At 41.5% G+C, this 119,189-nt stretch overlaps 2 protein-coding genes across 2 annotated transcripts; one reads left to right on the forward strand and one right to left on the reverse strand.

Moving 5' to 3' along the window:
• Positions 1–207: 207 nt before the first annotated feature.
• Positions 208–2,711, forward strand: GNRH1 (gonadotropin releasing hormone 1). The gene is made up of 3 exons (XM_065745176.1): positions 208–372; positions 1,032–1,127; positions 2,650–2,711. Exons 1-3 carry the CDS (start codon positions 232–234, stop codon positions 2,689–2,691), a joined length of 279 nt encoding a protein of 92 aa, XP_065601248.1. The 5' UTR covers positions 208–231; the 3' UTR covers positions 2,692–2,711.
• A 3,994-nt stretch (positions 2,712–6,705) lies between these two features.
• DOCK5 (dedicator of cytokinesis 5) lies at positions 6,706–76,560 on the reverse strand. The gene is made up of 52 exons (XM_065745113.1): positions 76,431–76,560; positions 61,524–61,607; positions 56,889–56,929; positions 55,852–55,907; positions 54,933–55,029; positions 51,511–51,659; positions 50,505–50,640; positions 50,200–50,357; positions 49,453–49,534; positions 49,048–49,177; positions 48,255–48,327; positions 46,696–46,838; positions 45,910–46,035; positions 45,244–45,368; positions 44,794–44,892; positions 44,586–44,658; positions 43,664–43,767; positions 42,826–43,018; positions 42,182–42,279; positions 41,564–41,653; positions 40,872–40,972; positions 38,543–38,677; positions 38,048–38,159; positions 36,877–36,947; positions 35,880–35,986; positions 35,316–35,452; positions 34,760–34,855; positions 33,933–34,031; positions 31,408–31,502; positions 30,857–30,935; positions 30,239–30,339; positions 30,067–30,125; positions 29,409–29,563; positions 27,878–27,963; positions 26,749–26,905; positions 26,048–26,088; positions 25,845–25,935; positions 25,117–25,236; positions 24,349–24,438; positions 23,455–23,559; positions 21,905–22,046; positions 19,522–19,603; positions 19,258–19,342; positions 18,403–18,489; positions 18,082–18,258; positions 16,491–16,574; positions 15,624–15,761; positions 15,357–15,523; positions 14,749–14,926; positions 12,133–12,271; positions 10,935–11,050; positions 6,706–8,566 (listed from the first exon to the last, which is right to left on the reverse strand). Exons 1-52 carry the CDS (start codon positions 76,471–76,473, stop codon positions 8,465–8,467), a joined length of 5,634 nt encoding a protein of 1,877 aa, XP_065601185.1. The 5' UTR covers positions 76,474–76,560; the 3' UTR covers positions 6,706–8,464.
• Between the last annotated feature and the right edge of the window lie 42,629 nt (positions 76,561–119,189).

Consider the following 119,189-nt stretch of genomic DNA (forward strand, 5'->3'; position numbering starts at 1 on the left):
TAATTCAGATCTCTGTCCAAATTCTTGGATGTCAGATCTCTTTGTAACGAGCTAATCCACGCTTTGAGGGGCTCAAAACTCATCTGTGACCCACACATAGGCACAGTGCCACCGGGGTGCAGAAGGTCAGAGCTGAAGGTCCACTCCGGAAAGTTTTCCATGATTCTGTGTGGTAGAGGTTGAGCTGTAACGACATAGGATCAGAAAAAATACGCTTTGTCCTCTCACAGAATGGAGAAGCCCAGGAAGATCTTGGTTGGTGTCCTCCTGCTCACCATGTCTGTGGCAATCTGCTTGGCTCAACACTGGTCTTACGGCCTGCAGCCAGGAGGAAAAAGAAACGCCGAAAATCTGGTGGACTCATTTCAAGAGGTAGGTTCAAAACTGTAAAGCAACTCTCGTTTTTGCTGCAATCCCATATCTGTACTAGATGCAGGCAAAAAGCCAAATGGCAGTATCAGAGGTGACACAGGCTTTACTGTGGGACTCTCAACACGTGTGTGTGTGTATTACACACATACATGCACGGACTTTGTGTCAAGTAGGAACTGGACAGCAGCTTGTATTGGGGTGTTATGGTGACAACTGAGAGCCTTGCATGCACAACAGTGCTTCTATGGCAGATGGAAAGCTTGGGCAGTCTGCCCTGTAGGAGGGATGGAAGTCTGACTTCCAGGTCGAACCTGACTTCACCCTCTCCCTTGTTTGAGCTGCCCTTCTCATCGGCTGCTTTGTGACAACATCCATCCACCTCCGTGAGAACGTGGCAATGGCAGCTGGTGTGGGATTACACGGCACACACTTTGCCGATGGACTCAAACCACAAAGCAGATGTGAAAGGTTCTGTCCACCAGTGGCTCTTCTTATGCTTTCTAACATTTCATCTGTAGTCCCTTATAACCATAGTTCCAATATCCTGCGTTGCTGTAGCATATGTGCAGCACATAGGAAAGAGTTAAACACAACTGCTGGGTAGAGTTACCTTAGGAGAAAAATCAATTCTCATGAAGGCTGTGTTTATTCCTCTTCAGATTGCAAATGAAATGGAAAATCAAGGGGAAGTGCAGAAGGATGAATGTCCTGGTTCATACCGGCGTCCCAGGTTGAGTGATCTGAAGGAAACCATGGTAAGTAATGTGCTTTTTTTCTGTGGGAAAATCACAGACCAGTCCAGGTTGGGAAAGCAGGGGGTAGAGGGGTGCAAGTGGTGGGAAAGAAGAGGCAGGTATGCTTAGTTCACACGTGGCAATCCCAGCTCTGCCCTTAATTTACCTAAATAACCCTCAGGTACCTCTAAATTACAGCCCTAGAGTAGGACCACATCAATCTTGATGCTCCTGCTGTAGCTATGTCATTGCTGACTGAATTAAAAACAAAATAAAGTCAAGCACGTACTTCCTTAATACAAATGTAGGCAGCATTCGCAGATGCTTAACTTCAAAGGCATGCTTTGCCAGCTGAAGGATTGAGCCATATGGAAGTGCTGCTCCCAAGGTCCCCGGACTGGGAAATGTATTTTCCATTAGATGCTCTAATGCAGTGACAGCAGAGACTTCACATACCCACAAACTGCCACAGAAAGTACACTCTCAAGCAGGAAAGTGCTCTTCAAATAATGTATCAGCACCTTGATCTGCCCAGATGGTCCCTGCTTTCTGGGAAGCATCTCTGAGTTGTCCTAAAGTTGAAACAGTCCATCTCTGATGAAGTTTTGAAGCCCAAACAAAAAATTTTGACAACTTAACTCTCACCACTCACTGAGGTCTGAATACACACTCAAACACTTAACTTGGAATATCTTCTTCCTGTGGTATAGCTTGAAATGTGTGGCCTTCTTACTTCTAGCTGCTTAATGATGCTGAAAACAAATTAAAGCTTTTCCAGATGTAGGTTTTCCGAGGTTAACGCATTCCTGAAGTTGACATGGGAGCATTATGCAATGAGAAGGGAGGTGTCAGGAAACAGACCAGCCCATGGAAACAGCTTTTCAGGTTGCCTTCATCACTTCCTGGAGCTGCTGGTAGTGAGCACAGAGATACACTGAGCTGAGATACAGAAGGGAAAACAATAACATAGTGAGCACCTCTCCTCAAAACACCTTGGGCTTTCAATTTCTGAGAGAACAACATAAATGGATGCACAAACAGAAGACCACATGCAGCAGGATGTGACACAGGAACGCTGTTTCCATTCCAAAAGCACTAAGGTATACAGAGAATGGGAACAGGACAACTGTCCCACCTTGTAATGCTTTTGCAAGCACGGCTCTCTTGTCCTTGGTATCTTGGCCAGCTGCTGAAGTTGATGGAGACATTTTGCACACTGATGCTTTGTCTAAGTTCATGCCAAAATGTAGTGTTCTGCAGCTGCTGGGCTGCCCTCTAAGAGCTGCTGTGGCAGTGGGGCTGTTAACAGATGTAAAAAGTTGGTCACACACTTCGGGATGAAAAGGGCTATTATAAGTGTCAGATACATTACACTGCACCATCAGATCCATGGGCAGGTGGCAGAGAGATCATGTCGGGTCAAATTTATGTCATTTTAATCCTCCTTCCAACAGAGACCACAATAGGAACACATCTGAGCAGGCTTTAAAATTCCATCATCCAAGTTCTTTCTTCTAAGATAGTATATGGTGTGTGCTTACAGGCAAGCCTGATCGAAGGAGAAGCTAGAAGAAAGAAGATTTAAGTCCACAAAGCCAACAATGGGCCTAGAATAAAATTTCAAAGCAATTCAACAGTTCCTCCTGCCTCTGCTTTGACTGCAATGTGAATAAATACTGTGAAATTACACAGGTAAACCAACACATTCTAGTCCAGTGGTGGGGAATCAACTCTTCAGGGTTGGCTTTGCATTCTATAATGAGCACTTGGCAGTGACAGCTTTTGTTTCACACATATGCACAACGCCTGGACACAGCCACTGTCTGACCACAGTCGCTGGATACAACAGTAATACAACTTCATTATAAATTATGAATAATTTTAATGCTGGAATGGAAGTCTGCTCACACCTCAGCAGACCACACATGAAAGACTTTTGTATGCTTTTTTTTTTTTACTGGTTCACTCATAAAAACGACATTTATATTAAAAAGTTATTTACAAATTTTACAATAGTTAATACATTTTAAAAAAGCCAAAAAAATGTATACACCTTGCTTTACAGACTTAGTGATTCCTATGCCATTTACCCAGAGAGATGCAGCCTCCCTTTTCCCATGCTTAGCTCCTACCCTTCCTTCAGAGCCAGTTTAAAAGCTGTATTTTCTGCTGCTTCCATTGCAGAGGATAGAAAGAGGAAAAAGGATTTGCAGTCTGTAGAGGTGTGTGTTTCATAACTAAACCATCACACCCAGGATCACAAAACACAACAGCCATGCTCTCCTGAACTCAACACAAACATGTCCTGTGGTTCTTCATGTCACTAAAACCTTTATAATACCAACTGGGAACAACTGCATCCATTGATGCCACGGATGCTGGGGTCTCACCACACCAGCAACCTCACTCCACACCAACTGGGATATCCATTTTCACATCATAACCAGTTAAATACACACTGCAATGCATTGTGAAGATTAATAAGAACATCAACTGGACCAGAACTAGGTGAACCTCATGTGCTTTTGAAAAGCCCAACCTCCAACCATGCATGAAATTAAATCACATCTACATGTGGCCTGTTTTTTCCTGACACAATCCCAAGAAAAGCTCATGCCATTCCACTACATAATGCAGTCCACAACAGTACACATAAGATACAGAAGTTTTTAATTAAAAGAAACTGAAAAATGGTAGCAGTAGTAGTCAGGAATGTTTTTACACTTAAGAAAAAGGTTACAGTTCAGTTACAGACACCTTAGAACTTCTTATTTCCATTTACAATTATAAAAATAAATAAGGAGAGGAAATCTGAGCCACTATCACTACGAGTCCAACCTGCTGCTCATCTGGGCAATGTACTCTGGGCTGCACAGCACAATGAGGGTTGGATATAGGCTCTCAACAACTGCTACACATACACAACAGTATTTCTGCTGCTGTGGATCAGAGCTGTTCTCACTGGAATCAGTGTCCTTTCCTAATCCAATAATCCACTAAAATGGAAAGCTGTCTATTTCCCTCTTCCCTGATGTGGATTAGAGCCTGTAACATTTTTAAAGGAATTTAGCACAGCGTGACGAGTTTTAATTAAAAGCTCCAGAAAACAAGTGTTGAGCATATTTCTCCAAAGGAAAAAAAATAAATCCTCTCTATGACTTGAAACTCAACACTGGCTGTGGACAGCCTGGCTGTGAGATGGGATTCAGATCAGGTCTTCCCTGCAGACTGCATACTGAACTCTGATTTATTCAAAGCTATGAGTTCAGTATAAATGCCACTGTTTCTGCTACGAAGAGATCACCATTATGGATCAGTCTTGGACTCCCACTTTCAGTCCTATGCTTCAAATGACATTATGCAGTATTTCCAAAGTCATTTAAGTAACGTGGAAAACTGATTCTCATCTTGAAAATGACATAGTGAGACCTTACACAGTCTCTAAATATTAAATCTCAGAACTTGGGTAGGTATGGTAGCAAAGAATAGAACGTTTTAATTAATTAAACAAAAATAAAAAATCAGAGGTCTGGTGGGATTTTGCACTAAATTCTCCTTAATTAAAACCAGTCAGGCCCTGTGCTTACTCACACACTTAAATGCCCAATTGCTTTTTAAAAACCTGACACTGAGAAGGACAATGCTGCTCCAAAAGTGGAACAGAGGCCCAACATCACTGGGGAACAGCACAGAAATCCCATTGTGCAGCTCCATGTAAGCTCTGCTGACTTGTATCAGCTAAGAACAGAACTCTTCACACAGTCAGTAATACACTGAAGAAAATTCAACTCCTATCTGCTAAGGCAAGAAAAAGGGAAGAGCTCCCAGCATTTCCAACAGGCCCTAGAACAATAATAATGCTAAGAAAGGATAAAAATCTCCCCAGTCTTCAACCAACGGTGTAGAAAATATGCACAATTTGGGAAGGGAGATCTCCTCACTCTGTACTTAAGCATCAGCTGCTCCTCTCCTTGCAGGGAGGTGATGTCTCACGATAACAACCACTGCAGTGAAAAGGCCTGAGCTGTAGAGAGTGCACCATGAGAAGCATCGAAGAGCTGCCAGGTGGGATGGGTGACTGCAAGGCAGAGCTACAGGGAGACAGCATCCTCACTGCTGGCTCTGTAGTAAAAGCTGAAGATGAAAATGAAAGGCTTGTTCTGGGCCCTGCTGAACACAGGGGTGGGGGTCCACCACTGCCCTCCTTCTCCCCACCAATTTGGGGACGTGAGCATCATCAGCACCTGGACCAGCACCAGGAGAGACAGCGACTGAGTTCACATTCCCAGTGGCTGATAGAGACATGAACCAAGGGAGGAAAGGGAGAAGATAACTAACAACTTACGTGCAGGGTATTCTGTTCATATAACCGGTCTGTAGTCAAGAAAGAAATGAGGAAAAAAGAGATTACAAAGCAGGCAGAACCAAACGTCATCCAAGTCCAAAAGTATCATGTAAAGGGTCATTAAGGATTAGCTGAAAAAAAAAATGCCCAAGGTCAGGCTTCCTCCAGTGAGATCATTTTGCATGGACTAGTTCCCTGCTCTAGGAAAAATACCCAGTGGCTGCACAAGGTACATCTACAAGTTAATAAAGCAGATCAGAAAGGAAAGGAATTATGACTCAAATGTCACTTGGAACTGAAACATCCAAACCAGACTGCTGTGCTGTTAGCCCGTGAGAAGCCACTAGCTGAGGTTCCTGCTGACTTAACAAAGGAGTTAAAAGCAAACCTGCTCTGGAAAGGAAAAGCACCTCTGAATGAGGGAACAGGCAGATACAAAGGCAAGGCACTGAATTACAAAAGGTGGTGTTAACATATATGTTTCTATCGCTCACACCACTGCTCTGCCTTAAGGAAACTCTGGCTGAAGACAAAAAGTTCTTGTTCAAGCAAAGAGCTTCTAAGGATCCTTTAGTTCGTGTGCAACAGCAGCAGAAGGAAGACAGTGCTCACAAGAAGAGGGAGAAGTGGACAAAAAATGAAAGCTGAGAAAACCCTGTGGTGTTCAAGTCAGGCAGCATCTGTGGCCAGGAATATAACGTAGAGTGACAAGACCTACAACGCACTGGAGAGGCAGTGAAACAAACTCAGGTTGTCCAGAAAGGTTTCAAAGATATCCCCTGAGAAGGCAACAGCCCAGAAGAAATTGCATGCGAGCTACAGTGAGCACAACTGTGACTGCAGTGCAACTTCCCCAACGTCTCCATCCTGCTCTGTGATGGGAATCTGATATGACCCTTTAATGAGTGCAGTCTGTTCGTAGAGCCATACATGCAGCAAAATAAATGCAGCTCCTGCAGGTTTCCTTAACTGGAGTCACACAGAAGACAAAGGAACATATAAGAACAAGACAAAGGGCAACTTTGGTCCTCACAGCTGGAATGGGGTTTCTTTGATTTCATTTTTCTCTGAAAAAGAGTTTAAACCTCAATAAAGCCAACCTCAAACAACTTTAGGATCTCAGTAAGGCAGTAATACTCATTTCAGACACGTGAGTGGAATACTGGTGCAGTGACCTGCAGAAAAATAAATAGTAATCATAAAAAAATCCACAACAAAACAAAAAAACTGGCAACTTGTGAGAAACATCCCCAAAGGGTTTTAAATGCAGCTCCATAAATTATTCCCAATAATCAGGAGCTTAATGACAGTGACAGGTGGCAAGCAATATTGTTTCCAGGAAGAAATTAATGTGGCACCGAGTGGCAGTTGACAACTCTGGGGGGATATATAAGGAAGTTATAATTATGTCTCTTGAAAAGATAACAGCAAAGTTCCTCACAAAGAATGAGTTCTGAAACGGGGAGTTCAGGAAGGTCCTGCTCCACACAGCAAGAAAGAGCTGCTGAAGCTATTTTTTGAGTGATCTAGATCATTCTATGGTCGAACAGACCTCAAATGCACACTGCAAGACAATTTTCCATTGAATTTTCTTCCAGCTTAAATGCTGCACAAGACCCATCTGGTCCACAAGGAGTAATGATATTCATGCTCTATCTTTGGTCACTATAGGGCTGTGAGGAAAAGCAGGAATTTCAGAAGGTTAAAACCCAAGACCATGACATTTTTCTTCTTCAGAATAAATAATATGGAAAGACTGATGCCGATATCCTGAGAGGGCAGGAAATAAATAACTAAAAGAGAATAATTAATAAAATACTTATAAATAATATAATTATCTCATTCTCCAAGGAAAGAAAAGCTGCAGAGCTGGAATAATCCAAGCAACAGGAAGCGTGGTGGTGAACTGTCAAGTCTTCCACATATCCCAGATCCAAGTCTAGTGGTTGTGAACAACTCAGACCAAGGGAGGCTACAAAACAAAGTGCAAGTACTGCCCCAAATGGGGAGGGAGGAGGAAGGAGGATGATGCTTTCTATCTGTGAGGATCTGGCCAAAGTAAGGGTTACAGTACACACTCCATCCTCCCCAGGTTGCTGGTATCAATACAGCGCTGGTACTGACACAACTTCTATCCATTCTAAGACATTCACAGGAGAAAAGTCACTTTTTACATCCCATTCAAAAAGCATGAAGATGAAGTCTTTGTCCCAGGTGCAAAACAAAGTAGCAACATATCAAAGGAAGGAATATCAGCTGCTCTGTAGTGTTAAAACCAGAATCAACAGTGAAACTATGATTAAGTACTGGCAAACCTAAACTCTCCATTGGGAGTGAGCAACTGCCACTACTTGAGCAGAGATGGTATAAGGCAGAACGTCTGCACTTCATCTTAAATACATATGATGAGTAGCAGAAAAAAGGTTTCTTATCCTGCTAACAATGTTCAGGTCTCTGCCTGCAACCACAAATCTTAGGAGACCACACATCATACACCGACACCTGACATCGCATGGATGCAATCCGTCTCACTTCATGCAAATCAAGGCTTGAATACAGCAACAGAAGGGAGGGATTTGTGCTTTAGTACAGCTACAAAGCTGTAATGAACCCATGTGGAAATACTGCATATCATATCTCATACTGGTGTGGCTTACCTTGGTTCAAGCCCTGGTTTCACATCACTACTGTGATAGTTTTACACTAGGAACAAGCCTCTGAAATTGCATCAGTGAAAAAAATCAGGACAGACAAGCCTAAGACAAGAATTCCAGTAGGCTGGCTTCTTCCCCGACGTGATTAGTGTCCCATTATTGGAAAGGTAAACCAGAGGTTGGGAATATAGTTACACTGAGAGTTCCTTTTAGTGTTTCCCAGGGACAACTTCAATGGAAGTGAATGGAATGGCAAATGAGATCACTAGTCTTTAGGGTAGAAAGCCCCAGAATGTCAGTGAAGAGAAAGCAGCCATTTCTCTCTAGGCACTTGCTGTTAGGCAAGCAAGTAATAGTCCTCACTGCAATCCTTGCTCTGAAGAGAGGACACTGGATTTTCTGGTTTTTGGAGGTGGAGGGGGAGGTTTGGCTTCACGCCTGCTTGGTAGTGGTGGAGCAACCTGAGAAGACAAAACAAAAGCACAAAGGAAAAATAAACCATTACCAGGCAAGTTAAGACATTTTGCTTGACCAAACAGAAGCAAAGCAAAAACTCCTGTGCTTCCTAATTGCTCTTTCAGGATCACATCTCTGAATTCATCCTCTCAGCACTCTCTGCGATAAATGAGAGCAGCAAAGAAGGACACATCCCCAGAGGTAATAAAACAGGTAAGGGTTGTCAGAGAAACCTTCAGTGGTAGATATTCTTTATTTGCTTCTGAACCACAGTCTGACTGAGTCAGTTATTTGTTCAGCCCCGAGTTTTACTAGTAAAATGGAAATCAACCCACTTCTCAGGGTTTCAAAATTCAGCTATTTTTATCTTGCTGGCTTGACCTCTTGTTCAGTTGCATTACGCACTGAAGGGATGTAAAGTGCTTCCAAATCAAAATGGTGTAACCAACTCCAAGAAATGGCAGCAAACACAAAGTTCTGCTAAAACAAGCCACAGCCTTCCTGCCCAACACGTGGGACAGTGGGCTTGCTGTTCTTGCAGAAAACTGCACTCAGTGGGTCCTTCCAAGTTGGCCCTTTGTTTCAAGGCACATCCTGGAAACGCATGAAAATTGAAAGCCAGGTGAGCAAGAAGCTCACGTGGGTTCGCCTCTTGCTTAGCTGAAACTGCCAAGATTTCATGATTATTTTAACCAAATGAGGACACACTCAACTTCACATCAACAGCAAAAGGAGCAAAACACTTCAGAAAACACTTCTGCAATCTCTCTTTACAGCCCTTCGAATCCATTCCATTTGGATATAAGCCAAGGTCAATGTTGTGAGCCAAAGCATGTTAGTAATTACTTTTCTTACAAGACTCAGGGGAAGGGGGCTCATTCATTAATCCTCTTGAACCAGCAACTCCCACAGCATCCCCAGCACTGGCATATTTCCGCCATCCACACCACCTACATCAGTTACAATGCCCCTTCTCAGAAAAACAGTCAACTTGCAAGGGAAGGTCTGAGAAGAAAACCTCACACTCATCCCACATTTCAAGACTTTATGCCATTATCACTGAGAAATAAATGATCAACTGTTGCACTGTCTTTCTGTGGTGTGGAAGTAACATATTTGGGAAGTCTCATCACTCTTTAAATTCACTGTTTTTGATCAAAATCCAGATATTGTTACTTAGGTTCTCAACAAATCTCATGTGTAAATAGCACTGCTAAGACATCACTGTCACAGTCCCATTTCAGGGGTGAAATGAATTTGACATAACTGATGTCTCCAAAGCTGATTATCTGACATTTTTGCCTGGCTGAGGCACTGTACTCAAGGTTGAAGCTCTGCTTTGAGTTCCAGGTATCTTGCTTTTCTATGATAAACAACTTTCCCAAGACAGGATGTATCTCTTCAAAGACCCAGAAGTGCCATAAACAAGAAACAAAAAGGACTGGTGAGGCACAAGTCCAGAACTGGAACCTATCGGAAGAGATTAAGTGTCCTTGTGCCAAACACAGATCAAGTGAGGAGTGGGATACCTCCCCAAATGACCATGGAAGACCCCCCCACAAGAGCAGAAGATTCAACTATGCTACATAACCTTGTACTTACATTATCCTTTGAATATTTAATAGCTGGGTGTGACTTATGCATTAGGTAGGTGTATAGTGAAAATGTTTTGACTATTAAGTAAAAGACAGTGAAAAGACTTGGGGTGCTTGATTTATTCTGCATAGGACACAAGATGGAATATTCCCACAAATCCATCTCTCTAAATATCTGCCTTTTTGAATGTGCTTTGGAAAGTCTAAATTGGCAACACAATCATGAGAGTTTTTGCACATTAAGTATCTGCAAACCATTTGGAGTACTACAGGGCAAGAGGAGCACTAAGCACAAAAAGTGTCAATGTGGCATTCTCAGAAACTGAGAATTTCTCTTTATGAAACTGAGAGAAAAAATCTGCAGCTAAAACAATGATGTAATACAGAATAACTTTTAAGTGAGTAACAACATATCTCAAAGATTTTTGAGCTGAGGACTGAAAAGGAGATAAACATTTATAATTTCTGACAGTATGTAAACTCATCTTTTTCAGGACCAGATTACTGTACTATTTCACATGTTGATCATGTTTTGGAAACTCTTCCCTGCTCCACCCCCACACAGTTTGCCTAATCAAGGACAACACAGTCACCACTGGAAAATGGGGCAGCATTTGATAGCTCAAAACTTCTTTTTCTTCTGTGGTTTCAGGGAGTGAACCAGTAAAATGATTAGACAAGTTTCAAGCAGCACCATGCGAGAAGCAGCTTGGAAAATTCCACTGGTGTCTTTCTCAAATGCTGCCTTCCAGAGAAATGTCAGCTCTCATTTCCTTACCTCCACAGAGTTCCTCGGGTTGCTATTCTCATAGGGTTTGCTCTTGGGCGGAGGTGGGGGTGGGGTGCTCTGCAGGCTAGCAGCTGACAATCCATCTGACTGCAATGAGGGAAAACCTAGAAGCAAGAACAGTAAGACAAGACATTTAAGTAGGAGGAAAAGGAGTGAGAAAATGAATTGACCATGTATTTGTTTTAGCAGCCAAAATGGAGCAGAGATGTCAAAGTAGAATCAAAGTTTTATCTTCCTTAAGTTCAAAATGCCCCGAAGAATTCTGTCTCCATCAAACAAATCTAAGCTTATGTGAAAAATGCATGCCTGAGAGAACAGAAAATTGAATCCATTATCACATCTGCAATGTTCACTGGGGTTTCCTTTCAGCCAGGGCCTCAACCTGAGAATTCACTTTGATTTTAACTCCAGTTGATGGAGTAGATAAGTACTCAAACTTCAGAAGAATTCTTGGGAAGCTGTCCTGCTACTAATGGTAATTAAAACTGCTTGCTAAGTAAAAGCGTGAGGCTCTGTATTCCTTTCACAGATCTCCCTTTACATATTACTCCTACATTTGTTTGTATTCCTGGTTCTCTTCTCCCTACTCCTTTACCCCAGTAAGTTTGGGTTGATTTTTTTTGTTTTAAATCTTTTATGCCTCTCCATGTCATTATTCAGAAACTCTGGATTCTGAATGTATATCCAAGTGAGAGGAAGACCCTACATGTGATTTTCTATCCATTTAAGAAGCAGAGCATAGAGTGAGATACTTAACACCAAGAATAGCAAAGAAGCCATCGGCGGTGAAAATAGAGCTACATTTTAACCCTGGTCGTATATTTATACTTTGCTTCAGATTTAGTGACACTGCCTAGCAGAGGGAGAACTGCAAATTACTCCAGTTTGCCAATTCTACAAGATAAACAACTCCTCCTTCAAGTGTAACATTAACTACATGAGTGCCCAAGCTGCACAGCAGCATCTCCTTTAAAATTTTTAACAAAGCCTGTAGGGCTTGTGCTATTCAGCCAGAGACCTGCTCAGAAACCAAACCAAGCTATGATGCAGTTCCCTTTAGTGGATTCACTACAGGTGTTCCAATAGTATGTGTTGTTATCATCCCAACGATTTACTTCCCTCCCTTCCTCCCCAGCGAGGAGACCTCATTAAAATTACCACTCAATTGCTGCATTAAAGAACTTACTGTGGGTTCTTGGGGTTTTGGGAGTTATGGGTGGTGGGCTGAGAGGTGTTGACTGCTGGAGAGAAGAACCCTGAAGCAAAGTCAGCCTGTTGTCTCCCAGCTGAAGACTCTTTGGCCTTTGAGCTTTTCCTGACGTGCTCTGGTTAAAGCAAAGAGTAAACAAAACCTTTAGAAGTCAGCAAAGTTGCTGCACACGTATCAGATCATCAGACCTGTCACAAAGGCACCAACATGCTCCAGGAGAGTTGTGTGTAAGAGAGAAAGGTGCATTCAGGTGAAACACAACACTGAAACCACATCCCTGGCTAAGCCATGTCAAAAGGCATCAGCTGTGGTCCTATGACATGCTCAGTTTTCTCTGGGACCGTTAAATGGTTTTTAATGACATCAATTTATACACTAAAAGGAGCCAGGGAAGGAAACCTACAGCAAGTTTAAAGAAGAGCTGGCACCCAGCATCTTTGAGGACCTCTTCCAAAGCCTTGGTCAAATGGTTGTAATGACACCTACATACTGATACCAGGGGGTAAACCAAACCACTCCAATTGTCACAAGTGGTACAGCTGTGTAGAGCTCCTTAGGTGGACTATCAACATTAAGGCTGGTGTTAAGAGCAGTGATAGACAGCTTTGGATAGCTTGATTCAGAGTGCCTTCATTTAGCAAACCTGCCTCCTCACAGTGCTATCAATTAAATGCTGTTAGTAACATGAGAGACATCAAAAGCTTCATTTGGCCATCTAAATTCCACCTCAATCCCAGTGCCCATGTTTCCTACTAGCACTGCATGCCTGAACATACAGAGGCAGCCAAAAGGACATTCCAGCCAAGAAGACAAAGGTGAAATTTATTCTTTCTGAACACAGACCAGACAGCCCTGAACATATCCGGGTCCCTTTAAATATCATTTACTGCTTTACAGAGAAGGCTGTCACGCTTCCATATGTAATTAAACTCACAGAACTCTTGGAGATCAATTCTCCCTCACTGAGCCATTCACTATTTCTCACTGCACAGAAGGGAGAGCACATTGGTGTGCAGTGAATATAAAACAAACAGAGCCCAAAGCTGCTGGACATACAGTAAGCCTTTGGTTCCCTCTGGCTTTCTAGCTCTCACACAGCTTATCCAAGAGCTGCATAAAATCACTCTTCCTGATTCCTGTGCTGCACTATGCAGCTATGGAACCAATCAGCTATTAAAAATAAATAAAAAAAAGCAATGATTTCTGTGTACTTTGCAACGTTCTTCAGCACGACTATAATCCTTAACTGCTCATATACTTCAGTAAGCTGATCACACATGCAACTTGCCCTCAGAGAAGAAGTGAGAAGGGAGGGTGGGTGTTCTGGTTTGCATCTCTCGGCTCTCTGCAAAGAGAAGTCTTGCACACACATGCCTTACCGTCCCAGGGAACTGGTCAATAGAACAGGCTTTCTGCCAGAAACTTTCCATCTAGCCTTACTTAATAAAGCGATCAGCAGCAGGTTTGTGGGTTAAACCCATTTAATTCAACAGCACCATTTCCAGAGGCAGAGGGCTGGGCCTCCTGAATCACTAGTATTTACAATCCCACGTTTTCCTATCAACACCACATGGCAATATTCTAGAATCACACTTCTCCTTTTTCAGAAATATTCTGCAGACCCCAAGTGCTGGCAGTACTGCTCAGATTTGATGAGAATTCCTCAGTCTATAGCAGCATAACCCACTCCTGCCAGACCCAGCTGAGATCTGGTCAAGAAAAGGGAAAGAGAAGAGATAATCTTTTAAAATTATTATCATTTATACAACTTGTGATCTGTCAAATCACAGTCACTGAGTCACCAGCTTAAATACTAAGATACCTCATCACTGCACACTCTCTGAAAGTGCAACACAGTCTTAGCATAAATCACAACATACACTCCAAGCTCACACAACTCTGCTTTTGGGCTGAAACTTCTCTGCTCACATTAGGCAACTATTCTGAACCACACCGTTAACTTGAATGCCTTAACAGTCCCTCGTTACAGCTGCAGGGGCATAAATTCTCTCTTATTCCTCTTTTGCAAAAACCTTTCTCAAGGAATAAACACTCCTGCTCTCATGCAGGAGGTCTGGAGCACAGTGCAGACTTGGAAAGTGTATTTTGCAAAGTGCCAAGCTAATGACCTAACTACTGGACCATCTTTTTTCATCTCCCCAGACTACCAAACTGATGCAGGACGTTTGATTTGTGCAGTGATGCTGACTGACAGCAGCTGAACATCTGGCTTGCCAGCTGCAGTTTTGTGTGGGCTAGCAATATCTGCTTGCTCCAATACAAACAGAACAATTCTACACAGCTCTGAGTGCATCGGAGTCCTCCACCTTCTAAAAGAAACAAGAGCACTGAGCATGGAGATGAAACATCAGCGCCTCATGCTTCCAGTTTTTGTACTGGAAGTCAAACTGTAGTTTGGTTTGTGACACAAGTATTCCAAATAAAAAAGCAAGAATTACACAGATGACCCAAGGCTTTTGGTATTTGAACCCCTCCCATTATTTTATGAAGTTCCCAACGACAAGGAATGGAAACATTAAAATCTCCTGCTGGGATTTGATTATTGCTGTTCTTTTCTTGTTGTTGCATTACCATTTTGGAAGTCAGTTCCACTTCTGGCTCCTTCTCCACAATAACCTGAGACTTGCTAACACTCCACTCCTTCCGCTTCAGTTTGCAAATCCTGTTATCACCATCTTCTTTGATGGGCTGTTCTTCAGATCTGGAAGCTGTTGATATTCTTCTCTCCAAGAGAGGCTCCAGAATAGATCTTCAGCCCACCCCAAAAATGTGAAAAAACACAAAATATTACTTCATCATCAGACATCTCATGTGCTGTCAAAAAGCTGTGACCTCTTAGTTTGCAGAACAGGTTATCATGAAAAACTGAGATTTGTGCTCTTAAGCTGTCTGAGCAATTTTGAGTATTGTTCTTTTTTTTTCTTTAAGACAAAGTGTGATCCACTTGCAGAGGAAGCTAGATAGGCATTTTAACTGGAAGTCTGCCATTAATACTAAGAGTAACTAATTCACAGAATGGGTTGGGTTGGAAGGCCAAGGATCATCAAGCTCTAACCCACCCCTGCCAAAGATCTGGTACCAGACCAGATTTTCCTAATTACATTTGAAAATCTCCTATTTTCAAAGAAGTAAACCCATTTTAGCAAAAGTATATCCCCATGCAAAGGCTGACTACTCACCCATCTGAACCTGGCCTGGAGGAAGTGCTATCAGATGATGTGGAAGATGTAGAGACCACAGAAGAGGCCACAGATGTGACAGAGAGCCGTCTCAGCGTGGAAGACATGATGTAGGGCAACACGACAGAGCCTGACCTGCTTGGTTTCCTTTCTGTCAGGGAGGGAGGCTGCAGAGAAACATGCTCATGACAAATCACACCACACAAGTTCAGAAACTGCACGGGCAGAGTTGTGTTTCTTCAAGGCAAAACGTCAGACTTCGCTTACCAAAGTTATTACACCGTACTGCTTCTCTACCTTCTTCTTCAGCTCACTGAAACAGGCTGTCAGTCTGTCATGCAGAGGCTTCAGCTGCTCTGTCAGCTTCTCACCATGGATTCTAATTCCCTCTGCTAACAGTGGCATCTGAGAGGAACAAAATAAAGATAGGAAAGGGCAAATCTGACCTGCTGCTCCAGCAAGGAATCGTCTGTGCCATACATCTCAGATACAAGCAAAGTACTTGAATCAGTATGTTTTAAGTTTGCAGAGGTGAAAAAAGCAATCAAAGTATTCAGCCACTGACTCAATACTAGTGACACTACAGTAGCTTGACCATCTATCTGAATTGCATGTGTGTATGTACAAGAAATATGAACCCCATCTACACCAATGATTCTCTCTTCCATACTCTGATTCCATATTCTGCTTTGGGAAATGTGGCACATTAAACATTCAAGAATCACAACTTTGCTTTCTTGAGTTGTGTGATTTTGAAGCAGCTTTAATTGCACTCTGTTGTACATATATCTGTAAAAACTGGTTTTTGGGGATACCATTTACAAGTCTGCAATTGCAATTGTAAATTCCAGGCAATTTTTCATTGCTATGCAGATGAAAATAGACAACTTTCAGTGGTCAGACAGAGAAAACATTAGCCCCAGTATTTCATGAAGATTTAAAAAATATTCTGTTAAGTGTACATGGAACATTCTAGACCACAATTTTAGAATATAACAGTTCTTAAAATAAAGAACTATTCTATACGTATAGAGATTGCTCTCACAGTACCTGCTGCATTTCCTCTCTAAAATTGATGCTGGAAAACCACCAGCACTCACACATACTGCATCCCTATCTTTCTCAATGTGATACCTGTAGAGCAATCAATTGCTTAAGCAGTTCAATTTTATCTTGATCTTCAGGATGCTCTTGAAGATATTTCTCTGTGAAGAAGGCCTAAAACAAAGGGAGAAGATGACTTAGACACGATGCTGTTTGCAGAGCCAGCTCCTCAATGAAGACTTCACTATATTTTCAGTGAAAATTGGTTAAGTTACAAAACTCCCCTCTACAGGTACTGACTTGAACAATCAAATCTATTTACTTGACACCCAAACACGAGCAGCAGAATCAGTCTTAAAGTTCTCACTTCGTTTTTAGCACTCAATGACCTATAGTACATGAAGATACGCAAATAACTGGAGTCTCAGAGAGGTGAACAGACCATCTGTTGCCTATAGTTTCCTTGAGATCTAACATTTAGGCCCTGAAATACAACACCTTTACATGGGACTTGCTATGAAGAGTCAGTAGAAATGAGGCTGTTGAGATTCTAACTCTTAGTTTGGTTCAACAAAGCATCTTTAGTCCACACTTCCACTAACTGGACAACATGTCCAAGTGTTCATAAGCCTAGAGGTAAGATTCAGCAAAGGGCTGATGTCAAGAGAAGGTGAGCCCATGAAAGAACTACTGGGTAAGTCCCAATGGATTTTTCTTGAAAGTGTTTAATTATTGCAAGAAGAAAGCACATGTTAAAAAGGCAGATTTTGGCTTTTGGCAACAACGGAACAATTAAAGCTTAAGTTTTTCGCCGCCCACAAACACCAAATGTTCTGTAGTGATCTCCAGTTGAAATAGGAAAATGTGAACCCAGAAATGAGTATTTCCAGATGTGGTTACAGATACTTTGTGTTTCCTAAGTTTTAACTGCTTTCCCACTTTCGTAATTCTAAACTTTATGTCAACCTTAATTCATGAAATGGGAGGATTTAGGGCCAAATTCATCCCTGGTGAAGTATGCAACTCCAGTTATACCCCAGATATTCCAGACCCAATCCTATTTAACTTTTTCACTTCATTTCATGTGAATGCAACATGCTTGAGAAGAATTAAACATCTTTTAACACCGACTATTCAGTTCATGGAAATAAGCAACACATTTTGTGCTGGGGAGATCATAGCTAAATACTGGGAGGCTATTAAGGCTTAAGCTAACATCACATAAGGAAGGAACATGCACCATGTCAACTGAATAACTGAATAAACATGGATAAGAAAGATTCCTCTTTTTTTTTCCCTGAAATAAACACTTTTCTGTAACACTGTAATGATTTTTTGCTGGAATCTTCACTTGCCTTTCCATTCTATATAAATGCAATGGAGAAATGTTAGTTATTTTGCTTCTGTTCCTGGTCCTTGCACTGCTCATTGGGCTAAGCACCTCACAATGCTCCCACAAGGCAAGGCCACATTATTAACAATGTAATAACCAATGTAAGTTTGGTCCCAAACAGACTACTCCTTTACTCTGTGGCAGCACACACCACTAGAACTTCACACTGAAACACTCAACACTATGTCTGAGTAACTGCTGAAAACTGAACTTCAATGTCCCATGCTTCAATCCAGACCTCCAACACTGCAGAGGTCAAACTGAGCTACAGATAAATGTGACAAAGACCTTTTCATAGTTGGTATATCCCCCCATGACTGCTGGGTCCACAATCCCATTAAGGAGCATGGAGAGAGGATGCACAGGAAGGCTCCGATCCCAGACATGCTGTTGGACAATGTTGCTGATTTTCTCATTGGTGAGCTCCATCGTTTCTATGGCGTTCTCCAATGGGCTGATCTCTTCCTGAAAGAAAGCAGGAAAAGAGAAATTACTGGTGTGCCCTACCATCAATGGAACAGCTAGTCCTGAGTGGACTGTGTAGTCCTGCAAAACTTTATTCCATGAAAGACCACAGAGGTTGAAATCCTATCCACGTGCAGAACTCACCGCTGTGATCTGTTTGACTTCAAACCACTTGAGGATGCCTGGAAACGAATATGCTGTTGTGTAAGTTGTCCTTTCTATCCACATAGTCTAGAAAGTGAAGGAAAAAATTACAAGATGTAAAGAAAGCACTGGACTTGCAATTCAATCCTCCCCTGCACTAGAGCATGCAACACAGGCTTCCAGCACTAAGCTGGCAGGATTTACACAATGGCATTCACTTTCACAGACTGGGGTGGAACCTGGTGGTTTTGGCAACAAATGGTATCAGCATAGGCAGCAGAAGGCAGCTGTCCTCCACACAGACCACTACCAGGGGTATGACTATGGTGCATTTAGCCATATTTGTACACAACATGCCCAACCACTACATGTGAGACAGAGAATGCCTGACAGGCAAGGAAACATGCTATTAAACTACATCTAAAGCTCACTCTCCACTGTGAATCTTAAAAGCTGGCCTGAAGTTGACCTGATCCTTCATAGTCAAATGTTGGCCTCCTTAAGGACAGCTACATCACCCAAAGGCAATAAGCAGGCACTAACAGACACCCAACTTCACTCCACAGAACACTATGGTTAAAAACCACAGTGCCTGTGGATCCTACATCAAGCATCTGAGCACAGGTACAGAATCCCTCAGTATATTACATTATCTTTGCATAAAGATTGCAACCAACATGAATTGCAACCTTTTGTTCCTCCTACATCTCAATAGCTAAACTCTACAGCCACAGCTGAAAGAAAAACATTTAGAGTACTGTTCAAAACACCACTGGCAAAATAAGCAAATGTACAAAATAGTTCACACATAGCACAGACAACTGAGGCAGCTGTTACTGAAACAGAAGGACTCACAGCAAATTCGTTCTCTGGATCCTTTTCTCCTTTTCTGAATGGTCGGGAGTATGTGAACTGCTGTACCTCATTTGCTCTGTAGTAGCTACAAAGAAGCAGAGAAAATAGAGTGCTTTTTCACCACTCATCTTCCTTACATCACTGTTCTTCTATTGCCTCTCAAAAATAATGAACTTTAAACTGGATCAGGATACAAATTTACACCAGACAAAAAGACACTCCACCCCGTGACTACACAGCAAATGTTGAGAGAGAAAAAATTACTTTAAGATCTGTTCAGGAACAGGTTTGTCTTTATAATTAGGTGGCAGGTTCATCACAGGCTTCACTATAAAGCACTGCACATCTGAGATGCTATAGTTAAGGATGAAAAACTATGAATTCTGTTGGGAAAAAGGAAAAAAAAGTGCCTTTTTTTTTTCCATCAAACATCAGACCTCAACAATTCCCTGTGCTCTTGTCATGTTTGAAGAGAAACACTTAGTTGCTGATCAACAATAACAGAAATTACACTGCTTGCTGTGGCTGGTATGCTACCCATGAACTAAAAGCCCTGAAAGATAAGGGCTAAATTAATACTTCCAACTACTTAAATTCCTCCTGTGAAACACATGGGAAGCCTGGACACTAAAGATTTCTATCTCAGGGACAGGAAAACAGGATTCTGTACTAGGTTCTGCAATGCATGCATCTACCTCTTCCCTCTCCCTGCCCAATTATTTACCAGATTCTTCCAGGACAGTGAAAATGCTGCCCATGCAATTTCTAGATCAATGAAGCTACTTGTTTTTATCAGTGAGCACCTATATCATCTTCATCTTTTACATCTGTGAACCTTAACAGAAATTCGAGACAAATGAGTAACAGAATCCCCAAAGCACAACGTTATTCCTGCAATACTCTGTGTTAAGGACTGCACTGAAGGCTTGATGTAGGTAAAAATCTGTATGGATAAGTGAAGTAAAGACAGTTTGGCTCACATCAATAGACCATTCCTGTGAATCACCTGCCAATTCTACTCTGAAGTGGCAATGTCTGACTGGTGGACAGCGTAGCCCCTTACATCCCTTTATTCTACCATGGATATCTACAGAGTATTCTCAAAGCAAAAGCAAGGTCATTCTGACTGCTTTAAAGAGCCAGGTGGATACCTGCCAAGTCCAACCCAAAACCACATAGCTACAGTCGATCAAGCCCTGAGCCCAAGCTAATATACTCCTTCTCTCAGGAGAGCTTATTAGCTTGGGCTCTGTGCCATCACTAAGCATTCTATAGAGCTTCTAGCTCTGAACTGGAGGAAGAGCAGCCAGTCTGTGTGTGTAAGCATTCCCTGAGATGGTGTACAGCTTAATTAGCTGCTCCAGTGCACTATTATGAAACAACTACAGGAAGAACAGGGCATTATATCATACAAGAGGAGGAAAACAGATTACTAGCAAAAGAGCCCAAGACCAAGGTGGTTTTCAGATTAAAAGCAAACAAATGTGAAATTAAAACAAACTACAGATCCATCAACCCCTGCCTAATACAACAGCAACTTGGGCACTCAAACTTCTCATCCTTTCAGATGGTGTTTGTAAGAGTCTGAGAAGAACCTGTACCAAATCCAAGCTATGCAGCTGCTCCCCTTTATAACAGGGCTATGCCAAAGACCCGGAACCAAACACCCCCAAACTTTTGGAAAAGTTCAGATCTGGATCCAAATTTTGCAGTTCAGGTTCATCTTGAGCCAAAAACATCAGAACAAACACAAACAGATGCAAAGGAAGTAGTTGAAACAAAGCAGCAACAGAGAAGGCATTTTTTGATACCAAGTTTGGTCTTCAGTGAATTTTAATTTCCTATGTGGACTGAGTGCTTGGCAGGCTTAGTGCAAGGGAAGCATCTGGTATCACTGCTTGAATTGTGCCTCTGTCCACAAACTTTTAAGGCCAAAGTAGACCATCAGACGTCTTCTCTAGTGTGGCCTGTACAACACAGCTCAGAAGCCTAGCAGCATGGTGTTTACTAACACGTGTCTTCCAGAAGCACAACTGATAGAGATTAGAAGTTACCAACAGAACAGTCTGAAGCATATTCACTCAATTGCACTTGGGCATGCACACAAGTCAGAGAAAGATTTTATGCTCAGTGGCACACTGTTGCACCAGCACAAAGGAATAAAGAAAGAGAAGGGCTGCTCACCCAACAGCCCTCATCGGAATAAAGAAATCATTCCACATTTCTTACAAAGCAATTTATAGAGTGAAAAAACCCCAAACAGGTATTTCATAAAAGCTAGTGGACTGCAAGCAAGCAGCATACCTCCCCTCCTCCCACCTTCATTGCCTGTATTTTATGTCTTCCACCTGGACATTACACACACAGCACAGCAGTTATTACTACCTGCTTGAGAGATGGATATAAGAAACCTGACCTGCAACAAGTTCTACTCTACCAGAACTCATTTAATTTTCATAACACCAAATTAGCTCCCTGTTTGACTCTTACAGTTCTGGATCATCTTATTTTCATGCACTGTGTCTGCTTCAAGGTCCTCCTGGAATAATAAGTCCCTTGCTTATTGATCTGTTGTTTACTAATTCTATAATTCCAGGAAGGAAAACAGATCTTGAATGTGCCAAAGCGTTTTAGAACCAAAAGATACACTGTTTTGGAGAAGATCTGATCTCCTCTCCTGGAGGGGCAGTGCTGGTCATCTTCTCAGCACTAGGAAACTGGGTGAGGAGCTTCAGGTTGAAGTCTTCCCTTCGTTCATACTCCTTGCCACGGTAGATAAAAATTTTGTTCTGTGGGCAGTAGAAAAAAAAAATAAGCAGAATTAACATCAAAAGCTATGAGAAAGAGCTTCCCAAACACACACTGAGTAGTCTGAGAGATCTAGTTTATGTGAAAGATTTTCTCTCAGCTTAAAAGTCAGAACACAGGAGAGAATAAACACAGGCTAGGCTGACAACAACAGAAGCAAGGCACTGCAAAGGCATCTTTGTATTTGCCTAGGAAGTTGATTTTCCACACACGAGTGTAACAGAACACACTCAGGCTTTCTAGGAATTTTGCCTTATCCCACTTGTTTTGAACTGTTGCATATTTTTCCAGAATGCATAGCTCACAATAGCCAGTGCTACTGTTCCAGTTTTTTCAACCATCAGGTTTCAACAGTGTGCTTGACTGATGGACAGGGACTGTCCCACTGACAGCCACTGGGTATTCATTCATTCAGGTATGCTTGGGCACATGGCATCTATCTATCCTTAGCAAAAGGCATTGTGACTGCCATCTTCTGGTACAAGCCAACTGAAGGACCTCTCTGTGACTTCTACACCAGGCTCTCTCTCCAGCTACCCTGAAGAAAACGACCAGCCATGAAAGTTCTGTACTTAAAAGAAGACCACAGCGTATTTTTTTCATGCTGGCCACCAACCAGAGTTGGTTTTTGGAAGAACTGGATTCAAAAACATGACCCAAAGGCAAAAGCTTTCTGTGCCATCCAGTTTCACAGTTCTAAGTTAATATATATATATATTTTTTTTAAATGAAACTTGGCTTTGATTTAAGGACAGCAGCTTCAAACAACTCCAGTCTGGAAATGTAACTGTTCCCTGATTTTAAATAATAGTTGGGAAAACGTTCTAGTACTCTGCACCCTGCCCATCTGACTCACTTTGGCTAGGCTCTCTGTTACAGTTAGCACACATCCAGCAGTGCTTAGCACCAACCTCAAACAGGAAGCACCTCTGCATTTTAATTCTCCTGCGTGGGACTATACTCTAACTGATGTGCCTGAGCAATCCAATAATCCCTGTCCTTAAAATTGAGTTCAGACTAAAAAAGAGATGGATAAGCTCTTCACAAGCTGAACATTTTCTAACAACTGCAGTATTTTGAAGATTAGAGGGTACTAATACCAAAGGTAGATTCTGTTTAAGTTCATGCGAGAACAGAACAATGATCTTCTAACAAACCCAACTGCACTACACTAACTTTATTATAAAGCTGTTAATACAAAATGATCAGACTCTAACTTGTCTTTTTTTCTATGCTGAACTGTTTTGAAATGCTTCACGGATTCCAACCTCTCAGCAACATTCAAAGGAAAAAAAAAAGCGTTTGGCCTCTGAGTTTTCCTGGGGGTTTAGAAGTTCTGGATTTTAGAGTACCAACTACTCCAGATCTTGAGTACTGAAGAACTCTTACCCGGAGGAAAGAGGGGAAACCCAGACCGTAGTATCCAACTGCAAAGTACTCTGGCTGAGGTCTCATGGCCTTCATAATATTTTCATAAAAAGTAGCTCGTTTCTTCTGAAAAAGAGAAGTCAGCAGCATTTTCACTTCGGAGTGCCCAAGGACATTGCCAGACTGCAGCTCACAATCCCAGTGACAAGTGCTGATCTATTAGTTCTCCCCTACGGAATACTTTATATAGAGAGATAATTTATAGACAGTATCTCATATTTATCCATTTACTTGGTTAAATATTTGGCTTGTCTGGGCCAGAATCAACTTCATCTCCTGATCTGCACAGCAATGCCATGTTTTTTGGGATTCCAGGAGAATATATGAAATCTTTCACTACTGCAACACAAATTAAAAGTAAACATATTCCAAAGCTGAGCAGACAAATGGTGACAAATGTCAGAGAACTGGCAGAAATAATATTGGGCAGATGACTCTCATACAAAAGGACATAAAGCCCATCTGGATACATTTTTAGCCATTAAAAAAAGTCATTCAGAACCAAGGCCATTCTATAGGTCTGTGCTGATGCACAGTAATTTTACTTCAGGAATAACAAGGTGATGATTTTATGGAGCCTGATAAGATGCAATGCAAATGTTAGCTTATTTGATTAACATTAAGGATGCTAAACTTCTTCACACAGTACTGTCATGCTAATTGCAAGGTCAAAACCACACGCTCCTGAAGACAGAAAAAGAGTTAGAAAGTTCTTCAAATATTGACCTTTACAAAACCATAGGGGCTATGTTAGTTTGTTTGTTTTTAACATAATTCTATCTGGCGCTTATCCAGCTCAATTGTATTAATTTAAGCAGTTAGCAGCCCACAGAAAATGGAGAGAAAAATCCTTACCAGGAGATTACCGAGTCCCTCGTAATCAAAAACCTTGTTTTCATACATGTCAGCCAACTCCTTGCTTAGTTGAATGGCTTTTTCCCACATCTCCAAGAAAGATGAGTGGGGGGAATTGAGCGAAGAAGAACATAAAGAAAAGATTCAGTCAAAAGCCTTCATCACCACAGATAGGTAACACAAAAATTCAGCTGATTTTAATCCATGCAACAGTTTAATGCATGGTCAACGTTCTCTCAGACTTCATGCTGTACATTTTTTGCAGTGACTTGCACAGTCACACAGCTCTTCCCATCTGCTGATTAGCAAATCAGAGAAGCCCACGTGTTCTCCTGCACTAACACCTCATCTCCTTCACCAGGCTCCCCTGGGTCTGTCTCATTTAGTCTTTGTAGAACCATTTACCCAAAGGGCAACGAACACAAGTTTGGTATCAGCCAGATAAACCAGTTTTATCGTAACACAAAAAACAACCACCAAACCATTAACAAAAGCCACTAGCCAGGGAAAAGAAAGAAAAATACCACTGATTTCCTCATCTAGACAATACTGTGAATAGGGCTAATTTTACAGATCTTCAACTAAAAAGGGAACAGGATTGAAAACATGTCAAAAGACAAGCAGGTGCCCTGCTCATGCTAACACTTGGTTTGTTTAAAAGCCAGGCCTAAAGCATCAAGGCTTGTTGTTCCCCTTAAAAACAACTTCTGGCAGCTATTTTTACCAACCCAAGTACCAGTGAGCCCTAAGAACACCAGAGAAACTCACTTTGCCCCTGTCGAAGAAGGAGATAATTTCTTGGTAGAGCTTCTCCTTCAGTTCCTGTTGTGAGTAGACATAGTAGCTGTCCCTCTGCAGCAGATGAGGGACACATGGCTTCTCAGACCACTAACACAGAGGAAAACAGGCAAAGCTGAAAGAACTGGAATATGTGCAGATGAATAAATCTTTACAGTGGACAGGGTAACCTACTGCATGCGTGCACTCAAATCAGGCACCAATGCTAAGAGAGGACAAGAGTGATGTTAAGTCCCACTTACATTTGCAATATATCTGCAAAATGTGAAATTTTGGCTTAAGGTCTTACAATGAGAAACTAAGTGAACGTGTACGTTCTGTTTCTTTGTGTCAGCCACAGATCAACAGGAGTTGACTTAAAACCAAATTACAATGACATGCCAATGTACTTATACTGTACAGAGAGAAGTGGAAGAAACAGTACCATGACCCTGAACATGGGTATTTCTACCCAGTTCTCTATACTGCACTGCTCACCAAAAGCATGTAATAGATAAATGCTAACAATAATTTTGCTTTCATCTACTTAGCTGCCATGTAATTTGCAACATTAGGAAGCTTCTTAATGACCACTTAGCTTTTGCAAAGCTACTTTAAAAACAAACAGAAGAAGGAAAAAGTGAATTCTTAATTCTCTATGCACTTCCTTTCAAACCCATCCTCTGACAGAGGAACTAAAGCTGCCTTTAGTGCATTACCTGGAGCAGCTCTGCATGGAGGAGGAGAGTGTATGCTGCCTCAGTGAAGTTCTCACAGTCTGTGTGCAAGTCCCGGAGTTTATACAGATATCTAAATGAATGAAAAATAATTGTTAACTTATGTGATGGACTGCTGTACCAGTGTGCTGAACAGTGAGGGCAGTAAAGGCTTCTACACAGGTCTATGGAAGGAGACAGCCTACCTGATATAGATGTCCTCACGTTTCTTCTCTTTATAAAAATTCTGCCAAAAAGGAGAAAAAGAAACAGTCCAACTGATGTAAACCACCACGGATTTGCATAATCATTGCTAGACAAGTAGCTTAAGCATCAATCTCATATATTACAAACATGTTTGCTATCACTTGGCCCACTAAGAGGTATGTACGCCTCAAATCATTCCTCTGACATAAAATGGGAGCTCTAGAAAAGGGCTAAGGGAAATACAGAAACCAACTAGACCAAAGTTACACAATTATTCTTCACAGTGGAACAGGAAATCAAGTCCAGATCTCCCAAACTATCAGCTAGCCATCTTTCTTGCCCATATTTTGAGGCCTCAAGCTACCCTATAAGCGAAGTTCAGACACATGATTTGCTTTAGGATTGTATACCTGTCCATATTTCATAGTTGCCAATAAACGGCAGCCTGATTTGGATCCATCACTAACCAGAACAAACAGAGAAAACTATTTAAAATCCTAAAAGAATTATTTTAGCAGCCTCTTACTTGATGGCTTTCTTCCTGGAGGTCAACAAAGAAATGACTTTTCCAGTGAATTATTTTCCATGGCAAACTGAGGTCACCAAATTCATACTGCAGCACCCAATCCACCCCAAGACTGCACCACAAAAGCCAGGTCACTAAAGAAGCACCCACATCCAAACCCAGCCTCCCCCATACCAGCACATTGACAGTGCAGCTCATGCGGTTCTCCTTGCTTTCATCGTGCATGATTGTTCTGTAGTCCAGCAGGTTCTCCAGCAAGCTGCTGACCAGCCAAGCAAACTTTTCTCCAGAAGCAGACAGGTATTTATGCTTCCGACAGTGCTCCAGGAGGCTGCAGACCAAATCCAATGAGATGAAAGTCAGTGTATCCAAGTCAGACAACCAATCTGGTCAGGTCAAAGCTTTCCTCGTCAATCAAAAATACATCAGCTCTACTCTTGGTGCTATGAGGCTCTGACTGGGTTAGCTCTGAGCCTGCTGTTTCCACAATTCTCCACTTATAATCTCCTTGCCAGTGCAGCACCTGTCTCTAGGCTTGCACTCCCAAGGTTATCCTAACTGTTCAAATTGCTTCCCCTGTATAAACATAACATTTTAGGGCAACAAGTCAGCCTCAGTGCTCCTGCACAGCATGATGTCAACAAATTAAGTCAACCATGCTTTCTTTTTACTCACTGGAGCAATCATAGGTGCTGGAAAGGACCTCTATGCTCTCAATTATTCCAGATGTGACCTCACCAGGGCAGAGTAGTCACCTCCCTCACTCTGCTGGCCATGCTACGTGCAATGCATCCCAGGGTCCCGTTGGCCTGCCTGGCCACCAGGGCACACTACTGACTTGTGGTCAACCTGTTGTCCACTGGCACATCCAGGTCCTTCTCCACAGAGCTTCCCTCCAGCAGCTCAGCCCCTAACCTGTACTGATGCATACAGTTACTCCTTCCCAGGTGTAAGAGACTACACTTGCTCATGCTGATCCTCAGCAGGTTCCTCTCTGCCCAACTCTCTAGTCTGTCCTGCTCTTGCTGAATGGAAGCACAGTTTTCTGGTGTGTCAGTCACTCTTCCCAGCTTTGTATCATCAGCAAATCGGCTGAGGGTGGACTCCACCCCTTCATCCAGATCACTGATGAGGGTACTGAACAAGACCAGACCCAGCACCAACCCCTGGGGAACACCACTAGTTAGAGGCCTCCAACTCGACTCTGCACCACTGATCACATTAGGGTTTCTGTTTCTTTGCTTTAGAAAAATAGCCAACTACACTGTAAACAAAGAGCTTCCATCTTCACTGTAAAACTTACAGTTTCTCCAGCAAAATCTTGTACTGTTCATCCCCTCGGCCACCCTCAACTTCTTGGTCCAGTCTGGTTATTAACTCGTTTTCAAACTGAAAAGGTAAAAAACTTGCTGAGTAGACAGCACCTTCCTAAGGCATATTCAGCAATGTTTGTGGCTGCTGTTTCTGAACTACCATCAGGCACTGGTTTTACAAGACGAGTTAGAGGATGCTTTCATTGTTAACCAGAATAAAAATGGTAAGAAGTCAAGAAGACAACAATGGAGCAGAGAGATATGAGTCCTCCCTTTCTCATCCTACAAACACTGTAAAGTGATGCTTTGGGGTAGTGCCTTCCCCTCTCCCCCATCAATCAGCAGTCCAGTTTTGCTAGGAAGAAGTATCTTTAATGGCCTTTACAGATGATAATGATCATTCACTCACCCTAAAGAAACTGAATTACTACCACCAGTTAAGGGCCAGTCACAGCTCTCTGACCCACATAGACAGCTTTGACTGCTAATTAAAGCAACTTCTCATGCAACAAGAACCAAGTCCCTCTTCAGTCATGAAGATATGCTCAGCTGTATACAAGCAAGACAAGTACATAGCTTTAGCTATAACTTAATTACTGGGGTATAAAACATTCCTGTTCCAAGAAATGAAGGACATCATGAATATTATATAAATGCTGCTAGAATAGAAAATCCATGCCACATATCCACTTTCCTTCTACTGATTCCAAAACCCCCTGAGACCCTGGGACCAACCATGCCAAACACTGATGACCTCAGGGGAAGAAAGTTCCCAATATACACAGTGAAGCTGAGGTCTGAGCTGGACTGAGTACAGTGCTTAGGGAGATGCACATCACATCTGACAACAATCTGAAATGCCAAGGTGGTTGCCTCTTGGATGGATGTCTCCTATCCATCTCCAGGGAGAAGTCTGTCTACAGCATAACTAGAGGGTCCCCTGTCTGCCAGTTGAGATGTTAAGGTATGATATTCCCAGGGGAAAGAAGGAAGAAAAAGACCTTAGAAATCACAGAGAAAAGTTAACTTTAGGACTAAAGAGAAGACCCTCCTTTTCAACCTTCCTGTCTGGTCTTTTCTTGGTAGCAATAAAAGGGAACTTCCAGAGAAATCAGCATAGGGTTGGAACTCAAGAGATTTGGGTTCTGTTTCCTGTTCTGCCCTTCGAATTGCACAGCCTCAAGAAAATTACGTCTGTCTTCTGTGTAACTCTTCCCCATTTCATAATGACAGAAACAGCACTCACAATGCTTCACGTCTGCAAACAGAAAAGATACTAAAACAGAGGGGTTATTAATTATCAAAGACACGCAAAGGTACAGTCATGGCCAGAACTGAAGATTCCTGACTCATACAAACCTATTAATGATACTTCCAAAACTGTTAAGAACAACGTTTGTTTTATTTGTTGGGTTTTTTTTTTTTTTGTAGTTTTGTTTGATTTTCTTCAAATATTCTCTTCTCTCTCTTGCCCAGTGAACACTGCAGAACATTTGTTCTTAACACATGGGGCTCCCTTACCATATGAAAGTTTCTGTTCCCACTGAAGTTGTACTCGCATTGCATCATATCAAAGAAGATGGGAATGGTAGATTTCCGTAGCTCAGGCTCTGGGACCAAGGTTACTTCCAGGATTGGGCCTACCATTGCTGGAATAAACTTTATTTTGTGGGGACCTGCAAGAAAGTCAATGTCAGATACATCCTAATGATACATGGTTACTTGAAGTCATGTGATAAGTAGATATTCAAAAGTGCAAGCACATTAGTCAAATAAAATAAATCCCATAAAACACTGACATTCTGATTAGAAGGCATTTTTGTTGTTAACATTTTGCTACAGCTCAGCTCCAAAATTCAAAAATAGTCCAAAGAAAGAGAACAGAATAGAATTGTATGAATAATGCATATCACAAAGGCTCCCTGGAAAGTTCTGCTCTTGGCATTCATATGGCAGAACCTCCTTGGCAAGGAATCCCTTAAAGATAGCTCATCGGTGGACATGAAAAAGGATCAGCTTTTGAAGGTTATTTAGTGAAAAAAAGAAACTTTGTCCTCTTGGACAGCTGGACCTATATGTATTTCCCCACATTAAATACAAAAAGCTTATACAAAGAAATAAATTATTAGAAATCCAGCTTAAGAGCTTGAATTAAGACAATTCTTTAGATGGAACTCACCCAGATTATACCACATATCCCTTATTTTGAAGCCAATTTCTTTCCTCATGTCCCCATACCTAGAAAGAAGTATTACAATAACGTGAAGAAGGCCTGTTTACTGAAGTTACCTCTGCAAGCTGATTCTTCTTAAAAATAAAAAGGTCTGGCAATTTTTTAAGTGTAAACTCACTTCTTGATGATTTTGCTGCGCTTGGCTTGTGAGAAGGTCTCCAGCTGGAGGGATTCGTGAGTGAGAAAGGCCACTGCCAAATGGAAATAGTTATTCCAGAGCTGTGGAAAAGAAACAAGACCAAAATAGGAGAAGGCAGAGGAAAAGCAACAAACGGAGCAACAGTTGCATACAGGTCCAAATGCTGTGGTCTCACATTTAATGAGGCAGTTTACCAGCTAAGGGCTGTAGCAAAGGTAAGTCAGTTCTCAGCCAAAGCAGGCAAGCCAACAACATAAAACAGCACCATAGAATGGCTTGGGATGGAAGGGACCCCAAGGACCCCATATGGCTACTTAAAATCTACCACTCCTTTTATACCTCGGACTTTCCAACCTAAAGAGGTGATAACAGGTTACATCCCATAGTATTTCAACTACTCAACTTTGTAAATCCTATAGCAGTTGCATTGGCCTGAGCTCACTGCTGTGCTATCCACTGTTCTGTAATTCAGAATGCAGCACACTCAGTTGACTTTACAGACATTTTCCATTGGTGACAGTGGGATTTCCTTGCTCTCTGTGCTCTTCAGGAAACACTGATGTCCAAAAGAAAATTGATAAAGAAGGGAACTGTTACCTGGAGTTCAAAATTTGTTTGATCCAGGAAGAAGCGGTTGAGCACAGAGGTAAACTGATTCACTGCCCGGAGGAAAACCCTGAAAAAAGGTAAAAATATCAAAAGAAAGGTGGCTTTTGAAAAGAAATAAATAAATAGTTAAAAAATTAATGTTGTATTCCGGGTTTACATGTGTCCTAAAGGTATACTCAGTAGAAAAATGCACATGAGACACTGAGAAATTATTCCTCTCTTTCTAACCTTGACTGGAGGCACAAGAAAGAAAAAAAAAACAACATATTTTGAGTTAGTCTGTATGGGAATGTAGTGTTGTTCTAAACAATAGCTCCCCCAGAGCTTAGCTTACCCTTACCACTGACACTTTCAAATAATCTGTCACCTCCATGTTCTTCCCCAAACTGCACCCCTATGAAAAACTGTTTCAGGGGACAGAAATGGATCTGGATTTGCAGGCCAGCACAATTAATCTTTGACCAGGGGAACCACCCTCCTTTCAGAAGCAAGAAGACTCCAAATCAGTAACAAGACTTAAAATAGCAGCAACTACATACCTGCTCTGCATCATATTCATGACCATCCAGTCAGATGCATAGACATTTTTTCCAATCAAATCCTTAAACATAATGAATGTTTCCATCAGGAAGTCCTGTTGGAAAAATAAAAGGACAGGTTGAAATGAGTAGCCTTTTTATCTGCATGAAAGTACATGGAAACACAAGTATCTGCAATGACATTGATTACCTATCAATACACTGTGCCTCCTAAGAAGGATCTCTTATTACAGGAATATATTCCAATAACTGAATTATTTCTGACATCTCATCCATTCAACTGCAGAAGGAGATCATGTTCTGTGGAATTATTGCTGTTTAATTAAATCTACCTTTACTGTTCCAAATTAAGCCATGCTGTAATGAGTTCTGGTGCACAAGATGGATTGAAAAGCAAAACCAATGTTCAAGCACTTGTATCCAGATGTCTGATAACAACAGCCCTACGCAGTACCCTCTATAAAGAAGGAAATGCAGAACATTTTCACTTCTTCAACTAGTTAAGTCTCTCTTTGTCTAATTCCATAAAGGCTGTTACAAAGAGGTAATAAACATACCTTCAGACATGTGGTTTAGAATATTATCATAGAAAAGATGCATTTTGCACAAGTGCCAACCTGCCCCCAACAAAGCTAGCACACCTGAAGTCTTTGGCAAGGCAAGGATAAGAAAAAATGAGAAAGAAAAGATGAGTGAAAGCAGATATATGTATCAATAATATCGATCTCTCTATGTTGTGGTCCCTACAGACAAAAATGCTAACTGCGAGAATTTAAATAGATTCTGTTCTCTGCAAAGATCAGCATTCAAAAATAGAGGGACACAAAGGTCACACAAGAAATCACCACCTTGCAAAGAACACCACCCAAAAAAAAAAAATCTGTTAAGTTGAACATCTTGTTCTAAAGAATTGGCAAGCAACTTGAATGTGATGAGAGAAACAGGCATTTGGTGCTGCCTCAGTAAAAATCCTCTGGCCATTATTAAATCAAAGCATGACTGAAAGGTATGGACTTGTCCAGGGGCACCTTGAAGATAAGAATTAACTTATAGCAGTATTAAACTGACCAAGTCACAATGCTACGCCAGGGCTGAAAATACCAAAGCACATAAAAACCAACAATAGACAAGAAAAATAAAGAAAAACAATTATTACAATACAAATAAATAAACCAATAAATGCAACTTTGTATTGGTATTAACTCACACATCATCACATACGTAGGCTTGCTTCTGTAGACTTTGAGACTTACAAGAATTATAGATTGGTATGTGAATTCAGGCAGCTTTACATAAATTTACCCTCCTGATACTGTATGTAAATACACAGAAACAGGCAAGAAATGTTATCTTTGAGGCAGAAGATGCAGAGCTAAAAGGGCAAAATAAAATGCACCTTGATTTCTGTCTTCTAACAAACTCTTCATAAAGATATAATTATATAATATATTAAAAGCAACTCTAAAACTAGATGCTAAATGCTCCCTATTGACTTCCAGCCCAGTAGGTGCAGAAGTGACAGAAATGTGTGTGTCCTGTAGGTGGCTATGTTGCTCAACAGATTGCAAGCAATTCCAACTGCATAAGCATCACCTTGCCATCCAAAATGAATTACAAACCTTTTTTGTGTGGGTTTTGATGTATCTTTTACAGGAAGAACACAACTCCTGGCTCTTACCCAGGCAGTATTTCAATAAGCAAGCACTTTTAAGTTGCAAAACTAGGAGTAGGAAGACAAAAAAGCCAGAACAGCTGCTGTGTCATGCTATGGAGCCTTGCATAAATGGTTCTGACTTTTCCTAGAGCAGTTTGGTGACAAGGCTGGACAGAGCAGTTAGTTCCAAGGTCTTCAAAAAGCAAAAATCCCTCCCCACCAGAATCAAAACTTCCCCTGTTTTATACTGAAAGTCTCTGAGAAGATGAATTTTACACAGCTTTTAACATGGAGAAAACAGTCACTGCCACCCACTAAAGCAAAACAAAGTATTTTGGTTCAAATTAGAATTCAGTATTAGGGTTTTAGCTATTATCCCATAGGACTTCATTAATAGAAGTCCTCCTTGTTTTCAGAAATTAATGCAGACACATTTTCAAAATTGCTGTCTTTCCTTTCCTTTTGATACACTTGAAAGCTTTCCAGTCTCTTAATTAAAATGGGAGGTGGGATGAACTAGAAAGAAGTAGATAAAGAAACAAAATCAGAAAGAGATACAGTGAAAACATCTTCATTCACTCTTTTGGTTCCTGACCTTTTACTTGCAGGGACTTAAAAAGTCATTAAACATGTTTTTATCAGTGCTACAAATGCTAATATCTTAGGCAGAGGCTCAGCAACATCTTCTCTCCATACCCAGCAGGAGGGATGTGAAAATATCCCCATGGTTGTGCTTCTAGGAGCACAGAAGTCACTGCTGATGAATGCATTATCATCAGTCTAAACTGAATGCAGTAACTTGAAATGACCTTTCAGAAGGAGAAAGTAATTCTTTATGGACTGAGCTAATCCTTTAGCCAAGCTGACTTACAATAATGTCCTGCCTGGTTTTGAAAGTACCGATGTAACGGTCATAATGGGTGTCATCCATCTGCCTCAGGATGGCTGTCATGCAGGCCACAAAAATACCCTAGAATATGAAAAACAAAACATTTGATTATTTTCTCTGTATTAAGCACCAAAGCTCAAAGAGTGGCATGTATCTCCAGAGTTCTGCCCAACCAAATAGCACAAGGCACAGTCCTGCTCATCTGTGTTCTGGTATTAACGTGTCTAACCACTTTCTCCTCTCCCCCATACCAGCTGACTTCCTAATTTTCAAGAATGGAGTCTGAATATGGTTTTCTTTTTCACTCAGGTATCACAGTTTGCAAGAAAAACACATCCTTTTCTTATATTTTTAATATATTTTATATATGTGTGTGTACATATACATATATGAATCACTACATTTTTAATTGATGATGTCCAGCTGTAATTCCCATGGCTGACATACTGGTAATAGCAACAACCTGACCTCAAGAGTTGTTAAATCAATGAAACTGCTATCTATGCTTGCCCTTTATCTTTCTGTCTTTCTGCACACTTACACACGGGGCAAATTAGGACATACAAGCTTTCCTACACCTCCTAAGAGCATTTTCTCCTGAGCAAAGATTCCTCATGTATTAGAAAATGGGGTAAAACCAAATTCTCTGTGCATGACAGACACAGCGACCAGAAGTCTTGTTTGAGTGGCACAGAAGTGCTGCAGGAAGCAGAAAGATGATTTCATAAAGCACTCTACACAGCTAAACCTCTCAGGAGGATAAATTCCAATATTACAGGCAGTGAATGAAGGAAGTAAAGGGCTCTCACAATGTGTGGAGATTGTCTGTTCATTCCTATCACTGTGCGGTTTACTCTCCTTAGCAGACGTTCCATGATCTGTTGGATGTGGTCGGCTGTGGGCCCCTGGGGATGTTCAGAAAGGAAAATGTGAGACTATTTGCTATGTATACTGTTCTATAGAGAGCTCCCTAATGTGGGAGGACTGGCCCTGATAACTGTATCCCCCCAACTGAATGACTGCTATCTCTATTTCAGTGAGAAACCAAATGCTTACATCACTTCCTCCAAAATAATTCACCACATCACCAAAGTAACTGAGAACTGCATTTTGGCTCCTAGGAAGGAAAGGACTTTTTGTGCCACCAATTCAGTCTCTGTGTGACCTCTTTTTGGACACAACTACTTAGTGTGAAAAGAGACTGAAAAAATTACAGAGCAATACGACAAAATTCCTGGGAACACCTGAACTTTGGGACTCTTCAAACCATAAGCTGAGAACAGTTCCCCCCAACCCCCTGAAACAAATAAACAACAACAACAAAGTAATTAACCTTAATTTGCACCCTTTACTGCTCATACTCACCACATCCTTCCTATCCAGCACTTCCAGAACACTGCTCAGTAGCTGTGAGCTGGCCTCGTGGTCAGGCTTGTTTGAGTTGTCATCCAGCTGGCCACTCAGCTGGTCTATCAGCAGAGGGAGAAGAGCATCTCTGCATTCTGAAAATGAAACAGCACCATATCTTGCTGGTTCTTCAGCATTTCATAGAAACACTGTACCTTTCTGCTCTTAATTTTTATCTTGGACAACAAACATATGCTTCAATCCACTTGAGTTATCTCTGACAGACTAAGAGACAAATAATCCGTAGTGGTATGTGGTACATCAAACAGGTCACTCTCCTCCTGCTGCTTTTTATATCAGCGAGCTCAATCAGGATCCTACTGTACTTAGCATTGCATAAACACTGAACAACAAAGGACTTTCAGTTCTGGAGACACTAAAGCAAAGAATATTTCTGAAGATGGATTTAATTGCAGACTACTGCTGACGATTGATTTAAACACGTGAACGTGAAAGACATTTTTGTTTGCACAAAGGTGCATGGCCCCACAAAGAAACCAGAGATTTCCATTTGCCACTCACCGGGCTGCTTAAACAGATCACTCTCAACGATCTTGGTCATGCAGTTCAGCTTCTGTCGAACCAACTGGTTGTCAGGAATACTTTGGATGAAGTTCCTGAAGAGGTTACTAGCATGCAAACCATAAAGTAAACAGGGAGTCAGCATTTTCACCCAGTGCATTTCCATCCACTTTTACACTGCCCTGCACTTGAGCAAGTCAAGCAGTTTTGCCTCTGTGTTGAGCTGTCACTTATTTTCTACAAACTTCACATAGCACTCAGTAAAACTGAAAAGAACCCAGAAACTGCAGGGGAAAGGCTCTCAAAATAAAGCTTGCAATAGATACACCATCAAAGCTTATAAATAGGAAATACTACACATCCTCCATTGCCAACATAAAACAATCAGTCTCAGAAAACAAGAAAGCAGAATTTTCCATTGCTGAAGCCTGAAACACTGCTATGCACAATGGCAAGTGCACATCCTTCCAGATGCCCCTTTCATGACTCATGTTAATCTTAGACTCCATTAAATTAAATCCCACGTACATTTGCTGTCTGTCTACTGCTGAGAGCAAATTATCTGTGTCAGAACAAGGAAGCATGAAAAGGAGGTTCTTGGTAAAGCTGTGAATGCCAAAGAACAGAAATTCACAGTGCCATGAATTTCTTAAGTAAATATAACTTTCGTTTTCTGACCATGGTCATGTCACACATTTTGGTTTACCACAGCAGCAATTATTAAGAACTGGAAACTTGTGTGACATTTCCACACTTCTCTCCAGTCCTCAAATTTTGGCTTTGAACAAAATCTCTAAGTTCCTAAGAAAGAGCAGTTGAGTGACACAGCCTACTTTGAAGTAAACTGACTTCCTCCAGAGCCCTGGAGGGAGCTTCCTAAAAAACTATGCACTATGTGCATCAGCACATCACGGTGAGAGTGGCAATTTTTAGGAAAGTTTCCCAATTTTTTCCCTGCAGATGAGTTGAGTTTGGAGGACAAACTTAATACGGTTACCTGAGCTCAACAGGGTCAAAGACTAGCTTGACATCATTTATGATGCTTGGCAAATACTTTAAAGCTGCACCCTGCAAGAAAAAATAAAAGGAGAGATATAAAGCACACATGGAAACTTAGAGAGACTGGATAGTTCATTCTGAAAGTGTGTTAAGCCTCAACAGCAATGCACGTGGCTCACGTGGCAAATCTAGATTTGTTTAGAGCAAATATGCAGACACCTGCAAAGATCTGGCTTGAGATCAAATGTATGCATCCAAAAAGCCTCCAGCAACTACACATCTGCAGCACGGGGTAGAAAAAGTGAAGGAGGAAGGATTCAGAGCCAAGCTGGTTGGTTTTTTGCACACATCCTGCAGTTCCAGGGATTAATCTCCTTCAGCATGTCCACATACAGGGGAGTATGTTAAACAGTTCCCAGAATGGCTTCTATAGATGTAGCATCCAAGCACCTGGGAGCAACAGTAACTAAAGGCTTCTGGGTGATGCCCCGTGGCTGCTGCCAGCAAGAACTCTGCTTATACTACAATCAAATTTGGACTTCAAACGAGCCAAATGCTAACTCGAAGTCTAGAATCAATCTTTCCTTTAAGCAGAGAAAGGAATTTGGTTAGAAGAACTGAAATAAACAATCTAGGGGACTCACTGCCTTTAGCAATTTAGCTAGGTTTAACTGCATGGCTGCTCTGCTCCTCCTCAGAGCTCGAACACAAGGTTCTTAATCCAGTCCATGCCATAAGAACAAGCCAGTATACAATCTAAGATACATTTAGGAACCACCTGCTTTTTTCAGTATTTTCATTTCCAGCACTAAGTTCATTTCTGCAGTGGTTTAATGTTTGCATCACCATCAACCACAGGCCTGGTATTAGTGGTTGAAGAGTCTTCCATGCCACACTATGCTACATCTTGGTTGGTTAAGCTTTCATCCTAGCAGCTGCTGCAGGGTTTTCAGCAAGAAGCTCTCATCTTTATTTGATAAACTTAATGGTTTAAATTCTTCCTTTCTTTCCTTTCACATTCAGCACTGCAACAGACATTCAGAAGATTCTGGTGTGACTCATCTGATTGGGATTATGCACCTCAAACCTTGACCCTTCTTCTGCCTTCCCCCAGACGTTATCAGTGGATGCAATAAAAGGTATTAGCTTTTCCTGCACATTATGCATACCTTAATCTTGACAGCCTCCTCTAAAGGACGGTCCATGAGGACATTGAAAGACATGAACAGCTTGCGTATTGCGTCATTAAATTCACCACCATCTTCACTTTTCCCATAAAACCTATAAAAACAGAAAGGAATACAGTTATACACATAAATCTAGGCTAATAGAGTCACAGAAGCTGAAATATAACTTTATACCTTGGAACAACATCTTACAATTATCTCCTTCTACAAAGAAATGAGTGCAAAAATGGCATTTGGGATTCTGCAGTTACTTACAGGAGTAATTTCCTGATGAAACTTGTTGTAACAGAAAAGCTGCATTTTTCCAACTGCCAATGCCTCCAAATCTGCTTAGGTTCCAAGAATCAAGTAGCTCATTTCTGACTTAAACAAAACGAGTTTCAACAAAGCTCAAGGGCATTCTCTTTAGTGATACTGACTGGAAGCACTGCCTTCCAAAAAGAAACAATAATGAAGATGACAATGACAAAGCCTCACCTCAGGTACAATATTCTTGACTGAACGATGAATCGGAAGAGGTATTTCAAGGCTTTCAGAGCAGCAAACAACAATTCAGTCTTGCTGGAGTCATCTGCATTTCCCACATAACAGTTCAGCACTTTAGTGAGTTTCCTTTGAAAAATCAAAAAGGGGAATGAATAAAGACTGAGTTAAATTTCTGTGCATGTTCAGCTTCCTTATATAAAATACAGAGAGGACCCATGATTTAATAATCTGATAACAGAATTTACTCTTTACAGTTTATTTCCTTCTGAAGCTTTTGGTTTCCTTGGGTGCCACATTTTTACGACCAGTTCCACGGATGAACCATGGCTGCCAAGTCTGCCTATAAATCCCATTTGTAGTGCTTCTCTTTTTCCCTAGAGTGAAGGAATCAGGAATCTGGAAAACCCATTACTGCTTCAAGTGGAACAACACCTCCTGCATGCGTTAGCTTTCTTCTACACAAAGCACAAAGGGCTTCTCAAGCAATACTAAAGCTGCATGACACTATGTTGTATTCACTATCTAGTCTCTCCTGAATCAAAGGATTGGAATCTTACTGCCCTTCAACTGAAATCCTCTTCATTAATCAACTCCCAGCACTCCAAGTGGTGTGTGAGCAATAGATAAGTATACAACAGCTTCTGCACTTGCTCTGCTTCCCACACTACCAGCATCCAATTCCCTGCTTTGGCACATGGAGCACACAAAGGACACTACAAAATATTATAGTCCACTTGGCATTATGCAAATACCACATTGTCAAACTAAGCTGGAAACAAGTCAAGGGAACAACAAAGCTAAGATGCAGCATGCCCATTAATCAGACAAAGAAGTTAATTTATAGTAAAGAGAAATAAGAATGAAGAATTTTCCTCTGGGAAATTTTCTTCAGGCTACAGGGAAGCAGGAAAGGAAATCATCTGTATGCAGTGATTGTATGTAGCCAGGACAAGGAAGAAGAAAGTAATCCAGGAGGTGAGGACTTCAGAGCTTTGTTGTATCATATTTCCAGCCAGAGGCTTCATACTCAGGGCTTGGAATTAACACCTACCATTAAAAATAAGAAGAAATTTCAAGAGGGGAAAAGGAGTTTGGGTTTTTTTTTTGCCACTACTGGCCAGAGTTTGAAATTGAGTTCCTTGTTACCATGAGGGTAATCACCTTTGGGCCCAGGGGCTCTAAAGCAAGGGGAGCTGGAGAGGCAAGAGACCTGGATGTTGCTTCTGTCCTCTCCTCCAATTTCCAACAGACATTTCAATAAATACCTCATGATAAGCACACAAAGTCACTAGGCTGCCCAAGAGGACTGAAGTTTTCACATGTAAGTAAATAATTCGTGGGTACTGTCAGCTTTTTCCATCCTTGATGAAGTAAGACTAATGACTGTGAACCAAGTTCTTTAAACTGCTTTGAAGTCCACATATACAACTGTTACAAGAAAAAAATATTCCTCAACTGCATTTCTGAATGTGAAGAACTGCAAATCTGTTTGAAGTAAATAGCCAACTGCTTGAGAGTTTCAATAAGAAGAGTGTGACCAGCATGTTTAAACCCCCCATCATGAATTCTGGCCCTTCTCTGAAGTCTGTGGCCACCACAACCTGCCTGCTGTCAGCAGACCAGGGGAAGCAAACTTCATTTTAATTCTGCTACCATCAACCACAACACCAGCCTCATATGGTCCTGCCTCTGCTCCCCATGACACCATTCAAGCATTCTAAGACTGCAGCCCATCACACAGAGTATGTCAAACTTTCTTGTGCTCAAAGTACTTTGAAGGACCTGGGTAGATACCAGCAAGGCAAAATTGTTCCAGCAGCAGCAAGACCTATTAGATTAGACTTACAATGAATTTATCCTCTTTGATCAATTCCACCAGCCCTTGCAGTGACTTACAATGATATTTTCCATATAGACTGACTGCAAGAAGCCTGTTTTTGATAGGAAAGCAGGCTGAGAAACACAAAGATCTTTTAATAACACACACACTCATGCACAAAATAAAAATAAAGTGAGAGTACTACAGGTCAACAGAGAGTCTGAATCACATGCCCTCAATGCAGCATTTGCCATGTAGTGCAACCCCACACAGTAGTGTCTTGTCCTTGAAGAAAAAAAATTCTGACAATGGAAACTTTTAACAAAGTAAAAAAAGGTAACTGCAGGGTTTTTTTTCTTTCCTGGAGGCAGAGAAGAATGGGACAAAAAAAAAATCATCTGGGGTCTATGTTTTTTTGACCACTTTAGTTTAATTTACTGTCAGAGTCAGAGAGATGTCATCTCAAGGACGGCATGTGGGTTTGTGGTTACCAATACTTACACGTATGCTAAAGTTGCACTGAAGTGTTTGTAAATGTAAGTTTCAAGAACAGGGTTGAAATGCTGGAACTTTATGTCTCCAATCAAAGAAATAATAAATACCTGCCAAAAATAAAAAGGAAGAAGAGAGAGATGATACTAAGCTGCACAGTCTCCAACTAACTGCAATATAACAGTCCCCAGTCACATCACTGGTTTTGTCAGGTCCTAGTGTTCATTTATTTCTTTTCCTAATAACACTGCTGTTACACACAGTGTTGTTCATGTGGTGACTAAAGACTGCAGTATGTGTGACTACACTTCTCAGAAGAAAAGCAGGTCCTATCAGCATTTAGATTGGAAACCCTTAGAGACAGAGGCAGGTACTTCATGAAGCAACAGCAGCGATACAGGAAGCAACATTACTTGTAGTCATTACGTGACACTGCCCCTGCATAGGATTAAAAAGGCTGAAGGTGTTTTTTAAAGCTAAATGATTCTTTTCAAGCTGGAACTTGAGATTTGGATCATTTGTATTGTGAGGAAACACCCAGTCCTGGTTAATACAATGACACAGAGCATTCAAGGACATTCTGTCCCCCCGTACTCAATGGCCCCAACCAATGTAAACTGGTTATATTTGACTTCACTTTTTTTCTTTAACTGTCAAGGCCATGTTGATCAGCACCCAAAATCCACCAAAAAGTCACTCACCAGTGCATCAAACACAAGGAAGTCGTAGGTTTCATTTTCTGACATTTCCATCATTATGTTGAAAAGCGCATCAAGAGTGTCCTGCAAAAACTAGAGGCATAAACAGCAAGAGTCAGAAAAGAACCTTCTGGAACCTTGCATGGGAGTCTTTTCTTTTGGATTATGTTTCCCCTCCAGTTTACCTCAGCTGAACTGTGAAAGTTGTACACAAAATACCATTTTTAAAGGGATCTCAGCCCTGTGTTCATTTACATGCTGGTCATGATGATCATCCCATTCTCTGTTGTAGGAGCAAGGGAGATCTTTTCTTATCAGCTCTGACTGTCCCCAGTATATTTCTGCTCCACTACCTTTTTAACCAGCCTGTCATGCAAAAGCAAAGGTCCATCCAAAAGAGCTACTGAACATATCTTGCACAAGGGGGAAAATAAAGTCATCACCACCATGATCTCATAACATGTAACTCCTGCAACTCTGGTGAATTCCACTAGGAATTCCTGGAGCAATGCATATATTTTTGTTCTCACATTACTCAGCAACTAGAACAACTGCTACTCCAAACCCATGCAGGGAGATTAACCTTTTGCATAAAAAGGAAACTCAGATCTCTATGTATACCTTTACAATTTCTCCTCCTTCCACCTCCATTAACTTCCTTAGGTTGTGGGCAATGTTCTGAGAGTTAGAACGCCAGTTCAGCAAACCCAGCAGGTCAACTAGCAAGGACAGAACATCAGTAATTAGAAACAGATTACAACAACACAGCTGACTTAATGGCTGCAGAACAATACAGAATAAGTACTAGAGGTTATTTTTAGAATCAGCTTACAAGGAAAAGTCACACTGTGATATACAGAAAATTACCTTGAGGTGGCTCTTTTGTTTTGGCAAGAGAGTTAGCTTTGCTATTAATGGAAAACCTTGGTGTAGTTTGATAACAAAAAGCATTCAGTAGACAATTTTGCAGAATTCTCATTCATTCAGGAGAAGGTATCTCAAGCCAGGACATTTATTTGAGTGTATGACTTATCCTGTGCTCTGCTCTGTGTTTGTACTAGAACAGGAACTCTAAAGCAAATAAGGGCAATACTGATGCCAACAATGCTGGGACTGGGCTGTCACTGATGCATGAAGCAGCAAGATTAAAGTTATAGCAGTACACTTCCATGTGTCATAATGCCATACACATCTGCAGAAAGAAAGGGCTCTTTTAAATTCAAATATACAGCATGATACCACTGGGATGCTAATGCAAGACGTACCATTCTGGGTGAGTTTGGTAGAGCAGATTAAAGTGGCAATCTGGAAGCTGTCTTTTGTACTGTCTTTGTTGGGTGTAAAGTTGGCTAGATGGTGCAGACTTTTCCCTGATTGGGTCTCCTTCTCCTCCATTTCCACTTTTGTATAAGGAAGAGTTAAATAGCATTTTGCATCTTCCATTTTCTTGTTATCACCCTGTTGGTTGACCACAAGAATGAAGAGGGTTATCTGCACATCTCTGAACTCTTGCAGTTCTCATCTGCAGATGCATTACCAACATAAACACGAGGACAGGCATAGAAGGCCTTCATGTCTATAGTCATTCACTTGCATTACTTGGACTTCAAACTTTAAGGAACAGAAGTTGTACACACACTGCCAACTGAACTCAGCACTTGGAGTGAGTGAATCAAGCCACTGAATGTAGATCCCCCCCACCCCTTCATGCTGCAGCTTTTTACACCAATGCATTAGCTTCTTCCTTTTACTGTGATGAAAGGCATCATGTCTCTCTCCCTGTCACACACTGATCTTCTAAATGAGGTGTTCACCAGGCCTGTTTGTTGCATGCTGTCTACATGAGTAATGTTAGAGGAAAAGGACAGCTGAGACACACACTAGTATGTACCAGATTTGTGTCCACCAAGTCAGAAAACCAATCACTTAAAGCTGTGCTGATGATAACTAACAAAAATAGGCTACTTGGTGATCATCCTGAAAGAAATTACCTAACACCTCTGCAATGATACAACAATGCTTACATTACTTGGAAAAAAAAAAGTCAGTCAGAGATGTTTTGATTAGTTACACCAAACTGAGGACTGCAAATGCCAGAGTTACCTTATAAATAATCAAATTGTGTTTGCCATCCTGTAGTGTTGTTCCATCTGCATTCATCAATTTCACAAAGCCCATGCCAAAAGCTCTCTCAGACTTATCCCTAGCTGTAAGTAGAAAGAAAAAACAAATCTTTATTAGGAATTATCTTATTTATGTCCATACTGTTCATAACTCATGCAGCTTCTTTATTTAGCATCATCACAAGATAATGTGGTGGAGGTAGAAATGCTTTGTAATCCACAGTAGAAAGAGCTTATCTCAGGGAACTTGGCTGATATCTGCAAACACACAGAAAAACTTCCTCCCTGAATCTTCCTTCTCCATCTAATTTCAATGGCTAGTTTTTAGCTAGATGGACAAACGTAATTGTGCACAGATTTTGGTTGGGATTTTGCAAATTTACATGTGAGTGACAGATGCAGAAGCATGTCACTGCATTTCTCAACCGCCTTAAGAGATTTCATCCAAGAGTTCAGTTTGACATTACTGATCCTATTTTACACAGTTCTGAAGAAGTCTGATTAAGTTTTGGCTCCAAATTTCTCATTTGCCTTTCATCAACGTAATCAGAATACCTCCTATAAAATCATTAGACTGAACTGGACTGAATTTTATGAAGGTCTCAGAAGAAGTTAAAAGCACAGATATACACAGAGAAGCTGAAGTACCAAAAAGCATTGACAAAAACCTTTTGAGGGGGCTAACACATTGCTCCCTAATTAACTCTAGTTTCAGGGTAAAGCCAGCACTAAACCTTTTTTTAAGGCTACAAAATGCTTCAGTTATTGGTCTTGGCTTCCAATGAAGTCTCAATACTGGAAATAATTAGAATGCAAATTTTACACTGTTGTTGGAAACTCAGAAAATCTCAGTGTAGGGGAAGAGTGCAGTGTTTCTGTTGGTCTTCTCTTTGGACACTTACATTCCTGTGATGACCGATGTCGAAAAGTGAATCTTAAATGGCAACGACTGACTTCCTCAATTGCAATGGATACCTACAAATAGGGCATCGTCAATTTACAGGACATTATGTTTTTTAATTCGTTTTATCTAATTATTATTTAATAACTTTATTTCTGATTGGTACATTTTTCTACACAAAGAAGCAAGATCAAATCATACACTCTTACCTTTACAGTTTCATACCAGTATGGTTGCTTGACTTGATAATAAACAACAGACTTATACTCAGAGACACCTTCGTAACCAGCACCAGGATGGATAGCTTTCTTTGGAAAAAAAAATAATGAGGGTAGGGGGAAAAAAGAAAAGGTAAGGCCTAGAATGAAAGACAAAAGGTGCTTTGCTTGAAAGTTTTCAAAGCACATAGCTTGTGGAGTTGTTCAACAACCGTGGTTTGCAGTCAGGGGAACTGTGTCACTTTGTTTTGTTAATCACATCTGTTAGTAACATAAAAAATTAGTGACTTCAAATACACTCACTGATATCTCCTCTGATCTCTCTTGCTCATTATCATACAGTTCTTGCACACAACTTTAAGAATGAATAACATTGTATGCACCAGAGCTAGCACCTATCCAAATGAGCAGTCTTGTTCCCTTCTGCAAAGGCCACCATACCTCTTGGAGATTGCCATCTTCATCATGTACAGACATGGTGACTTCTACATTCTTAGGAGTCTTCTTCTTCCCTTTGTCAAATTCTCCTTGTACTAGAGTGACATAGATATCATTTCGAACATCACCTACAATTTATAGAAGTTAATGAGTTCACTGTACAGTTGTAGAAGTTCCCCATTTAATATTTAACACCACAGGTTAACACACCATCCTTTTCTTCTTCATAGCTACTGATAGCAGCTAATTAATGGCACCCAATATCAAACCATTTCCATTTCAAATTATAGAGAAGTTTTCAAAATGTGCCACTCCTTTTTTTCCAGAGACCTCTACCTTTACGTACATGCTTTTAAATGCAGTAAGCTCTATAGGTCTAAACCCATTTTGAATGGATAAAGCAAAGCAGGTTCAGAACTGTATGCAACCAAATTATCTTTCTGACTAAAGAGGCATTTTCCTCCAAGGAGGACTAACACCATTATTCTTCAACATTTCTCAAAGAAACCATTTTCACACACCAAAAAATCGGGCATCAGCTTGAAATATCAAGAAAAGTGAAGACAAACTGGATTTAAGCTATCTTTGATATCAATTTGTTCACAGCAGAAATTCCAGAATTACACGTCTCTTTTACTCCACAGAAGAGCAGAAGAACGTAGGACCTACCAGGAAGAATTATCTCAGGGAACCCCATTTTACGAGCCACAGCAGTTGACCTGTCTACAAGGTGGGAAAAATCCTTCTGAACCTGTGCTAGGTCACCAGGAAGCAGCTTCAGGGAGACCCAAAGACCTAAGAAAAGAAGGGTAGCATTTACTTACTGGGAAAACAAAAACAAAACAAAGTATGCACAGAATGAAAATTAAGTCTAGAAATTATTTAGGAGGCTTTAAAAAAAAACTCTCTTTCTCCACAACATCTCCATGCTGTAATGTCTCAAGTTAATTCAAACTGGTCACCACTGGCAAAGTTCTCCATGTCTCTCTAAAGCTCAGTAACACTTTGCTGAACAGTAGCACTCTTTGAAGTAAAATACAACCTTTCTGAGATGAATGCATGAGTGCACTGGGGTTAAAACCAGGCATATGAGCAAGGGCAGGAGAGTCCAGTACGAAGTACCTGGAATATGCAACAGTTATATTCACTTCAAAAATATGTTATGCCCATATTTGATAAAACAAAACAAAATGACATCATTAGCAAGGAAGTCATCAGCTAGAAAAAGAGGGTTTATTTTCATTTAAGTAAGAACAGATCCTATTTTTAATCTCTTTAACTCCCAAAGTGCTGGGATGACAGCCATTTGTACAAAGACCATCAGTTTAGCTCAGGGAAGATAACAAACTCCAGTCAACATGGATCTCTGGACTTTCATGAGACATTTACTTTCCTTTGTAAGCAAGGGGAACCTTTCCCCACACCAGCTTTTCACATCCCGCCTGACTGCTGTACCTTGCCCTTTATGATTCACTTCCTTTGCAGCGATGACTTTGTTGAAGACAGAAGTGAGGGGCTCATTTTCTCCAATCACATGGGAAGTTATCAGTGGGGACATAATTAGCTGTCGTTGTCTGATGTATGTTTCCATGGCAATCCTGAGAAGAACAACAACAGACTGGGAAGTGGAGAAACTAACATCAAGCATGTGCTCTGTGAGACAAGGGCTGGCCAGCAGCTAACTGTTTTCCAAATAGTGTAATGATTTCTAAATTAAGACTTTTTCTTCACCTGCTTAAACCAAACTGAAAAAAAAAATAAAATCTAAACTCTCATCAGCACTAGTAATGGGCCTAATTAAAAGCTCTGTGAATACATCTGTACCATGCTGAACCAGCAGCCTTCAGGACAACCATGAAGGCAGCTTTTCCATCCACAGACGGCCCTGTAGAGCAGCTATGACTATGGATAACCACACAGGAACGGCTCAGCACGTGGGGTCTTTCACTCCCACTGGATGAACTGAGCCTTCAGCTGTGCCTCAGCTGTCCCCAGGAGATCACCACGTTCATTAACTAGTCCTAAATTAACATAAGTCTATCAGCACCATGGGAGTGTTGAACTTGTCTCTAGTCACAAACACATCTAGAGAGCTTGGATCTAGAAACAGATTACACTTCTGTGCCCACACTGTCAGTAATAAACTGAAGTATATACAAACATCCCCACAAACTCCCCACACTTGTAGAGGTGGATCTAAACTCAATTTGATTATAACAGAGAGAAACAGGGGAAAAAAGTAGGAGACTAACATTATTCTGCAAATGAAAAGTCATCTTTCTTTGCAGTCCTGCAGGTGCTAAAAGGACAGGGACATACCACAATCTCCCCTAAAAATACCCTGCAACAACATAAGCTACACCAAATGGATTGCTATATTTAGGCCAGTAACAAGCTGAGTCTACCCAAACAAGCTCCATTCTAATTACTGTAATGAGCTGAAAAAGTGAGCAATTGGAGAGCAGGCAGAACACAGAAACACACACCACAGTGGGGCTTCAATTTCTTTTCCAGGAAGAGGGAGAAATCCCTTTCTTACTCTTTTCTGACCCACTCTTACCAGGCAGCCTGGAAAGACTGGCAATACACAGGGAACCACACAATGCTGACAACAAGGCACTGCACTCTGTCCATGCTCATGTGTTTCTCCAAATCTTGTTTCAGTTCCATAACTGTTTTTAAGGGCACATCCCCCAGATCCCACATTATTTTGCTCTCTGCTCTTCTTTCTTCCTTCACATGATACAGATATCTACACCAACTCCAGCAGCATTGCCAAGACTCCCTAAGTAAGACTCCCTACCTGTCATACAGACACGTAAATCCAGGGGAACAAACGTTATCAGAGAACTGACAAAAATCTTTTCCTTCAAAAAGCTGACTACTGCCATTAGCTAATCTATTTGTAGAGACCTTGGTAAGCTGCCAGGCTCCCATACAAATTTGTCCTTCTCTGAAGGACAAGTGCCTTAAATGAGCCAGATATGTGATGAAGTCCAAAGTATAATACTTACTGCTGAAATGGAATAAAATGTTGCTTCTCCTCATCGTCCACCTTCCCATGTATGATATCTGTTATGTCCATCACTGTAACAACACAAACCCAACACACAGTAATGCCAGTTGGCTAAAGAGAATAGAGAGAGCTTTCCCTATCAGAATAGAAACAATAGTTGCTTGTTTTGGTCCAATGCCACTCATGACAGCAAATACAGAAGGCCACTCTCATTGTACAAACTTTTTAACAAGCATATTGCCATTGATGCTTAAGTCAGCATATGGGAGTGAATGTGAATATTTTCTGATAAAAGAACAACCACAGGTGGGATTCAGGCATTTCAGGGGAAAAAAAACCCCAAATATTTAGGTTTCAAATGCTGATTATTAAGCTGAAATTGTTTTCCCAAGCAAGGCTCACAAGAGATCACAGCAACTGAACGGGAATTGGATATCTCATTCCCCAAAGCTCCTTTGAAAAAATCCACCTTTATCCTATTAGTTGCGAGGAGCAAATCCCTGTTTTTCAAAGATCTGAAAAGTCCACTGTACTGACAGCAGCATGTTATCTATTTAGATAACAGACAAACCAAAAAGCAAGCACTGACAGACACTATGTCACCTTCATGGATCTGAAGACTAAAAGATCTCAAAGGAATATCAACCAGCTCAGCATTATCCATCCTCAAGACAGAGATGCTGACATGAAGGGGTTAACAGGCTGTGCTGGCATACAAGCCTATGTTTCCTAACTCACCCTCCCAAACCACTGGACCACACTCCTTTCTCCTGTGTCTGAATTTGTCATACCTGCCACACCAAATGGTCTCCGGAGCCCGCACGTGTGTTTCTTCCCATCCTTCAGCTCCATATGCCCCACCCTCACAATCTGACACACCAAGCTGATTTTTGGCCTGATCAAATCCGAACTGCTTAGATCCTAGAAATTATTTAAAATAAGGTTAAGACCAATCTGCTTCACAAACAGAGGAAAAGAGGACAGAGAGCAAAAGGCTTTCTTTGTTGTTAGACTGTACACATCTGAAAGGAAATCTACTCATAAAAATAATACTTTTCCCAAGTGTTCCTCTGAGGCCACCCATGAGATCTTAAGTGTTCATAAAACCAACATTAATTACCACTTCCAACAGAAGCAGAGAGGCAAGAAGGGGAAAGAACCCCAAACTCCAATGTCTGCAGCATACAACAACTTACAGTAAAGACTGCTTGAAGGTTATTTAGCTTCTCAATTTCCTTAGGCATCCCATTACTGCCCCAACGAACAAGGTAATTTTCACTACAAAGGAAGCAAATAAAATAAAACAAAAATCAACATCCGACATTCCAATTTATCCAATTTAAGCTTTTAGGAGTATCTGAAAGGCTCTGCCAAAATATTCTATGCCAACATGATTCTGAAGTGGCTCATTTCACTGAAGGCAGAATCCAGGCACGGGGGGAATGGGTTCTCTGTTACTTCCTCTTGTAACTGACTGCTTCTCCACACCTGGTAACTTCAGAGATGGAGACAGCCTGCTCCTGACACCTGAACACTTCCTTATTCTTCGTATTCTCCCCGACTCTTACAAGATATCCAACTTTTAAGTGTGAACTTGCATTAATAAGACAGAAAACAGCGTGTGTATACACATCACTAAAAGGAAAGCCACAAAAATCAAATGCCTCAAATCAGTGAAAACAATAAGGAAATTAACATAAAAGAGAAAATCTGGGATTTCTCTAACATATCACAGAAACACCCAACTTTAAGAAGCAGAGTGCAAGTACTCATAACCTTCACTTCTTAGCTGAAATTAAATAACCCTCTTCCAAATCACTACCATACCAGCAACCAACAGAACTGAAATCACTTCTCTGCTGACTCTTGCTTTCTAACTTGTATTGGCTTCTCCAAAATGACTAAATCGCTCATGTATAATACAACAAACCCCAACACTCTACCTGATGAATTTGGAGAGGTCGGGGTCATAGAGGCTCATTAACAGCTCTGCATCTTCTCCAATATTACAGACAAAATTCTTGAAGTTTACATAGAGGCTGTATGTGTGCGTTGTGTTAAATATTGGCTGCCCTCGGAGTTCCAAATTCTGTTGCAGGGACTGCAAAGAATTACAGTACTCCCATCAAGAACAACACAAAACATTTCAGTTCTGCTGCCAAAGTAGCACGATATCCTTAAGAGGAACGTACAAATGTAGCAGGTACTAGTTTGTTGAGGAGAGTAAAGCCAGCAGCAAAAGATGTACCTTTTCTTCCTGGATTCTTTCATCAATCCTTTTGGATGCAGTTTCATGGGCCTTGAAAAGAGAGATTGTGCTGGTTTCATCTGGGTCCAAGATGTTCCCATTGTCATCTCGTACAACCAGGTCCAAACCCAGGATCCTGAGTAGCAAGCAAATAAAAGGACAAAAGCAGCAACACAATATATAAGAAGCAAAGGTGAAAAAGAGCACAGATCACAGATAAAGCTGTGGGCTGTTCCAGGCAGCCAATATTCATTGACTCTATGCCTTCTAATAATCACATTAATGGTTTTCCCACCCAGAAACACTGCTCCCTCATCCCTCACTCCCCAGTTTTCCCATTAAAGGGAAAAATAATTAGCTGTGTAACTTGATGATAAAATGACATCTTCCTTGTTCTCACTTAAATGTATTAATATAAAATAGTAGGTACTTCTATGGAGCTCATGGGTTATAGCCAATTATTATTCTTTGCCTTAAGCTTACTTCTTAATCGACTTACATGACCTGAATCAAGTCTGACAGGTAGATAAATGAGTATTGGAGACAATAATCCCTATTCTGTATAAGCCAATGAAAGATGTAGCTTTAGTGGCCTATAGGATTGTATTACTCAGTTGCTGATAAAGCAGTTTGGTTTACAACTGGCATCCAAATCCTGGCTCCAGTTAGCCAGGCACAAATTGTGCTCCATGGGAAATGCAATCAAGTGCCAGCATTTCTGAAGAATTAAGACAGGTAAGATTTGCTGCCAAATTTAAAGAGAATGCAGGCATATGAACAGCCAACTGCCACATGCACACCTTGTCAGATGAGTCACGTTCTGATGGGAACAGAAAGCTGTAATCACCTTTCCAAGGCAAAACATAAACCCAGATTCAGTGTTTTCCTGCTTCTCAACATCATCTTGTATTAATAGCCATTTACATCCGTCCTCAAAACGCAGTTCCAGAGCTTGCAGTGGGATCTGGGATGCTCCCCTGCCCTCAGGATGTAGTTTGGAGTTTACCTGTTGCCATAGTCAATTTTAGCAGTGACTTTCTTCTTGAGTTCTGCCAGCTCATCTTTGGGAAGAGTCCCAGATAGTATCTGTGATCTCCACTCTATCAGGCTGTAAGTCAGCTGCTGGACATGACGAAACTGTGTCGTCTTGTTATCCTACAGGAAAAAAAGGGAGTAATAACCTGAAAACTATGCACTCATCTGAATCTGCCATTCAAGTTGCATTTAGTTAAAAATATCTGACAAACACACATCATATGGCACAACAAGACCATGGAGAAAATCCTCGAGCACTTTGCACTGTCAAGGTTTAAGTGCCTCAAGATTTGGGGTCTGCCACTCTCAGAATGCGTTTTGCCTGACACTGTTTATGCACACCTCCCCTTTGTTTCGCTTGTTTAGATTAATTAACACACTGTGGTAAACTCTTTACCTGTAGAAGTCTAACAGTGACACCAAAACATAAATAATAATGACACTGAAGCCCACATAAGCTTTTTCCTCACACCTCCTACAGCCTAAAGAACTCTTCAACCCAACTGGTATGCATAGGGATGGAACAGCAACAAAATGCAGCATTATCTGAGATGCACTGTCAACGTCCATACAGTATTTCAAGGTTCATCTCCTAACCTCCACTAACACACACGTGGGATTGCTGTGTGCATGCCTGACCTCCAGACAAGAGTCTCATGGAAACCAGGGTAGCTCTGTTGAAACACAATAATCTCCCTGACTGGAGCCTATCAGCAAATAAGGGTGAAGATTATCTGCTCTTCAGAGCACTTGTTTTTGTTTGCATTAGCTCAGAACTTAGTGCAACGCAGTCTGGAACCACGCAGTGCTTTTAAGCACTAGCACAGGCAGAACTTTAACAGAGGTTTCTGAAAGTTCTTCTTTCTATCAGTCAAACCATGGTTGCTCAGAACCCACCAAGCCAGAGATATCCAACTAATTCAATAAGAAGACCATGTGAGTGAAGGAAGCTTCCCAGATACCAGCTGCCCAATCTACACAGGTACTCATTGGACTTTGCTGCAGCCACTGCATTTTCATCTTTTGTTATGAATATAACATCTGTAATTATAAAGCGACTGAACAGGATACTGAAACCTGCATGGTGCAGTTTCCTTCTCCCATTTCTACTGTTATCTATGATCAATGAAAATATTTTTTATGCTATTAGCTGGTTCCACCCTCTTGTTACCCCACCTGCACACCTCCTTCATAGAGCTTCAGATTCCAAAGGCTGACAGTGTAATTACAAAGTGGATAGAGCTGTGATAACCACATTTGCAGCAGAACGTGCCTGGATAAGTAATTAAGTCTTTCAAAGCATCAGCTACCAGATTCAAGAAGTCAGGCCTTGTCCTTGCTCTACCACCACACAGGCAGCTGGGCCCTACACCAATTCTGACCTGCACTGAGTGTCAAGGGCAGCTCATTTTCAGAAGGAAAGTGCCACAAATCAACTTACACCAGCTTTGATCTACTGGGACAAAGATTATGGTTATGCAGCTCCAAAATGATCACTAAAAATGGTTTTTTTTCCTACCAACAGCTAGAGGGAACTGGTCCACTGTGTACTGCTGGGACATTCACCTGGCAGCTGACTAATGGCAGTGTGCCCTATCAAAGCTGTTAATGTTTAACTGTGAGCACCAACTGCTCACACACTCCGGACAGAGAAGCTCACTGAAGTTACTGCCCCATTCTAGTCTCCATAAAGAAGATCAAAGATGAAACGACACCAAATCTGTCCCTTCAGAAGGTAAATCCAAAGGGAGCTACGAACTGGGAGCCATCTTCCATTGGTTTTGGGTGGAGGTGCTGGGGGAAGCTGGATTAGTCTACAGCTGATAAAAGCAAGATATCACAGGTGTATTTAGGAAACAAAGAATAAAAGTACACTGTTAACTTGCAGCTAAAGGCACCTAAAGAGGTGTCAACTTGGGTTAGCTTTTAAAGAAATTCAGAGCAGGCCTTAATCTGGCAGTTAGCTAAACCTGAGTTAGCTCTATGGCTGTTTACACTTATTAACTGCTATTAACTAGCCAAAGCTAAAAGCTCCCACCCATTTCTGTATTTACTTGCAGTAGAAATATATGGTACAATGTCTGCAGAAAACCACAGAAATTAAAGGGAAATTAAGTACTGCCAAATAAAGAAATCCTCTGTATTTCCTTTGTCTCCTCAAATATCCCCTTCCTCCTTCCATGATGTCCTGTTTTTTTTATTCTTGTATTTTTTCTTTTATTTTTTTAAAACATACTGCAAGGGAAAATAAAATGAACTCAAATCCATTTCAAACCACAGCATTTTCCAAGGCTATTTTAAGACTTATGTTGGTTAAGCACAGGAACATGTAAGATTTCTGCTCCTAGGAAATACATTCTGAGGCAAGAAACACAAAAAAAACAAACCTATAAATAAAGCCAGGATCAAAAGTCTGTTTTTACATAGTAATAATGTCACATACATTTTCTCATTAAATTAAGAGGGTGGAACAAATTTTTGTGGTTTCGTGGCCCACAGACAAAGTGTACTTGCGGCCCTACAGCATTTTCAATAGGAAAGCTTGCTCTGGATACACTGAATGGTTAGAGCTAATTTAAAGTAATTCTCCCATCTTAATTAGAGTCTCAGAGCACACAGTACACCATGCAGGCTGAACTCATTACTGACCAAAGAAAAATCGTTTGACTCTTCTTAGCACGCCTTAATAATCACCTTTGAAAGACAGCAAGTCATTGAGAACAGCAGCTGTGTTGCTCTGAGCAAGAATTTCACCTATCTTAGCAAAACTAACAAATCCACGCATTAACTTGATCTGACTTTCCCAAAGTAACTTTATCATAAGGCCAGGCCACTAAGCACATCACCACCCTAGCTCACTTCTTGTTCCTTGACTTTTTGACCTGTAGGTACTCCACAGTGATCAACCATGCCATTATGCGCTTACAGTGTTTCTAGAAACACAGGCTTTCCACTTGTTAAAACGTTGTGAAAACAACTCATGATGGTTTCTCACCAGCTTCAATGAGATATCCTGCCCTCATACAGGACAATGCTAGGCCAGAATCTTTACTCAGGTACTTAACTGTGACTCACACACATCCCAACCAGCTGACACAATGCTGAGAGTCAAGTCTTCATCAGCACTGCATCATCACCCAATTATTCACATACAGTGAATGCTTTGTAGCATGAACTTGAAAGCACCATTCCCTCTGTGCTCACAGATCTCGTGTGGAAAAGAGCTGAACATTTTCAGCCTTTCTTAAGAGCAGAGATGGACACACAAGTTCTAGCTGCACAGTCAGAAATATAAACCTTTAAAAGAGTTGCAAGCTGTCTGCATTTCAACCTGAGTGGGACAGCCCTGCTTCCACTTCCTCTACCAAATATCAACTACTGAAACAAACTTACCACGTATAACTTGTGCCAGATAACTGCCCACTCCCTCAGGGTGGAAGTAAGCTCTTGCCCAAGAGGCAATTCACCCGGAATCACCGTTTCATGTTGTCTAAAAATGGAGAAAACAGAAAAAGGGTGTTACAACTAAGATCCACACCCAGACATAAAACACCATTAAATGATGAATACACAACAGGAGAAGCAGCCTAGATTTTCATACAATTCACTCATGATTCCACAGTTTTTACACTGTTTAACTGCTTCCCCAACACATCATTACCCATTTTTAACACAAAAATGTTTCCAATTTCTTTCTGTCTTGTTATGCTCAGTGGATCCACTCCAGCAACACAGCGCTGAACAGACAGAAGTACTCAACAATCACTGCCTCCAATGGTAACTTGGCCACACTTACTTAAGGAATTAAAAAAGAAAATACTTTCTAAATTCTCTTCCTATCACTACTGCTGTTTGCCTCACACTATAACGATCACAGAATCCGCTGTGAGAATCAAATGAGGAGTCACTTCCTATAATGTCTTCCAAGTCAGGAAGAAATCCACACTCCTGCTGGCGCCTTGGCTGTGAGCAGGAACACGTTATGATCTGCAGAATTCCCCAGGGGACCTCAGTGTAACTTGACTGTCCTGTCTTGCTAACTTGTCTAACAGACCTCTTTCATTTTTGCAAGTAGCATTCTCTCGCCTCTCTGCCCATAACTGTTTTGGGATGTACCATGCACTGGAAAAAAAAGAGAAGTTACACAGCTCCACAAGCCTACCACAGCCTAGCAACAACACTCATGACAACCACCACTACAGTTTCTTTTCCTATTTTTTATTTTTAATTTTTAAAGAAAAACTACAATAAAACAAAACAGTACTCCTTTGGTTCTGCTCTCAACTGCACATTTCAAGAAGCTCCAACCTACCCTCGGTCCTTCACAGTCGCCTCTTTTAAATGGATATAAGTTTCTGGGAAAATGCCCTAAAAATAAATAAATAGAATAGGTAAAACAAAAACAACAACAAATCACACTGTAGCAGATGATGCAAGTGCATTCAACAAAAAACAAGAGAAGGGACTGTGAGCACAATCAGCAGAGTTTCACAGTATCCACGACGTTTATTGTTTACCCACAACAGAAGGGTGTTAGGTCAGCCAGACAGGGCATCACTCGAAAACTGTGTCAGTGTTTAAGCCTTGTATTTGTTGTTAGCACTCCAGCTAAGTTAATTTGTTGCTTTGCTGTGTTGATATTCATCTTCCTGTTCAAAACACTGTAAGCTCTTGCAGACTATCAGTCGTACCCTATACCCTCGCTACAGAACACTGGTGGAGTCATTTGTCATGCTGCTGTGGACTTGTGCCTCCCTAGGAAAGCTCACAGCACTTGTAGGAATTCACCAGTCCCAAGCTTTAGCAGAAACAACCCTTCTAAGAGCGTTCATTCCCCACTGGGGCTGAGAAATGGAGACTGTGAAGGATGTCTCCACATGGGAGGTGGCAGGACTCCTATGGGAAAGCAGATTCCATGCATTATTCAGAATGAATCTGCAAACCTCAAGCAGTCTGGCTGAGATCCATGTGTGTATTAATTTTCGGAACATTTTTCAAGCCAAATCAAAATCTTCATCTCACCATCTTATAGTTAACTAACGCTGAATCTGTCCAGGTCCAAGATCATAATAATAAAGCAATATGCTAGTGCATGCAGACACGTAACAGTCAACTTCCCTATTTCAAACTGCATTACACACGCCTACATTGGGGAAGTACCCCATTAATGGGTCTGGAATGTTCAGCTCGAGGGCATTTATTTCTACTGCTCAGGAAAAGGGCATGCTCATCAGGAGACCTGAATACTATTATAACCAGAAACACAGCAGCAGCACAGCTGACTACAGTATCAGATGGGGTCTGGTGAGGTGCAAAATAAAAATCAGTTACTGAGAAGTGAGGTCATACCTTCTTTGATTTATTGCGGAGAGTGTATCCTCGGTACCAGCCTGTCAAAGAGAAACAGAAATATTTTTCTCCTGTCTACATATGTTAAGTGCACATTGTCACTCTCACCTCAATCCTACAGCATCAGTCTCTTGTTCATTTATATCTGCTACTGTAAAGACATTTCTGTTTGTTTGGTCCACAGACAGAAGGCTGCATGAACTGACACCTTTGCTCCTAATTTCTATTTGAGTCATACTGATGGGGCTGAATACAAAATCAGGCCACCCTGTGCTATACATTTTAGGAGTGACAATCCTTTCTCCGTAAAGCTTGTAAATTCCCAACACAGAACTACTGCTTGCATCATCTGACAGATGAGCACAGAGGCAAATACAGCTATACATACACAGCTCCAGGTTGAAGACCACACAGCATGTACATGGCAGAGCCATAAGCCCAACTCCATCACTTGTAAAGTTCTCTTTCCAATGAAGGATATTTTCACCCAAATCATCACCACCAAGATAGTGTGTGATCTTCATGTCACATAGGTTCTTTAAACTGGGTCACAGAACAAGGTCTTTCTTCAAACACAGACTTGAAAGAACATTTTCTTTGATAGTCCTCTTCCAGAGGTACATCATTTCTCTCTTCAGCACCTGGGATTAGACCAGTATTTTGATTTCACAGTCACTGAAACTCAAGTGTGTGAAAGAAATGCTGTATTTCCTTCTCCTGCCTTCAAGCAAACCTTGCTTTGTGAGCAGACATACGAAAAGTGTAGTTGTGGGAAGTCACTTCTTCCACCCTCATTAGTTTTGGCTATGTCAGAGCTGCATAAGATCAAGCACACTTGTCCCTGTTGAATGCTTCACGGTCTATCCAACGGATGGACTGAATGTGACTGGAAATTGAAGTTAATGTACTAGAAATAAAAACCTAAATATTTCTGAAGAAGAATGAACCCTGCTTGAAAAGGTGATATGCAAACAGAACGTGCCCTGTACTGTTCCAGTACAGGATGCAAACTTGCACTCTGATGGTCAAGACACTGTAACCCCAAGTCTGTTGGCCATGCTCTTGGAGCACCCGTTTTTAATTCCTCTTCTAAGGAAACTTCCTACCACAGGATGAAGATAATGGACCAATAGAGAAGGTACTGGATTAGGGATGAGGAGATTTATACTTTATTTTTAGCTATGTGGCAGTTAACTGAAAAGTCTAGTACAATTTCTTTAGGGTGTGACAGAAAGCCCATGGAATTTATCCTCTTTTCCCAGTGATTTCAATTCCAATTGACATAGGTTCCCAGCTCTTTTACACAGCTTCCTTGTCTGAAATGGCTTCCTGGCATTAACTATACTCCTGTTAAACATTTAGCAACCACTGCATAAACAGAATGTCACATACCATTATGCAAGACTCTTTCAGCAAGCATTTAATGCATTTTTTCCTGCAATTCCACTCCAATTCTCAATCATCTTGTCCTTAATTTTAAGAAAGAACAGAAGCTTTTGGCAGTGACTTTTAAAGAAGAATACCTGCCTATACCTGCAGAGGAATGACAGACTATCAGTGAGCTCCTCCTGCCTATACTCTCCAAGCAGATCTGCTAAATGGAGATCAACTTTTGAAATGAAGATGACACTGCAAATTTCAGCTACAGCAACACTTTCTTAAGCCAGAGTCATTAAGAAAGCATGGATAGCAGACTGATTCCTGTAAAGAAATGCCATAAAGACTTAGTAAGTAAACAAACAAACAAACACAGGTCCTTTTTTATTTTTTACTTTTTCAATCCAGAAATAAATTCAGAAAATATGAACAGAAGTATTCAAATTTTCAAATTACTGTCGTTTAGACGACTACAGCTTATACACAGCGATGCTCCAAATCACATGCTTAGCCACAAGATCATTGTTCCTTTTCCACAGTGCTATACCATCTCAAAACCACAACACACACCACTGAACAGTACTGAAATAAAACAAGGAATTGCTTCGTTTGGTGACTGCAGTCAGAGGAATGAAGAAGACTGAAACCAAGAACATATTCAATGCAAACTCATCTGCATCAGGAAGAAACTGGTCTCAATTACAGTGTGTGGGCACACATTCCTTCTATCCATGATGTGGCTATTTCCCACTGCTTGCAAAAAATAAAAATACGTGTTGCAGACCAGGAAAGATTTAACCCTCAACTGAAAGGTATCCTCCACAGTTCACCACCACTCAAGGATGGACTTCCAAAGACAGAAAGTGAAGTCTGCACTGAAGAAGTCTTCAAAGTTCTGAAGGCAGCAAGTTTCCTTCTCCTCTTGGGTTCTGCAGCATATGCTCCAACTGGCATTTTTTGGCAAACAGTAAGTGGCATTTATCTTATTATCAAGTGAAAGAAGTCATTTTGTACAAAGATCTCTTGCCCTCCTGCAACCAGACAGCTATTCAGAAAAAGAAGGAAAAACATCACAGTTTCACTCGGCACAAAGGTCTGCAACATGAACTACATCCATGACTTCCAACTTGCACTTTAAATCACTTTATTGCTCTTAGCTTCTCACCCAGCTCCTCCAGTGGCTTAGCTGCAGCACTGTTATGTCTTCAAGCAAACTCAGCCAGCTGGGAGACAGATAACATCTGTTAACACAAAATGAGCATGAGCCTCAACCTTGCTGCCTCGCCGTTCAGGAACAAACTCTGCACTTCTTCAATTCAACTCAAGGTCAGAGCCAGCCAAAAGCCCAGATGCAGAAGACAGAAGCTTTCAAGTGAAGGCTGTTTTATGCACAGGCAGCCTTCACCGAACAGAGCCAGAAAAGAAAACCTACTGACTTCAACCAGGAGGAAAAATGGAAGAATTTTCTAGACAACAGAGCAGGAAGGGAACTGTAGTACAACAGCACTTTGGTAACTCACAAAGATGCTCCTGTGCAGTCTGACATAGGGAACAATAGCAAGGAGTAAGATTTTCCAAGTCACTGTTACCATTAAACAAGAGCCTTTGGACAACTCTGACCCACTTAATTCCCTGTAGAACGCACCAAGAGCTGCAGGGATAACTTATACCTGAAAGAAGAACCGAACGAGGCATCCCTGAGCCTTTCTTGCAAAGCCAACACCTTGCTTAAGGGAACTTTTATTTTAACTGAGACTTGTGTATCCAGATAAGAACAGTGACTACAGGAACAAAAAGACCCCACTTTTATTACACTGGAGTTATATTTCTAAGTATACATCATTGGCATAAGAAGAAATAGGGAAGTATTCTTTTGAGAACACTAATTCTCAAAATCACAACCCACAAATACCTGGAAACAAAGGTGAAAGCCAATGTCTCAAAAAAGAAAAAAAGAGACAATAAGTCAAAAGAGTTTCCTCCCAAGCAGACTGAATTCTTAAGTTTTTAAGATGAATTATATCTACGGGAAATATGACTAGTCCCAGAGCAGAGCCACCATCTCAGAGATTATTTATACTTTTTCCTTTGGGTTCACAAATGCGTGGCTCACATTTTTGGCTTGTATTTCCAGGAAAAATATTTAGTTGTTCTGCAGGAATTTCTAGGTCCTCAGCCACAAAGCCAGCACATCACACTGATGGTTGAGCATATGAAAACAGCCCAAATGAATTTGCTGTCCCCAACAATTTCCAAATCAATCCTCTCACACTGAAGCCTCAAAGTGGAACATTCCAGGTAAAAAGGAGATACATTCACTTTCTATTCTTGCAATAGGGCTCAACAACAGCCTTCCTATAAAGAAGAAATAAAGTACTCCAACATTTTGGTACGTGCAAGATGCATCCTTTTCATTACAGTAGCTTTTATTGACAAAAGCAGCCCAAAAGTTAGGCACTAAAGCCACCTCCAGCCCCAAACACAGTCCCCACCTTTACACACATCAGCCTAAACACACCAGTAACATAATCTGTTGTGTCACAGAGGAAGTGGATTGCCATTTCCAGTTATCACAAAGACAAACTGAAAGAGAACAAACTGCTCAACAAACAGCTTGTCATTCCCAATGATGTTACTGACGAAATTTTGTACAGAGAGTCTTCCAGATTGATGCTGCTCGTGAAAACAAGCACATTTTTATTTTTGGAAAGAGCATTTAGGCTTTGGAGAGGGCAGACACAACCCTCGGCACAAAGCAAGTAGCAGACCGTTCTTTAATTAAATGGCTTTGTTCCTTTCTTTCATCTAACACCTCCTTTGTCTCAGATCAAAGAACTAATTGGGGTTAAAAGCTACTTGTTTTTTTCTTGTTTCAGCTAGATTGGTTCATCACATGACTAGGCACTGGGCCTAGCACAAGGAGGAGTTAAGATAAACAGGTGTGGTGCAAAACCAGGAACGAACAGCCAGAAGGGAAAGCATTTCCTTCTCCAACAGTGCTGCCTTAAGTTGCTAGTGAAATCTTACCTTGAGAAACCTCCACGAGGAACAGCAGAGATACATAGTTTTAATACTTGTCAAAAAAAAAATATTGAGTGCGTGCAACCATGCAACAAGCATTACACAGGAAGCTCAACGCATGGAAGACGTATCAGAAGTTCAAAACCTAGATCTGAAGTTTCCACTTTAGAAACACTGATTTGTTATATTTAGTCTCAAGAACTGCTGCAAAGTACTGGGGAGTGATTCACAGCCTACCTTCATACATCTCCAAAATGTGAACAGTGTCACCAACTTGCAGGGAGAGCTCCACATCTTGGACAGCATCGTAATTGTAGATTGCTAAAAAGGAAGGAAACAGAAGACAGTTTGAAGACACACCAGGAAACCTTGAGGTAATCAGATTCTGAGATCTCATATCTTATCAGAATTCAAAGCAGAATAGGATTTTGGAAAAGTACTATAAAGTTAGTAAGCCATCCTGTATGTATGACACACTAGAGGAGTGTATAGCATTATCTAAGCCCAGATTTTATCACTGGTTCCTGCAAGCGTCAGAAACGTCATTCTCACCAGCCCATAGCACCTGCCCAAAGGTCACTACTACCCCAGGCAGAGGCTACAGATCAACAGATAATTGTTATTTTCTATTAGCATATCACAGACCTAACTATGACACAGCACTCAAGCATGGGTAAAGCAGTCATAATGTCATAATCAAAAGTGACACTATGCCATGTCAAACTACTTGCTACTAATGGGTCTTTCCAGACAAGAACCAATCTTAGCACGAAAACTTGAGATTCTCTGCAGATTTAATCCCTACCAAAGATAAAGCTAATCTGAATGCTTATAGGATTTCCAGCAGGAAGAGGATTAAATCCAGAAGGCCACGCTTCTGAACTGCCTTGTCTCTTTCTTTCCTTCAGGCAAAGCAGAGCAACTCTCAGCTTCCTCAAGGCCTGCCAAGGTGACAGTGCTGAACTTGAATTGGCTTTCCAACCAATGCAAGTAAAAGTGTGCATAAAGCAGCAAGAAAAATGCTTTGCTACGGTTGACTTAATTGATAAATCAAGTCACATTAGACCATTCCTTTACCATAATGAGATTATCTTATGTATTTAGTTAAAACACTGGTGTGTAAGTACAGCTGATAAAATCCACATCTTAAACATAGCAACACAGCCTTCTCATATGTACTGTATCTACAACTCTAACTGCCTCTAGAAAGCTTCATCCCAAGAAACAGCATTAGTGGAGCAAGCATAAAGCTTATTTTTAACAGGGCAAACTGATCAGGCCGACTTTTTCAGAGGACTTTGGGGAAAACTCATCTGACTTCAGAGGGTTCGTATGTGAAGAACACTCTCCGAAAATTAAACACAAGAAACTTGGGCTCCAACGTCAGGAAATTCACATCAAGTGCCTATCATTTCCATCAAGATGAGGTGTACTGCTTCCTGGCCAGGATCCAGCACAAATAAACCACTGTGGCTTACCACACCGGAAATTATCTCACATAATGCTAACTTTCTTTAAAATACTGTAGCTATAAATAACCCAGGCGAGGCTGGCAGGCTGTGAGAATCCCCTGCAGGATCTGAAATAAATGCTGATCACAAACAGACACTCTTCTACTGCATGTGTTCATGGTGGCCCTAATTCATGCTGGCCATAACCTCCAGTGCCTGCAGAGATCCACATGGCATATGTGCAGCGTGCAATGCACAATCTATGACATCATCATCATCATCCAGAGGGTTACGGGTGTGTTACTGGACTTTTGCTCCTACTCCAATTTTCCCCTCCCTCCCCACAGCAGAGCCATAAGCCAAGATAATCAGAACGGGCTGCTGAGCTGGATATTCAGTTCAGACACCAAAAAGGCCCCAGAAAAGGCCCAGAAGTAGAAACTTCCATCAATATTTTAGCAGAAAAACTTGTATGATGTTCAAGGGCAAAGTCAAACGCAAACACATACAGGAGTAGATCAGAGTATTCCATTGAGCGCTGGCACGTACTAACAGACACAGAGACCATAAATTAATTGGAGAGAAGAACTGGTTAACGTTGAACACAACTCAGTTAAAAAGAAACCATTCTGCAGGATGCAGTGAATAATTCTGCGAGGATTTGCAGAGGTCAGCATAAAAATGCAGTGCCCAACCTGAAGGAGAGCAAACTCCCTTCGGCTATGCCTCCTGCTGCAGTAACCCTGCCAAATCACGCCTGCAAAGCAGGGCTGGATGGGACAGCACCGAACCTCGTGCAGTAGAAAGCAGCAGGAAAACCACCCAGGCATCCTAGATAGGGATCCTGCAGTGCTCGGGAGGTGTCGTTCCCCACATGGAGCCCAAGCATTGAGTCTATGGACAGACACTGACAATCCTCTGTTGCTGTCAGAGTTAAGCGATCCAAAGCACAGCACCTTAGCCAATTTCCAGCTCAGCTGATTACATTCTGTCCACTGCAGTTTCCTCCCGTGGCTACAACTAGGCTGCCTCACTTTCTGTCTTTAAACACTGTTTTGAATTCTGGTTTCATGGCTGCACTCTGCTTTTCAGGAATGCACATGTGCTTATATATACAGGGATTCTTATACAGGATTTCCAAATGCCTTGGGTTTCTTGGGGACAGACAGACATTATATAAATTCAAGTCTGTATTTTTCCATTAAGTGCCACTTCAGCACTGGACAAAAGCAGTCTGAGCAGCAGCAAGCATCCAACAGAAAGGTGGGCGGGCATCAGAGCAGCCTTTCTTTGGAAAGCACAGACAGTTAATTCAAAAGCCAAGAGCACAAGAAGAAGGAGAAGCAGCACAGCTCTCTTCCCCTCAGAGAACACAACAGCCACGAGAGAAAGAGCCATTGCAGCTCCTTCCCTCCCCCTGCTTCCCATGGAAGATTTCCCATCCCAAGACAGAGCATTTATAAGCCAAAGGAACATGCTTTCACCACTGTACATCAAAGAAAAGCAAGATTTGTAGCATCTCGCTTTGCTAGATTGGATCAAACAAGAACAGAGGGCCAGTGTACATAAAAAACTTTTACCCAACGGTTATGTGCAAGGTTATAAAAGACAAATTGCTGGCATATTTTCCCTGGGAGCTTTGCTGTTTGCAACTGATGCTTCCTGCTGCTTCATGTCAGCCCCCTCTGAAACAGTCCATCCGCAGCTATTTGAACTGGTTAGCCTCTTCTTCATCATGTGTATTTAATCTGACCTCTTTTCAACTTGAAAGAGAAAGGAAGCTGCACATAACAAACGTGGTTGTAGCATGAAAAAATAACAAACCTGCCCATAAAATCCTGACTGCGTGGAAAGAAGGGGAGAAATAAATGACTTTTTCCCCCAGAATTTGTAGGAATATCAGAACCTAAGTGTTTTCCCTTCAAGCTAAGCTTGCTGAGATTTTGTCCTTTGAAATTTACTTTAGAACAGTAATTGCTCCTCTTATTATCCAGAAAGAAAAGCAGCACTGAAGTCTTAATAAATTTATGCTGAAGAAAGAGACAGAGAAAGAAATCGTGATCTGTAAGAGGTATTGGGTTTGTTTCAACAGCCTTTGCACTACAGGCAACGTATGGCATTATTTCATTCTTGTGAAGGAGTTTGTTTAGCAGAAAGTAAGTTTAAGAACTATTTTCTTCAGCTTGCACTGCATTGGCAGGGAAGGGCAGAGCAGCAAGCACTAGTGCTGGTTTGAAGAGGGCAGCAAATACCTTTATGGCTGATGACAGCAGCCGGAGTTATGTAGGTGAAGATAAGGAGAAGCAATTTTCATGCTTGAGGGCAGAAGGCAAATCCCCAAAACAGACCAGGAGGAACTCCACCAGCATTGTGCAACAGCGAGGGCTGGATGGTGCGACAGGCTGTTCGGTGTTTGAACATCACCCAGCAGCCATAACCAGCACCCCATTAATCAGAGCATATTCCTGAACAGAAAGAAGCCTTGGTATCATGCAGAAAACCAGGCAAAGCACCATTACACATACGGTTTTGGCAGATATTTCAGTGTCAGGCTCACTCCTTCAGCTCCCATCAGCAACAGCCATTTGGAGGAAGGTGGCAACGCAGCCAGCTCCAGTGCCACAGACATACCTGGCCTCATTTGAAGAGCCAGAGTATAAGGGATCTCTTGCACTAATGCTATTTATTTCAGATGACAACACCAACACACGTTAGGCAGGTAGCAGTAGTTCTCTTTTTAAGTGAAGAGAAACTGAAGACACAAAAAAAAACCCCAAAAAAAACTGAACAGCACATGCAATTAATCTGAAGATAGCTATTAAAGATGAAAACCAACTATTAATTCCTCGACACATTTTAACCCTAAGACCATAACTCATTCTAAAGGGGAAGCTTCGCTATAGTGTCTGAAACTGAAATGATGGAGGCAGAAACTGTCACGTACCATTCTGTGTATAATTCAAAGTAGAGAAACTTGGTTATTTGAAACATGGATTACTGACCTGGAAAGCACAAACCACTGCAAGATTCATTATCTCTTACTTGGCTCAAAATAACCACCCCTCCACCCATTACAAAGACACGATAACAGCTTCCAAATACCACTTCTCTGAAGCCTGCCCTCACCACTATCTGATAGGAGAGGGCTGTGCCTTGCTTCCTCTGAACAAAGAATCGCATTCAGCGCTGGAGCAATAACCAGACTTCATCTCACTGCATCTTTCAACGGAGGAGTCAAAAACTACTGTACGGAAACAGAAGTATGTGCTTTTATGCTGCAACAGCCCTGTGTTAAGAAGTGGCATTTAGGCTGGACAGCCCCACTCGGAGAAGCTTGGTATGCTGCCTGTTGCCAAGACATATCCAAAAAAACAGTGGCTTTATTTAAAAACAAGGAACTGCCCAAGGAATTAATTCTTATTGGGAACAAAGGCTTTTTGATGTTTGAGCAAAAACTTTCTTGTAACTACCCAGGAATTTGTGTCTGAAGACTTGAAAATAGCATAATTAAGATTTATATGTCAGACATTCAAAAAAAAAAGTAAGATGTGGTTGAACACTATGAAGCATACACATTGTTATGCAAAAAATGACTACTCCTGAATCAATTGATGTCGACATTCAGACTCAATTTGGCAAAGTTCTGAGTGAACGCTGAGCACTCTGAATTCAAATAATTCACAAGAATGGTATTATTTGGATAGGAATGCCTTCATTATCAGCCATCATTAGGCTTCAGAGTAAACCACCTCATGAGCTAGAGGTGGGCTTTCAACATCCTGCACACTTATTGTTCAAAGGTTGACCTCACACACATGAATCCATTTGGAAGGATCTTTACTCATTCATGAAATCAGTCCGAGTTAGCTTAAAAATGAGCACTAATCAACTGAGAAATTACACAAGGTAGAGCTGGAGAACACGGGACGGCCTAAGCTGAATTCTATAGCTCTCCATTTCTTTATTATTTCCTTTCTTTTGAGAACTGTAAGATAGCAAGAGGATTCACACAGTCCTCAACATGTTTCTAATGCTCAGAATTCAATTCCAAGACTATGCCAATAACCAAATCCAAAAAACAGTGGTAGCTGCTCACCTGCCAGTGTCAGAAAAACGTGACTGTAGTTGCATAGCATGCTAAGACTAATAATTTAAGGCTTAGATCTGCCCTGCACAAACAGCCCGACTGCCAGACTGGGACAGGGAAAGATTTTCTCTTTTAGTCCAGTGATCATCAGCATTGGGATATTCCCTTCTCACCCCACCACAGACTGTGGATCATATGCCAGGATCAATGGTTTAATCTCTTAAAAGTCTGTTTTGCAGAAACCCAACTTAACAACCTCAGCCCATGGGAAAAGGAATGGCTTCACAAGCACTACACCAGCGTTCCAGAAGGATTAATAATAAAATCTAATGACCTCTTACTGCTTTCAACTTTACCAACTAAAACCACACACCGTACCACAGCAATACTCTGTAGCAAGTGGCAGATCCAAAGACAAATTAGCCCATGTATTCTAATTCAAGCTTCTTAGCAGCTTCAGATCGGACAAACTAATTCAGAACCACCGAAGAAAAGACAAATATAAAGAAATAATCTTCATCTTTTTGTGTCTACTGAATTCCCATTACTCCTCTTCAATTATTTATAGTAAATTGTTTATACCACAGTAGCTGCCTGAAAATAAAGGATATTCTGTTCTTGTGGTACACCTATACTGCAATCAAGGACAGAGATATAACAACATAATGCTTATTTGGATACCAAACAATAATGTCATCTCAGCATAAGCTGTTTTGCTTCTCTGTAAGCACGCTGGGGTAGAGCTACCCCACCGAAGCTGCTTCTGTGACCTGAACCATTCAGATACCCCCAGTTATACTGACAAGACTTCCAAGAGTCAGTTTTCAGAGTAATAGTGACTTTCCTGGGCTTTCTTTTCTATCAGTGGTTAGCAGAGCAAGACTGCAAAGCACTGGCTATAGCATTATGACATGCTACATCACTGTGGGCAGATGTAACACTGCAATAGCATGTCTGTGTCCATTGGAATGAGCACATGCAGGAGTAGCCAACCTGGCACTCATGCCCAAGTGCATAAAGATGACAGTGTGGTTTGTTGGGAATGGAAGGTGGTCCATGACTTCGTGGTTCAACATCCAGCTGCCAGAGGATCTTGCTCGTTCATCAAGCCAACTATCCTTTAGCTGACAAGGTTAGAAAAGAAGATATTGACTCCAAAATGCCATTTTAATTTGAGTGGTACTCAGTTCCAAAAGGTGCTGCAACAGCTGCCAATGTCGTAACTACTGCTGCACTATGGAGAAATTCCTAACCCAGTGCTATCAAAGCTGTACCTTCCACAAGCTTTCCCTTCACAGAACACATCTATACATCAGTATTAATCACTTCTTTCCTTTACCAAGATATGCATTCAACTGTTTTCATGGCAGCAGACACTTCCAAGATGCAGGATGCAAGACAAACTGCTCCTTTCCATCTGTTCATGAGACAGAAGAACTAGACACCACAGGACCTACAGATCTTACGATGTTAAAGAGTGCTCAATATTATTTTAAGGTGCACATCTTCCCAGCCCTGCAGGTTTATTTCACTTCTTTGAAATCCAAGCCATAGGACCTAGCCTGAAAGATCCCAAAAATATATCAAATCATAGTCTTGTCCTTCAGAGCATTCATTATAACCTCGTTTCATCTCTCACGCGACCACAAAAATCAACAGTTTTTGCCACTGGCTTGAACTGCACCAGAGTCTGGTTTACATTCAGGTTAGCCTACAGGTATCACAAGAGTTCAATAAAACCAAAAGTATTATGTATATTCTCTGTACTTTCTGTTTTGGAGTGACTTGGAAGAGAATAGGCACCTCAGCACTGGGGATGAACTGCAAAACAGGGGGTTCATACCAACAGCCTTCTGCTCACAGTGGTACTTAACTCCAATTCTAATGACTGCACATATCTAGCAGAGGTTTTAAGCCCTCAGATTTTGAATGTTTCTGTTTTCACTGTCTGTGAAACAAACACTCATTTACAATCCCATACAACTGCAAATGAATTTTACAAAGTCTGTCTGTAATAACTCTTTCTTTTTCCTCCGATCCTTCAACTTTGCAACTTCCCTATAGACACAGAAATTACAGGAGCACTTCATTACTTTTGAAACAAAGTTTTCAAGCAGATGTGTAGAAACAACAACAAAAAACCCAACACCAAAGCCATCACTTGATAAATGGGTCCACTCAGCTAATTCCCAACTTGAAAGCGTGAGGCACTTTCAAAAGAATTAAGCAAATTTGCCACTGGCTTTAAATTACTGTCCTAGATCTTACTGGGCAAAACATCAAAGGAAAGAAAAAGAGAACTTGGAAATACTACTGTACAAAACGGAGTGTTGCTATCTAATGAGTTTTCACTGTATGCATAACTTCCAGAGGGAGTGAGGACAGAGATGAGAAGAGATCTAACGAGTAAAACACTTGAGCACAGAGTCCAAGTGTGCCTACAGGCTCGTCTTCACCATGAAGTTCAATTGAGTTAAAACTTCAGCATTGTCTCTTGCTGGCATCACACCTACACAAAGCGACTCTGAACTCAAGCTGAGAGACTCACAGGGAGAAAAAAGCTAAGGGATTCGACTCCCCAAGCTGCAAGCCCAACTCACCAGGAAGACATGCAAATTTGTGTACGAGTGTTCCTAGGCCTCTGATAGCTTCCCCTTTCCATCTATGAGCTCAGGAAGAGACAGACGAGCTCTGCCACAATTTGCATGAGATGAATTCGTAGCACGGCTCAGCCTTCTCTATTTCAAGAAAGAGGACATGCTGCCAAAAATCTCTCTGCTGCCAGCAGACAGCACCTCTGTGCAGGCTCTCCTGATCTATGTCATGCTGGCAGGACTAACACAAGCAGTGTTTCTAATAGGGATAACCAGAGGGATTTCAGTTGGTGTCTGTACCTTCAGCACTTCCCATTCCATTTGGGCTTCACAACAGAGCACTCTCCCATAATGGATGCCTGTAGTTTCATTGATTCACATGTACAAAACCCAGGGCCCACACAGGGAACTGACACAGCATGGTGAGATGCACAGCTCCTCATTGCCAGAGACCTTCCATCCCAAGCATCCCATCTTGCCACATGTATCAGGTGACAAACAAATGGAAAACAGAGGCATAACGGTGACATGAGTGACAGGAAGTTTTGGATTTACATTACAAGCAAGGAAAAAGACTAAAACAATTGCATGCTTGAATATTGATCCCTTTGTTGTCAAAAAAAATTAAAAAAAAAAAGAAGGAAGGAAGAATAAGCATCTCCCAACTTTCCTGCAAGCAGATCAATCATAATTACACTGCACAAGTTGAATTTGGAATCAGGTACCATGTACAACAGCCTTCCATTCATTTTCTAATGTTATTATATTCCTGTACATTAAACTCTATCACTGTGCAGCCTAAAGCTCCCATTGCAGTGCCAGAGAACCGAGAATTTAAGTGTGGCAAGAATACAGCCTTATTCCTTCTGTAGCCTATTCTTAATGTAAGCTAACTACTTCTACAAAGAACAAATAAACAAAAGCACAAAGTAAAAAAATGCTTTCTGAACAACCCAGCCACTCGTTAAGACATTCTGAAACCTTATTAGAACTTTACAGCTAAACTGTTTTATTACTGAGGAGGATCAAGGTACCAGGCTTCCCAAGAGCATGAAATCATTACTATTCCACTGGACCTCAATGAACATTTTGGCCAGATTCAGCACTTTCCAAACCAAGGTCCACTTCCATTGCAGCAACACCTCCAAAAATTTGAGTGTAAGTGGATAAAGACTCTCCTTGGAACAATCACAACTACTTTAGAACCATTCTGACATGCAGACTCCTATCCAAGAGGTTTGAGAGGCAGCCAGAACAAGTCATCCTCTACGCAGCATTCCCCCCTCTACTCCTGGGAGATCCTTCTAGGAGGTACAGTCTGTACTGCACCAAAAAGACTTTTTTTTATCATTTAGGCAGAAAAATTGTATTTGCAATTGGCCCAACCTGAGCTCTTTTAACTTCTTCAGTCTTTGAAGCCAACTATGAACTTTCTACCTCTCAAGCTGTCCAGCAATTCCTATTTATGCTCCAGTTTCTATTAGTGCAGTTTTCCTGGCAAATGCATCAAAATTAATTACATTATTTTAAGCATTCTGCAATAAATGAGATGCAGTGGATGTGAAAGCACAGTTTTCACATGGTAGCAAGGGGATAAAAGCATTTACAACTTCAGAATAAGGCAGTTTTACACTTGGCCATGTTTGCATCTAACCATATACAGCATCTTTTCCCAAAAAAGCAACAACTCAAAGAAATATCCTATCACTCAAGTTAAGTACAAGTTAACTGGCAACAGAAAAGCTGATTCAAATTAAAGGAGCTTTGGCAAACTTCTGCCATATGCTTTCCAGCTTTTCAGTGACGTGAAAACATTATTTTTCCTTAATCCCTTCTTGATCGATATGCTATTGGTTGAAATTTTACCAATTTATGAAATTGTTTTAACTTTTTAATTGCCTTAGTTCCTAACTGCGTTTGTGCTAGCAAACAAAGCCCCACAGCAAAAGATCTATAAGAATATGCAAGAAACCACTGTGAAATTGCAGTCACCACTAGTAGACATGCCACTAATATGTACAGCCTGCTACACCTCTGAACTATTAGGCTGGCACCTAATTAATAGAAGACAGCTCAACAAAAGCCCTTGAAGGCATGTGGCCTTTTGGGATGCCCCACAAGAGCAGATCTGGAGGCTTGTTCACTGTTAAGAAATGAACCAGATGAACAGACCCTGAAAATCAAGACTAGTAGTCGTGTTTCAAGCTGGATATCAAAGAACTTAAGTGCCCAAAAGTCACAAGACACTTGCAGAAATACTACATCTACTCTTCAAAGTAAGAACAAGCCAAGGAATGGTTGGTTACAAGTCCTGTTCTTGTTTGCAATGCCTCTGAAGTCCACAGGATTGGTTTCACGAGGAACTACTTAGCAAACAGAATATTCACCAAAAGCAAGAGAAGACAGATTCAGGCTAACATGGATTAACAAAAAGGATGAAGGAGTCTGGGAGCAATAAGTCATACAGTCAACTTACACACCAAATAAATTTTAGACACAGCAAGTAAACTGAGAAACTCAATTAAAAGAATCCATCCTTCTGGAGATGCATAGCTGAGCCATTCTGTTGTGGTAACACAACATTTCTACCGAGCTAGAGTTTGAGCTCCCTCCCTCCATTCTCCAGCAGCACCCACTCTCCCAGACTCCTCTACATCAAGACTTCCCACGTACTGGATACACATGTAGACTCCTCTTTTACTGATTTAGCACAGAGGAAGTTCCTTTCAGAGACACGCAGAAGAGAAGAATGCACGTACAAACAAATCTCGAAGCACGCAAGTTTATTTTTCAATGAGTGAAAGCCACTGGAAGGCTGTAACTTCACATTGCAGAAATCAGGAAGGACAGCGTGAGAACACTGAGCCTGAGAGCTTGCAAGAAAAAAAGTTAAAAACGTTTCAGATCAGCTTGTTAGCAAACAGTGCAATGAATGAGTTTGAATGAAAGAGTATGTCACTGTCCGCACGGCAGTGAACAGCCCTTCAGTTCTGTTTATCACTAACTGATCAGCATACATCAAAATAAGCCTTAAGCTGAAGGATAATATTCACGCAGGGGTTTGCAATAATTTAAATGTATAGCTCCTCTTCCTTCTCTCTCTGAAAGCAACATCTCACGTGCAGCTGACCTGATGCAGTTCTGAATTTCTAGTTCAAGATCCTTAAGCATGCTTTCTGAAAAAAGGTAAAGGAGTGTTTCTTAATCTGGGCCTTTTGTATGCGCATCCTTCTGGAGCCCTTCTCAGGCACAGGAACACCACACAGTGCACTTAACAGTTCAAATCAGCAGCAGTCTGCAGATAGGGCAGCACACAGCAAGCAGCAAGTTGAAACACAGATGACATTTGCTCTAATTTGACATGAAGTACTACTATTCGACAGCGAAACTCCTTTGATCACAGACTGTATTTCAAGGTAACTCTGCAGAAGATATATGAAGCTCAAACACGAAGCCCAATACCTGATGGCCAAACACATCAGAAGTTATCACAAATCAAACCATTAGTAAGAAAATCTTATTCTGAAGCACTCTCTCTTCCTCCCTGATCCTTTGCATTTCTGCTCACATAAATCACAACTGTAGCTGGCAGGCACTGGTTTACATTTGAAAAATTACTGCCATTCCTAAGAGATGACGCAGCTGATTGTAACTCAACCACCACATGGTATTTCAACAGAGTAAATACTTCTTTGCAACAAGAATAGTCCTATGTGCTGCTCCTTCCAGGAGGGAGAAATATAATGAGTTTAAAAGGTCACTAATAACTACTAGGGGTAATTACCTGTCAGTTTACAAAAAAAAAAAAAGAATCAATTTGATGCCCCCCCCACCAACCTCTCTCTCTCAAAAAAAAAAAAAAGATCATAGATAGCAAATGAAATGCTGCTATCTGTGCCTGTAACAGGTAGTTTCTATCAGTAACACAGCTAAGGTATTTTAGCCACAGCAAATGGCCATGCTTCTTTTGGACCCGGGTCAAAACAAACCATCCCCTCGAAGAAGAGCCACCCATGCATGTGTAGAGTTGAAATGCAACACAGACACCCACGGAATGGGAGGTGAAGAGGCAGAGAAAGCTTGGGAAAGAAAGCTACTCTAAAGTTTATCAGTCTTTTTCTTTCCTTTACAATGCACCAGATGAACCCCAATACTTTCTACAGAGCTGCAGAACAGCTTTGTTTGATCAGCTTCCCTCCAACCCAAAGTTTTCTAAATAAAACATGACTACGATTTAGCTAAGAGTCTAAAGATTACTAAAACACAGAAATCACTGGTACACCTCACTGACCACTGAAGTTTTTGTGGGCTCATAATAATGCCCTTTCATCAAGCCAGCTATCCTTCAGATGACAAGGTCAGAAATGAAGCTGAGCTTCCAAACCCAAATCCATTAATTGGGCTGAAAATTCATTGGGAGTGATGAACTGAGAGTGATTTGCCTCTCACGTATGCTTCCCTTAGGATGCTGTAATTTCCAATTTTGATGTTTTCCAATCTCTCTGCTGCATGCAGTTTCAAACTCAGTCCACGTGCCATCTGTAGTACTGATGCTAAAGGCAGAAGTCTTTGGATTTAACCAACTGAGAACAAAACTCCTGGAAAGCAACAAACCCATTTGAACCCCGTCATTAACAAACCTGTAGACTGATCCAGAAGATCTGAACTGAACCGCAAAAATGAGGCACGTGACACTGAATCACACTGTTAACTTCTTGGAATTTCTTTGTGTTTTGGTATGATTTACAGGGTTGTGTTTTAAAAAACTGCTTTAGTTTCCAAAGCACAGCTTGGTAACAATCACAGTGTGTTTGCTGTTTCTAAAATCTTTCTGTATTTATACTTCACAGCCATCAACTTACACTCTAAATAGTGATGCTCTTACCCTCTGATGGTCTATAGTTTACAAGTCAGTAGTATTCCCCTCATTAAAGCACCTGATAATTGGTACTAACAGGCAGCTCAATTAGCAGATTATCAGCACAAGAAGCTCACGATTTCCTTTCAATCCACTTCATCTTTTCGAAACTGAGGTATCAGGAAGAAAAGCTTAGGTCCATTTCTGTCTGTCTGGAAAAGATAGTGGTCATTTTCTCATCACTCTTGTGGAATTAGACCCTCTACAGACTGGAATATAGACCCTAAAAACAGCCATATACGCCCCTCTGTCTATTTGTGATGAGCAGGCCCTACTATTATTTCTGACAGTCAAATTATGCACAAAAGCAAAGAGGATTGACATCTGAGTGCAACGCTTCCGCACAGCACAGGGTGCAACCGTAGATGGGGAAGTGACAAGCCTGAGAATACCAAATTGACAGAATTAAGACTCATTAACACCACGTATCAAGCACTGCCTGACAAAGTTTGTCGCTGCATAAATAATTCTGCCTGCTGGCTGTGGATTAACCCCATCGGTTGTTTTACAAAATTAAGGCCAGAGTGATGGGCTCCACATCAGTTGGGCCCACAAGCACATCCAGAGGATGTAAGGATCAGCTGGCCAAGACGAAAGTGGAGACTTCCTACCATCACATCTTATGGCTGGCAACAAAAGGGAAGAGGTAGTTTGTTCTCCACCCTGCTTACTCACCATCCAATGCCCTTTGCGGAGAGGAGCTTTCATAACTGGCAGTTGGCTCAGGCCTACAACACAAAAAAAATCACCCTGGAAGCAAGAAGAAACGTTGGCTAGAGGAGTGCCTCTGATTCATCCGACTGCCCAAGGCCATTCTTCAGGTGGAAGAGCCTCGGAAAGGTGTGTTTTAAAAACAAAACAAAAAAAAGCATAAAAAAAACCCATATCTAGCTCAGCCGTTCAGATTACTGCTATAGAGTTCGCTCGATTATAATACCAATCTTTTTTAATCCTGACATCCAGAGTAATCCCACCAAGACATACCCGTGCTCTCCTGTGTACAAACAGGCTGTTCCCTACACTGAAAGAAACAAAGTTCAGGGTGTAGGATATTCCACACCCTCCCTATTACCAGCCCAGAACCTCGATAAGATCGTGCTGCACACAGAAGTGATTTAGCCAAACCAAACCTGCAGTCCTGCAAGAAGCGGGCGGGCTCCTCGCAAAGCCACTAGGAAATGAATTCACTTCAACGTGCAAAAGCGCAGGATGGGGTTCTTCACACCTCAGCCCACAGACTGAGCAACCAACCCCAGAGCAGCTGAGGGAACTGATCCTCTGCAAGCATGAAATCGAAAATTCTCCTCGCATCAGAAAGTCCACTCCGGAAAACACGAAGCACAAAAGATCACCGTTTGCTGAAATGATCTACAAGGAGCTGAAATCAACTACAGGGAATTGTTTGTGTCATTAGTGGTTTCCTGCCTTATGTTCTATGTCCAGGTCTTGCAATCAAGCTCCGAATCGTGCGGTTTTCAACGTGTCATGCTCTCACGAAAACGGGAACTTATCCCTGGGTTAGGTTCCTCCTCGAGAAAACCTTCAGACATCGCCTCTGAAACGCCACGAGGAGGACAGGGCAGCAGGCACACGGTGCTCAGCCCTGCCCTGCTCCTCTCTTTAAAGCTGAAACGGCACAGTTCAGATTTGCCCCCCATCCCCAGTGAAGTCGTTACCCAGAATCCTGGCTTCCCTCGTAACCTGTCGCTGCTCCTTCAATCCACGGCCCCTTATGGGGAGAGCAGCAATCTGCCGCCGTGCCACAGCGCTGAGGGGAGCATCGGCGCGGGCGGAACCACAAAGGTCAGCCCTGAGCACAGCTCCGGAGCTCCCAGGGCGGGCAGCTGAACGCGCAGCGCTGCCTCCTATCCCCGCGGGTACGAAGAGCGAACACCCGCAGCCGAAACTTGAAAACGGGAAGAGGGGCAGAGGTTGAAAGGCGATAAATCACCGGAGGAGGAGAAAAAAAACAAGGGGCTGCAGCGGGCAGGCAGCGCCGGGGGAGCGAAGCACCGTGCGGGGAGAGGGAGCGGAGCCACGGCGCGGGAGAGCTCCGCGAAGGGAACGGGGCAGGGGGTCCGAGCTGGCACTCACCGACCCCGTACTTCTCCCGCTTGGTGGGGATCCAGCGGGCCATGCCGGCGGCCGCTTCCCCGCGGCTCGGCTCGGCTCGGCTCGGCTCAGCCGCTCTGCCTCAGCCCGGGCTGCTCCGCCATACTACGGAACTTCCCGGCAGCCGCGCTCAACTTTGCTGCCTCCCCGCTGCGCTGAGCGGTACAGAGAGAGGGGAGAGGCGGGGGAGGAGGCGGCTCGGCACGGCTCGGCACGGCTCGGCACGGCACGGCACGGCACGGCTCGGCCCGCCCCGCCGGCAGCACCTGCCCCGCCCCGGGCTGAGCTCGGGTGCCGGTGCTGGGGATCCTAGAGGGATGTTTTTAATATGAAACCGTGAATCAGTAAGAAAAAGAAAATAGTAATAGTAATGATGATGATTATGATGATGAAGAAAACTGTAATAATGATGATGGTGATGATGATGATGATGGAAATAATAATGATGATGGAAATAATAATTTAAAATAATGAAAAATAATAAAAATAATGAAAAATAATGATAGATAATAATGAATAATAATAAAGGGTTATAATAGTAATAAAATCGTGATAAATAAAAAATGGTAAATGAAAAATGGTAAATGAAAAATGGTAAATGATAAATGAAAAGTGATAAATGAAAAATGATAAATGAAATGACAAATAAAGGTGATAGATAAAAAATGAAAAATGATAAATGATAAAAAAGATAAATAAAAAATCATGAAAAATAAAAGTGATAAAGATCGTGATGATAACAACAATGAAGAGTTATAATGATAGACACAAAATAGTAATGATAGACACAAAATAATAATGATAGACACAAAATAATAATGATAGACACAAAATAATAATGATAGACACAAAAAATAATAACGATAGACACAAAAAATAATCATGATAAACACAAAAAAATAATGGTAAAGGGTTATTTTAAAAATATCCCAAGCATCTGGGGGGGGGGGAATAAATAAATAAAAGCGGTCACAAGACTGCACTTTGCAAAAACAACAACAACAAGAAGAAAACAAAACAAAACAGTGTTCTCGTTGGAGCTGGCACCTGATGATGTCGACCTGCACCTCGACATAAAAGCAGCGATAGGGAGACAGAAGCTGCACGCCTACCTGGATCCTGCTGTGCAGGTCTGAGGTTCTGACCTGAACCAGACTGGCTGCTTTCCAAAGTTGTGCTGTCTGTGGTGGGGCAGAGAGCTGCACTCACACCTACTGCTTATACCCTTTCATTAAGCAGCACCACTGCAAATCACACCGGGAGATTCTTTGCAGAGCATCGTGTCTAAAATGGGAGTGGGTCTGAGAAAGTCCCAGTCCTCATCATCTCCCTGGGGTTGTGAGTAACAGGATCTGATCACTGTGCCTGCTCTCTGCTGTACGCCCAACTCAGGCAGTGAAAACAGCAAGCACTTGGAATGTTTGAAAAGACAACCACTTGTTTAATTGGGCTGAAGCACAAAAATCCAGGGAGGTCATCTTTTTGCATTATTTTCCATTACAAGTGAGAAGCAGTGGGGATAGCTCTTTTGCTCAGCTGCTGCATTGCCCTGGGCAGATCATTTCATTTGAGCCTCAGATGCATTTCTCGTGCATCTTCAGAGCAGCTTTCCATACTACAGCCTCTCCCATCTACGTTTCTACTAAATTTAATTTGCCTTCATCTTCACTGGCGCCTCTAAGTGGTAGAGAAATATAAATAAGAATTAGTTACTGGTAATTTGCACTCTCCAACAAATAACCTTGATCCTTGGCAGCCAAAACGTTCGACATAAGTACACTTGAGATCACTGTACACCTTAGTACCAGCATACAACAAACTGTGCTTTTTAACAACACCTGCTGATCTTGTCAGATGCTCAGCCCATGCCTTTGTTGCATGCACAGCACATTACTCATCCAGCTGTGATGCACTGTCACATCACACCCACTAGACATACAAACCCTGCTCTGAAATGATGTTCTGCTCTGCTCTCAAGGGATGCTCACAACAGGACTCGCATGCTCCCAGCTCTGTTCAGGTGTCTACTTCTGAGACACTGAACTTCACAACACTGCAGCTTAAAGGTGGAATACAGACATTCTTTCAATACATTTTTGGCACCTGAAGCTTCCAGAGTATGACAGCACGTGGAACAAGCCATAAGAAAGAGAAATCTGCAAGATGCAACTGATTTATTTGCTTTTAATAAAAACCCTAATTAAACTCAGCCACCTGTGTCTCCGATGCTGTACTGAGACGTACTTGAAGCCCTTGTTCTAACCCATAAAAACCTTTAGTTGCTCGAGCTGAAGATACAGTAATGCCACTCAGTGAAGTCCCTGTAGGGATTTCCATGGAGAGCTGAGGGTTCACAGGAATTGCACAGTGCTGTCCAGGGCCTGGCCCCAGTCCAGCTTGGGGGGCACCTAACAACTTCTTAAGCTTGTTGGCAAGGTGTATTTAAATATTTCTGAGATCCTTTTATTCTGGAAGATTCACTTGTTCCTTACGTAAGGTTAATACTGCAACCACTCCAGGCCTTAACACAAAGAGCAGTGTAATCACACTATCAAAGCAATTAAAGAGGTTGTGGTTGTTCCGAGCCCCTCTGATCTGATACTGGTCTGTCTGGATGTGGCCATTTGCAGAACAAGTGAAGCAAAGGAGGCTGCTTTTCTTTTATCACCCTGCATTCCTCTCTGTCCAGGGAACTCTCCATCCATCCACCCACCCCTGGAGTGCTGCTTCAGCAATGCCTGAAGTGTTCTTGTAAAAGCTTCAGTACTTCAAGCCAAACTCACTGGAGTTCAAGGTGCCACGTGCATCTAACACTCAAACTTAGTTCAAATCTCTTCTCTTTAGTAAGAGGAAAAAAAGAAACAACACAACTCTCTTTCCTTGCTGGTAAAGTTTTCTTCCTTTCCTTTTCACTTACGCTGAACAATGGCTTTCCATAGCATCACCCCAAATAAAGAAGCAACTCAGTGAGTATCTAGTAGATAATGTGTGGAAAGTGCCTGGATCTGAGGCCAGAATATTAGAGGAGCAAAGTGTTGGGAAGACCGTGACATGAGTTTTCAAAAGAAGACCCACATTGTGGCTGCCAAGGCCTTTGGCTGGAGGTTCTTTAATCGAGAGTGTGCCAGCCTAGAAGCTTGATTTTACTGTAAGATTCCTCTCGTTATAGTTGAGCTGGCTGAACCGAGCCAGGATTTTCCAGCCCAGGTAAAACAAATTCTTGGCAGCAAATGAAAAACAGAGCAAAACATGAAAGACAGACAAGCACTAACTAGAGGAGCTGGTTCCTTTTTGTTGTTTTTTTTCTTTCTAACTGAAGTGGAGATAGTCGAATGATTTGTTATACAATGATTTGCAACTGTTAGGGGCACAAGGAGTAAGAAGTTGCAGATACCTCTGAAAATAGGTTTTATTGAGGAAAGGCTTTTATTAATCTTACATATATATATATATATAATGTAAGATTAATATATATTTTAACATTTATCTTTCATCACTTGTGTTGCTGTTAGTAGCAAACAGTCCGGATCCTGTTCTCCTCTGCCCCTAACAACAGGGAGATAGGTAATTAAATTATCATCAGGTTTACAGCAGAGATTAACTCTGTTTACATAAATCCCACATTAAAACCACAAGACTGATGTCAAAGTCGGAGGCAATTTGGGTGACTAGGGTTCATATGTTGGTGCACTGAGAATGTCATGTTACTTTCACTTTTCATACGACAGCTGGAGTAAATCCTTTATCTAAACTTAGCATTTCAAAACTCGAAGTTAGAAAGAACCCCGTGTCCTAGAAACGTTTCTAAAGTGCTGCCTGACTGCATCTCTTGCTTTGAGGCGTAAGTGGAGATGAAGAAATGTAATTCTAGTGCCCTCCTACGTTCCGAATAAGAACTTCAATAGCTCATGAGTGCTGACCCTCACTGGATGAATGGAAAAGGCGATGAAAAGTTTTTCCTATGGTAACACTTAGAATCCAGGCAGGTGACTGCAGAAGTGCTTATCTCGCTAGGGTCTGTGTGTAGACAGAGATGGCTCTTGAACCAAGCAGCTTACACTCTAAATTAAGAGAAACATTGGAGGAAAAAGTAATAAAACTGTTGCTCAGCACAGAACTAAGTGCACTAGCACACATCAAAAAAACCCCTTCTACCACAGTTCAAGCCCTCTGTTCACTAACGTAGTGACTCAAGCCCTCCACCTGGTGAATGATCAGGTATAGATCAGAAATGGGCCCTTATTTTCCGATCACCAGCAGAAGTCATAAATAAAAAGCAGTAGAGTGAGCCATATATGCAATTAAATATGCAAACACATACACCACACTAGGAGAAAGGTTTTTACCCATCTGCCCATGCAGGTTTCATCATGCAGTAACATTTCACTTTATCTGAAGATCTCACAGCCCAGATATGTGTATATATAGATGACTATTTCAGTGCATATTTTGCTACCCAAATAAGGCAAATGCTCGTATAACAATACTAGCTTGCATTGTCGTATTGTCAGCACATCATGTTGTTCTGTTAAAGTAACAGTGATATTTCTAAGCAACTTTTCAACAAAACCACCAATTTCATTGGCAGTCTTTTTTTCTGGATTCTTCTCTACCAGAACAGCAGGGAGGAAGTGCAAGAATTCACCACCTGCATTGAGGTTTACAGCTGCTACTACCCATCTTTTGACTATCACATGGAACTAAAGGTACAACAAACTTGTGCAGAAATGCCTCCTCCTATTGAGGACTGTTATAAATAGATTCAACGGACTAGGAATCAAAAATTCAACTATTGAATTTTATTAATCAAATTGAGCAAAGAGCAAAGAGGCAATGCAGCGCTGGGCGACAGGGGACTCTGCGTTCCACCAACTGTCGCAACAATTGAACCAATACCCGATCCTTTTATACAGTCTGTCTTCCGTATATGTGTCCTTGATCCAGTTGTTGTTAGGGGGTCTTCTTCTGCCTCCCGGTGGTCGTATGGGTTGAAGTAAGTATTCTTCCTCCATATCTTCCTCTTGACCTTGTCTGGTGGTTTTTCCTTCTCTGGTATGTTATTCATATGAACAAATCTCATTGGTTAATTGCATAATCACTAGTCCTTGAGCACTTGAGCGTGTTTAGGCTAGCTCCCAGTTTTTGTGTAAGTTTTGTGTTTTCGCAAGCTAGGCTTCTTTATAGTAGTGTCTATCCTTTGTGGCAAGTGTTTTCACAAGCTAAGCTTCTTTATACGTTACATGCTAAATCACAAACTACAGTTACTTATTTACAGGTTCCTTCCCTCTTACCACGAACAAAAACATTACTTTCTCACAATTCCCTCCTTTTTCTTTTATTACTATTTTTTTTGTTCGTGGTATCTCAGTACCCCTCTTTCATTAAGCTCCAGATAATCCTCTGTCCCTGTTTCGTGGAGGGACTCATATTTGGCCCTCATGAGCATCAAATGGACAGCCTCCAATCTCCCTTTCACTATAGAGATTAGTTTACTGAAAATACAGGGCCCAAAGGTTAACACTAAGATCAGTAGTATCGCAGGGGTTGCATCTAAACGAGGGACTTCCTGAGGTTATCACTGTATGAAGGACCTGATGATCTTTCCATCTTATTAATGACCATTTGAAAGGTTCATGGCTTTTCTCATGATGCTCTGCTGTTACAATAGGGGGTCCTATAAGTCCTTTAATCATACATAATGTGAGAGCTAGGAGAAGTCCACTGCTGGATTTATTTAACCTTTCGCCATTTTTTTTTTTTTTTATTTTATTTTATTTTTTTTTTTAATTCCCAATACTGTTCCCCGTCCGTCCTTGGGTTTCCAAAGATCCTGGAGCCACCTTAGTATTTATGTTCCATGGGAGTTCCCTGTTCCCACCTTTTATCCCTCTGCCTCGCCCGCCAACCAGGTTGCTGCTGGCTGCGGGGTAGCCCATCTTCACGGCAGCAAGGATTTCAGGGGCGGGTGTCACTCCTCTCTCCCACCTTCTGGCGGTGAGGTATTACACCGGGGCTCCTTCGTTCACTCTCGGTACTTATGTTGGATGGACCCGGAGGCTCGTCGGGGTGATGATGGTAAAATTCAGAATTTATTTCTTTGAAATATATCTATCACTAAATCGGGGATCCCACTTTTAGCTTTCGAGCTGCCGCCTTCCGGTTCAGGACCGGAGCAGTCAGCTCGCGCTGCCCCTCCCAACAGGGCTGACACATACGCCTAGGAGCCCTCCCTTTTCCAGCAGTGAACTTACCACAACTCTTTACAAATTTCACAACAGGAGCAAGCAATAAGTGACAATTGCAATTTAGTCATTTACAGATCACCCCTATATCATTATGTCTTGCGTTATTTTAGTTTTCCCTATAGGGTTAACATGCAAACCCTTCTAGATATTTACTCAGTCAATCCCTACAGCCGTGCATCAGTTATATTCAGGGCAAATTTGGTAGACTGACCTCACTTAAAGTTCCATCAAACATTTGTCCTTCAAGTTTTAGGAAATGACTTTCATTCTTCTCTATACATAAACACAAATTCCTTTCCCACACATAACGACTTTCCATAAGTAATACACAATTAATGACAAAATTAATGCTATCACAAACCCTATTAAACACTGGACAGTGAAGGGTAGGTGTTCAACCCATGCCCCAATCATTTTGCTTCTTCAGGTAGATTGAGATTTCTTCATCAGAGAGATTATATTGGTCTTCTTCGATTGTTCACAGAGGTCCCTGTGATGAAACAAATTCCCCAGATTAAGTTTTATTTATTTCGATTTTCTGGACAACTTTATCTTCAGATCCCCTGCTGGGCTAGTGACTTCCCATTCATTGTTTTCTACTGGACCTTTAACACGACTGGCGTGTGTCCATCCTTTTTCTGCAGTTCGAACTGCCGTATTAGTGGTTAAGAGTACTAAATAGGATCCCTCCCAACGGGGTTGTAAAGTGGCTTCTTTCCATGATTTTATAAGAACCCAATCTCCTGGTTTAATCTGATGTAGTTTAATATCAAGAGGAGGTCTTTGGGTTATTTGACCTCTTTCCCACAACTCTTGTCTATATTTCATTAATTCACTGATATAGGTATTAATGGTCTTATCCAAGATATTTGGATGATCATTAGGAACTCCTGCATCGTAAGGCATTCCATATAACATTTCGAAAGGAGATATTCCAATATCGGCCCTAGGTTGTGCCCTAATATTTAACAATGCTAAAGGGATACATTTTATCCATGAGAGTTTAGTTTCTAGTGTCAGTTTTGCCAATTGCTTTTTCAACTCTCCATTCATCCGTTCCACACGCCCCGAGCTTTGGGGATGCCAAGGAGTGTGTTCTTCCCACTTTATTCTCAGGGCTTCCGTCAAGTTCTTTATAATTTTAGATGTAAAGTGGGGACCTTGATCAGAGTCAATGACCTCAGTGACTCCGTATCTAGGGATTATTTGTTCTAAAAGGATCTTCGCAACAGTCTGTGCAGTCGCTCTAGAGGTAGGGAAAGCCTCAATGAAATGAGTGAGGTGGTCTATAATAACTAAAATATATTTGTAGTGTCCTACTTTGGGGAGTTCTGTAAAGTCAATTTGGACTCGAGAAAATGGTCTTACCGCTAGGGGTCTTCCACCCATAGGTACCTGTCTTTGTACAGCTCTATTGATCTTTAGGCATGTAGGGCATCCTTGGGTAATTTTCTTTGCTAAGTCGTGGAGACCTATAGCCATATACTTGGTGGCGAAGTGGTCTACCAGTCCCTGGCTTCCCCAGTGAGTTTGTTTATGTAAGTTAGTTAGGATATTAAAAGCTATCGATTTTGGTAGAACTTCTCTCCCATCTGATAGATACCATTTCCCTTCCTCGCTCTTAGTTACTTCCATTTGAGTAAGTTTCTGTTCTTCCTTAAAAGTGAACACGAAAGGTGCTATCTTCGATTCTGTATATTGTGGTTTATCTTTTGTTAGTACTAATACACGCAATGCAGCTTGTTTAGCCTCTTGGTCTGCCATGTTGTTTCCCCGTGTTTTATAGTCAATTCCTTTTTGATGCCCCCTTACATGTACTACAGCTATTTTAAGCGGTCCCCTTATTGCCTACAAAACTTCCCTTATTAGTTCCTGATGTACTAAGTCCTTTCCCTGGGAGTTAATTAATCCTCTTTCTTCCCAGATTTTTCTAAAAGTGTGTACTACTCCATAGCTATATTTAGAATCGGTATATATTGTTCCTGATTTTCCCTCCAATCTTCTTCAGGCTTGCAGAACCGCATATAGCTCACAGGCCTGTGCCGACCAGGAGGGGCTCAATGGTCCAGATTCCAGTACCTTTAAGGTTCTCCCGTTTATTAGTGCATATCCTGATTTCCTTTTTCCATCTATCACCCTGGAGGACCCGTCTACAAAGATCCTTTCTCCCTCATCTAATTCTTCCTCCTCTAAGTCCGGTCTAATCTTCGTCTGATTCTCAATATTTTGAAGGCAATTATGTAATAATTGTGATTCCTCGGGTCTGCCATATAAAAATTGTGCAGGATTTTGTAAATTAGTAGTTTCTAGGGTTAAATTTGGTGCTTCTAGCAAAATACCCTCATATTTCAGTAAACGAGAATCTGAGATCCACTTTTCAGCTTTCTGTTGTAAAACATTCCGGATATTATGGGGGGACAACACCCTTATGTCGCTGTTAAAGGTAATTTTTCTGGCCTCTTCTACCAATAAAGCACATCCTACTATTGCCTGCAGGTAAGTGGGCCATCCCCTACTCACTGGATCTAATAATTTTGAAAAGTACCCTATGGGCTTTTTCTTTCCAGCCCATTCCTGAGTCAGGACTCCATATACTGTATCATCATCTATATTGACAAACAAATAGAAAGGTCTCTTAAGATCAGGGAGACTTAAAACCGGGGCATTGACTAGATCTTCTCGCAATGCCTGCCACTTTCCCTCGTCATCTTCACCCCAAGTTATCCTTCCCTCGAGGGTTAACTTTTGATATAAAAATTTTACTTTCTTACTATAGTTCTCAATCCATTGCCTACAATATCCCACTAATCCTAAAATCTGCCTTACTTGTCTTTTACTCTGGGGGGGTGGCAGGGACGATATTCCTCTTATTCTTTCTGGATCTATCTTCTTTTCCCCCTTAGCAATATAGTGACCTAAATATCTGACTTCTTCTTCTATAAGCTCTTCTCTTCTATAAACTGTAATTTTGTCTTTGAGACTTTGAGGCCTTTTGACCCTAGAAAATTAAGGAGTTTAACACTTTCTCCCCTAACCTGTTCCTCCTCTTTTCCCGCAACCAACAGATCATCAACATACTGGATAAGAGTAATTTCTGGAGCTGGTTGATATTCTTGCAAAATTTGTTCTAGGGCCTGCCCGAACAGATTTGGGGACTCGGTAAAGTCCTGTGGTAGTACTGTCCACCTCAGCTGCTGTTTTCTCCCAGTGTCCGGGTCTTCCCATTCAAATGCGAAATAATCCCGGCAAGACTCATCTAGAGGGCAAGTCCAAAATGCATCTTTCAAATCAATTACACTATACCATAGGTTTTCAGGGCTTAATTTACTCAATAAGGTATAAGGATTAGCAACTACAGGAAAGCGAGATATTGTCCTCTTATTTATTTCCCGTAAATCATGTACCAAACGATAGGTACCATTAGGTTTCTTTACTGGCAATATGGGAGTGTTGAATGGGGACATGCAAGGTTCCAATAACCCCTGCTTTATAAGTCTCTCTATTTCTGGTTTTAGGCCTCTCCTTCCCTTCAATGAAATGGGGTACTGTTTTACTTTTATAGGAATTTCAGGGTCTCTAAGTTTAACTGAAAAAGGAGGTATTTCCAAACGCCCCACACTTTCGATTGTATACCATACTTCAGGGTTAATCCTCTCTTCATCCTCCACCCTTAAAGGGCAAAGTTTAATCTGTTGGGGAATGGCTTCAGGAGCACGGAGGTCCTGGCAATATGTATGAGCATAGCTTGCATGGTAGCACAGACTACATATTCATGGAAAAGTACTAGATGTTGATAGGAGGTCACGATGCCCCTGGGCCAAGTGATAAACAGCTCAGGGCGGACAAGAACTGCTGCAGCTGAGCAACCCAAGCTGCCAAGACATCTATGGGAAACTTCTGTGATTATGTTATTCACCCTGCTTTCAGTGAAGAAGGCTTCACAGGGTTGCTGATAATTGCAACTATAGGTATTTTTAGAATAAGCTGTCCTTGGTAGTCTAGTTTGTTTAGCTTTCCTTTGGGCTCTGTGTTATGCGCTGGCCACGCTGATACGGCACTCAGGGGAAAGTACACTGTGTGAACCTAGAGAAAAGCAGAAGCAGGAGATGGTCTGTGGCGAGTGGGAGAGGAAAAGTGCACTTTGAACAGGGGTCGCCCTGCCAGTACTGCCTTTCACACCCTCTGCCGACGCATTCCTGTTTGGATTTCTTAGGATTAGGATGATATCAAGAGTTACCTCCCTCAGGATGGTTTCTCACTGCTGTTAATTGTTGGGAACTGCTTAAAGTTGTTTTTTCTCTGAGGCTCTCAGCCAATGATTGTGTGCCATTCTCTGTACGCCCCTGTCTTAAACACTATAAGAATAAGGCTGTCCGGGTAATAAATGAAAGCTTGATCACTCATATTTTTTTTGTCATGCTTCCCCGCTAGAGAGCAATCAATCTGGACCCGGAATTCCGCGACATTAATCCTTATTTCTCTGTTCTTTACTTCCAAGCTTATCCCCCGTTCTATAATTAGATCTCGTCCCAACAAATTGAATTCAGCTTCTGGTACAATTAGAAAATCTCCCAATCCTATCTTAGATTCTGTTTCTATTTTTACATTTTTAACAACCCCTACCTTAAAGGGTTCTCCCTTAGCTCCTACTACTAGGGCTGTTTCTCTGGACAATTTACATCCAGAGGGTAGTTGTTGTATGGTGGATTTCTCAGCCCCCGAGTCCACTAAAAATTCTATTTCTTCTTGTTGGGGACCTATCTTTAATTTTATCAAGGGCTCATGGTGTTTCTGGGTCCCCAAAAGGTAAAGCCCCTGACCTCCCTAGTCTTCTACACAATAATAAATCATCTTGGCTTTACTCTTATTTCCTGTCCCAGGATAATACCTCCACATTTCTAACCTGAATGCTAGAGGAGAATCCTTCGGGACTGGAGGACGTTTCATGGCTACAGGAACCTTGCTTTTTCCCTGTCCCATCTTCCGGAGTGCCTTCACTCAGCCGTGTGTGCGTTCCACTCGCTTCCCCTCGTTTGTGGCTCACGCCTTCGCAGGCAATGAGAACCGCACTACTAGAGGGTCCACACTCGCTTGGGTTAGTCCGAGCTACCGGCCCCCTCTCACACACACACCATTCGTCACACTCCGGGAAACCCGACCCCGACCGAACGGAAAACCCCTGCCAAAACGGCAGTTACTTACGCGTCCCGCGTCTTCGTCCGGACTTCTGTGCACAAAATTTATGGGGTCGACCGGTCCTGTCTTGCCTTTTTGCTCATAAATTTCGGATCGTCGGTAGGAGTGAGGCAGGGAATCAAGAGTGGGGCCGCCAATTCCGGCGGGGCGCCTCCCCAACCCTCAGAACCCGGCCATTATTCCTATCCGAGTCACGGCACCAATTGTTATAAATAGATTCAACGGACTAGGAATCAAAAATTCAACTATTGAATTTTATTAATCAAATTGAGCAAAGAGCAAAGAGGCAATGCAGCGCTGGGCGACAGGGGACTCTGCGTTCCACCAACTGTCGCAACAATTGAACCAATACCCGATCCTTTTATACAGTCTGTCTTCCGTATATGTGTCCTTGATCCAGTTGTTGTTAGGGGGTCTTCTTCTGCCTCCCGGTGGTCGTATGGGTTGAAGTAAGTATTCTTCCTCCATATCTTCCTCTTGACCTTGTCTGGTGGTTTTTCCTTCTCTGGTATGTTATTCATATGAACAAATCTCATTGGTTAATTGCATAATCACTAGTCCTTGAGCACTTGAGCGTGTTTAGGCTAGCTCCCAGTTTTTGTGTAAGTTTTGTGTTTTCGCAAGCTAGGCTTCTTTATAGTAGTGTCTATCCTTTGTGGCAAGTGTTTTCACAAGCTAAGCTTCTTTATACGTTACATGCTAAATCACAAACTACAGTTACTTATTTACAGGTTCCTTCCCTCTTACCACGAACAAAAACATTACTTTCTCACAAGGACTAAGAAATAAAAGATATGACATTGCATGTCCCCAGCACTGCACCATGCAGACTTCATCTCAAAACCAGAGCTGCAAAGATGCTGTCTTCACATGTATTATTACACAGTAGGGCCCAGGAATGTTTAAAGTCTTCCAGTGTTAATGACTTCAGGATCTGCCCTCAAATAACAAGCAGATTTCTTGGAGAAGTCAAGAGGACTTCTCCTTATCAGCAGCAACTGGCACAACTAGTAGTCTTAGCATGGGACAAGTCTGAAGCCACAAAGTTATGCAGTTTCACTGGATTTCCTCCATGTAAGTCCAGCATTTCTTCAGTCCTAATAATGCAGAACTGTTGATTTTGATAGTTATGCCACCACTGAGCTGGGGTAATATGGTGCTGAGTTGCATAATAGTTCATTAGACAGGCTTACCACTTTTTTCTCAGGAGGGATCCCAGATGGAAAGTAATCATCTCTGTTTCATGATTTTGTGTGAAAAATTCCAAAGCCATCTGAATACTGAAACCTGACTCTTTCTCAATTAGACAGGAATGGGGACTATAACAACCCTTAGGCAGCTCTGAAAAATTCTTCCTTGATGTATCCCTGGGTCAGTTGAACTGGTTCTGAGTAATCAGTTAGCTGGCATTTCCATGTTAATAGCTTTGTATTTTAACATCTGAGTTTATTACAATTTCAAAGCTCAGTTTCCCTACCCCTCCTCCATCTGTCTCTTATTAAGGATTGATAGAAGAATCTTCCCATCTAGTCTGCATTTTCTCCAGATGGCAATCTCTTCCTTTGTTCAGGCACGAATCCTACCCATGCAAATCAAAGCAACAATCATGCAATCAACTTCTGCAATCGCTGCAAAACTGTAATGAAGCAAAATATCCTAAGGAGAGTGCAAAATTTAAGAGTATGTCCAATGCTGCAAATGCCAGTACAATACATGGCAACATTCACTTACCTGCACCAGTACAAGCAGACCAATGCTTTATTCTGTAGGTCCTGTTAAGTCCCAAATTTGATACTCCTTATATAAAATGCAAGGAGATATGATACCTCAAAGGGTAGAGCATTCAGAGATCTGGCTTTAAAGCTTTCAACTATCATCCATAATTCACTTGAGTCCAGTTATTGCTGCCACACGCACTACGAAAGAGTCCCACATGGGCCAGCATTAAATTCTGCTCTTCAGCTCATGAATGAGCTACTGTTGGAAGCCATGTTAGTTACTCATTCAGCAGACATGGTCTTCAGTGGATGTAAATCAGCATGGCTTCATTAAAATCAATTGTTTTGTTTGCTTTTCACATTTCATGCTTCAAATGCTGATCTCAACAATGACAAGTAGGGTTGTGACATCCAAATGTTGGTCTCAACGACAAATAGGATTGTGACATTAATTTCAGTTGGAGATCACCTGATTGCTGTGTTTCAACTCAGGATAACAAGACATTACCCAACAGCTGGATATTAAATTGTTTTACCTTGCGTCTGAACTTCTTTTAAAAAGGTTAGCAGAAAGCATAGGCAAAGGTTATCTTGCAATTCCCTTTCTCAAAAAGACTGCTGCATGCTTGATGAAAGCTTTTGCAAGCCAGTGGCCTCAGGTAAAATCTCAATCAAAACTGCTAGACTTAAATTTGTGGCTATTTCTAGGGAATAACAGAACAAGCAAGTTTGACAGAAATAGACTTCAAGCTTTTATTGCAAAATCTGTGAAGATAAAGATCTCTGTAACCTTGCTCTGTCAACAACGGATCTGAAGAGGTATGAGTTACCCAAATGAAGTCTGCCATAAAACCAGGAGCAACGTCAGCACATTTAAGGAAAAAGCAGAACACACATTATCAACTGATAGAAGTGAGCAGTTCTTTACCAACATTGGTGTTTCTATGCAGACCTGCATGAACTGATGTTGTGCCAGAGGGGAAGATACAGATCTTCAGTGCGTGACTGAAACAGGACAGAAACTTCCACAAGAAATGATTATTACAATTCATGTGACTAGGATGGTATTTCATCAGAGATGAAGAAAGAAGTAATTTGTGCACATGTCCAAGTGTTGCATTTAGTTAAATCCTGGGCTAAAACTCCCTCAGCTGCTGATGGGAGCTTCACCAATTAAGAACAATGAAAAGCAAGAGGCCAGCAACTCTTTCTTCTAAACTAAAGCTATTTCCATCCTTCATGGTAAATTAGCCTAAAAAAGAGTCCAAGAAAATACAAAGTATGGGCTAAAGATACTGTTCTCACATTTTTATTTTGTTTTTTTTTAAGAAGGACACTCTAAATCAGAGAAAGAACAATTTCAATGGCAGCACCATTTAGAACTATATCCTGTGGCTAATTGCTGTGAAGTGAGGAGCAAAATCTCATTTCTTTCAATCTACGTCAGAGACTTGTTCAGAGCCTTGAACATAAACCTAAAGATCCCAAATTCCCACACTCTGCTTTAGCCATTTTACTTCACCCATTAGCTATTTTATTACAAGAAAAGTTGAGGCTGGAGGAGGAACTCTATCAACTGAAGACAGATGACTTTCACTACTAGTGGGTTCATTTTTACTGCTCTGTCTCACACTGGTACTAGTCTACCAAAAAGCCATTAACTGCTAGCTCTTCTTTTATCTAGTTGCTGGCTTCTAAATAGTCACAGGGTTATATTTTCTTCCCTGTACTATTATATTGTGACATAGTTATTAATTTTCTAGTATGGTTACTAGACAAGCACTTGAATAGAGCAGCTCCGTGAATGGTTTGGAACTGTGATAAGAGAGCACAGAATTCTGCTAGATTTGAAACAGCAAAATAGCATCCCCAGGGCAATATTTGTTTTATGACACCATTTCACACTGAAAATCTCTGGGCTCCTTTGTCCTATGTGACTGAATAATTATTGTAGAGATAAGCGTTTTGTAGAAGTGTGTTGTTGATAAAATGCCTTAATTTCAAGGCCAGTGTACTGTGGGCTTTGTCATACTATATTGTTCCTATTTACTATGGAAATTAAACCAGTTTTATCACCAGTGAGATGCAACAGAGCTCAGTTAATTTCTGGATGGGAGAATAAACACTGTCACTGCTGCTGTTGTGGCACTCTTCACTCACCCATAAGAGACATTTTATTGCAAAAGATGAGAGGATAAAAGATTACTGAATCTATAATTACTGTATTTACAGAGCATGGAACAGCAAGGAACGCTGTGATGAAAATTTGCTTTAGCACTATACATAGATAGAAAGGCATTTTGCAACACTTGAGTTGAAAGATGAAGTGCTGTTCGCCAACAATGGTTATGTTTGGTTCTAGTTGCTCGTCTAGTACATTAGACAGTTATTCTGCTTATTTGCACCAGTAGGAAAGACCCAGCCTGCTTTCCATCTACTCCTGCTTCTTTCCTACCACCTAGGCCAGAAACCGAGGCCACTATGGCACATCTGCAACCAAACAGGAGCTACCAAGAGGCTTGCAAACTCCAGTTTTGTATTTTACTTTTGTTCCAGTGATCCCACTCCTCCTTCCTCTTTGAGATCATGTGGAAGATTAAAAGGAGGAAGTGCTGGCAGGCATTTTCATTAAGAATCACTGGCTAATTCCAAAGTGGCTATTAGTAGAAGCCCTCTTGCAGTGCCTGTGGTATCTATCCATCACAGATGAATCATGGATATCGACTATTTTATATTTTAATGCAACTCTTACATCTTTAATGTCTGAAGAGCTTGTTCCCGAAAGTGTCCTCAGCAGGGAGCTGTGTGGTCAGATTTAATCAAAATTTTCAGGGCTGGAAATGAGCTTCCAATAATTCTTCAGATTCATGAGCAAATGTCATACTTCTCTTTAGCAGGCTGCAATCAATAATTCCTTGCTTAAAAGCAATAGTCTTTCTTCCTCTGCTCCTGGGAAGCCTCTATGTTACGTGTTATCACAAATCCAAGCCTCTGATTTTGGCAGACTGGATTCCAGAAAGCTAGAAACACCTCTAAGTTGGATGCCTGTCACACACAATAGCAGAGTGTCTTTTTCCCCAAGAAGTCCAGGCATTTTGTAAAGGATAAATGCTTTTTCTGTAGAACAGAGGTTGCTTCCCGGCAAAACCAGCACAGAGATTTGGTTGGTGATCAGAAGATGTAGATTGAGATGGACAGAGTGCAGCAAGAGCATTAAAATGACTGATCCCACTTGAGTTTCATGTTCACTTATCTCTGCTGTTGTTTTTGATTATTTCTCAAACAATACATTTGTAACAAGAAAAATCAAATCTAGATCTTAAAACAGCTGAACTCGAGCTAAAATTAATTGCTGTAGTTTCTATATCCAGACACAAACAGGAAAGGTATCCAAGATGTCACCCAATCTAATAACCAAATACAGATGTTGAGGTTCAGACTAACCTCCACCTAGCAGGAATTCAAGCTAAAATGAGGTGGATATAGTTTATTTTGTTGTAAAAAAAAAAAAAAAAAAAAAAAAAGAATAAAATAATAATGCTTATATGAAAGTCTTCAAAAGTATTAATCTAGAACTTAAGGGTTCTGGATGTAGTATACTCCTTGCATCTTCAAAGCTCCTTATATTTACCAACAGAATGTGATTAGCTTACATAGGAAGTTCTAAAATCTTTAGAGGAGATGCTCTGAATAAGCACTATGTTTTACATGAGCACACTTACAAATAAAAAATAAAGACTCTTTCGTAAGATTGTTTTATTTGCATAGAAATAAATGAGTATATGATCAATATATTCAGAGCCCTAAGAATTTTCTCCATTTGTCTAATACTGGTTCTTTTTACAAGTTTTATCATCTTAATTGTTTTCTTCAAGTTTCTTTTCTCCACTGAAAAGGAGGAAAAATGTATTCAGAATATGGAAAAACAAAGAGACAACATCAATACATAATCATTTTTTTCTGGGACACTGCCTGATGGTGCATGCAGTCCTACTGATAAGAGAATTCCTCTGGAGCTTTACATGTCCTCTATATAAGTCAACCCTCTCCATTTTGAAATGAGCTTTCTTTTTTAAAGGAAATTTCTTGCAACATCTCCCTCAGTTTTGACTTTCCAAAGGTAGAAAGTATCTCTCTGTGGGACCCCTCCATTCTAGAAATAAGTTCAAAGGACACTGAAAGTTCCCTTTTGCATTCAGATATACATGCATCTCCTGCATACACAGACCTACAGGAGAGTGCACTGACTCTACAATGCATCAGGTGCATGATATACTGAATGCAAAGGGGTTTTTTCCTTAATAAATTGAGCCAAAGAAGAGAAAAAGAGGAAGCAAAGTAGGCTTGGTTCTCACTGCTCGCAGGGATGGGGTCGAAGAGCTGAAATAATGGGCACCTATTAGCAGGAGAGTCCACAGGTTTGAAGATCTCCAGCACTAGCCATTAAAATCTCAGTTACATTCTGCTTCTCCCAGCTGTGACATGTACCACCTTCTTCCTCTGCTTTTCATGAAAGGGACACAGAGCCTGAACACAGGCTTTCTGCCAGTAACATTCCCAGACACCCTCTGTTGTCTCAGTGCTCCCATAGCATAAGGTTAATTGTAACAGAGTCCAACAGATCGTTTCATCCCTCCAGAATAGCAAAACTATTAAAGCTGTTGGGAGGGAAAAGAAAAAAATCTCAGCTTAGAACTGAGGGCAGCAGAGATCATAAATCCCTGAGAGTGAGGATTAATGACAGATGCATCAAAGATGAGGAAAAAACCTCACTGGGTGTCAAAAATCAAAGGAAAGCACTGAGACATGGGTAGGGAGGTATTAGAAGTCGTTTCTTGTGAAAGGTCTGAGCATGCAGCCCTCGTAGGAGTTGACATGCAGCACAAAAAGAGATCTACAAACGTTTAAAACCCAGGGAAGTCCTCAAGGTTACCGCAGTCCCATTTGCGAGAAGATGCTATTACATATTTGAAACGCTAGATGCCACCAAGAGATCAGCATAGCAGTTTGCCCTGCAGAATGCTCACATCCCTCTACACCCCTTTCTGGTAAAGCTATGGGCCAATGGCCTGATCCCTTCGCAGAAGAAAGTGGAAAGCAGTTGAAAACTGCTCCACAAATGCATTTTGCACAACTCATGAGTTTCCGTGCAGGATTTCAGTTTCTACAGTGTTGTTTCCTATCAAAATCCTTGCCCAGCTCAAGTATTTCTGCAGCAGAGATCTCTATATTCTGTGTGAAAAACTACCTCCTCCAGCACACAGAAATAACAAGATAGAATTGTCACTCAGTTACACTCTCAGTATTTACTGTGTGAAAACAAGAAGGACGTTTGTGGAATCAAGATCTTTAAGGATTTCTTATCAACAAGCACATAAACTTCAACTTAAAACATCCTGGCTATTCAAAGCCTTAAGCAGTGGTTCCGAATTCTAGCAGCAATTACATGATTTCTGTAGAGCAAACTGAACATAAACCTCAGAGCAAAGGAGCAAATACCTTCTGCAGACTTCCCTCCAACTCTACACCACCCTCATTTCATTTTCAGCACGTTGCATGCCCGTTTTTCCACAATAAAACTTTCTGTTCCGAGTCACTGTGGGAGCCCAAAAGCAGCAGCAGTCTCCAAGGTGAGATAATGCCCACTGGCTGAGTGTGACTCACTGCAGCAGATTGCTCTATGGGTCCTACAGGAAGCATTGCCTTGCATGGGATGGTTTTGTGCACTGCAGAGGACAGTGGTCCTGCCACTTGGCTATGCACAGAAATTGGCAGCAGCTGACAAGCAGTCACTTGTTCCAGTAGGAAACAGCTCCTGCTGTGCTCAGACCGTGCCCTCAGCATGCACCATGCTCCCAATGCCAACAACGTCTGTAATCCCCCTCTCTAGCTGGGCTAATCACCTTGTTTGCATTTCTCTCTGCAGGCAATTGAAGACAGACTGTCCCTGCAACAGCATAATGCAGCTCACGCCCAAGGAGAACACGGTGACAAGGCACTATTTCTGCTGCTCTGTGCCTGGGCTGACGTCAGATCACTGTTGCCAGGCACTCGGGGTATGTGCACTGCCCACAGCAAAGCAAAAGCAACCAACCAAGCAAAAGAAAATAAAGTTATTGCTGGCAAATGGTAACTCTCTGTAGTAGGTAAGAAAAAGCCCCCTCTTCCTATTATTCTGGATTCCAATTAGTGAATTTAGTATAGAAACCATAGAGGATCAGATTGCCAACGCCCTGCCCAAATAATACTCTCCAACGCAACGGTCTAGAAACACTAATTTGTTAATCAAAACTGCACAGCAAAGAAGGGAGGAAGACTTGATTGTATTATTGCTTTACAGACACTGAAGCCTAATCATAGCAAGACAGCATCTGATCCAATGCCAGCTTTCATGGTGAAGGATTATACACTGCAGGACTCCAGAATCAGACCTACATTCTTCTATAAGCACATGCAGTGGCAGAAGCAGAGATCACAGATGATGGCCTTTAACCCAAACTGCAGCATAACAAATGAAAAAAGAAAACAACAAAAGATTGAGGCTTTTGTCCTTAAGAGCATTTTTTTGTGTGTGCTCATGTGCAATCTATAATTACTTGTCTGAAGCCTGAATTAGAAAGCAAATGAGAACGCTGGATCTCAGCTGCTGTCAGTCAGTCCCACTCTGCTGCCTTCAGTGACACGCTGACACCTCTCAGGCCTTTGAACATCTCTCCCACATTAAGACATAAATCCACCAATTAAGCAGCCAGCTCCAGCTCCATTCAGTTTGGTGATTCAGCTCTTTGGTTTCAGTGAGTACCAGATGGGATGACTGATTCATAGGTAGCAGTTCAGTATATTGTTTGAGGGAAGGAAAGCAGAAGCAGACTTGATTTGCAATTTGACGAAGCCATCCCCAGCCCTACAAACACAGCAATGTTTGTTTCAGCACTGCAGGGAACAGGCAGATCTCCTGGTGAGGCACAACACTGTTTTCCCTGGGCTAACACTCTCTTCATTCCTTCTTCTGAGGAGGAAAATTCATAGAGCTTTCCTTAATGCTTGGCTACTTGCAGCTTCTACCCACTTAGGAAAAAAAATCAGTTAGGTTTGAGTGCAAGCAATACAAAATACACTGTAGGGAACAGTTTATCCATTAGCTACAGCTCCCATCCTGAGTGGTATCTGCTCTAATATTCACATTTTGGTTAATGGGCTTACTTTCATAAACAAGTATTCCAAACTTATTAACAGCACTGTTTTAGCAGTACAGTAGAATTAGCCAGTTAGTACATCTCTACTAACAGAAAGAAAAAAGCATTTCTATTTCTTGTTCTCAGACGTGACACTAATTACTTGATACAGACATTATTCCCTTCTTATAACTCAGAGGAATGAACACAGGACAAACGTGGATCACCTTGAGAGAGCACAGAGAGTCCTGGCAGAGTCCACTTGAGAATCAAGTAAAGTATATTCCTAAAAATGTTCCAGATTTCTATTTAAGTCAGTTTTGGCAAGTTTCCTTCTGTGAAATTACCATAAGATTAATGCATCCATATGATGTATTGTTTCATCTCATATCTCTCCTTTCCTTTTCTCCATCTATCGTGCACAGGACTAGCATTTTAGAGGCCAACAGATAAGGTCCTTCTCAGCTCTTTCCCTGTTTCTAAAATCCAGCCCATCAGCTTCACACATTTGTTTCAGATCACTCCATCTCTGGTTTGTGAGGAACTGGTCACAGAGCATCTGCTACTGCCTTCTGGTCTTAACTGTGCAGTAGGATCAATGCTCAGCATATTAACTACTGAACCATTATTTCTATCAACCAACAATTTTGAGCTGAGAACATTCCCAATTCTGTTACTAATAGCTACAGCGTGTTTTAAAGCTTTGGAAGAATCCACACCGTTTTCCAAACTTCAAGCCTTTATATTTTCTGTTTCAGAGAAGATGCTTTAGCCCTGGTCCCACCTGCTGCAGAACACTGCATTCCCTGGGAAAGATCATAGGGAAGCTGCTGTCTTCCTGCAGATTGACACTTGGTGGCACTACAGTTCAGGTAAGAGAAAGTAAAGAATAGAGATGAATCAGCAGCATTTCACTGTTCCTATAGCTGATGCACTGTGTCATCTAAAAGGGTTTGCGCTGTTCCAGAGGTAACATTGCTCAATGAGCTTTGAAGTCTGGCTCTGCACTTCCTCTGAAAATATATGTGCCCTATAACTCTAAGTGAAATGCTAGCCACTCTTTGTTTTCTGCAATCTCCTCTGAAGTCTCCGCAGGACTTCAAATAGTGAACTCTCACGACATTGGAGGAGATTAAATAACTGCTATCTCATTTTCAGTGCCAGAAGTACTGTGAATGCTTCACAGATGAGCAAAAATTATGCCTGCTGCTTTATAATTACAGAGGCTGATCTTGCAAACTGTCCTTAATATTAACAAGAAGTCTGATTAGTTTTCGGGGGACTTCACATATTCTGCAGGAGCCCATGCATACAAATGTGTTAGCAGCATGAGTCTGTAAGAATATGCAAGCTGCTATTAAAATGATAGCCTACATTATTTAAGATTTGGTTAAATATCACCTTTTGATTTCAGTGAACAAAATGTTTGTCACTGCTTCAAGAAGAAAGACTAAGTTGTGGATGCACATTATGATCAAAAGTTCAATTGAAAAGATTAGATCCAGGCGTGAAACCACAAGTACATTTAGTGACATTGGGACTCTCCTTATAGCAACACCATATGTCAGAGAAGTAATAAATTACAACGCAGTCTAAGAAAGTGCCTTCTTTAAACACAAAAATAACTGCGAACACTGTCTACTAACTTGGTAATACACAAATTCACAGGTTTTAAATATGATAATTCTGTCCTAGATGGATGTTTATATATAATGGGAGCAAGCACTCAGGAGATGACAGAAAGCTTTGTGCAACGACTTTGTATGTGGCTCTGGACCTGCCCAGTGCAGTACAGCCAGCACTGCAGTCCTGGAGGCAGGAGATACAATTTCAGATTCACTTATTTTAATCCTCTAACACCTGCTTCTCAATACTTTAAGAAGCCTTTTATGACTGCAGGTAAAAATGAGCTCGAGGGACTGTTAAAAATCTCAGGGATATTCAACAGTCTAATAATCTCCTTTATATAAGTGCCAAGTTGATTCAGTAATATTCAGCAGCTTCTGCAGAATGCATTTGATGACTATGTGTAGTTGCTGACAGGGTAAGATAGTACAGCCTGCCCAAACCCCTAGCTAGCCTCTTTTTATATGCAACAGAACCTCTAAACTCACTGAAAGCACAGAATCACTGACAAAGTTTTTGGTCTGAGCAACGGGTGACAGAGCTGAGGATCTGTGCTACACCAAGTTTCCCATCCTTCACGGGATACTAGTCAGTTTCAGCATGAGAATGGCTGTTGATCTATCTCCACTTATCATAAAATAAGGAGAGTTAACAAAGACAGAGCCCAACTTGAACCTCACTGCAGCAGAGACTGCAGCAAGTGGATTAGACACACCCTGTTAAAGATGCAGTACATCATTTCTGCCCTTCAAGCTTACTTTATCCCCTTTGCTGCAATGCTGTCTACAAACACAAAGCTTAACCCTTCTCTGAGCAAACTCAGAAAAGCAGGCACTAAATTCTGGGGTGTTGAAGCTAAAAGTGCCAGAACATGAAGGATCACACTTATCTAAAAAATAAAAATAAAAAATCTCAATATAGGTATGCATAAAAGCATCTGTCAATAATATTTTGGTTTGCTACTTTTCACACTAAAAGGAAACACTCACTGCAGAGGAATAGGATTTATAAATGCCTAATTGCTGGATATTCACTGCAAAGATCCAGTACAAGGAGAGCATGACAGTGCAATTTTCCCCAACCCATCTGCTCTGTATGGCAAACTAAGGCGCAGGTTGCATCCAAATTGCTGTATAAGCTTTGGTTAAATTTTGTTGAATTTTCAACTCTCTGGAAAAAAAAAATGCATTTTCAGTGGAAAATCAGCTATTTGTAAATTCAGGTCAACCCTCAATAAACAGTTCAGTGAGAGGAATGAAGGAAAAACAGAACTTTGTTGAAGCTAAAACAGAGATATTTTCTAAAGGAACTCCTTTAACTCTTCGTTTCACAGCTGACCCAAATTTCTTCCTAGAAAAAAATTTTGCCTGCCTCAGATTGCCAAAGAAATCCATCTACTATACTCACATCTTCATCTTTGATTCTCTTCTTCCCTGATGCTGACTACGCCTATGCAAGGATTTGGTTAGAGAAAACATTTTGTAGTTCACCAATCCCAGGCTGTCTGTCTCTGGCCTGCAAGGGAGCTGAGCTGCTGTAGACAGCAAATTGGAGCAGACCCAGAGGTTACACCTATTTGAGTTTGGGAAGAGCCAAACCACCATTATCCTCAGTCCCCTGTGAAGGGCAGCCCAGATTCTGAGAGCACATGGTGAAGAAACCTATGGGGCTTTGTTAATGATGATGCAGCATGGACAAGAGGGTTGTGCTGCAGATGTGTACGCCCTGCTGTTCTGTTTCAGAGCCTAGATTTCCTCCTTCCTCCCACTCCCCACCTAACTACATTAACAGCTCAATCACCTAAGGCAGTTAGGGAGAAAAAATGATAATAAAGACAAAATGTAGTGCTGTGTAGAGGAAAGCAGTGACAATCCTTTTGGAGAATATCCAGTTATAGAGGAATAAATACTATGTGAAAACACAAACAAGAATAGCAGTGGGGCCCTGCACACAAGCCAGGCACATATACCTAACAGAAATATACATGTACTTTTGTATTCATATCAATACCTAAAGCTCCCAGTAATGGAAATAAAAAGCTGTCAGTAGCTTCTCAGTGTTCTTGCTTGTCTGGAAATGCTCCACAGGTGATATCTTCTGTCTCACTGCTGACAGCTGAAGCACCAAATCTTTCCCTTTTCAAAAAGAATAAAGTACAGTGCTTTTCTGTTCAGCAGGTGGGTCTGATTCTCCTTTTACACTCAGGTAATTTAGTAATGATTCAGCCAAGCCAGTGGAATCAGCAGTGCTTGTACAGACATACGAGAGGGAGAGAGATTCAAAGCAGTTACTGTCAGGTAAAGCTGCTGTACAATTTTTACAGTTATATTTAGAGATGCCTTTCACAGGAACTGTGACAATGGAAGCAAGCCTTTGTCTACTATCAGATATTGCTGGTTGTAAGACTTGATGCTGTAGACTGGAATAGTGGAAGCAAAATAACAGAATTTCTTGGATCACAGGTGAGGACATGAGAACTTCATTTTTTATAATTCTTTCCTTAAAGACTCTGTTACTAGACAGGGCTGGAGAAAGCTAAAAGGACTTGAAATTGCTGTCCTCATTCTGTCGAGGCTATAAAAAACAGCATCCTTAATTTCTGCTGCCTAAAGATGCTGTTTGACACCCTCATTTTGTTCCATTTCAGTTGTCAACTGAATACCTGAGAAGCTGGCTTCCACTATAGAATATCTGACTTCTCATCCAGTACAAGAACTTCTGGGGCCTAGCCACTAGAAATTCAGGTCATTTTGCCTCTAATGTGAATGAGGTCTACCTGAACAGATCTAAGGCTTGGATGTAAGAGACCTAGAGATCAGCATTCCTGGTTTCTTCAATAAGCTTTGGGAGTCCAACAGGTGATTAGGAAGGAACTACTGATCACCTGAGTTAAAAGCAACTTCTGCATACTTCAACCTTGTGAATTTCAGAACTCAGCCCCAACACCAGGATAAATTTTGCAAGCTGCAGCTTCTGTTTGGCTCCCAACACAGTTTTTCACTACCAATCCTTATCTTAAAATTTAATAACAGAATTTATGGCTACACATCTTTGAATTCTCCTGGATGTGATTAGCTGCTGTGTCAAAGATGATGCATAGTTATTCTTCCAAGATCAGGGAAGCTCTGGTACTAATTCATTTAAGGTATTGTAAATTATGCTAGCAAGAAGTACAGAGACACTGGCATTAAAGTCCAGATATCCCCAGTGCTACTCACCATGTGTAGTCTGCTCAGTATTTTCTTGAAGTGTCCTTGAAGCTTTTCACTGCTGAACTGAAATCCCAGATATGCAAGCTCTAAGGCACTTTAGCACCTTCGTTTCACATCCTAGTTCAAAAAAGAAAAATCCCAAATCATATACTTCAGTTTTAAATGAGAACTGATCAGAATGAGAGCTGATATTATGCTGAAGTGATTGGTACAGAAGAGCGTGTACTACATAAGACAATTTACGGATATGGACTGTGGTAGAGAAAGTGAATCTGCATGTAACAAAACAAACCATCCTATTTTTTGTTGTTCTTTGATAAAGAAATAAAAGACATCTGGAGGCAAAAAGCTCAGCTTGCAAGAGACCTTATCTCCTGATCATAACAAGGAATAACATGCAGCAACTTTTGGCTTTTTATCCTCACAATAAGCACTCAAAACTGAAAGGTTTGTAACTTGGTACGTGGAGGGTATCTAAACCAACACTGAAGTCCCTAAAGCTGGCACCATAGTTCTACCAAATGAAAATAAGTGGGTGTATCTAAGGGGAGAAGAAAGAGAAGAGAGAAAAGGAAAAACAAGAAGGAAATCAGTTATTTTTCAAAAGAATAGAGTTGTTTGGTTTATTGACATGCTTGATGCATAAAGGTCAACTTGTTAGCTGTTATCTGCAAACACACAACAGTGTCATGTTTTGCTGCCACTGGTGATTGCAAGACAACTCACATTGACATTCCTGCTGACATCCCACAGCTGAACTTAACAAAAATGACAAAAAGACGAGGTCAAATCTTGAACCTATTCGTTCAAAACACTCTGACTAAAATAGAAGTCAGCAAGATTTGGCTCACGGTGACAGAAATGCAATGGAAAGTGCAGCAACTACAACAGAGCAAGAAGGCCCCAGGCTGAAACAAGTGAGGATCTGCTTAAATGCAACAGCCTAGGGACAGAAAAGAAGGAAAGAAGCTACTTACCTTCAGAAGGCCTCAGGTATGCAGAGATATCCAGCAAGATATCTCTGCCTCCACTGACAACCCTGAAATGAGGTCTGGGAAAGAGAAGATCCTGGCTCCAGCCCTTCTGGGCACTCAGGTATATTACATCCATTTGAGCTTCCCTGGGTTGGCCCTGCCTTCCCACCAGGCGCTCCATCACTGCTTCAAGCTGTGACTTTTAGCATTTCCACTACAGTGACTAAAAACCGAAATCCTATAGGACAGTTCTTGCTTATTTTGAAAACATTACTTACAGTGGCCCTGTGGTCTGTGAACAAATATCCATTTCCCTTAAAAGTAATGGAAAACATCTGAGCTAAAATATGATGTCTTCTGGAACACAGTGATTCAAAGTAAGCGAAGCTGAGAATATGTTAGCAGCCTGATAAGACAGGCCTTTTCTGCTCAACAGCTTTTTCTTTCATGTTTATTAACCTGCTTGATATGAAAATAAAAATTCATCACAGCTCCAGAGTCATCTCCACACAGCAATTTCTGCCACTGATTTGCATTTCAAAAGAACACATTTGTGGCACACGTGGAAGAGTAAAACACAGGAAGTAATAAGTGTAAAAAGGTGTAAGAACTCAGGTGTGCAGAAACATTGCTGAGCACTGAAGTGCAGTATTGAATAGACAGATATTTAGAATAGAGGTTGGTTTAACATCTGTGGTTCTCAGGCACTGCTGTTACTGACTTCCACTGACTTAAAAGCATTATCGTGGCAGCTCAAAGTATCCCAAATGTTTATGGTCCTTCCATAGTGGAATAAAGTGGTACACAGAGACATCTCCAGCTCTGTAGCAAGTTCCCTGCTGACTTCAAACTTAGGAGCATAAATATTCCTGATTGGGCAGAACTGTTGAAAAAGCCCCCAGGAACTCTAATGGATTGAGGCAGATTTGTGTAAGGACCTAATCAAAAGTCTACAGAAATCAATAAAAAGAGTCCCACTTTCTTTAGCTAATTTAGGTTCACATAATGCATTAGGACAGGCTGCTGATAAAGATGGAGTTAAACAATTATGGGTTAGATCAGATTCACACTAGAATCCGCTTTCTTAGATAGATCCTCCATTATGTTGTGGGGTTGTAAGGCAGGACAATAGCATCAGTTAATGGATAATTCAACATAAGTTCAGATTGGCCTTTCTTACTGTGCTGTGGCACTTTGGGCAAAACTTCTACAAATGTAAATGTAATGTTTTACTAATGTAAAATATTATCTCAACGGAAATCTTGCACACTTCCTCCACAAAACTTTCACAAAGCTTTATTTTGCACATCCAGGGAAAGGGAAAATCATAACTGTGGTACGTTACGAGAGGCACCAAATTGCCTCCATCAGAACAGCAGTGGGTGCAACATTGCTTGCAGCTAATCCATTCAGGAGAGGAATTAGGCAAAATAATGAGTTAATCATTTGTGCCAGTGTATATTGTAGCACTGCATCCAATGATATCGACTTAGAAAGGTGAGCTAGTGTGCTTTTCTGATGTGAAATTGTGTTTGCCTCAGGCAAAGAAGAACACAGTAAGAAAAGCTGAAATAAATTCCTGGTTGTGGCAGCCACATCGTGTAGAAAGGTGTTGAAACAACTTCATTCTAGCAAAAGATTGAGTAGGCAGGCCACTTTTAAAGCCAGAGAGCATAGATGCAGGGAGATGGTTTTATTTTTAAATCACATTTGCATGCAAAAATCTCAGCTCACAGCCACATCTGCTGAGCCCACGATAGCCACTGCCCTTGTAACACGATCTGCAGACTTGTAAAAACTACCCATTGATTAGCTGCAGGACAGCAGGACGTGGTTTTATTTATTTATTTATGCCTGGAGCATCACACTCAATCAATAAAAACTGGCAAAAATCAGGGGGGGGAAAAGCAGCAGTAATCTAATAGCAAAGCTGACTTCTGTGCATAACAGCACTAATCAAATCTTTCATGACTACCTAGAATGAGATTTAACCTTAAATGTGACTCCAAGTCACTTACTAAGGCTGCAAGTAATTATATTCTTGATAGCTTCTTTCTTGACATTACGAGTTGTTTCTACTGCACTGAAATCTTGTCCTGAGCTAGACAACCTCAATATGAGATACCTAATACCTCATGAAGTAAGAGCAAAATACTGTAATCAGAATAGTCCAAACTGGCCTGAAACTCCCCTAAAAAGCTTTTGAAGGAAAGAGTATAACCGAAGAGCTAGAACAGGGGTTTGATTGGACTTCATTCCTAGCTTTTGGAAATTATGAACTAATTAGAGCAGCTCCAGGACCCCTCAATTATGGTTTTACTTTCTGGGTGGGAAGGAAGGCCAGGAATTAGGCCACTACATGGGAGAAAAGAACTGAAAGTCAGGACATCTGAGGGCTATTTTACAAGGTGTGACTGTAGAGCAGTCTTTTATTTTAGAGTAGAGGACAAAAAGGCTCTAACACACACAATTCTATAAAGTATTGACGTGAGCACATGCAAGTGTTCTTGCTGGAGGCTTTTTGTCTGTTAAAAGGAATAGAAAAGCTGTGCATTACTATTAGCCAGTGTCAGGATACAGGACCTTATTTTCCTGTCTTTCCAACCAATGGCAAAACTCCTGCTGGATGCAAAGGTAGCAGATTGGGCTCATTAAGTTTTGAGTAAATTCGCAGCAGCAAGCTCTGCATGACCCCTCTCTTCAGCTATTGTTCATGCTGTAATCAGGCATATCCATCACACAGCTTTCCATCTGTCTGTGTCCTCTTTCCCTCACCCAAACCTCTTCCCTCAGTCCACATGAACAATGGGTGTGATGACCCTATAGGTCTCTTCCATATGAGTTAACTGCATTTGGGAATATGCCTTTGTTCATAACTCATATTATAGTGTGGACATGACTGAGGTTAGCATATGGCATTTGCTAATGGTCCTTCCCATTCCACATTTCTCATAAGCTGAAAACTTAATAGAGATGTCAGTATTCCTTAGCAAATCAAATTAAAAACGTTGCAGCAGCTGCATAGGCTAGAATCTACAAGCTCCTTGGTAACCTACTTGGTTATAGGGTATTATTTAAGCCAGTAATAAAGTGTGCACAAGAAAAGATGTGCAGAATTTGGGACTATGGCGGAGAATCCACCTGCTTTCAACAATATCACTATATATAAAAGTCAAATACACTTACTCTGTGAAAAATGTAGACATGTACCCATTAGACAGCTCTTATTTTTCACTAGAACCTATAGTTACATGCCACAGGGAAAAGTATTCTAGGATAAAAATGTTGATGTAAACCTGGCCTAAGTTCAGGTTCCCATTCTCCTGTGGATGCCCTCAGAAAATCACTTAAAGCCATGACTACTAAGATCTTTAGGACTACAAAGTTGCTAGAAGGTGCTTTGTGGAACTCAGAGGATTGCAGGAGCGCGTTGGGCAAACAGCACTTTGAAAGTCCAGGGTAGATATGTGCACCACTCATGTTTGATAAACAGAGGTAATGGTGTGCCTTTATTGGTTTGTACATGACAATTTTTCCAAGCTATTCTGCCAGCTGAACACCAGATTCACAGAGATATGAGACAAAAATATACCTGTGTTACACAACAGATCCACTGTGACGGGCTATGCCATATTTCCTCATGCTACAGGAGCTCCATGTATGTGTACAATGTATTTTTACAATAGCTTATAACCAGTTCTACTTGCTGATGCATCTGCTTTGTACCTAATTTTACCTTGGTCTATAAATGAAGCCATGTACTCATGCATTTTTCCCTCTTCGAAGCCATCAGGACAAAGAAATTGCATAAATAATTGCCAAGAAAAGCAGGAAAGCTGCAGCACTTCCCTATCATCTTAGCTGCAGTACTGGTCAGATGATGTGCCCTGTAAGCGTGCAGTCTTGATGAACAATGTGGTTGGAACGATCTCATCATGGAAAGCCAGCATTTGTAGATTCTCAAAACAACCTGTTTGAAACAAACAGTCATGCTGAGTCTTTCTTTGTATTTATTAATCGTTAAGACAACAGCAGATTGAGAGATTGAGCCAAAGTCTCCAATTCTCCAATCTCACCTTCCTTGGCAAGTTACATCTGTACAGTCTGTACTCCTGCCATGCTGCCACCTTTGCCTCTGTAGCTCACAGATTCAAACCTGAGCTCTGAGCAAGGCAGCAGGTAATAGACATCATCATATCCACATCCTACAGAAAGCTTTGGATGTTAACAAGTCTTGTCTAACATGTTGATAGACTCCTATCTTTGTACTGTTAGTTCTGTTTCCTTCCCAGTGAAGTGATGTCATAAAAAATTACTTCCAAATTCCTGTCCTAGTTGCAGACCTCCAATTCCATAAACGTGAAGATCAGGATGTTAAAGGGGAACCTGTGTCCCTGCTCACTGGGGATTCTGATGAAGCCCACCTGTAACTCTCCAGCCCATGAAGCAGATCATGAGCTGCACGTGAGCCCTTTTAAAACACAGCGCAGCCAAACCTTGCAAATCTAATCTGTATTGGTGACTGCAGCAAGGGCTCAGATGGCAGATATTTATTCCAATTATTCATAGGATGGCAAGCCAATTTTGTGCCTTATTAAGTAAATTACTCCTTTAATAGGATAGGTTTACGTCTGGTGTTCTTGCCTGGGGAAATAAGAGTTTTAACTTTGTATATAATCATTTCAAATACTGACAGACTACAGGAAAGACACAGCTAAGTATTTTCCATTTGGAAAGACATTGATCAGAATCTCAACCACTATCAGAAATCAAATATATAACATACTAACAGACACAGCCTCATTTTGTTCTTACTTCATAGTGGTGTCGTTTTGGATAACACACGAGGAGAAATTTGATGACTGTGGTCTTCATGCAAGCAAATGCAATCAGAGCAAGTTTAGAAAACACAGCCAGTGCAGCTTAAATGTTCTTAAACTGTTGCCCGGGTAGGACAATCCAACTTTCTTATGAAGCTACCCAATTAATATTCCTGATGCATCTTGATATCTGTCGATGAAAAGCTCCAGAATAAGACAATGTTTTACACAATTAGTCAATCAAACACAGAAACGCACATTGAAATGAAATTGCTGGAAAAGCCTTGATGTTTCCTCTCCTCTTTCCTTTTCTTTATCCTTTAATTCTGTTTCTTTGATAAATCATTACATTTCAAGAGCAGGGTCTTTAATGCTCCTTTTGTGCACTGCAAATGATCTGCTCATTGGCTATCAGGGAAGATTCACAGGCAACAATTCCAAATGTTCAGAGTCAGTTTAGCAGGATCAGAGTGTGGGAGGAAGACAGAGACACCCAGTGAAGAGAAGACCTGCAGTGCTGCTACACACACTCCTCATTAACTTGAGTAATCTCCTTAAAGCAAGTGAAATGTTGAAGCCTGATGAAACTGTCGTTCAGGCAGTTTACAGACATATACAGCATACAGACAGATACCTCTGTCTATATGAATAACTCACTGAAAATTGCAGAACTCAACAACAAAAAAAAAAGATTTCCTAATTCCAAGTTTTCTAATCCTCTCGTTTTCCTCCATGTAAAATGACTTATTCATTGTGTAACATCTGCATACTCCTCAAGATGTGCAGCTAGGAACAGCTCAGCTAAAAATAGATTTGAAAAAGGAAACAATAAGTACGTGAGCAGATTGTGGAATACAGGCTGAAACAAACCAACACCAAACGAGATGCTTTCCCTGCATCTGACAAGCACAGATCCTGAGAAGCCAGAATTGCAAAGCTCAGAAATGCACTGAAGTTATCTCTAGCTAATAACCCCCAGAAATCACGTTCCTCAACAAGTTAGGATTAGGGTAGGATGGGATGTAGAGCAGGTTTGCATCAAGGCCAGCTAGCTAGATTTTGATGTGTGGCAAGCAGTGACCACTGTACTAAAATTAACACCAGAGTTAAAAGCAGTAGGGACTAACAATCAAGACATTTATTTTGTATTTGTGATAAACCCTGCTGGTTTCGTGGGGTCTATTGTAGGACTACAATTAGATTTCAGACTAGGAAGAGTCAGGGCTGCCTACAACTGGAAGGAGCAGTTTAAAGCAGGCATTCAATGGTTAAAGAGTGAAATGTTTCTTTCTTGGACGTACGTAAATATTTTATGCATTTTAAAATTGGCATGATCTCCATGGGAAGAAAAAAAATAGAAAACCTAATGCTAGTCCTTGCAGAAATTGGATTGCATGGTGTACACTGTACAGAGGATTAAACACTACAGGAGAAGAATAAGTATATTGATTCATATATAGGTATATTTGTGTATTTCTCCAAGTGATCTGGAAATAGTAGTCATATTTAAGAGGCTTCTTTGTAACAGACAATTGAAATAAAGCCCATCACTATTAAATTTCAAGGTCCTGCTTTAAAATATGGAAAGACTAAAGGGCTTCTAAAGCAAAAGTTATATATATATATATTTTTATTATATATAGAAGTTCTGTGAGAACAGGATTTTATGGTAGGAAGTATGAGCTAATCTTAAGAGATAAGTAGTGCTAATCTCTCTGCAATAACATGAAGGAGGTAAGACTACAAGATAGTTCAATACAGAGCTATAAGGCACAAAGCAATGTATCATCATTCACCGATGAGAAAACTTACTCAAACAAGTACATCGATTTTGAGACGACCATGGCCTTTCATTTAATGAATTCCAATCATTGCAGATGTTATCTGCCACTAGCATTTGGAAAGGGAAGATTTTTCTGTGCAGGCTGGTAGTGATCAGAGCACCCTCTTCTCCCCAAGCCTCAGAGCAACGAGCACAGTCCTGCAGAGGGATTGATGGCTCAGTTTCCTGCAGAGCAGCTTCCCCAGTGCTGCACACTGGGGAGCTCTGCACAGTTTCACTGAGATGTTCTGCAGCAATCCCGAAGGAAACAAAGGCTAAAGGACCAGCTTGCATAGCAGACAGCAGAAAGTAGTGATGCATAGGGCTTCACTGCTTGCAAAAAATATATAGCTACCATGTCTCCTCTCCACCCCAGCTTTTTTTCCAAGAAATGTCTGCTCGATGGATAATCATTGCTGACTCAATGCCCAGGGCTCCCCTAAAGAAGAAAACTGCTGCAGTGTTCTCTGTATTCATCAAATATTCTTGCTGCTCTCTAGAGGAACAGAAAGATCCACTAGCAAATTAAAAAATAGATGCAGCATCGCCTATGGTGGCTACAGCTACTTGTTTGTTTTAAAAGCAATGCCTTGCTTTGATTGGGACCCAGAAAGGAAAACAAAAAGAGGGAGAGCAAGAGGGAGGGAGAGAAGTCAAGCTGGAGGGGGAAAAAAGAGCCTATTCTGTCTCCAGCAGTTTCACTGCGGTGAGGAGGAAGGACTGGAAGTTCAGAGGAACAGGAGCAGCGCTGCAGGAGTGACTCAGCATCCTCCTGCGGCAGGAGGAGAGCTTGGCAGCAGTCACCAGCCTTCCCCAGCTGTGAGCACAGGGCCTGCCCTTCCCTTCCTTGGCTGCAGGAGCCAAGCCAGACCCACTTCCACGGAGAGCTGACCCACTCCTGCCTGGAAATAAACAACCACAAGTGACACAGCTCCCCCCATTGCCTTCCCAGAGCATCTGTGGGATCCCATTCCCTCGGGTCTACACCAGAGAGAGCATCAAAGCTGCCATACCCCATCTCTTTATCTTCCCACTGCAGTCAGGAGATGCCACTATGTTCCCTCGGAGCTGCAGAAAAGCTATTAACTCCCACTCTGCCACGTTCACCTCCTACACACTGGGAGCAGCAGAGCAGCTGATTGCTCTTCCTCTCCTGCATCCAGCCTGATTCTCATATAGCTGTACACCACCGACTTTAACAACTTGCACAGGATGGAAAAGGAACGAAAGGGCCAAAGAGTATTACGTTTACAGACCCACATGACTGAAGCTGCTCTCCTGCAGGAGGTATGTAATTAAGGTGCAAGTGAGAAAGGAATCTCATGCTTTATTTCAGCCGCTTGGTGAGGAAGGTCAGCTGCAGGCGGAGAACTTAACCTCCCTCATGCAGACCAGAGTTGGAAACGGCTCTTCCCACTCCCACTGCAGACGTGGGCTCAGCTTTTGCAATCTGGACTCAGTGGGGAAAAGCACTCTGTGCCCACAAATGCTGTCTTGCAAGGAACACAGCACCTGGCAAAGGCAGTGGGAAGACCTGTGAACAGTACAGAGCCCACTCATTTGCTTCTCAGTCATTTGCTCTTTTCCTACTCGGTTTGTCCTGATTTCCCATCCGTTGACACGTACCCTACCTTTCTATTCCTGTTTTAACACCTCCCTCTCAGATGTTGTTCATTTCTGGGAGAGGGGTAAATAGATGCCCCTTGCTGCCCAATTTCTCCCAGACCCTTCTCTCAGGATACTGCTAAAATACGACCCCTGGGAGAAAACTGTTCAACCCCCTGGGTACTTCCATCCCCTGCCCCACTTTGTTGTACCATTTCTAACTACTCTGGGGAGAGTTCTACATAGTATCAGCCACAAACACTAGCTTTTGGGGCAAGGTCTGTGTGCCATAAGACCACTGAACTCTTCACCCATCTGTGCTATTGCAGAGCAGTCATTGTTCTGGAATAGGAAAGAGAAGGCTTGCTCTTTCCAGCTCCTTTCTTGCAGCACTCAGGCTTGTGTCCAGAGGGAGCCTGGGCCATGTGGCTCCTCCTCTATGCGGGACTCTCCTCCTCTCTCCCTCCCTTCTCTTTGAAAGTTGGTGCAGTATTGAACTGCTGCCAGAAGCCGGACCTGCTGCAGAAGCAGCAGCTTCCCAGCGGGATCAGAGGAGAGGAGGAGTGAGTAATGCTTTCTCGAAGCTCAACAGCAGCCACTCAATCACATCCCCCCCTTCCATCCCCTCCCTGCTTCTAGCAGGGTTCTGTCAGTACAGAAATTCCCACTTCAAGCAGCAGTGCAGGGTCCCACCACCACAGCCCTGCAGTGACACGGAGGGGACGCTGCCAAGAGGGGCTGCTCACTCCTTTTCCATTTGCAAAAATCCTCCCTTGTCCCATCCTTCCCCGAGGACGTGCAGAGAAACTTCACCTAAACTAACTCGAGTTGTAACTGCCTCTGCTATCCCTGATATAGCAATCCCAGGTCCCTTATTTCACCTCATGCAGGCAGATTCCTTGAGTAGCCCAGGGAAAAAAAAGTGTTTCTGCTCCCTTTCAGTCCACTCCTCACCCCTAAATCACAGCTCCATAGGGAGCAAGAGGATCTGACAGAGCTGCAAACACTGTGGCTGACCCCCAGGGAGCTGCAAATGCAGAGTTAACCCCTCCTTCAAGCATTTTCCCTTATCCCTGTGTACAGCACTATCAGCCCAGTGCAGGCTGTTCTGAGTCATGACAAGCCTCCTGAAGGAATGATTTAGGTCAGATTATATGGATAGTAACTCTGCCCCTCAAGGCGAGCCCTAGATGCAGCTAGTCTTGGCCATCCTAAATGAAATCTGCAATGCGTTTTTCTCCGAGCATGGCAGTAGCAAACCCAGGGGGACCCTGAACTCAATAGGCTGCCTCCTGCTTCACTGATCAGGCTGCACAAATGCAAGAAAGAACTCCTCCCTTTCTCCTTCCTCCCCCTCACTCATCCCACACACATACCAAGGGGGACAGCCCAGAAATGCACCTTCCCTGCTCTGACTGTGTTGTGCCTACACACAGAGCCATTGTTTTCTACTGGCTGCACAGTGCTGCAGGAGCAGCTGTTTCCAGGGATGCAAGCTGACACAGGCTTCTCCTCAGCAAAAACATACAGAGCAGCATCATCTAATCAGCATCTGATCTCCAGACTTACCGATCTTAACCTAAACTTCAGATGTTCCCGTATCTAAAGGTGATATTACTTGCAGGAAGAGAACAGCTGGTTCCACTTCTCTCCTCACATTAGTGGAAACGAGCCCTGCCACGCTCACAAATCATTTTAACAAAGGGAACAGAAGGCACATCCCAGCCAGAGAGAGCAACACGTCCCTAACTTTGATATAGCAGCATCAGACATGGTGGATTGAGTGACTAAAGAAAATTAAAGAAAAACTGCAATGGATATTATAGAAAACTAAATATCTTTTCCTGAAATCATAAAAAGTAGCTTGAAACCTTTTTTGCCCCAGTACTTCAAAAGCACAACTTATTTTGCCCCTGTACCCTCAGGCAGAGAATCCCTTTGTCCATTGAATATTTCCAGGAATTCCAGTTCCAAATGGGTTGGATTTACAATGCATGAACTGATGCAAGTGTAGCAACTCATAAGCTGTGAAGAAAAATGCTTGGTATGATAGCTTAGCAAATTACATATTTGACAAGAGATTGTAGCCAATGATTCTTCTTTGGTCATCTTGTTCACATCCATTTTATAATTTTGATACCCACCTACCAGAAAAAGAGCAGTGTTCAAGGACATATAACCACAGAGCTGATGTGCTGCAGGTGCAAGAGCTCAAACCAACCCTCAGCTTTCCCAAAGGTCATCTCATCTCAACCCAGGAGAACCTAATTCATAAAACACTGCAAACAGAAGGAATTTACCCTGCTGCCCAACTCTATCGTTCCATAATGCAGACTGCTGTACTGAAAGGTGAAACGTGACCTTTCGTGTTTGGCTGCAGTATTTGAAACATCCCTGCTATAGCTTCCCAAACATCCTCTTATAGATTCTACCAACAGAAGCAGAGAAACGTGAGATAAAAGGATCTAGCTGCCTCATCTTTCCTAATACCCTGTCTACTCGAAGCTATTTCTACAACATCATCAAGTGCTTTATCCAACCTTATAATAAATGGCCAAGTTACTCTCCTTGAAAAGCAAAGTTAATACCATTTCTAGTCAGTTCTGATGGCCTTGTTTGTGAATCAGCAGACCCTTGAAGATTTATCACTTATCTTACTCTGAGACTGCACTCTTTTGAGCTGCAGCAGGAGTTTCATCTGAATTGCAGTGCTAGGGAAGCTGAACAATCCACGGGTTAAATACCAGGGCTCACAGAAGTGCACATTTCACCAGTCAGTCCTGCTGTCAGACACGGGGAGGGCTATCACTAACAAGATAACACTTGTAACCATCTGCTCAACAGCCACAGCAACCCTTTGAGATTTTGGAAGAATTCAAACAAATCACTGAGTAGCTTTTGGCAATGTCAAACAAACACAAAGACTCAGCTATAATGCTAAGTGCTTCTGAGGTTATTTCAAGAATATGTTTTTGCTATACAAAAGTAAAGCTTGTGCTGCAAGTTCTCAATAACATGAGGGTCCAAGATAGTGACAGTGAAATCTTGAAACTGAAAATCCTCAAGGTCCAGATCTGCAGGAAAAAAATAGGCACCAAACTCCACTAGCAACAGTGAAATAAATATAGAGAGATTGCACCTTGGGAACAGGATTAGGGGAGGGCGTAAGGATGAAAAGAGTTAATGAAATGTATATTAAATAAACTGGAAAAATGCGATATGATTAAGCCAACTGAAAACAATCAGCGAAGTGATTCATGTAAACATTCTGCATGTGCTGAGAAGGCACAAACAAGACGTCTGGAACAGCTATGTTTAGCTCTCCACTTCAGTTTTTACCACCAGTCATAGGAAGGCCTAGGAGGATATTAGTTAAGAGAATAGATATTTCAGAGAGCATCACAGATCCCATCTCATCACAGGTGAGGATCATGGAATACCCAGAGGCAGAAGGCATTGCTCAGTACCTGCTCAGGGCTCCCTGAATTCTTCAGCATGCACTATGCTCTCACTGCTAAGAGAAAACAGTCTATTTCCAGGCTGAGTTGATTCTCCTACACTACAAGGCTAACTGTATTTTAGTCCTCTTGATCACAGGAGATAGCTGTCATAGAACACTAGAGCTTTTCAGATATAGAAATGTGGCAAATGCCTGGGAGCTTGTCACAGCTCCAACCCTCAAATAATTACCTCTGTGTCACTCAGGAATGGAAGACCCCAAGACCTGCCTCTGACTCATAAAGATTCAGAGTTCTAGTTTCAAGCAACTCTCTTTTCACTCCTCTGTATCTAAAAAGAAAAGAAGTTAACAGCAGTTTGAATGGTAGCAGAATGCTTCTGTTTCTCCAAAACAACGTGCACAGATAAAACCAGTAACTTCTCATCTGCCTTTAAGTATTATAATCAGGAACACTTGAATTCTCACTGCTAATATATGCCACGAGAGCCTTATGGGCACTGTCATCCAGGCTATTTAATTTACAAATAGTCCTGCATTAGAGTGCTGCAAAGCCATTTTCTCTCTAGGAGCAGTGCCAGAGATTAAACCTCTGCAGACCTCTGTAAATGTTCCAGTGAAGCTATATTAGAGTAAAACTGGAGCAGTGGGATGCATTCCAGATTCCATCAAACAGGTGCACGCCCTTGACCATCATCCTTGGTTATCAAAGGCAGTACCAAGAACGTGATTCGTGCAAGAACTGAGGTAGGAAATAGGGTGCACTGGCTGCAGAAGTTCAGTCATTTTTATTCATGTGCTGCAGAACTCGCTGCAGTCGAGATGCAGTACAACAGTCAGACGCTTTTATGGCTCACTTTCCATCTGTGTTTTATGATCAGCTGTACATGCCAGCCTACTAAATAGTGCAATGCTTCTACCTTGCTAAGAAATGTGCATGTGTGCCTGGAAAGATTATACACGTATTAAAAGGCAGAAGTGCATTTGTGTACACTGCACAGAAATCTTATTGCTACCTATGTGGCAAGAAAAATCTCTCAAAAGTACAAAAATAAATGAGCTAGGGGAGGAATTTCTCAACTGCTCACCTATATTCTTGATCCATTGAAGCACGTGTCCCGGTAAGGAGGAACTCAAACTAACTTCATACAAACCACAGATATAACATACTGCCTCTTAATTGTGCTTGCAGATCACAAATAAATGATTCTGATTCCCTTTTTATTTGTATTGTCCTGCATACTGGAAAGTCCTTGGAAGGAAAGTTTCCTCACAGAGAGGAAACCAATAGCCATACTACAGTGTGCTGTAAAACCTGACTGATTCCAATCCTGCACACTGCAGTGTAAATTCGATGTTACAGCCAGTAAGATTGAGTTAATACTGATGAACACAGACTCAGAAATTTATACTATTACTTACCAAATCATGCAAGGGGCAAAAAGGAATCGGCTGCAGTTCACCACAAGTTTATTTATCTGAGAACTGTCAACGATTATTCTTTTGTGTTTTATGGCATCAAAAAACAACGCTGTTCAGTTGACAGCTTTGAGACAGGTGAGATCATTCACAACAAGACAACATGTTTGAAAAGATGATGCTCAGATCCTCAGCTAGCCTAAACTGGCAGGGCCTCAGTGACACTGATGGGTCATTGCCAACATAGACAAGCTGCTAACACAGCCCTCAGTTAGGAGTCTAAACTCTTACTTTGCGTGTTGTTGGCAAAGGACCCATTCAGTGCAATGAGACTTTATAAAGGAGTAAATAATTTCTTTCTCAATGGGCTGTTGCACGTTGTTCTCCATCTGGCAAGGTAGACTCCTCTCTCTTGTCCAGTAACTTTATGTTATTTGTGCTTCATTTCTGTGATCAGACAAATGTAGATCACCTACTGTAGCTGACTCTAGGAATTAAGAACTAACCCTTGAGACTGCAAGGGGAAATCTGCCATCAGATTTTGTAGTCCTGATCCAAAGAGTAAACAAAGCTAATGAATCTTCTAATTATGCATTCACTGATAAAGCTCAGCTGGCTGGTTGTTTCCTCTAGTTCTTGTAATCAAGAGGCAGAACAAACAAAAAAAAGTGTGAGCAAATTAATATCACTGTGTGCAGCAAAACAGAATTGGTGTGATAATAAGATAATGTAAGCTGCTCAGGCATTTACTGTATATGGCACAAACAAAGCAAACAGCACTTCAAAAGAGTTTTTACTTATTGACATTTCTTCTGTGACTTTCAGATCTTGTATTTCAGTGCTTTGGATCAAAATTCTTCACGGACTTCAACAATTCATGCTGGTGTTGTCTCAAATTAAAAGGGCTGTTTAGAATGCAGGAAGCAGACTTTCTAAAATGTAAGATTCGGCAGAAAGAAAGATAATCCAAGTGAAACAGAGATATACATTCTGCACTCCATTCAATTCCTTCAGAGATCTTTGTATCATTTTAAGTGCAGTCTTTAAGATCTGGATTCCAAAAATCCAGTGAAAAGAAAATCAGGATCCCTTACTCCTGCTTGTCTATTTCAAAATCCTTCCTTGATTGGCAGAATATCAGTGTCATAGAAGAGTGATTTTCAAGCGTCTTCAACACAAAGTTTCAAAACACCACAGAGATGTAGAAATTGCAGCACACGTGGAAATAAAGCCCAAAGAAATTTCTTTTTGGGGCTCCCATTCATCCCCACAAAGTTTTAAAGAGAGAAGTAGCTACAGACAAACAAACCAAAAATAACCAGAACAACACTGTAAGAAAACTGAAATCCTCAAACACATTTTTCTTACTCGGGGGCTTTAATGAGAATTCTCCTGTTCAGTTTTTACGACACAGCTCTCTGTGGTGAGATCAATAAAAGGACCTACAGGGACAGCTCAGCAGAACGTGTGCCTTACTGCAATCCCTGAGCAGGAAGGTACTGGCACAAAACATGGACTGCTACAGTGGACCTGTTCCAGCTCTTCCCCTTCTCCTGCAGAACTGCTCTGATCAATCTCATCAATTAAAAAAGCCAACCACTGAATGCAAATACGCCGATTTTTGGATTGGCAGTAAAATTGAGAAAATAAGTTTATCAATCATACTTTGCTATGTGTAGTATCTCTCAGCTGCCTGCTTTGTGAAAAGAGGCACCATGCATAGAACAAAATCTCACCCTCTCATTTTACATCACATTGGCCAATGTCATACGTTATACATCAGAGCTTTGAAACATCCATAGTGGGGATGTCTGATGCTCTACTCTCCAAGCTGTGCCTTTAAGGAATAGGAAAAAATAAAAGGATAAGCAATGTATTCGCTTTTCTCACTCAGAATGCTCAGTTTCAATGCAAATTCCAACTGAGCAGACCAAACGTATTTCATGCTTCTGAAAATAAGACCAGGTGCAGACAACATACTTGCTTCTCCCATCTACCACAACCCCAGTCATACCTGTTAGATTTTCTGCTGTGGAAGCCAATCTTTGATGCAAACAAACAAAAGGGAAACTCCACTGGGTTTCAACACAGTGTTTCCAGTACAGGATAATTCCTCACTGACTCTGCTTGCACTCAGGTTATTCAACACTGCAGGGCTGTCTGCAGACACACCTTCATATCTTGGCACTGCTGGAGAAGAGAAAGGGGTTTTCCATCATTTCCTCTCCCAGAAACAACATAAAAAAAGAAATACAAATAAGAATAATAAAGGACTACAATTACAACCCTTACTGTCCTGGGATATGGAATGAAGGGGTTTCAGAAGCTGAGGTACGTTCATTTATTAATACATAGCATAATAAATGATGCTATTAATAATTAAAGCTTATGCTCAAATTTAATGTAGGGGAGATAAATCCATCAGCTTGACACAAAGTGTGCCAGTTCGTGTTTCTTGAGTGTCCCATAACTATTTGTTATTTAGAAGCTCACTGAATTTCCAACCCAGCCTACTGTGAATCTTCCCATCTGCTACAGTGTCTACATTGCTCATTTACTTCTCCACGTGCTCTGCAGTCTACACAAGCTGCCTCTCTAAGGGCAAAAGTGAAAAATAACCACTCAGCTAAAGCCATAATTTATTAGCACATAAAACTATACCTGTGCAGCTGTACCTTCCATATTTAATACCTGACTGATGGAAAGCTGTTGTAATATGCATGAAAGTAGCTGCAACTGGATTTTTTCAGAGTCAGACTTGAGTAGAAGTCTCTCTTGCAATGCTTGTAAAATGAGAGCCATTCCATCGATCTTCATGGGGACATTTTAGATTTGCAAAACCAAACATCTCAGATTTACTGTATTGTACCACTGTGTGGCCTTTTATTTGCTCTTTGCATACTTGATTCCATCCAGCATGAGCTGAAACGAAAAGAGATTGTAGCTTTCTGCCTTCGATGGGCCATTGCCTTTTACAGCTTAATACCCCTCATATTGAAGCATGTTGTAATCTTTGGAAGTGACACTGAACAGGTAATACCCTGAGAGCATTACAAGACAGAAGGAAACATGATGAATCCATCCCTACCTTGCTTTTATTACATGACTCACATTAAGCAAGCATATCTTTATGCAAGAAATACCTGAGCAGCATTAGTGACAGGTGCACAGATTCATTTTCACACTAAGCCTTCCTTCTTTCTTTAGGGAGCAATAAAGCATTTTTTGCAGTACTTTCTAATAAATGCTGCTTCAGCATTTAGTCCTTCCTCAAGCAAAACCTGGAAAGAAAATGCTTTGTCCCAAAATTCACCCTTCTGACTCAGAGAGACAACATACCACCACCTTTTGCAGCATCCGTGGAAATATTTGGCCCATGTTTCTCTATTTTACTGTTGAGATGCAATCTCTGCTGCTGAAGAAATGCTGTTTTGTTTTAATTAACAGCAGCTCATAACCTGGGCCAGGAATA

The sequence above is a fragment of the Cyrtonyx montezumae genome, unplaced genomic scaffold (assembly GCF_038088225.1).
Source record: "Cyrtonyx montezumae isolate F1298 unplaced genomic scaffold, pur_monq_1.0 scaffold_33, whole genome shotgun sequence".
Lineage (NCBI taxonomy): Eukaryota > Metazoa > Chordata > Aves > Galliformes > Odontophoridae > Cyrtonyx > Cyrtonyx montezumae.

Excerpts from the sequence above, each read along its gene's own strand:
- GNRH1 (XM_065745176.1), top strand. The coding sequence starts at position 232 with ATGGAGAAGCCCAGGAAGATCTTGGTTGGTGTCCTCCTGCTCACCATG. Across the intron at positions 373-1,031 it reads TGGTGGACTCATTTCAAGAG|ATTGCAAATGAAATGGAAAA; the intron begins GTAGGTTCAAAA and ends ATTCCTCTTCAG. Across the intron at positions 1,128-2,649 it reads GTGATCTGAAGGAAACCATG|GCAAGCCTGATCGAAGGAGA; the intron begins GTAAGTAATGTG and ends GTGTGCTTACAG.
- DOCK5 (XM_065745113.1), bottom strand. The coding sequence starts at position 76,473 with ATGGCCCGCTGGATCCCCACCAAGCGGGAGAAGTACGGGGTCG. Across the intron at positions 31,503-33,932 it reads AAACCAGGCAGGACATTATT|GACTTCCTGATGGAAACATT; the intron begins GTAAGTCAGCTT and ends TTTTTCCAACAG. Across the intron at positions 15,524-15,623 it reads AGTACGGTGTAATAACTTTG|CCTCCCTCCCTGACAGAAAG; the intron begins GTAAGCGAAGTC and ends GTTTCTCTGCAG.